This window comes from Amblyomma maculatum, chromosome 11 (genome assembly GCF_055883805.1).
Source record: "Amblyomma maculatum isolate TAMU_Amacu chromosome 11, ASM5588380v1, whole genome shotgun sequence".
In the NCBI taxonomy this organism is placed as follows: domain Eukaryota; kingdom Metazoa; phylum Arthropoda; class Arachnida; order Ixodida; family Ixodidae; genus Amblyomma; species Amblyomma maculatum.
The window spans coordinates 125,105,640-125,249,818 of NC_139354.1; the positions used below are offsets into that span (position 1 = coordinate 125,105,640).

The following is a 144,179-nucleotide window of genomic DNA, read 5'->3' on the forward strand; positions in this document are numbered from 1 at the left end:
CGCAATAGAAATTACACCTGGAACAGAAACCTATCTGAAAGGAAACAGGTTCTCTGATTACTACAAATCAAGTTTTACAGTATATAATAGCATTAGGCATCAGTTATCATAGCCGCAACGCAGAACTGGCCAGGTATGTGTTTTATTAGAACAAGGCATACTACTCTACTCCTGAATACTAATGCCAAAAACGTAGGGGTTCAACAAATGGCACGAAAAATTCACAAATAACACGTGCATTGCATGCGGTGTTGTCTCGGACATCCTTCACATGATATGGAACTGCAAAGAGCAATTACCGAAATATAAAGCTCGAGCACTCAGCCAAGCAGAGTGGGGGGCAGAGCAGCCCACATGGGTCTCTCTGAGCAGCGCAGCCTGCTCACCAGGGCCCGGCAGACAGCCCAGGCCAATGGTATCCTGGACTGAGGAGACCACCCACGCTATTCCGTTAAACAATTAAAGTTTACTCTCTCTCTCTCTCTACCGCTTGTTACAAATTGCTGACAGTTGTGAATCTACCTGAAATATTGAAAACGGATATAGTCATCCCAATGCTTCCGTGTGGAGACAATACCAACTCGCGAACTAACGTCGAATTCTCTTAAAATATGTGGGAGTCATGTTCCTAGATAATTTTATTCATAAACTATAGTAAGATACAGTGACGATGACGAAATGTTCAGGTAAATTCATTGTGGCGTCAGAGAACGTCTGCCCACATTATAACTACATAAAACTTAATTAGCACAAAGTATACACGAATGCGGCCAAACTTTTATGTTTTTACTTGACCTTTCACACTGTTGATCGCCTGTCTCATCCAAAGCTAATCTACAGCGTAAGGAATTTTCTTATAGCAACAGAGAACTGAATGGATGGCAGCTTGTCTTTGTGATTGCAAACCTTCTGCACTTTGAAGGTCACTCGTCAAAGTGCTCCGAAGAGGTCCCAGAAGGGCAACACTGCAAATTATTAGTACCAATATCCTATTGCTAAACTTTATGCGATGAATGGCACATATGCTATACTTTACCCATGCTTGCGGGTGACTGCGTAATATACAAACGACGGCCAAGTAACGCAGACAAAATTGAAGAATACAACAAATAATTTTGGTGGGCTAGTTCAAGCAGTGAAGACTGGGGACGAAAACAAGAAAAAAGGACGTCGCCACACACCTCAGACGCCAGAAGCGTTAGTGCTGTATCTTGTCGTCATTGTTTGTGCGGTGTTTTTGTGCCTAATCTTGAACAATGCACTGGAAATGACGCGAGATTTATGCAAAGAATGAAAGATTGAACTCTATTTATGTTGAACATTTGAGGTGAGTAATCATTAAAGTAACGCTGATTTGTCCTTACAATACTTGAGTTCCTAGTGCGAACGCGCTCAATGAATATTTGCACCTCGGCGTAATCCATTCAGACTTAAAAAGAGAAACATTTACCGTATTTGACACTCAAAGCAGTTCCCATTCTTTGCTTCCAAAGACGTTCTTTGAATTCGCCTGAATAGACACTAAATTGTTGCGTACATTTTGCTCTTCCATTATTCATACAAGGCTACATAATAGGTTGGTTACAAATCAAACCTATTTAACTGCTAAACTAAAAATTCTATAGCATCCGCCAAATGGCCGTCAGATTTGTTTCCAATAGGTCTCCTTCACTCACCCTGCAAGGTTTCGACGCAAACTAGTGCTATCCTGTGATATGATTATCGAGCAGAAAGTTCTTACACTGCATTAGGTTCTCTCTTCTAGGAGTCTGGTTTGTTTTGGGTTATTTTGGTTTATGGGGTTTGACGTCCCAAAGCGGCTGAGGCTTAAGAGAAGCCTTAGCGGAGGGCTCCGGAAATTTTGATCACCCGGGTTACTTTAGCGTGCAGCGAAACGCACAGCACACGGGTGTATTGACTTTCGCCTCCATGTCAAAGCAGCCACCACGTCCCGTATTCGAGCTCGAATCCTTGGGAACAGTAGTTTAGCACCTAATCACTGCACCACCGGGGTGAGGATAGGCGTCTCTGAATGGAATGCCTAACGGGAAAACGATTTAAAGGTTTATCCTATAACAATTTCCTTTGCGAGTTCTTCCTTGCTGCACAACATGCTGTATGCATTTAATTTTCACCATTTAGCAAATGCGGTGAACAAATGTGGTCTGGCTTGATGTATTGTTTAATATCGTTCATGTTCTTCTCTACCAAGAAGGATGTTGTGAGAATTATGGAAGTGCAGAATGTGTTCCTGACATTGCTTTTGTTTATGTTTATGCCTCTGCCCTGCTACAGACTTCAAGAAGTGGCTCTCAATATGTAACAAAAGCAATTATCTAATTAAATTTATTTATTTGCTGACGCTAGAGTTAGAAACGGTCCTGAGGAAACACCACACGCTCTTCAGCTGCGCCAGCTGACTGGAGGCCCTGAAATGTTCCAGGTTCTTCTGTGGTCAACGCCTTGCCAGTATTTGCCTTGCACATGCCAGCTGCCTGCAGTCTTCTCACGATGCCATGAGTTTAGTTCGACGAAGTCAGCCAAAAAGGGCTCTCCTCACACAGCGTCTGACTCATCATTCCCCCGTCGTTACACCCGTGTACCTCACACCTGTAAGAGCCATTCTCAAGTGTGGTTCGCTCAAAACAAAACACTTATCGTGTTTTTGTTCGGAACAGCGGCTTTCAAGCTATCGCATTGAAACCTGAATTAAACTGAAACGCTCAAAGCTTTTATTATATATATAGAGTTTATTTTTGAATGCACTGATAATTAGGGTTGGATAATGTTCTCTTTAAAGGACAGCGTTGTTATCCAGAGCCAGTTATCTCCTTCTCCGGGTCCTTAGCGCAATTCGTATGGACCTGGCAGACGCCATAACAGCATGTTCCAAGAGGTTCTTTTGGGTCGGTCGTCTGTGGCAAGAGAAACGTAATTTGAGATTATGCATTGCAAAAGGAACATGAGCAATAAGTACAAAACTGTAAGTTTAAGGTCCACATCAAGTTGTACATTTTATGTGTTAAATGTATATAGATGCCTGCAAAGATCAGATGTGCAAATGCTAGAAAATCGAATAAAACCGTCATTCTTGGACGTGATGTTGCTCTTAACGTATCCAAATCAAATGCTAAAGTGGTCGCGCAAAAGCACTCACATGCTGAACACCCCCAACCAAGAATATTTTCCCACCTACCTTGCGCCGCGGCTCCGATTTGCAAAGGTGTACGTTAGGTCGGCATTTATAACTACGTAGCCTAGCGCGGGTAATTCAATTTGAGCCCGGTATATTGGCTTCTACGTGCGACTCCCCGTGACGGATCTTTCAAGTTTACCAGCTATCAGAGAGAGTGATGGAGCCTGGATAGTTAGATATATAATTATTAGCATCCCTTTTTTAACAGAGTGGTAAGAAGTGTCACCTAGCTCGTGATACGTCCAGTGCTCAATATTTTTATTTTAAATGATTATTTCTTCAGCATAGTCCAACACTATAATTGCTTGACTTAAGTCGCCTGTTACTTGCTCCCACTATTTCACAGTTTAGCCTGCCATGGATGTTCCGAAACCCTGGTGCTCCTCGAATCCCTGCGTCGGCGTTGTACACTGGTAGTTGAAATGCCTTAGCCTATAATAATATGTTCAACCGCTTCCCCACTTTGCACGCAGCAGCAGCAAATGTCATTTATGAGTCAAATGCTTGGAGGAAGCATTTCGTCTTCAAGCGTCCAGCCTTTGCCTCGGAAAGTAAAGTACCACCGTTTGATATATCAAAAAAAATTTCCGTTTGTATTTTGGTCTAAGCCGCCCTCCAAAGCTGCATCGTTGATGAGTCCAACATTCTCTTTTGCCAATGAGGATTTGCTGAGGATGTTCCTGTTTGTTTCAAGGTGGTTTTTATATCGTTTCCTTTCCGATGAAATTTGTATTTATTTCCAAGCCATCTAGGTGCTCTCCATGTCGTATCAATGCTACACCGGTACAAGTACCTACAGAATTTGCCACCTATTCTCAGTCGTTTGCCTCAACCGTTCTTCCCAGTGCACCGTACTTCATACCCCCCCCCCCTCCCCGCACTTTGAACGGCGACCATCTCCAAATCACTTTGAACTGCCTCATCTGTAGCGGCTCCATGTGCCCCCAAAGAAAGCGTGCGGACTGCCGTCTGTTTTGCTTCAAGCGGTGAAGTCGTGGCAGATCCCAAGCACAGCACAGCATTTGAAAACGTCAAGTCCGGTACCATTGCGCCTTTCCAGATTCCTCGAATAACTTCATGTTTGCTATATCCTTAGAGCCTGACGTTTTTTATGACAATAGAGTTTCTTCTTGCTTTGTTTAGAATTTCCTCTTCGTGATCCCGCAAGTAGTGTTTGCCATGGTTTATCTAAATACCAAATTACTTCTACACTGAATTCTTGTTTACCTTACCTCTAACTTACGTTTTGCAGAGTGACTGGTCCGGGCTCATCCCTAAAAACCGACTCAGAATTTTTCTGCGCTCTCACTCTCAGTACATCTGCCTCTCTTTCGAAACTGTTTGCAAAGTCTTGGAGTCTTTCTGGCTATCTGCTAGAAGAACAATATCATCTGCCGGTGTACTGCTAAGTTCCAATCACCACTCTTCCGCCATGACATCATAAAACCCAATCATTTCAATTCTAACTTTCGTTCAATCCCTCTGATGTAGACTGTGAATAGAAGTGGTGATAAAGGACATCCCTGCCCAACTCCCCTCTTAATAGCAACTCCTTTTGCACCACCCAAGGCCTGCCACTTCACTGCTACGTTACTCTCCTTGTAAATGTCTTTCAATAGGCGTTTCGTATCCTTGGCTTTACCCTCTTTTTCCAGAAAATGACACATCAGAGTGCGGCTTACATTATCGTAAGCCCATTTGATATCTAAAAATGACATCCATTGAGACTGTGACTAAATTATTGTCTATTCTGTCATGTTACCTGAGGCTGTTCTGCGGTTCGCCTAATATCTACCCGTCCTCAATACACCCTTGTAACCGATCTTTGATTGCCTGCATTGTTGTTCTATACAATAACGATGTCACTGCTAACGCCTATAGCACTTGATGCGATATTTTTCACCCTTGTCTTTGTATAGGAGGCTCATTCTACTTTCTCCAGCTTGCTGGGATATTTTTAGTCAGCAGTGCCTATGGCTTTCTGACCCCGACCTCTTGTAGGGCCTTCGCCATAAAAATGATACATTCGACAATGATTCGAACCGTCCCTGCTGAGACTCAATTACTCGTGTCAAGTGCGTGAGTGTCATAGCTGATGTACCGGCGGGTGCTTTCGCTCGTTATACCCAGGTTTATATGAGTTTGAAGGTCCGAAATTTGAAGCGGTGGCTACGAGATGACGAAACAGGTAGGGTTATATCCCTAATCGCTCTGACAAAGCGGTCAATTTCCCCGATTTGATCGTGAATGTCATGGTTAAACTTCCGCCGCCATTTTACGCGGCGGCTTGCAGATTGCGCCACATACACGGACGAAATATCGCACCAGGCCTACGCCTTTAGTAAGGTAAATATCACGTAAAATCAATCAATGAAACAAGCTAAAAGCAATAAAAAACTATCAAGTGGTTTTGAAGCATAATACGTTAAACATAGATAACCGCTGGCAGGGTGTTTTGCGGAATGCATACAAAATGTTCAGTTTTCACAGTGACGTGCGTGGTCATTCGGTACTTGCTTCAAGTGCGGATGTTTTCGTTTCCTGTCCCGTTAGCAAGCGGTCGCAATAAACTGACCACATATTTATTATTTGGTGACACGTATAGTTCTTGAGTGCTCTAGCATTGCGACTGTATAGAAAATATAAAGACTGTAGACAACGATTTTTTAAACGCAGCATGATTGACCGGAAATGCTATGGGAAGAGAAGGCTGTGATAATGACTAAGTTGTGAAGAAGCTGATCTGGTAAAGCCATAGCAGGTCCTAAAAGCGTTGTAATTGTGATAGCGTGACGCTGATTTGTGACGTGGTGTAGTCTATATATTTGCCTCAGTGCTTTCAATAAAAGCTCATCGTTCGTCGTCCACGCCTGGCGTCAGTCATATCATCTGGCCACGGGGGTCGCACTCGAGAATATGCGGGCATCTACAACTTGCGCATCTAGCGCAACTTACGCAGATTTAATTGCTCAAGTCCCGCTTTATCGATTATATGCAGCAAAAACAAGTTGACATGAAAGAAAAGCGTGATCTGTCGCGTGGTGCTTTGCGCGTGCTTCGCGAATGTGATCGCGTGTACGTGAAGAGGGGGCCAGGTAACAGGCCTCTTGGGAGGCTATTATGGGGCACCAAGTTGTGAGTGTTGTGAAGCACGTGGTCAGAGTGCACTGGCATTTTCGTTTCATCCACGCTCATCATCTACAGCCACACTGTGCTGATCGTCTGGCAGCCCCAGAGCGACCATGTAAAACAACGCTGCCAAACAGACGGTCTTCACTCATCGGTCTCCAGCTTAGTGAGGAGGCCCAATCAGCTCGAGTGGCAGAAGAATGAAATCCGCCCAAGAAATTAAATAGCGCATACGCTTGTGATGTGATTTCTTCCTTGTCCTGTCTCGTGCCGCTACTTAATTTCCGAAATTCGTCCACCTTTCCACCTCCTCCATGGCATGACGCAGTGCCAACCTCCGAGAGTAGAGACCTCTCACTTCATCAAAACCATGGGCAGCTACAAACACCAGCGCCGACACCATCTACTGCGGGGGAAGAACCACCCCTTCGCAGAAGCACGCGTTTGCACAAGCAACCGGACTGGTTCAGACCACAAGAACTGTAGAAGAGCCAGTGTGTGTGTGTGGGGGGGGGGGAGGAGGAGAAATGTGTTAGCGTGACACTTCTTTGTGACGTGGTGCGTTATCACGCTGGTCGGGCCTATACATAGGCCGGCGCGCTTTGTCTATACCTCTTCTAGATTAGTTATACAATTACAAGGACTTTCTTCGGTGAGTGTTTAGATTCTTTTTTTTTGAAGTTTGGCTCACACGTTGCCAGGGAAGCAAAGAAGGAAAATCATTGGATTGTGCGTTTAATGACTTAATATTACTTCTTTCTAATCATGAAAGCATTTTGGAAAACTCTTGAGGACACTGCTGGCCATTTGCTGTTCGCGTTTCTTTTTTTTGTTTGCAGTGTGAAATTCCCTGCTCAAAATAATGCGCTGCACCATTGTTGTAAACACTTGAGAGCCTATAAATATCCGTGGGAACTTATTTTCCTTTTCTGTCTGGTTTCAATGACATTGCATTGTGACTGTAAAAACATTACCAGCTGTGGTTAATTATCTTCTCTCAAGAGAGAAGTTTTGTGCACCATTTTTTTGTGCACTACCCTAGGTACGAACACGCCGTACAGCATAGCTCTCCTACACAAGATAGAAGCCTTAAGACCACTTGGATGGGCCAAGATGCCCTTCAAGCTTGACAGATTTCGAATAGGATCATAACCTCCCTTCCTCCTTTCCGCCCCATCTCCCTTTGTTTTGAGTACTGCGGTGTACAGGCTCACGGCCACGTGACGAATTGAGAGCTTTACTAATTATGCCTCAAGAATTACTAAAAATCCACTAAACATCGATCCAATACCTAAAAAAAGCATAACGCTAAGGACTGAGTCAAATATCGTTTGATAACGTATCTCTAATGTACGTGCGATCAAGGATTTGTTTTATACTGAATTTTGTTCAATCATTTACAAGGGAATAATAGTTCAACTTTACACTAAAGCATTAAAAATATTTTGTTGGATCGGAACGGGCGTCAATAAATGCAATGGTTTGATTGCAGATCGCAATTAATTATTGAAAAAAAATTGAACTTTTGCTATATTGTTACGGACTTGTTCTCAAACAGAGCACGGAGGAAGAAAGAATGAAGAGGACGAAGAAGTGTGCGCGCCCGTTCGACCTTTGTCTGGTGGCACTTGTGTCGTTCCCGCTAGCCGTGTGTACCTGGCGTACTGAACCGACTAGAACGTCTCCGTCGCGACGCTAAGGGCGTAACATTGTGGTGGAGAAGCCGGGTAACGATCCCTGGCGCTACAGACAGCACCGACACAACTGGAGCCTCGCCGGAGTCGTCGCCTTGCGGGCCTCGAACCGCAAACCAGCGCCATGCAATCGGCCAATGACCCGCAAGCAGCCCGTGGTGACGCGGTGATCCAGGCTGAAGATCGGCCTGCGGGTGCAGCGAACAGTTCTTCGCATCACTATCGGGAGCCCCGGACTTTCGCGGGAGCGGCAGGCGAGGACGTTGACGAGTGGTTGACCCACTACCAACGGGTGAGCCACTACAATCGATGGGACGCCGCCGCTAAGCTCGCAAACGTGGTTTTTTTTCCTAACCCATACCGCTCTTGTTTGGTTCGAAAACCACGAAGACTCTCTTACCACCTGGGATCGTTTCGTTACTGAATTGCGGCAGTGCTTCGGTGACTGTCTTGCACGAAGGAAGCGAGCTGAACACACGCTTACGCACAGAGCTCAGCTACCTGGAGAAACATGCACAACTTACATAGAGGAGGTCCTGAAGCTATGTAAAACTGCAAGCGCTAAAATGACCGAGGAAGATAAAGTACGACATCTTCTGAAGGGCATCGCAGATGATGTTTATAATTTTCTAATTGACAAAGGTGACCTGAACGCCGTTTGTGATGTCATTCGGCATGTTCGCACATTCGAGACATTGAAGACTCGTCGCATAACTCCAAAATTTGGGCGGCTCGCCAACGTTCCATCTGTGGCGAGCATTGAAGACAACTTCATGGACTTGTCGTCGACGATCCGGCAAATAGTTCGTGAGGAACTGCAGCGGTTTGAGCCCCCTGTACGGTCTCCATCATCTTTGCCCTCTGACGTTGTCGGCTCTCGAGGGCCTCCCTCCTTGCTCCCGTCGATGCCCGTTGTGAATTCTATCAATACGGCACAGGCGGACGCTTACTCCAACAGCCCGACGCCAAGGTTCGATAGCCCTGGTCACCCGCCTCGCTACGACTCGCGCCCAACTAACTTCTTGTCGCCCTATGATCAGCACTATGAGTACCATCCTCAACCACCACCTGCTCGCTATTTCCGGCGTCCAACCCGAAGACCTGAAGATGAGTTTCGCTACCCAATGCACACTGTCTCCTCGGAGCCCTCCAGGGAACAAGGTTTTCGTCGCACAGCCCCCGTGTGCCGACGCTGCGGCATTGAGGGGCACATAGCTCGATACGGCCGCAGCCGCCCACTCACCCGTTACGATCGGCCCGTCCAAAATGCTCCGCCACGTAACCATTTCTACGACTCTAATTGGCAATGGCCCCCATCTTCGTATGAATATCCCCAGACCAATGGACCGCGCAACAACTCTCCTGCTTCCGAACGAAGTGTCTCACCACCACCTGCCTCTTCTGCGCGCCGCTTTCCGTCACCACGGCCACGAAGGCAGTCGGCATCGCCTTTGCCGGAAAACTAGTCAGCGCGGCTGCTGGAGGTCAGGCCGCTGGAGACTGTGCGCTGCCTGAAGAAATTCCTCCATCTGTTGTTATGTTAAAGAACACGGTCTATGTGCTTGTGGATGGTGTGGCGACAATGGCTTTAGTGGATACCGGGGCAACCATTTCAATAATGAGTTTATCGTTTAAGAAGCGGTTAGGACGCAAAGTTATGTTTGTTTGGGACAGAAATGTGAATTTTTATGGCGCGGGTGGTGAGGTGTTGTGTCCCCTGGGAATGTGTAGTGCTTCGGTGTCCATCGGTGGAACGGTATTCGCAGCGGAGTTTGCAGTGCTTTCGCGATGCACGCATGACCTAATTCTAGGTATTGACTTTTTGAGAATGTGTGGCGCTACGGTCGACTGCCGCTCTGGGGAACTCTGCGTTGATGGTTCCCTTCCTTCTGGACTCTTAGAGAAGCCGCATGTCCGTGAAGATGTGTTCTGTGCAACAGAGGATACCAATGTCCCAGCCTTGTCTATGGTGTGCGTCCCAGTCTTGTGCCCCAGCCGTGCTTCCGACACCTTCGACGCTACAGTGGCACCGCTTCATTCTAACTGTGCAAAGAAATACATTCTGGTTCCTCATTGCCTACTGTCGGTGGTCAAGGGCTGCTCACGGCTGTGGGCCATTAATTGTTCTTCGCAACCAGTAGTTTTGCCTGTGAATATGAAGATTGCGACCTGTAGCCAAGACGACGCCCCGTCGGTGGCTTTGGTTACTGATGCACCTGGCGAAAGTGCTGCCGCTCCAGCCCCTGACACGCAACTACATCGGATGATCAGCCGCTCTCTAACCAGGGACCAGCGTGACGCTTTGGAGGCCTTACTGGTCAAGTATTCTTCCATATTTGATTTTTCCCAGTCTAGCGGCTCACGGTGCATTCCCGTGACACGTACCCGGCATCGCATTGACACAGGCTACTCACACCCAATTCGACAGAAGCCGTACAGAGTGTCACCAACAGAACGCCAGGTCATCAGTGAGCAGGTTCGGGATATGCTGGAAAAGGGTGTTATTCAAGAGTCATGCAGTCCCTGGGCCGCCCCTGTAATTCTGGTGAAGAAGAAAGATGGTACATTTCGCTTTTACGTCGACTATCGCCGTCTGAATGCTGCAACAAAGAAGGATGTGTATCCCCTTCCGCGGATCGATGACGCCATAGATTGTCTGTTCTCGGCATCATATTTTTCATCCGTCGATAAAAGGGATATAGGCAGATCCCTATGCACCCTGACGACAAGGAAAAAACGGCATTTATCACACCCGACGGCCTGTTTGAATTTAATGTAATGCCTTTCGGGCTCTGCAATGCTCCTGCAACTTTCGAGAGATTTATGGACTCTATCCTACGGGGACTAAAATGGCAAATATGTATGTGCTACCTCGATGATGTCGTCATTTTTGGCCGGACATTCGAAGAGCACAACGAACGCCTCGCTCTCGTGCTTGACTGCTTCAACAACGCCGGTCTAGTACTTAATTCGAAGAAGTGTCGCTTCGGTGAGCGCCAGATTTTGGTACTAGGACACCTCGTCGATCGTGAAGGCGTCAGACCTGACCCTCAAAAGACTGCGGCCGTTGCATCGTTTCCAACACCTCAGAACGTGAAGGAACTCCGAAGTTTCCTAGGACTGTGCTCATATTTCCGCCGCTTCATTCCCCGTTTTGCTGACATTGCTAATCCGCTTACGTGCCTTCTCCACAAAGACGCTCCCTTCCAGTGGACATCAGAGTGTGACTCTTCTTTTTGCCAGCTCAAGTTTTTACTAACGTCACATCCGATTCTCCGGCATTTCAACCCTTCTGCTCCAACGGAACTGCACACGGATGCCAGTGGTGTTGACATTGGTGCTGTGCTGATTCAGCGTTACGGCGACAAGGAACATGTTATTGCTTACGCCAGTCGTTCCTTAAGCAAACCTGAACGAAATTACACAATCACTGAGCAAGAATGCCTCGCGGTAGTTTTCGCCGTTCAGCGATTTCGCTGTTATCTATACGGGCGGCCCTTCACAGTGGTCACTGATCATCATTCCCTGTGCTGGCTGATAAACCTCCGTGACCCATCTGGCCGTCTTGCACGGTGGGCAATTCGTTTACGAGAGTTTGATTATACAGTTTCGTACAAGAGTGCACGCCGGCACGCTGACGCAGACTGTCTCTCACGTTTACCGCTTCCCACAACGAAATGTGACGCCGACAATTTTGATCATTACATCGCTGCGGTTTTACGTCCATTCCCCGATACCCGTACATTCCGCACTGAGCAGAGGAAAGATGAGAATCTCCAACCATTCTTTACCGCTGCAAGGGACCCTACAGCTTCCACTCCCTATTGTATACGGAGTGGTCTTTTGTACAAAAAGGACTATTCTCCCACTGGTCTCCGCTACCTTCTGGTGGTGCCCGTCAGCCTACGCTCCTCTGTTTTGCGCGTTATGCACGACGACCCCACTTCGGGACACCTGGGATCTGCGCGGACGCTCTATCGCATCCAAGAACGTTTCTACTGGCCCCGGATGCGTGAAACCACTGAGAAGTATGTGGCTAGCTGTGCTCAATGTGCGAGTCACAAACGCCCCGCCGGCGCTCTTCCTGGTCTTCTTCATCCGGTGACGCCTCCAAGATCCCATTTGAGAAAGTCGGGGTAGACCTCTTTGGACCTTTTCCCAAGTCTCATTCTTGCAAACGCTGGATCGTCATCTGCACTGATTACCACACTCGTTACTGTGAGACGGCAGCGCTCCCATCGGCTACTGCACACCAAGTCTCCCTCTTCCTGCTGCACTTTGTTATACTGCGCCATGGGCCTCCCCGAGTGTTGATCAGCGACCGAGGGCGTCAGTTCACCGCTGATGTTGTCGAAGAACTCCTTCGTTTGTGCCAAACGCATTTCCGACATTCTACCCCGTATCATCCGCAAACAAATGGGTTGACCGAGCGAACCAACCGGACACTCACCAACATGCTTTCAATGTACGTCGCCGCCGACCACTAGGACTGGGACACTGTGCTACCATTTATAACATACGCATACAACACCGCCCAACAGGAAACAACAAGTTATAGTCCATTCTTTCTCCTCTATGCCCGGTCTCCTCGACACATCCTCGACACCATCCTCCCGTTCTCCACAGACGACGAACCTGAGATTGCTGAGATCCTGTGCCGGGCTGAAGAAGCCCTTGGATAGCCCGCCTGAGAACTCTCGCCTCACAAAAGCGCTCGAAATCCCGCTACGACGACCACCATCGCCACGTCACCTACCTCCCTGGAGATATGGTCTGGCTTTGGCGTCCACTAAGGAAGCGTGGCTTAAGTCAGAAACTGCTGGCGCATTATATCGGTCCCTATGTTATCCTCGAGGCAATTAGTGACCTCACCTATCGGATTGCGTGCCTTACAAAAAGTGGCCGACGTTCTTCACGAACTGAGCTTGCCCACGTCGCGCGTCTGAAACCCTGTCATGCTCGTGCTGATGATTGACTCGCCCGGAGGGCTTCGCCTGCGACGAGGGAAGTGTTACGGACTTGTTCTCAAACAGAGCACGCAGGAAAAAAGAAGGAAGAGGAAGAAGAAGTGTGCGCGCCTGTTCGACCTTTGTCTGGTGGCACTTGTGTCGTTCCCGCTAGCCGTGTGTACCTAGCGTACTGAACCGACTAGAACGTCTCCGTCGCGACGCTAAGGGCGTAACAATATCATCAAGCAGTATACTTGAGTAGGTCGCGCAAAGTAAAATGGCGCTGGACTAAGTTTGATCCTTATATATTTTGTGATAATTAGTTATTTGTGATTACAATAAATAAATATAGAGTTAGATTATATATTGTTTCACTGAACATTTGAAGTACGATTCTACTACACTAATTGCCGGTCCTAATCAATTACCGCTACTTAGTAACTGCGAATAAATCTTGAACTGTACGCTACAGTATCAAGTTACATATTTAAAACTCTTGATGATTAGGATTCACAATTTGATGTAATTGTACTACTGTCGCTCAATTTTTGGTATATCCGGTCAAATTTTGACTCCAGATTCTTTAGATGTTCACAAAGCTTGCTTGGAAAACTTACCTGTTTTCAGAGAGGCATGTATGTGTTAGCAGAATAGGATTTTGAGTGATCAGTGCTCTTTTTTGGGTTTACTTAACGGCAACGGAAAGTATTTGCAAAATTTTCTCTCGAGAAAAAAGAAAGATTGCATGAAAACATAACCTGGTATAGTAATAAACACCAATAGAGCATAATTGTTATATGGCCCCAATGTATTCAATAATTACAATACGTTTTCGCGTTGGCATAAAAAGGAAGCTGTGATTAAAGTGCTGTTTATTTCATACCTTACACCAAGAGGTCCTGGAATGGTATCCGAACAACCAAGGTCCGCCTATCTGGCAGTATTCGATGCAGTTGCTTGTCGGGCTTTCCTGCCAAAAATGAAATGTTTTTTTGCGAAAGATTTTGCGCTGAGAAATATGAATTGAAAAATGCAAAAAATTTGTTACGATTTAGTCGAAACATTTGTGTGACTAAATATTCTTTCTTTTTTGATTGAGATATTTATCCCTTTTCCGCAGTTAAGGATATGGTAACACGCTGAGAAGTACTCCGCTTTTCAAGAATGGTACACATTTTTTCAATTTATGAACTTAAGTGAGAAATATGATGAATGTTAAATCTAATAATTTTCTTTAAACATCTGAGTATTCCTAAACTGATAACGTGACACTTTCTAACTTGTCCAATTTTTTCAGAGAAGGGGGGGGGGGGGCGGGTTCTGGTACTATTGTAATTCTACAGCTCAAAATATGAGGTTCAGATATTTTTCTCATCGAAACATTTCATTGTCATTAGAGTAAAGCTGTAACTATACCCAATCTTGTCCGTGCTGTGAAAGCTGTTGGCTGGTTTCGGTACCTGCCTTCAATAGCCAATCAACTATTTACTTCACGTTTTCTGACTCATCTCCACCACATACACAAAGTAGTTCAACGAACACTTTCAAAAAACTAAAAACAGACGATTCGAAAAAGACAAAATTCTAAAATAAATTACCAGCCTCAGAGGACACAATTTACTTCTAAAGAATTTATATTATAAACGTTATTGCCTAGCACTCTTTACGTACTTGTTACCACAAAGCTGGTTTCAGTCCCAATAAGAATACTTAAAACGTAGGCACTACGATGCAGGAATAGTTATAAAAAGAACGAGAGTCGTCTTTAAAATACACTGAAAGGCGAACAATACGAGGTTTGTTTTGTACACAAATCCAAAACTGAGAACATTTTATTGAAAAGCGCTTGGTAGAGACGCGACGCAAGCTAATAACTCGTTCCAGTGACTTCGGCGGCCTTTTAGCATTGTAATAAGCATGGCGCCATTTCTACCTGCACATGTGGTTTCGTCTTTGCAAGGAAAGGCCGTTACGGGAAAACTACTGCAAGTACCACAGCCAAGTAGGTGCCCCTACTGATTATTAGTTTTCTCGCCATATCACTCTATTCTGCCGTCCCAGTTTACACCCGCATCTAGACCGTCCTCTTCACTATGGAGCCTGCATCAACAGCACGTGCTTCTTTCAATACCCGGCATCAGGAAGAAGGTCGAGCTATCGCCAACAGAACTAAATCCAATCACTCTTGAATACTTCCATGAGCACCATGCAAATGGTATGCACGTCTACACCGAAGGTTGAGTGAATGCCGTGAGCTCTTCAGGCTCCATGGTCATACCCGCAATTACTACAGACATAAAAGTTAGGGCAATTCACCGTACTTCTTCGACAGCCGCAGAAATAACCGCTCTACGTGTCGCTGTTAGGCATATCAGTCAGCAAAGTGCTCAACGATGGTCTATTTTCACAGATTCAAATGCAGCCCTGCAAGACCTAATAGCAGCTCTTAGCCGTGGAGCCCATGAGCAACTCGTCGCGGAAATACAACTTCATCACTATGCCATAAAAGGAGGACATGACATCATATACCAATGGCTTCCAGGACACAGCGGCATAGTGGACAATCCCCGGGCGGACGAGGTCGCACGAACAGCCCACCAAGACAGCGATTGCGTATTGATTCCCTTTTCCAGGGCAGACGCAGTGGGCAGGCTTCGCGCACTTGCGCGGGAACACGCGCTCTCCTTGTGGAGTTCTGACCAGTTTGCGAACTGCCGCTTAAAATACCAGGACCCTGACCTGAAGCTCCGGCTTCCACCTGGCCTACCCCGATGTGAAGAAACTTTGCTGTGCCACCTGTGGGTTGCTGTAGCATATACAAACTCTTATTCGTTTGTGAAAGGTATGGCAAATAGCCCTGCACGTACAAACTGCGGGTGCGACGAGACTATAGGCCGCATTCTTTGTGAGTGCCCCATATACAGCGAGGAAAGACCGTGTCTATGCCGTGCGATGGACCGTCTATATAGACGCCAACTGACTGAAATTAAGATCATAGGTCCCTAACCACGGCGATCGTCTGCGGTGAAGGCCTCCCAGGCACTGCTCCGCTTTATGAAAAGCACAGGACTCATCGAAAGGCTATGATTTTTTATGTTACGTTCTATGACTGTGACGTGATGTGATGTGACATGTCTGTGATGTGACTGTACGGTCTTCAACCATCCCTCTCTCACCCACAACTTTTATACCCACCTACCCCTCCCCCAGTGCAGGGTAGCAAACCAGTTCATTTACCGGTTAACCCTCCTGCCTTTCCTCCTCATCTTTCTCCTCCTTCTCGCCATATCATGCACAGACCTATGTTTCGCAGCTTGCTGGTATTGAGAGCCCAGTCATAGCCTTCTGCGTTGTTGGCGTTTCGAGAGTGATACAGCAACAAAGTACACAAGCCGATACAGCAGAGTGTGCATCTGGATATTTCCGCGCTAGCCAATGAAACTCGTCGTACCGTACAACCCGTCTGAACCAGGCTTCCCGCGCGTCAGTGACTCAGTTTTGGCTTTGTGTAGGTACAGCGCCAGAATATTTATATGGGGCTTGAGGAAACAATTTTTACTGTGTTCATAAACTGTGCAACATCACCTTTTCCTGCTTTAGAATCTCCATTGGAGATAAATACCGGACTGATTTAATTAAAACGCATTACGGTGACGTAATTAATAATCGAAGAGTCAGAGAGGGTTTGCCGGAAATTCTTTTAGCTGAGGCAAAAGGTATATTCCTGTATTTTAAACATTTTTAACTTTTTTGTCCAAAAAAATTTGAAAACGCACTACAATTATACCTTGACGGCCTGGCATGCGGACGGATTGTAAATGGCCAAAAAGCATTTTTTTATCTTCTTACATATCTACTAACCAACGTGTGGTGTCATTAACGATATACAGTGTCGCAGAAAATATAAGACAAAAGTTAAAAAACAAATTATTGTGAGCCCGATGGAAGAATATTTCGCATAGGCCAGGCAAATCTCAGCAGGCTGTTTTTGTTATGTTCTGGAAAGAAATGAGTTTTTTACGCTAATGTTTCTGCACTCCTAGATATTTCCTTTCAGCACAAAATGTGATTTGCAACGTTGGAGAGCCATTTCAGAAGCAAGCTGAAGCGGCTGTGCAGTACTCACGGCTCTCGACTGCCTTATTCAAGGGTGCGATATTGATTGCGGCAACGGCGGCCACTCTTCGATGAAGGAAAAAGATGAGGTAAAATTGTAACCCTGCTAAACGCAAGTAACCAAAGCAAAAGCGGTGGAACGTTCCGCTCGACACGGCTCTCTTCGTCTCTGTGCATGAGCCTCTCGGCGAGCTATGTAACTGGATGATCGTATTCAGCCTGTTGTCATCGCAACCTTTGATACGCAGGCAGCTAACGAGGCGTCTCACCTAGGTCATCCATGGTGAATGCTGCCGTTAAATTGTTCAGAGTTGTTGCAATCTGTTTACACTGGTTAGGTATAACCGGTAATTAAAGGTCCCAGGTTCGTTTACGGGTGTCAGCACCAACCGATATGATGGAATGAAAGACGAACGCCATCAGCCGTCCGGCCCATGCCACTTATGAAATCCTTGCATTAGCCCATGCGCGAGCGCGATAGCTTGGGCCAAGGCGATGATTTGTCTCCATTATCAACTTCAGCGGAGTGTACCAAGACTGGGCGAGCGCCACGGCTCCGACGTTGCTGCATTTGAGTAACGTCATGGTTGGCAAGTGAATATGCAGAGGCTCGGTTACCTCAGTTTCGGCGGCGGTATTGCCGCGGCACCGTCGGCGATGGCGGCTGAGTGACGTTATAGCTGCCACGTGGTTTCTACTCGGTTAGAGGTCAAACGCGCAAACACGGCGAAGAAGCTGCGGAGGGGAATCGTAAAAGCTTTCGCTTCTAAAAGCAAGGCACCCGTGCGCTGTACGATATCAATCCAATGAACACAATGCACTCAAAATTTTCCCAACTCTCCACTACGGCCTGAGTCGCTATGGAAAATTGCGCACCATATCAGAAACCAAACAAACTTTCAGAAGTCCTCACTCCATTACTTGCGATAAAAACCCTTGTGCATGTTTGTGTCCAACCACGAAAAACAGCACTATGGATACTAAAAAATCTGATGTTCAGCGCAATCACGCGCCTCCTTGGTTCTAGAAAAAGGAATCGGCTGTCATAGTCTTTCCAAAGCCTCAGTGCAGCGACAGGAAAATATACCTGCGAGTGGTTTCTTTGCCCGTTTTACCAGCCGGTGAGCGTGTGTCAACCGTTGATATTTACAAGTTATTGATGATGTGCCACTATTGGTGCGTACGCTCCCAGACACCATTCGATTTGGTGGTGGTAGCTTTTCCGATCTCAAAGGAGATGCCTTCGACCTGTGTGGCAAGCTCAGCCGGAAGTCAGCCACCTGTAGTGACAGAAAGGGGGTGGCCGTTTGATGCCCAGCTTGCGTCGGTTCAAGCCAGAGTAACGGTCGGAGTCAGAATTGCTAAGCAAGAAACTTTTAAGAGCAAGCGATGATACAGAAGTATTCCCAATAACCCCTGATATACACAGACAAGAGGTTCAGAGAAAGGTAACGAAAAGCATGCAGATAAAGAGGTTTTCAATAAACACAGAAGCTTTACAACACCGAAAAATACACGAGTGATGCGGCACAAATAAACACCAAATTGTTCACAGGGCACTGTCATAGATCGCCGTCTGGAGGGTAACGATGTGGCCACCCTGTAGACGTGCGCCGCTCCCTCGCAGACCGATGGCCTTGCCGATGATGAATTGACCCCAGGAGAACAGTAGCACTGCAACACTCGATGTTGTGCTGACTCTAGCACAGGCTGGATGCTAACCTGCAGCAGCGACGCGACCTCAATAAATATTACGTGCCTGAATTATCTGTTATAACGCGCCATAATCCGCGCGCTCATACTAGTAAAATTTGCTCTGCAAACGTCCTCTCATCTGCTGCCGATACGCGTGTCGTCATTGGCCATCTTCAGCTGAACCTTTTGGAAGAAATGTGGTTTCTTCTCGGGCCGGGTAAGTGCTCGTCGCTGCCGAGTGGTGAGGAAGGGATGACGCTGATGCCGGCAAGGCTAGGCGTTCTCCTCTTGAGGAAAAGCAGCGATTTCTCAAATAATCTGGAGCGCTCTTTGCGATGCCACGTGCGCGCCTATTTCACAGTGCGCTGACTCAATGTAAATGTGTGCCGATTTCGTGACACTGCCCATCCTTTAAAAAATATTGTACTACAATATTTGCAGCACACGAACATCGGGCACACGTGCATTCATTCACAAACTTCATTGGGCATATGCTACCAACGTCACGCACACCAATTGCACAAGTTTCATAAACTCCAAAAACACGCACATCACTACAATGATGTTCAGAATGTTCAGAAACATAACTGAGTATCGTCAATACAAACTTAAAAACATATCACAAATCGTGAGCACACAACCTCCATTTCACAAAACTAAGACCACATAAACGCAAGGCATACTTTCGACGGCACTTCCCACACGACTAGCGCTCCCCGCATTCAACACATTAGCCAGCTTTTTTTCTGATAAAACGTTTTTTTATTGTTCTCACATGGGTTCGGCTCTTTTTCCTGGTTCAACGTAGATTTCCATTTGCGAATTGATCACGCTTCTTTTCTACTTGTGCTTGCTGATTTCCGACGGAAAGTCTGACTTTTGTCTCCGATACTACCAGCAGGGAGCTTGCAGGTAGAACTATGAAAGATTACGTATACTTGCCCGAAGAAGACGGGACACAAAAAAGGCACAAATACGACATGTACGGAGCGCAACTTCCAAATTGTTTTAATTGTGAAAAGGCCGATACATTTACACCGGCACTGAGAACTAGTGCAGCCATATGCTTGGTACCGCTCTGTGTAGGCCGTATCATTTCTTCTTTCTCTTTGCGTTTTCACTTCCAATCCTTCAGTCGCATCTTCTTACAGCGAGGTTCTCACTGCAGACTCTTTGTCCTCCCATTTAGTTAGCTTTCCTTTCTGAAACTTCTTATACAATTCTTCCATCGCAGTGTAGACTTCATTTTCTTCCAATTCTGTACCCTTAACTTTAAGACCTGCATTTTTGCTTTCGTCTAAGACAAATCTTTTTTCATCTCCCTCAGCGGTAACAACCTTCTCGGTAGGAGAGCCTTCATTCAGAATAAGAGTCTTTTCCATTTCAAGGAGAGTGCTATCCTCAGCCTCAGTTAAATATGAGATTTTCACTGTCAAGCGGGAGACTCTTTGATGAAGCCTTCGAGTTTGACAGCCGCATTCTGAACTTCTGCGAAACCTGTCGCTTAGGGGGGTTCATTCTGGATTTCATCAAATATTTCCGCTCCAGTGTGATCTATACATTCTTCAATTTCATTCGCAGGAACAGTTTTTTCCATAAACATCATCTCACTGCTTGAACTAGATTCAACCTCCTCTGTAGTTGTGAACGAACGCATTGTCGCAATGTGCCTCCATAGAAAATGAAAGGCAGCCCTTAGATGTTCCGTGATACAATCCTACCACTGACCTTCAGCGGGCTTCCTCAGAAAGTTCCTATCTTTTCTAAACTTCTCTTTCTTCTGTAACATACGCCTGTTCCATTCTCGCTCTCGTTCTGCCTGCTTCCTGAGCTATTCTTTATCTCTTCTTGTCTGCCGCTGCTTGCTTCCTCAGCCATTCTTTCTCTCTTTCTACTTTAACCTTTATTTCTATTTATTCCTACTCATTATCGCTGTTCTCCTTTTAGAACATTCTATACGCCCAACTTATTAATCTCCTTGACATTAGTTCTCATTCTGAACTGTGCAAATGATAACACATAGCACTCATCGGTTGACCTAATACAGTCATTTCGCCGCGGCACATCTCGCTATCGCTCTGCTGCGGCACTGCCTACGACCTCTTCGTAAAACATTCCAACTCGTTTTCCGTTCTTCGAGCTTAATAGCACAAAATGTAATGCCATGGATGCCAAATATATTCTCACCCGTTCATATTTATAAGTTAATAGTGACGCGCCACTGTTGGTGCGCACACTCCCATACACCCTTAGAGTTTGTGGGTAGCTGTTCCGATCTCAAAGGAGGTGCCCCTGACATGCGTGGAAAGATCAGCCGGAATTCAACTACCTTGTAGTGACAGAAGGGGGGTGGCCGTTCGTGCCCAGCTTTTGGCGGGTCAAGCCGGAGTAAGGGTTTGGTCACAATTAACAAGCAAAGCAACCTTTATAAAGCAAGAGACGATATAAAGGAATTAACAGAAATAAGCATGCACAGACAAGAGGTTCACAGAAAGGCAATTCAAAGCATGCAACTAAAGAGGTTTCAAATAAACAGAAGCTTTACAGCACACTGAACAATACACGGGAGAGGCAGAACAAAAAAGCACTAAATTGTTCACCCGGCACTGTCGCAGACCGACTTATGGAGAGTCACGATTTGGCCGCTCTGTAGACGTGCGCCGCTCCCTCGCAGATCAGTGGGCTTGCCGAACAGCGAGTTGCCCTAGGAGCATAGCAGTAGCACTACAACACTGCCTATAACCCAGGCTGGCTGGCTAATCTGCCGAAGGGACGCGACCTCAAAAAATAGGGCGCGCAGCGTCCGTCTGCTAAAACGCGTCAAGGCCGTCGCGGAAATAAACATAGTTCTTGCTCTGCAAGTGTCCTCTCTTTCCCCCGCCGAGACGCACTTCAATCCTGGTCAGCTTCGGCCGAACCTTCTTGTGAAATCGGGTTGCTTCTCCGGCTCTGTAAGTGAGCGTGGCCGTCGAGCGATGAGGAGGGGGTTACGCCGATGCAGCACACCTCTTCATCGAGAGCGCTCTCTGGAACCATCGCACGTAATAGTACCGCTGCATCGCGGCCGTCGAATAACTGCCACAGCTGATTTCATTCCCTCAAACCAAGATTGAGAGCAGCGAAATCGTGGGGGGCGCGAATTAGTAGTCACTTGATTTTTTTTTTTTCATTTCATGGGCCGTTGTGGGCCTCGGAAAAAAAAAGATGCAAGTGAAACCCGCTTTATTGCAAATAATGTAATCCGGATTTAGAAGGTGAAGGCTCTGCAAATCAAAATTATTGTCTAAATCTATTGTTTAATAATTTAGCAAATTTGTTCTGATTCAGTATTTCATTGAAAAATTAAATTATCTTATGCTTGCAAGCCGGATGACAAATTTATATGTCTGGTTTCCTAGGCTTATTGCAATATTTGGATTTTAACTCCTGCCTCAAGGTAGCTGGCACACCTGGTGCATTATCGGCGTTAATCATATTGCGGGTGAAATAAAACACAATATTTCACGAATCTGCAACAAACTGACCGTATCATGGTTTCCCGTTACCCCGAATATATTAAGAAAAGGGTTCTGTTCTGATATACCATAGCACGTGTTCTAATTGTGGCACTGGACCGCTTAGTGCATATCTTACAAAATAAAAGATCTTACAATAAAAAGATCATAAAAGATAAAAGGGGCAGGATGTAACTAATGTAAAGACTTCTTCAAAAGTGTAGCGCCCAAGATGTCTGCTTGTAAGCCATGTAGTGGCGCTGATTCAGGATTAGTGGAGGTCCGTCCATTGGAGAGTAAGACAAAACGTCTAACCATCAAGAGATTCGGAACACTTAATATGGATTACGACCATCACGAAGTAGCTCAGAAGCATATCCCCTGGGCTCCACCCTTTTGACAAAGACTGTACTTCAAATAAATTCATGCGGAAGCATTACAACAAAGTTCTTATAGTTTCGCGGGGTGGCGCTGTTATGATATTCGAGCAACAGCTCCAAACAACACTGTCTGCCAGACTCGTAAATGCTCAGCAAAACATGAAAAATATAGAAATAAAAGTTGAACGAAGGAAAAGTTAGCCCACGAGTGCTACAAATTGCCTCTGCATATATATCCATGCGAAGCCATGCTTAAATACTGCCGCAAACTTTTCAAAACTTTATTTCTTCTTTTTTCTACAGCCGCCGGCATGCGGCCTTATCACGGCAGTTCCAGCGCACGAATCGATTATGCATTTTTTGTTTGTTCCTTTAGTTTGTCTCGAGACGCAGCCTTATCATTGTCTATTTTACGTAAAATGCGCCGAGGTGTATCTCGAAGATCCCAACCATGCGTGTATGTTTCTGCAATGTTTCAGGGTATGCTAGTAACCTGTTATGGTTTTATCTCGATCTTTCACCGCAGCCTTTAAATCGAGCGCTGACGGGTGCAACCTGTATTCGTAGATCGACTACCACTGAGCACGATTGTTGCTATCGCCGCAGCCGATTGCTTAGTTTTTCTGTGGGCGCAAATCCTCCCGATAAGGATTAGATTGTTATGAAGATCAAGCCTCATCGATTGTTGTCATCGGCTTTCTCACCACCACGTGTCAATATAAAGATTTCAGTATATATTTTCATCTACTCGACACTCATATTAGTAATAATAATTAGTTTCTAGCACATAACAATCATTTGCACAATTTCCATAAAACTGAGGAAGACAAATGTCTATTTCGTGCTGATGGATGCTTTCAAATTTCGCCATAAGACAGAAATATTTCTGCAGCGGAATATTCCTACAATAACTACTCCATATGGAGAAAATGGAGTGGAGGCACTTACCGACGAGCTGTCCTCTTGTATGCACTTGTGGTATTCTTTAGGATGTGTGCTTTCCAGGGCCAATATTCGGTTAGTATATCCTACAACAAAAGAGAAGATTATAGAGTAAGCATCAAAATACAATTATAATAATTTAGCGCTCACTCCGAATCGATAATGAAAGACCAGGGCATAAAAATAAACTCCTCGGCAGGCACCCTCTGCGAAGTACAGGTCACTGTAGATTCAGAACTAAGACCTCCTAGCACAAGTGTTATGATAAATAACAAACATTGTGCTTACAAATTTCAACAAAAGCTTAAATACGAGGGTCGTTCTAAAATTAAGGTCTCCATTTCTTTTATAAATCTAAAAAAATGCTTACTTTAAGAAATTTACAGATCATTTAAAAGGCAGACCTCTACCCTTCCACGTAATTGCCGTTGAAGTCTATGCATTTTGCAGACGCTGGGCAAGTTCTTGTATGCCCATGTCATACAAGCTCACCGCCATGCATCCCAAAACACAGTCGCCATGACTTTGCCGCAGACAGAGCTCGCTTGAATTCTCGCGGCTTGGGTGAAGAGGAATGCCGCCACTCACGTTATTCTTGGTCTCGGGTGTGAAGTGAAACGCCCAGGTTTCGTCACCCGTAACAATGCAATCTAAAAAGGGGTCCTTTCAAAACACGGAAGAAATTCGCAGTCAATGCGTTGCCGTTGTTGGTCGTCTGAGAGCATTCGTGGAACCGATCTTGCGCACACCTTGCCATATTTAAACTTTCCTGTCAAAATCGTATGAGTACAGCTCTGCTAGGAACATCAGGAACCAATACTAAGAGTTCGTCGAGTGGGATCGTCTCATCTTGCCGGACCATTTCATCGCCCTTCGCGACTGTCTCATCAGAAATTGACGGTATCCCGCTTCTTTCTTCGTCGTGAATAGGAGTGAGACCAGCGGCGAACTCGCTACACCACTCGCGGACATTTTTAACATCCATGCACGACTCTCCATAAGCTTCCGTGAATTGGGCAATAATCTCGATTGCCCGAACTCCTTTCGCGCTCAAAAATCGAATAACTGCGTGAACTTCGCACTTGGCGGTAGCGACAAACGGGAGCTCCATTTCAAATGGCTGCCATGCCAAGACTGTCAGTCCCTTTCTTGCTGAGTCATGTCTTGTTTGGAAGACTGGGAACAATGAACACAGCAGTATGGCGAGCAGCCGCGCAAATAGTTTCCCTGCTCCCGCAGATCTTTGGAGACCCTACATTTGCGATCACCCTCGTATTACTAAATATATGTATGGATATATCCGTAAAACAGATATTTGTGCCTAAGACTAGAGGGGGTGAACGGCAGGGATACGGAGGCAGGTGGAATGACAGGCGTAACAGTGTTTGATGACTGGTAAGCAAAGGATGGAAAGGCGAGGCCCGTGTATGACGAAAGAGATATACACCTGCTTAGGAGGGGTCCGCTGCGTGTTGGTTCAGCAAAATTAATGCGATCGGAAGGGTGCAAGGGTCACTGACGGTGCTGAATCTGGGAGCACCGGCAGGCCAAGGCAACGACTACTTATAATTGACAAATTATAATTGACAACTTTGACATTGAAGTGACCAGGTTCGGTGTCGACGCATAGGCGACACAACCAGAGTAAACATTGCGTTCTGGGGTTCGTTTGTTTGTTGTTCCCTCTCTCTGTATGAGAGAGGCCATTATATATGTTAAGGTTGTGGGGCAGAGACCTTGGTTTCGCAGGCCTGTATATTTTGGCTATTTGTTGACCTCTTTGCTCGAATATGTCTCCCGGGACAGAGGTATTAGCTCTAGTAAATCCAGAAGGGGGGTGGTTGGCAGCAAGTAACCAATCATGATGATGCTTGCTGCAATTGGCTACGATTAAACTGTGGGATGGGCCAGAGGCATTAAAACTGAGCCAGAGTATGCTGTCAGAGTTCTTTGAGGAAAAGCGGAGGTAAGAAATGGCGATGTCCAGGGACTAACTCGCATTTTCCCTTTGACTAATTCCAGACTGGTACCTTAGCTTGCAGAATTCTTTTGTAAATAACGATTTTCGCTTCTCTTATTTTACCCGAGTTATCCGGGAATGGAACTCATCGAACCTTGTTATTACTGCCCCGCTTACAATAGAAACAGTTGTAAATGGTTTTGAAGAAACCGCGCATAGAAAAGTTCTTACAATATATGTCAAGCACTTCTGAGAATTCAAATCTAATGTGCCATGCACTGTAACCACCCGTGTTTCTTGTATGGTTGGTTCTTGTATACTGTCTGGCTTCAATTGTACTTGTTTTATGAATAACTGGTTCCTACTCCTCTAATATTCCCATTAGGAACTGATTGTACTCAGCAGTAAATAAATAAATAATCTGCTGTTCTTAAAATTCAATATTTCAACAGTCAGCCACGGCAAAAACAGCATAATTATACGCTGACAGGAAATAAATGTTTTTTTACTTTTATGCAGCTGTACTTAAGCAGCCAGTATGGGGAAGGTACCATTCTGCGGTACTCCTAAAGATGGAATTTAGAGCCCATGTCTATAAGGGAACGTTCCTCCAGGCGCACAGAATAGTTTCAAGTGCGCGAGCATCATGTATGCATCTAAATAACGTGCGTGTGCGAAGAGCACAGTAAAAATATCTGCGAAAAAAGCGACAAAAAGGCCCCTGCTTAATGGTGCTTCATCGGGCGGTCGCTATTTTCTAATGTAAAACCACCTGCGCCTCGTGGCTCTGCCGGATCTCCCGAGTGGGTGGGTGGGAATCCCCAAGTTGGAAGCGCCGCGTCACGACGAGCTACAAAACTAGGTGCTTCCCTGTCTAAGATTTCTCAGAAAGGTGTGCTCGAATTCATTGCTTCCTGTCTTGCGCGGGCCTCGAAAAATCTTCCTCTATTGTTCTGCGGACTGCGCATCTTATGTTATACGGCTTGCGAGGGGAGCAGAACAGGCCGCCCATGACACGACCAGTCACAATGCATCTTCCTGGCAATCTTAGCCGTTTTTCTTTGGCTTCTGTAGGCCAGCGTGTATTCCTTTTCTGTGGCTCTACTAATACCTTTCGGCACATGCGTGCAGAAATATATGAAGACGACCCTCAGTCGCTTGCCTCGTACGCCATTTTAATGTTCTATATATGGCGCTTTAATGTGGAGCTTAGGTGATTTTATTTTCGTATGTCTGCGTTCTTTATTTAACATTCAAAGACTGCACAGTGGGTACGCATCAGACTTAACAGTGTTAAGTGTTCAAGGACGTCATAGGCTTCGATATGAAGTTACGTCTTGAACAGCACAGCTACTAGGCGATTGAAGTATAAAATCCTAAATTGTTTGTGGGCATCCACCGCGCGTAGCAAAACTTTGAACTTCATGATCTTCCTTCAGTAGCTTCAGGTTCCAAGGATTCCTTACCGAGCTTCAGAGAAGGCCGCTGCTTCTTGATTTTCATGTCTCCTTAATCCAACATTTAATTTTGTATATATGTGTATGGTCGACTTCTTTTCTATTGAATTATTCCAGTGTTACCCTTTGTAGTTTTCAAAGCAGATTACAAGAAGAACAGGGGGTCAGGTGGCCGCTCATCAAGTGTTCACTCGTCACTGAAAACTGGTCTGCGATCCAGTGCCGTTAAGCACACTCGGTGGACCAAAAAAGCAGACAATGAGCAGGACGAATAAATGTTTATAGGACAGTTTTAGGCTATTGGCAACACCGTGAAGTAGAAAAACGAAGAAGAGGAGCTTTTCACCGCCTGTACCTCACGTTTCCCGACCTCATGTGTCCAACTTCGCCTTCCGCACCCCTATCTCGATTAATCAGCTATACTCCGTCCTACAAGCGTTTTGCTGGAGAGCGCTCCATATTCCTTTTCGAACTCATCATTCTGCTGCTATGCATATCTAAGTAGTTGTTCATGCACTGGAAACATTCCTACAGAGTTTTTTAGCAAGCTACTGGCACCTAAACAACTTCATTAGTTTCAAATAAATACGGCGCTTTTTACTTGCCTAGTTTATCGTAGCTTATGCACTGTCCACTTCGGCAAAGACCGCCCGTTTTTCCTGCTGTGCCGTCGTGCAGAATCTGTAATAAGAAGGTCTAATTTAGATTTCCGACTTATACTACCATCGTACCGTACTTAAATCCAAGCGCGCGTTTAAGAAAACACACACACACACACATATATATATAAATTGTGACGGCCAGAAAAGGGAGAAGAGAAGATGAAGTCGACGAATAATCGGCTCGTGCTGGGACTCGCAAGAGGACACAGCTGGGTCTTCGGCGCTCGTCTTGCGTGAACTGAATCCTCATTTTTAACATCTTTGTGAAGGCGCTGGGTACACGGTCACCAGAAACCCCAAAGACGGATTCCTAGGGCCTGCAAGCCATCATTGTGTGGAAATTTAGTGTAGAGGGAAACTACATTTATTGTTACAAGCAGCGCCTTCGGGAACTTTTACTTTCCCTTGATGTGGTTTCCCTCTACACTAGTATTCTACACAATGCTGTCATGCAGGCCCTAGTCACAGCCTACGAAAAATACAGCAACAAATATTCCCCTAGCCCGAGGGCAATGATGACACTCACCAAGTTAGTATTGGAACTAAACTCATTCGAATTTAATAATAACTACTACCTCCAAACGAGCGGCACGGCCATGGGAACTAAAATTGCAGCAAATTACGGCAATATATTTATGCATCATATCGAGTCAAATTTTCTTTTTTCAAATACGTTTAAACCGGCCTTTTACAAGCGATTCCTTGACGACATATTCATGATATGGACAGAGACAGAAAACAACCTAAACCAGTTTATTGAAGCATTCAGCTGCGCCCATCCAACTATATCTTTCACACATACCTACTCCGCGCACCAAATGAACTTTTTGGACCTCACGATCCAAGTAGATGGGACACACTACTCACTAGCATCCTATGATAAGCTCTATAAAACCCCGGCCCTCAGTCACCAGCGGCTGCGGAACAACTGACCACGGCGGCGGTCAGACCCGTGACGCAGCAGGGGGTGCTAAGAAAGCCTGGCTCCGCTGGACAGGCCGCCATTGGAAACTGACCCTGGCAACGTTTAATGCTAGAACCCTAGCTAGTGAAGTTAGTTTGGCAGTGCTGTTAGAGGAACTAGAGGGCATGAAATGGGATGTTCCAGGGCTTAGTGAGGTTAGGAGGTCGAATGAGGCACATACTGTACTGAAGGATGGGCATGTACTGTGTTATCGAGGTTTACCAGAGAGGCGACAACAAGGAGTAGGTTTCCTTGTCAATAAGTATATAGCGGGTAATATAGATGAATTCTATAGTATTAATGAGAGGGTTGCAGGCATCGTAATTAGGCTTAATAAGCGGTACAAATTGAAGGTTGTACAGGCCTATGCACCTACATGTAGTTATAATGACCAGGCAGTTGAAAGCTTCTATGAAGATGTAGAATCGGAAATGCGAAAAGTAAAGACGCAGTATACTGTACTAATGGGCGACTTCAATGCCAAGGTAGGGAAAAACAGGCAGGAGACAAGGCAGTAGGTGAGTATGGCATTGGTTCTAGGAATAGCAGCGGGATCTAGTAGTTGAGCTTGCAGAGCGCAATAACTTACGAATCATGAATACCTTCTTCAGCAAACGGAAGAACCGGAAATGGACATGGAAAAGTCGTAACGGAGAGACTAAAAATGAAATCGACTTCACAATGTGTTCAACCCCCGCCATTGTGCAGGATGTAGAGGTAATCGGGAAAGTGCGATGCAGTGACCACAGGATGGTGAGGCCCCGAATTAGCCTAAATCTGAAGAAAGAACGCAGCAGATTAGTAAGAAAGAAAGCCATCAACGAATTAGCGGTGAGGGGGAGGTTAGAAGAGTTCAGGATCTCGCTACAGAATAGGTATTCAGCTCTAATTGAGGATGGCAACATTACCCTAGAGGCAAGGAACAATAATTTCAGAGATATCATTGCTGAGTGCGCGGCAGAAGTAGGCGGTAGGATAGTTATAGAGGATGCCGGTAAGCTGTCTAAGGAGACGGAAGATTTGATTAAGAAACCCCAGAGTATGAAAGCTTCCAACCCAACAGACCCGATCGAATTGGCCGAGATATCAAAGCTAATCAATAAGAGCAAGAGGCCGATATGAGGAAGTATAACATGGAGAAAATTGAGCATGCTGTAAAGAACGGGGGAGCCTCAAAGCGGTAAAGAAGAAATTGGGCATAGGCAAAAACCAGATGTATGCGATAAGGTACAAGGCGGGCAACGTCATTGCTAATGTGGACAAGATAGTCAAAGTAGCCGAGGAGTTCTATACAGATCTCTACAGTAGCCAAAGTAGTCAGGACCGTAATGAGATTGGCGGTAGGGAAAAACAGTCAGACGTTCCACCAGTGACGAAGGACGAGGTCAAGAAAGCACTAGAAACTAAGAAAAGGGGGAATTCAGCTGGAGAGGATCAGATAACTACAGATTTGCTGAAGGACGGGGGGGATATCGTGCTAGAAAAACTGTCACCCTGTATACGCAATGCCTGGTGTCATCGACGGTACCGGAACCATGGAAGAATGCAAACATTATCCTCATTCACAAGAAAGGGGACTCTAAGGACCTTAAAAGTTACAGACCAATCAGCTTACTGTCTGTTACGTATAAGGTATTTACTAAGGTAATTGCTAATAGAACCAGGACAACCTTAGACTGCAATCAAGCAAAGGATCAAGCAGGATTTCGGAAACGGTACTCTACTATCGATCATATCCATACCATCAATCAGGTGATAGAAAAATGCTCGGAATATATCCAGCCCTTATACATAGCATTCATTGATTACGAAAAAGAATTTGACTCGGTTGAAACCTCGGCGGTGATGCAGACATTGCGAAATCAGGGGGTAGACGAGCCGTACGTGAAGGTGCTGGAAGATATATATAGTGGCTGCACAGCAACCTTAGTTCTGCATAAGGAAAGTAACAAAATTCCCATAATGAAAGGGGTTAGGCAAGGAGACACAATCTCCCCAGTACTACTCACAGCTTGCTTAGAGGAAGTATTCAGAGACTTCGAATGGGAGCAGTTAGGGATAAGGGTAGATGGAGAATACCTAAGTAATCTGCTATTTGGTGATGACATTGCCTTGCTAAGCAACTCGGGGGATGAACTGCAAATAATGATTGATGACAGGGGGCGGCAGAAAGTTAGGTGGGCGGATGAGATTATGAAGTTCGCAGGGGTCAAGTGGATGCAGCTAGCACAGAACCGGGTTAAGCGGAGAAATATGGGAGAGGCCTTCGCCCTGCAGTAGTTATAATCAAGCTGCTGCTGATGATGATGATGACTCACTAGCATCTACAAAAAAACCACTGACAGACAACAATACCTTCATTTTAAGAGCTGCCATCCACGAGACTGCAAAACAACTATTCCCAAATCCTTAGATTTAAGAGCATTTTCTCATGCCCTGAGGACTGCGGAAAACGCCAACCGTCTGCGGATGGTCCTTAAGAACCAACACTATCCGGCTCCCATCATTACAAAGCTATTAATAAGGTTACCAAAGTAAGTCGTGAGAATATTGTTAGAAAACGTCTAACTGCACCTCCCGATCCTCACCCCTCAAACCTGATTCTAGCTTTCACAAATAACGCCGCTAACATCAATAAAATTTTGAAGAACCACTTTATTATTATTGAGCACAGTTACCGACTCTCACAATTTTCCAAAATCCTCCAAGAATAACGTACAGACGGCCACAAAATATACAAAATTACGTAGTTCACACTAAAGTAAACAAACCGCCTGCCGCAGGTTGCCTACCTCGTGGCGAAAGTCGATGCCAGTTGTGCAAACACATGCAGACAACAAAACAGGGTAACAGCACACATACAACTTTCAAATACGACATTAAAGAAAACCTGAACTGCGACTCGGGCAACGTTGTATACCCGCTGGAATATGGCCACTGTCAGATGCAATCTATAGGTCAAACCCATACTCCCTTCAGAATCAGATTCAATAACCACCACGCACACACCACGTCACTATCTAACCTTCCCCTACCCCAGCACACTAATCAAAGAGGCCATGAATTCGAAAAACTAAAAGTTAGTGTACTACAAAGCAACTTCAGAACTAATCGTTAGGGTGAGCAATGTGAGTCATATTTTAATCCTAAATTTATTACAGTGGATTGCGGCATACATGAACAAGCGGGAATCCTTTCGGCCCTTCGGCGTCACTTACCTATCGAAACATTCCAAGTAACAGATTCACTGTGAGGATAACCTAGCCCTGTGCGCCTGCATTTAGTTAACTGCCTTCACGAAGAGACACAGCCGGCACCGTCATCTCCGACCATACCGAAAGGGTTTTGCCATTTTCTCCCCATTCCACCCCCCCCCCCTCTCGCTTTTCTTCTCCCCCCGCCCTCTCTTTTTTTTTCTGCTAATCTGTCTGCCCCCTTTTTCCCGGCCTTCGGAATCTTCACGCTCCCCGTATTTTCTTTGTTTGGCCGCCCGCCCGTACTCGTGTTTTGTCTTCTCTTAGCATTCAACAGATCCCCCATGGCCATCTTTCTTCTCCTATGATTTTTTTTGCTTTCTTGTTTTTTAGTGGTCCTTCTTTTTTTGCATTTGTACAAACTTCAAACCTTTAAAACTGAAATTCAAGCAGTGTAACTAGAGTCTTGAGAAAAACCAGACCCCGGTCGAAACATCGACGAAGAATAAATGTAGTGTTAATAATCTTCGCGGGAATATATATATGTATATAAAATGTTTCTTTAAATGAAGCGTACCCTTCGCTCTATATATATATATATATATATATATATATATATATATATATATATATATATATATATATATATATATATATATATATCTTGTGGAAGAAGGCCAGGTCGAGACGGCAAAGCAAGGGATGCCGTGTCTGGCGTTTTACTCTGATGACAAAGCCCAGGCGCGCGCCAGAGCCGGCGCCGCGGGACGATTATGATGGTATGTACAAATGAAAGAGGAAGATCATGGAATGAATAAATTAAAGAACATCCACGGAAGGCTCACACAATCTGCCCGGGGGGTCGGAAGCGGCCAGCCTGGCCGCTCCTAACTAAGCGATGCATCGCGGCGCACAAACGGTTTCAAGCGAGACACATGAACAATTTCAGTTCCACAGTGGCGTCGATCAGCTGGGGTATCAACAGGCGTCACTTTGTAATTCACTGGGGAAGTTTGGCTTATGACCTCATAGGGACCTATGTAGCGGTGGTGGAATTTGTCACTAAGGCCAGGGGTGCGCAACGGTGTATAAAGCAGTACTTCTTCCTGGCACGCTTCCGTGTTGAGGCGGGCAAGATGACGGCATCTGGCCACACGAGATAAAAAATGGGTAGGTACTGATGTGGAGTAGTCGGGCGTAGAGAAGAAGGAAGCGTCGAGAATGGTAGTGGGAGGACGGCCATAAACGAGGAAAAATGGAGAATAACCGGTAGTCCGCTGTACTGCTGTGTTGTAGGCGAATGTGACGAATGGTAGAATAGTGTCCCAATTTCGATGATCTGGTGTGATGTACATGGATATCATGTCTGACAACGTGCGATGAAATCGCTCAGTCAGACCGTTAGTCTGGGGATGGTAGCTTGAGGTTGTCTTATGAAGGGTGGATGACGCTTGAAGAACTTTGGCAACGACTTTCGATAAGAAGGCTGTACCGCGGTCACTTAGGAGCACCCGAGGAGCGCCATGACGCAATACAATTGATCGCAAAAAGAAATTTGCTAATTCTTCAGCGGAACCAGTCGGTACAGGTGCTGTCTCAGCGTAGCGTGTGAGGTGGTCGACAGCTGTTATAATCCAATGGTTACCCCCATCGGAGAGAGGTAGGGGACCATATAAGTCGATGCCGACTACGTCGAATGGCGTGGCGGGACAAGGAAGAGGTTGTAGAAGGCCAGCGGGCGAAGAAGTCAGTCGTTTGCGACGTTGGCACAGAGGGCAGGATGCGAATTATTTGGCAACGGTGGAAGATAAGCCAGGCCAAAAGAATCGTTTTCTCACGCGGTCGTAGGTTTTGTCAAAACCAAGGTGGCCTGCAGTAGCGTCATCGTGGAGAGCCTCCAGAATACGTGGGCGAAGCACACGCGGCACGACTGGGATCCAGCGAGTTCCATCAGGGCAATACACGTAATGGAGTAGGATGCCATCTTCGAGCTTGAAATTGCGAAGCTGTCGGCGAAGCCTAGCATTGGGCGGGTCCGAAGCGCCGATAAGGCGGTCGATAATAGGACGGCAGTAGGCGTCAGCTAATTGCTGCGAGCGGATTGCGTGTTTGTGCTCAGAATCGTCGAAAGAAACTGTTGTGATATGCGTAGGGGGAAGAGATGGTCGGCTGTGGTCAGAGGTAGAAATGCGTTGCGAAGAAAAACAGCAGGCTGACTCCGTAAGTGGGCAGCGAGAGAGAGCGTCGGCGTCTTGGTGTTGGCGACCAGATTTATAAGCGACGTCGAAATGGTATTCTTGCAGGCGTAGAATCCAGCTGCCAAGTCGGCCTGTCAAATTTTTGAGTGATGACAACCAGCAAAGAACATGGTGGTCGGTCACAACTGTGAAGTGCCCACCGTATAGATAAGGGCGAAATTTTTGGACAGCCCAGACGACGCAAGGCACTCCTGCTCGGTAATGGTGTAGTTTTTCTCAGCTGGAGTCAGAGTCCGACTGGCAAAGGCAATCACTTTCTCACGCGATGTTGCATCACGCTGCAGAAGTACAGCGCCAAGACCGTGACCACTGGCATCGGTGTGCAGGATAGTTGGAGCGCTGTCACTGAAGTGGGCAAGAACAGGATCTGATGTGAGGGCGTGCTTTAGGTCATTAAAAGCAGTTTCGCACTGTTCCGTCCATACGAAAGGGCTGCGTGCTTTAAGTAGCTCATGAAGTGGTGCAGCAATAGTTGCAAAGTGCCTTATAAAACGCCGGAAATAAGAGGCGAGGCCGAGGAAACTGCGCAAATCTGTAGTCCGTTGTGGACGAGCAAAGTTCAAGACCGCGATTGTTTTTTCAGGATCTGGGCAAATGCCGTCATGACTGACCAGATGTCCCAATATTCTAATTTCCTTCTGTGCAAAGTGGCATTTCTTGGTGCTAAGCTGAATGCCTGCCGAAGCGAGACAGGTGAGGACTTCATTCAAGCGCGTGAGATGGTCATTAAAGGTTGTCGAAAAGACAACAATGTCGTCCAAGTAGCACAAACAGGTTCTCCATTTTAGGCCACGAAGCACAGTATCGATCATTCTTTCAAATATCGCTGGTGCGTTACAAAGTCCGAAAGGCATAACATTAAATTCGTAAAGGCTATCGGGTGTTGCGAAAGCGGTTTTTTCTTTGTCGTCCTCGTGCATAGGTATTTGCCAATAACCTGAGCGAAGGTCCAAGGTCGAGAAATATTCTGAGCCTTGGAGAGAGTCAAGGGCGTCATCAATTCGTGGCATCGGATATACATCTTTGCGGGTAATTTTGTTGAGGGCGCGGTAATCAACACAAAAGCGTACCGAGCCGTCCTTTTTTTTTAACTAGCACTACTGGGGAGGACCATGGGCTTGTTGAGGGACGAATTATATTGCGATGGAGCATGTCATTTACATTTTCTTCAATTACTTTTCGTTCAGAGAGGGAAACCCGATAAGGCCGTCGCGAATGATAGAGTTACCTTCAGTAATGATGCGATGGTGCGCAACACTAGTCTGTCCCAGTGGTGTGGAAGTGGCGTCAAAAATGGCTTGGTGGTGTCGAAGCAATGTCAGCAGTTCTTGGCGTTGGCTCGGCGTAAGTTTAGGATTAATAGTCTTTCCGAGAACAGAGAGAGAGAGACCTCTTATGAAACACTTTGCTGAGGCGGGGGGGGCGGTGAGCACCTTCAGGGAAAAAGGTTCAACATACACCATGCAATGCAGAGAAGTTCCTTTTGGGAGCACGAGGCATTCACGTGAAGTGTTCGTGGCCACTACTGTCGCTGAGCCGTTGTGGAATCGGACAAGACTTGAAGGGAAGGCGATGCCGCGTGCAAGATGACTATATGATGGTGCTATTAGTACGTCCCCGTCAGTTATGTGGTCAGAAACAACAGTAAGCAGTTTTTCGCACTGAGGAGGCAAAACAGTATCAGCGGCGGCAACGAGGGGATGATGTCGTTCAGGAAAGTCAGATGAAAAATCGCTGTCTGTCATATGGATAACACGCTCACCACAAGAAATTAACGCTGAAGCGGTTGACAAAAAATCCCATCCAAAAATCATCAGATGCGCACAAGGTGAGAGCACAGCAAACTGCACATGGTGGCGGATGCCGTCGATAACAACTCGTACGGTGCACTTCGCTGAAGAGCGCAAAGGGACGTCACTGGCTCCACGGAGTTCAGGCCCATCATATGGTGTTGTCACTTTTCTCAAACGGTAGCACAAATCAGCGTGAATAACGGAAATTGCAGCCCCTGTATCAATCAAAGCTTCAACCGGTAAACCTTCAGCGATAACAGCAATCACGTTATACGGGCGATCAGGAGGACTTTTAGTAAGTTCGCAGAGTGCAGTTTGACCTCCGGAAACTGCAACACTTAGTTTTCCGGATGGCGGACAGGGAGAATGGTTGCGGGGCGGAGAGAGGAAACTGAGCGGCGGTATGGGGATGTGGACCGGCGTCGGGATACATGGTTCCCACGAGGCTCAGAGGAAGATACTGGAGGTGGGGAGGATCGACGAGGTGGGCTGGGAATAGGTCGCCGCTGATAATATGAGGGTACTTCACTTTCGAAGGCGTCGTAACCACGCCGCTCGTTTTGAATGCGTCGACGACAGAAGCGGGATATATGCCCTCGGATTCCACAGTAGTAGCAAACTGGGCGAGAGGGGCGCCAAGGTGCGTAATAGGGTGGCGTAGGCTGAGCCGTCGTCACGGCGTTGATGTGGTTGTAGGGCGGTGCAGTTGGGGCGGCGGAACAAAAGGAGGGGGTGATGCTGCGACGTTTGCGTAAGTCGATGCTGGGCGGGTTGCAGGAGGGTCGGACACCATAGGCCGAGTGATTGTTGACAGCTCATCTTTAATGATGTTGCGGAGACCGGCGTCATTAGAAGGTACCGAAGAATGATCGCACCCGTGTTGACAGACAGGCTTGAGGGCTTGGAGCTCCTCCCGGATGATGGCTCGAATCAGTGCCCCCAGATCTATGTCAGCAAAGGTCGGTCCAGTAGCAATGCCGGGCTGCAATCGGGAGGACTGCAGCTGGTCGATACGTTGGCAGGTCGCAATAATGGCGTCAACGGTAGAAGGATTCTGGGCAATCAGGGTATTATAAGCCACAGAATTAATTCCTTTCAAGATGTGGTGTACGCGTCCAGGTTCCGGCATGGTGGGACTAACACGCCGGCAGAGTGCAAGTAGGGCCTCTATGTAAGACGCGTACGACTCATCGGGACCTTGGAGGCGAGAGGCGAGCTTGTTCTTCGCGACCTCAGTGCGAACTGCTGGGTCAGCGAAATATTGGCGGAACTGCTGCTTGAATGTTGTCCAGTAAGTGGTGTGGGGTTCGCGGTTAATAAACCAGGTTCTGGCGACCTCAATGAGGTAGAAAGAAACGTTCAGAAATTTTAGAGCGTCGTCCCACCGGTTGTAGTTACTGCAGCGTTCATAGGTGTCCAGCCAGTCATCGACGTCTTCGTCGCGACGACCAGCGAACAGCGGCGGGTCGCGTTGTCGTGCGGGCATAGTCGGAGGGGGTAATGCAGCCGAGGTAGAGGGTCCTGCCGATTCGTGGGTGCTCTCGGTGGACATAACGATGGTGGCAGGCGGTAAACAGCGACCGGAAAGTAGCTCCAGCGAGAGGCAGGGCACAAAACAGCAAGGGGATCAAGTCCTACCTCCACCACTTGTGGAAGAAGGCCAGGTCGAGACGGCAAGGTCGAGACGGCAAAGCAAGGGATGCCGTGTATGGCGTTTTACTCTGATGACAAAGCCCAGGCGCGCGCCAGAGCCGGCGCCGCGGGACAATCATGATGGTATGTACAAATGAAAGAGGAAGATCATGGAATGAATAAATTAAAGAACATCCACGGAAGGCTCACAATATATATATTAGTGTGGTAATCTTCATCGTTATTGCCACTGACATGCATCGAGTGCTGGCGCTCTCGAGGACGAAGAACTTCGTTGTTGTCTTCGTGATTCGACACGCCTGACGCTCCGCTGCGAGTTCATCCTGCAAATCCCTCTGCGTGGACTGAATAAACACACCCCCTACAATTGGTGCGGGTGCTTCTGGGTACGTTCCCGTCCACCCTGGAACTTAGAAGCCGCAAATTGCCATCTGCGTCCACCATGCCGGATGATACTGCCTCGACATCGCGACCCCTCCCAACCACGGTCTTCTGTTCTGGAGCTCTACGGCAGCGTGACCCATGCCTCTTCAGTGGCACGGCCGATCAAGACGTCGACGATTGGTTGTCGACGTACGAGCGTGTCAGTAGCTATAACAGATGGGACGATACTACCAAACTAAGCAATGTAATCTTTTATCTGACTGACGTGGCGAACCTCTGGTTTCGCAGCCATGAGGCAGACCTGCCATCTTGGTCTGCATTTAAGAATATTTCGGAAGTGTTCGGCCGCCCTGCAGTTCGCAAGCTCCGAGCAGAACAACGCTTGCGCGAGCGCACTAAGCATGCCGAAGAGTCGTTCACGAGTTATATAGAAGACAACGTTGACCTCTGCAAACGTGTCGACCCCCTAATGTCCGAAGCAGATAAGATCAAAAACATCCTATAGGGCATCTCTCAGGACGCGTGCCAGATGCTGTGGGTAAAAAGTCCTGCATCGGTCAGTGACGTGATCAAACTTTGCCAGAGCTATGACGAGCTTCGTAAAAAGCGCGCTTCTGCCCTGCGGTCCAGTGGTAGAGACGACTCCATCTCTGCACTAGCGCTGGGCGGTTCTACTCTATCAGAGGACAGCCCTTTGCTTCAACAAATCAAGGCGTTCGTTAGAGAAGAGGTCGCCCGCCAGCTATCACTGATCCCTCAGTTACAGGATACTGGCCGCCTTGTTCCTGACATGGCTTCGTCTTTGGCCCCTACCATACGGCGTGCCGTGCAAGATCACATCGCTGATGTTCTTCCGCCCAGCTCCATGCTCCCGCCCAGCCCCGTGCTGCCGCCCAGCCCCGTGCCGGCGCAAGTAACGGCAACACTGACTTACGCCCAAGTTGCGGCCAGGCCGCTAATGCCATCAACATCTCTTTCCTACCAGGCCGCTCCTTCCAACCTTCCTTCGCCTTTGCCTGGATCTGCATTCCATTTCCCTATTCCAAGGGTACGCCAACGCCCTACGAACCCTTGGCGAACCGCCGACAACCGGCCAATTTGCTACTCTTGCGGGCTGCCGGGCCATGTCGCACGCCTTTGCCGCCAACGCCTTCCACCTTCTCGATCTGACATCTGGAACTGCTCCTACGATACGGACCAGCTCTCGTCGAGAACTCCGCCCGGTTCCGACTTTGCATCTCGCGGCAATCAAATCTATACCACTCGCCGATCACCTTCCCCTCGTCGCCGTTCCCCGTCCCTACTTCGGCGTTCAACTGGCACTGGTGAGGGAAACTAACAGTCGCAGTTCCCGGGGCAAGAACTGCGCTTGGTTCGAACTCTTCATGTCCTCGGTGTACTCCCCCTAATGTAATACAAGTGTTTGTCGACGGCGTCGCAACACTCGCTCTTGTCGACACGTGGGCTGCCGTATCCGTCATGAGTGAAGCTCTTTGCCGTCGTCTTCGTAAAGTGACCACCGCGCTTTCCGACTATTCGCTTCGCACCGCCTCATCACAGCGCATTCATTCCTCAGCGGCGTGCACGGACCGTGTTCTCATCGAAGACGTCTTATACACCATCGAGTTTATTGTACTGTCTCGCTGCTCACATGACATCATCCTGGGCTACGATTTCCTTTCCACTCATCATGCCGTTATTGACTGCGCCCGCGCGGAAGTTTCCTTTTTACCTCTTTGTGATACCGTCTTGTGTGACGTCCCTACCCGGCATACAAAACTCCTTGTCGCCAATGACACAGACATTCCTCCATATTCTGCTACCCTCGTTCCACTCTCCTGTGAAATCGTTATTAGTTCGACTGTCTTCTTCACACCTTCCGACGCCACCTCACGCCATCCATGGCTCCTGCTTCCATTTGCTGTCCTCAAGTTCGAAGATGGCCTTAGTGCAATGTACGTCTCAAATCCATTTTCGTGCCCGTCCGTCCTGCTACGCGGCGGACGGAAATACTCTTCCTGCCACGCCTACTTCATTAGATGGTAATGTTCTCAGCTCTTGCGACATAGCGACCGCTTCGACACCACCCGATGTTCTTCAACAAGCTATTGACGCAGATCTTCCACCCGCACAACGCGATCAGCTCGCTTCTCTTCTACAAAACTTCACTTCTACCTTCGATCTTCCTCACACTGCTCTGGGTCGCACGTCTGTCGTTACGCACACAATCGACACTGGTACAAACGCACCTTTACGACAGCGTCCTTATCGCGTGTCAGCCTCTGAGCGCCAGGTCATTGCTGATAACGTGGACGACATGCTTCGCCGTGGCGTCATATCCGGTTGTTTTGGTCACCAAGAAAGATGGTTCCATCCGGTTTTGCGTCGATTACCGTAGACTAAACAAGATCACGAGCAAGGATGTCTATCCTCTGCCGCGAATCGACGACGCCTTGGACTGTTTACAGAGAGCCGAGTATTTCTCCTCATTGGATTTGCGCTCTGGCTACTGGCAGGTACCTATGGCTGATGATGACCGCTCGAAAACTGCCTTTATAACACCGGACGGCTTATACGAGTTCAACGTTATGCCCTTTGGCCTTTGCAATGCCCCAGCTACTTTCGAGCCCCTGATGGACACTGTTCTTCGTGGACTCAAGTGGCCGACCTGTCTGTTATCTGGATGACACCGTAGTTTTTTCCACCCACTTTTCTTCTCACCTTCTCCGCCTAACGCATGTCCTCACGTGTCTCACCGACGCTGGGCTTCAGTTGAATTTGAAGAAGTGCCACTTTGCCGCTCGAAAACTCACAATTCTAGGCCACGTAGTCTCTAAGGACGGCATTCTTCCTGATCCCACCAAACTTCGCGCAGTTGCAGAGTTTCCGAAGCCAACCTCCCTGAAGCAGCTCCGAAGCTTTATCGGCCTTTGCTTCTACTTTCGACGCTTCATCTTGAACTTCGCCTCTATCATCGCTCCTCTGACCCAGCTCCTTGCCGGTAGCTCCGACCTTTCCTCCTGGACTCCAGCCTGCGACAAAGCCTTTCACACTTTACGCCGCCTTTTGGTTTCGCCTCCCATTCTACGCAGCTTTTCAATAGAGGCGAAAAGCAAGGCGCCCGTGTGTTGTGCGATGTCAGTGCACGTTAAAGAACCCCCAGGTGGTCCAAATTTCCGGAGTCCTCCACTACGGCGTCTCTCATAGCCTGAGTTGCTTTGGGACGTTAAACCCCACAAACCAAACCAAACCATCTACGCCACTTTGATCCCACTGCGCCTACGTAGATCCACACTGACGCCAGCGGTATTGGGCTTGGTGCCGTCCTTTTCCAACGTAAGCCTGGTTTTATCGAGTACGTTGTAGCATACGCCAGCCGAATTTTGACGAAAGCAGAGTCTAATTATTCAGTCACAGAAAGGGAATGTTTGCCCATTATTTGGGCCATCGGGAAATTTCGTCCCTATGTGTATGGCCGACCGTTTTATGTTGTGACCGATCACCACGCTTTGTGCTGGCTCGCCTCTCTGAAAGACCCATGTGGTCGCCTTGCTCGCTGGGCTCTCCGTCTCCAGGAGTATGACATTCATGTCATTTATCGGTCAGGTCTGAAGCATACGGACGCGGATGCTCTTTCCCGCTCGCCATTGCCAAGTGATACCTCGTCTGACCACGTCTGTGCTTACGATTTGTCTACTCTTGCCACTATCGACATGGCTACCGAACAGCGGAATGACCCCTGGATCAGGGCACTTTTGGATTTTCTCTCAATTCCTACTCCCGGTCATTCATCCAAAGCGCTCGTCCGGCAAGCCCACCACTTCTCCATTCGTGACGGTCTTCTCTATCGCCGCAATTATTTGCTTGATGGCCGGAAGTGGCTTCTAGTCATCCCACGTCATCTCCGCGCCGAAATTTGTGTTGCGTACCATGAAGACCCACAATGTGCTCACGGTGGCGTATTGAAAACCTACACGCGCCTACGTCTGCGATTTTACTGGCGTGGAATGCACCGCTTTGTACGACATTTCGTGCGCGCTTGCGAATCATGTCAACGCCGAAAAACTCCTCAGAGTGTCCTGTTTCATTGCAGCCGTTACCCTGTCCTGCTCGTCCGTTTGACCGCGTTGGCATAGATCTCTATGGCCCTCTTCCTACTACTGCCGCTGGAAACCGGTGGATTATCGTGGTAGTAGACCATCTTACTCGCTACACTGAAACATCACCGTAACCCTCTGCCTCAGCAACAGACGTTGTTTTGTTCCTTCTCCCCAACTTGATTCCTCGCCACGGGACTCCGAAGGAGCTACTCAGTGACCGCGGACGCGTTTTCTTGTCCGACGCTCTTGAAGCCCTACTGAAAGAATGCCGCATCATTCATCGCACCGCTACTTCTTACCACCCTCAAACGAATGGCCTGACAGAACGTTTCAACCGTACTCTGAGTGACATGTTGGCCATGTACGTCAACGACGCTCATTACAACTGGGACCAAGTTCTTCCCTTCGTAACTTACGCGTATAACACTGCGATACAGACCACCACTGGATTCTCTCCCTTCTTTCTTCTTTACGGGCGCGAGCAAACCTGCACAATGGACGCGCTTTTGCCCTACCGCCCTGATGTTTCTGAATCAACGCCATTCTCGGACGCCGCCCAGTACGCAGAAGAATGCCGCCAGTTAGCTCGCTCGCTTACAAAGGAAAACCAGTGGCAAAAAAAACACCATCGTGACACTGGCGAGGCTCCTTCTTATGCACCCAACTCCTTGGTGTGGCTCTGGGTTCCTGCCACAGCCGTCGGCCTTTCAAAGAAGCTTCTTGCTCGGTATCACGGTCCATACCGAGTCCTTCAAAAAACATCTCCCGTCAACTACGTAGTTGAGCCCGTTACGACCTCTGGGGACTTGCGTCGCCGTGGACGCGAAATAGTTCATATGGACCGAATCAAGCCATACTGCGATCAGTCTGTCCTTTCGGCTCCATGAGTCGCAGGATGGCTCCTTCTCTGCCCGGGGGGAAACTGTAGTGTGGTAATCTTCATCGTTATTGCCACTGACATGCATCGCGTGCTGGCGCTCTCGAGGACGAAGAAGTTCGTTGTTGTCTTCGTGATTCTCATACGCCTGACGCTCCGCTGCGAATTCATCCTGCGAATTCTTCTGCGTGGACTGAATAAACACACCCCCTACACCCCGCCGGAGTGGCGCAGTGGTTACGGCGCTCGACTACTGTTCCCAAGGACGCGGGATCGAATCCCGGCCTCGGCGGCAGCTTTTCGATGGAGGCGAAAAGCAAGGCTCCCGTGTGCTGTGCGATGTCAGTGCACGTTAAAGAACCCCAGGTAGTCGAAATTTTCGGAGTCCTCCACTACGGCGTCTCTCATAGCCTGAGTTGCTTTGGGAGGTTAAACCCCACAAACCAACCAACCAACACCTCCTACAATATATATGTATATATAAAGGAAAGAAGCCAACAGTCGGCGACGCGAAGGAAAGCGTAGGGGATGTTACTTTGTCTTTTTTTTAATGTTTACTTGGATAATCAAAGAAATTAGTAATTTAATCTTGTTTAGGCGAAGATAATTAAACACAAAGTAGCAGAAAAAACAACGTGCCGATGGTGGGAACCGAACCCACGACCTCCGAATATCGCGTCCGGTGCTCTTCCAACTGAGCTACATCGGCCGCTGTCCCCCCTGCTACTTGCTTGGGTATTTATGTTGTCTGTATACGAACCTTGAGAGTGTTCACCAGCGCCACCCTCAACCATAGCGGCGGACGTAGAACGTCCTTTGTTACCGCCAGCGTCACGTAGAATGTGATCAAGAGCGGGGGCGAAAGCTGTGCTAGAACCCTCTTACGCTACCTATGGCTTCAAGACTGCCAGAACCGAGACCCCCGTAAGCTACAAGCAGATCAATTAAGGGGAAATGAGGGTGCTCATTATAATACATGAAGGCTTCTTTCCTTCATGTATTATAATGAGCACCCTCTTTTCCCCTTAATTGATCTGCATATATGTATATATATATATATATATATATATATATATATATATATATATATATATATATATATATATATATATATATATATATATATATATATATATATATAAATATATATATATATATATATATATATATATATATATATGTATATATATATTAATACGTGGTGACAAGCAAAGAAGACGGCACAGCATAGCGACAGGGTGAACGTTGATTTCAGGAATGGCTGCCCTAGCGCGAGGGCTCCTCTCAGCGCCACTGGCGATCTTCCTCGCAACACTTCCCGTGACCACCGAGCGATAGTCTCGATCGGTTTGTTTAAGTCGATGGGGACGTGATGGTGTAAATTTCAAAGAAAAGATAGAAGAGAATGATGCGCTTGCCACCACGATGACAATGAACACGATTATGCTTGATTGATCCGCCTCCCCTGGAGCCGTTCAACACTCCCACACCAGAGTCCATGGGAACGAAGGCTTGAGGATGCGTCGGGCAGCTGGGCGGGGGTGGCGGGTACATGTTCGGTTCTTTTGGGTCTTTCGGGTCCTTCGCCTAGGTTCTGGTTGGTCTGTCTGTTCTCCTTGTCTTCAGATCCGGGCTGGGGGCTGGCGGCGGTAGTTGGTCAGGTCTGGGCAGGAAGGGCAGGTGCGAAGCTGCTCGGCGGTGTCCCAGGGCTCTCGGTCGATGTTCCCGGCTTGCAGATGGCGTTGATGCTACAACGCGAGAGATGGGGATGACGCACCCAGCACCTCCACCAAAATGTTACGTGGTGATAAGCAAAAAGACGGCCCAACATCGCAACAGGATGAACGATGATTTAATGGCTGGCCTCGCGCCAGGGCTCCTCTTGCGCCACTGTCGATCTTCTTCGCAACAATATATTCTTTTTTCTTTTCAATGGAGCGAACGCAATTTTGAAATTTTTACCAGTTTCCCAATTTTACGTCACAAATGTGCACGCAGTTTACACAGAACGCTCAGGACACAGATTTCAATCTGTGTACTTAGTGTTCGGTCGCAACGTAACCATATGGGTGGTTGACTACTTTTATTTTTCTTTCTTTATCTTTTTCTTTGACGAGCATAAATTTTGCCTAAGCAGTTAAGACCGGTGGATTTTAATTATGTTAAAATTGAAATAGTATTAGTTGATGATAAATAAACCCAAGATAACTGGAGGAGCGCCAGCTAATTGCTGCAGTTACTATTTTTGGGATCATGCAGACTGCCAGCGAAGTCTCGACATAGAGTTGCCCAACTAAAACGGACCACGTTTTAAATATATTACCTGATGTTCATTCAAAATGAAATTATATCCGTATTTTTGCCATTTTTTCAAGTTGCGACCACAGTTCCTTTTCGCTGCTTCAATATTCACTGAACATTCGGTGATAATTTATGATAAGACGCCTTCACAAGATCATATGTGATTATGAACGTCACCAAGCGACTCTCAAATGTTAATTTTGGCAGTGACCATTTCATGGTCGTTTCGGTCCTCAAAGAGAGCGTCAAGACGCACAGGGCGTGCCAACCGGCCGTTATAGAATGGATCAATGTAGAGAGTTCAGGGCAACCGCGCAATTAGAACAGATTGAGAACATTGTGGAATGGACGGAGGCACTCAAACGCCACGTTGGTGAGGCGACAAAGACGCTGGTAGGAGGCGACGCTCCTGGTATAGCAGATAGCCGAATGCCCCACATGTGGGACGCTAAACAAAGCATGGAACGCAGGCTGAAGAAACAAAAGTGGAACAAGAATCTTAGAAGACGAATCGCGAGGCATAACAAGGAAATTGAAAGCTACGCGATCAAATTTTGCGAACAAAACTGTCTCAACAGATGCGACGAAATGGAGGGAGGCATGAATCTCTCCAAAACGTGGGGCATGCTCCGGCATCTTCTGGACCCAACAAATTCAAAAACTCACTCGGGAATAAGATTGGCAAAAGTCAGGCACGCCTTTGAAGGAGACAATGCGGCGTTTATGAATAAGTTAATAAAAACGTATGTTGCAGACAACCCGCGTTCCCCAGTCCCGAGCTACGGTGGCACGCCAAATGAGGCTATTGACGCTCCCATCACGGAAGCAGAAGTAAGGGCGGAGATTGTAAGACTAAAAACTAAATCAGCCCCGGGCCCCGATGGGATCACCAATAAATGCTAAGGAATCTGGACAATGACTCGATTAGTCTTCTAACGGAATTCATTGGAAAAGTCTGGTAAACGAGCCAGTTGCCAGATCAGTGGAAAACGGCAAACATAATACTAATACCCGAACCGGGAAAACCCCCGCAATTGGAAAATTTGAGACCGATTTCCCTAACCTCATGCGTAGGGAAGTTGCTGGAGCACGTAATACAGACAAGATTAACGTGCTTCATGGAGCAAAACAACCTGTGGCCGCACGAAATTGTCGGTTTCCGACCACACTTGTGCACGCAGGACGTAATGCTCCGACTAAAGCATGATATCATAGACTCGCGATCGAGAGACGCCAAAGTGATCCTGTGCCTAGACCTCACCAAGTCCTTCGACAATGTCAGGCACGAGGCTATCCTCGAAGGGCTCGTAGTGCTCGGAGTAGGGGAGAGAACGTACAACTACATAAAAGACTTCTTATAGAGGCAGAAAAGCCTGCATGATATTCAAAAAATTTAGAATCTCCTACGATAGAGTTAGCAAGCAATAGGCACACCACAGGACTCAGTGCTATTGCCTTTCCTATTCAACGTGCCAATGAGAGGCCTCCCGGGTAAACTTAACCAAATCAAGGGGCTAAATTTTAGCATGTATGCGGACGAAATTAACCTCTGGATTAACCATGGGAGCGATGCGAGTACAGAGGAACGCCTGCAAGCAGCGACCAACATCGTTGTCGATTACGCGGCTAAAAGGGGACTTTCGTGCTCCCCGCATAAATCTGAGTTGTTCGTTTATAACCCAAAGTACCTCCGCTGCAAGAATAGCGGAGAGGTTCATATTCAGGTGGAGGGCAAACCGGTGCCAAAAGTAGATCAGATCAGGATTTTGGGGATGATCATCCAATCGCACAGCCATAACGGAGAGGTCCTGAAAAAATTAGAAAGTTACGCGATGCAAACCCTCGGGCTCTTGAGGAGGTTCGCCACTAAAGGAAAAGGCCTCAGGGAGCGAGCTTTACTAAAACTAATCTAGGCATACGTAATAAGCAGAATCAGTTACGCCACCACCTACCTGGACCTCAAGGCCGGCGAAAAAGAGAAGTTAGACTGCCTGATTCGAAGATGTGTTAAGAAGGTGCTAGGACTGCCCATGGGTACCTCGAGCGAACGACTGCTGGAACTCGGGGTGCATAACACATGGGCAGAATTGGCGGAGGCAGTGCGAGTCTCCCAATAAGAGAGACTAAGCAAGACCGAGACGGGCAGGGTAATTCTTGCAAAAGTAGGCCTCAACCCAGACAGGGAAGTTAAAAAAACTCACAATTTTAATGAAATCAGGAATGCCTTGGTAGTCCCCCCTTCCTTAGGAATACGCATCCAGAACTTAATGTCGAAAGAAGGGCCAAACGAGCCGAAGCTCTAGAGCGACGGTTCAAGAACATGGGAACAAAGGAAGTAGTCTATGTTGATGCGGCAAGTGGCAGAACAGGTGCGGCGGTAGCTTCGGTAGTCGATGGCCGAGGGGCACCGGTATCCGCGGAAGCCATCAGAGGCCGCAACAAAAAGACTGCGGAGGAGGTTGCGATAGCGGTAGCTTGCGTAGGAACAGAAGCAAAGTTCATAATTAGCGACAGCAAAACTGCCATTCAAAATTTTGGGAAGGAGAGGATAGTGCCGGAGGCAGCCAAAATCCTCACCCAAAGAACGATAAATAGAAAAATTCAGTTAATTTGGACACCCGCTCACGCTGCTGTCCCTAGTAACGAGGCGGCTCACGAGCTAGCCCGAGCTCTCCAGGTAGCCGTCGAGCCCCCCGAACACTGGGCATACGAAGAGCGTCTGCAAAATTACGGGGAAATCATCGACCATTATAAATTGGGACGTAGACTGGTACCCCCGCCAGATGTTAGACTAAATAATAGAGAAGCTGTCGCGTGGAGGCGGCTAAAAACTAATACGTTCCTGAACCCGGTCTGGTCGTTTCACGCGCTACGAGATCTTAGGGACAATGATCTCTGCAAACACTGTGTGGTGAGAGGGACCCTCGACCACATAATTTGTGAGTGCCCACAATCTCCAGGGTGTGGGGCTCTGCACCCCCTTTAGGTGTTTTAAACCGCGCGTGCGTCTTTCTATTTGTATTGTTTGCACGGGCAGCGCGAGTGCCCATGAGCAAGCAGATAATCTTGGGGGGCGTGATGTTAGCGGCGACAGACGAGGGTAGATAAGCGCGTCAGAAGCGAGGCGTGGGGCTTTTTTGCGTCGCCGGAAAGGCCGGCGCGGGGCAACCGGCGAGCGTCGTGGGCCAGCAGGGTGTGCACGGACGACCGAAAGAAGATCGCCTACGCGAAGATGGAAGCAGTGCCTGCAGGAACAGCCTAGGCGTATTTCTGTGAGTTGCTGTTCCGCGAGGGGCAATCTTTCTTGTGTCGCCGTTAGCGCTTTGGCCCCATTGCTCGTTTTATTCGCTCCGCAGTGTGTGTTGTTTCGCCGCGGTAAGGCCCTGACATTCTTGCCGCTTTCCGTTGTTCTATTGTCGCGCGCATGAACAGCCTGTTCTCAGCGCAGTAGCGCCTTATGTTTCTCTGTTTTGCTTTTTTCTTGTTTATCCGGAATAAACCGGTGTTTTTAAGAGACTGGATTTGTCACTCGTCGGGCGAGACCATGGCTCGCGGACCCGTTTTTTGAAGGCGAGGCCTCCATCTGGCGCCCAACGTGGGGCCCGAACCCACGACCCTGAGATTAAGAGTCTCATGCTCTACCGACTGAGCTAGCCGGGCACAGATGGTGGTGAGTCCCCATTTCGTGTTGTCGTACCAAAGAGCCTGCGCAAGCTCTTTTTAGAGGCCACAGCGATGGCAAGAAAACGTACGAAAAGTTGGGTCGTATCGTGACTTGGCCGCGCATGAGAAAGGATGTCGTGGCATACGTTCCTACTTGTCTTACATGCCAGACAGCGAAGGCAAGGGGTGGTAAACCACCGGGCTTCTTGCAACCTGTGGAGAGCCGTAACCCGTGGGAAATTGTTGCCTGCGACGTAATGGGCCCTTATCCTAGATCTGTGAAAGGAAATCGCTACTTGCTAGTGGTCACTGATCATTTTTCTAAATGGGTTGAATTATACCCGCTACGTAAACTGGACTCAAAAGTAGTCTGGGATAAACTCCTAGACGCATTCACTCGGTTCGGCTTCCCGGCGCAGCTAATCACTGATAATGCGACGTATTTCACGGGCAGGATATTTGCTGACACCTGCAAAGCTCTTGGCGTGCAGCACAAAAGGACTACGCCCTACCATCCTCAGGCCAACATCACAGAGCGGGTCAACAGAAACCTGAAAAACATGCTCGTGGCTTTCACGGAACGTCACAAAGACTGGGATTTGCGAGTGCAAGAGATGGCTTTCGCCACAAGAACCACAGTAAACCGGTCGACTGGTTTTACACCGGCAGCTATTCTTCTTGGCCGTGAGCTTCGATTTCCCATTTAACATGCCCTTACCCATGACTGATTTACAGGCTCCCAGTTATTCCAGGTTCACCCAGGATCTCTCCAGTGGCTCGCTGGAACTCTAAAGGAGGCCAGGGAGAACTTGGACCTCGCCCGCCTTGAGAACTGCGGCCAGTACAACAAGGGCAGGCCTCATTTGCAGTTCGACGTTGGGGATAAAGTACTCCGCCGCTCGCCCCCGCTAAGTGATGCCACAAAAGGATTTGCCGCCTCTCTCGCTCCTCGATGGACTGGTCCTTTTGTAGTAATAAAGCGTCTTTCGCGGCTGGCTTACATGCTTCGTCATGTGCAGGGTGGCCGGGAGATCGGACCAGTCAATGTCGCCGACCTGAGAAAGTACTACGAGCGGCCAGAAAGTACGTAACGGCACTCGGGTCTACCAGATGTGAACCACCTGGCCCATCGTCTGATGAATGCCACCAATCCAGCGGATTCCTGCCTCGAGCCGTCCTGCGTATGGCTCGGATCATTGGCAGCCCGCAGCGTGATGAGCCCCAGCTGCCGTATGGGGGCAGGCGACTTCCACGAGGTCGCAATCCCTGGTGCGCCTCCTCCGGTGACTGGCCGTCTGCAGGGGATGGCAGGCCGGACTGGGCCTCCTCCAATGACTGGCCGAGAGCGAGGGGTGGCAGGCCGGACCGGGCCTCCTCCGGTGACTGGCCGAGAGGAAGGGATGGCAGGCTGGACCTGGCCTCCTCCGATGACTGGCCCAGAGCGAGGGGTGGCAGGCCGGACAGGGCCTCCTCCGATGACTGGCCGAGAGCGAGGGGTGGCAGGCGGAGCAGTGAACGAATGAAGGACGCAGGCATCGCCATTAATCCACGCAAAGTGCAGCTGGTTTCGCGCAGAATCAACCTGCTTGGTTTCATTGTTGAACAGGGCACAGTCGGGCCTGACGAGGAGAAAGTGCAGGCCATATTGCAGCTGCCATCACCAACAAATGTCAAGAGCCTGCAGCGATTCTTGGGCATGGTCGGTTTCTACCGCCACATTATTCCAAACTGTGCGGACCTGGCAGGACCCCTTCATCAGCTTCTCCGGAAAGGCGCCCGTTGGTCCTGGACAGACACGGAGCAGGAATCGTTTCGGACGCTGTCAACAGCTATCGCTGATACTGCTCGTCTGCGGCTCCCGGACCTAAACCGGCCCTTTACAGTGCAGACTGATGCGAGTGAGTATGGAATAGGTGCTGTTTTACTACAGGATCACGAAGGGAAGCTTTGCCCCTTGGCATTTGCAAGTCGCACTCTCTCATCGCCGGAACGAAACTACACGGTAACAGAGAAAGAGTGCTTGGCAATTGTATTTGCGCCAAAAAAAGTTTGAAATGTATTTGGATGGGGCTGAGTTTACAATTTAGACCGATCATCAGGCACTGTCTTGGTCGTCAAAGCTGCAGAATCCAGCCGGCCGTCTAGCCCGCTGGGCGCTCGCTCTTCAGAAATATAATTACAGGGTGGAGTACAAGAAAGGCACCTTCAACAAGGCAGCCAACGCCCTGTCCCGCGCTCCGTTACCTGCAGATGGCGAGCAAGCACCGCAAGTCCTGGTGATCGCAGAAGCCGCTGATGCCTGGGGAACGCTGGTTTCCCGTCAAAAGCTGCTCCAAGCTCAGCTAAGCGATCCTCAGTGCATCCAAATACGAAAGGGCCTAACAGTGCCAACCCTGCAGGAAGCACAGCGCCTACCGGCAGCTATGACTGCTACCTGGAAGCAGAAGATGGACTTCTCCTGAGATATACACCCCCTGCCGACACAGATGGTGGTGAGTCCCCCTTTCGTGTTGTCGTACCAAAGAGCCTGCGCAAGCTCTTTTTAGAGTATTTTCACGACACACTCCTTGCAGGCCACAGCGATGGCAAGAAAACGTATGAAAAGTTGGGTCGCATCGTGACTTGGCCCCGCATGAGAAAGGATGTCGTGGCATACGTCCGTACTTGTCTTACATGCCAGACAGCGAATGCAAGGGGTGGTAAACCACCGGGCTTCTTGCAACCTGTGGAGAGCCGTAACCCGTGGGAAATTGTTGCCTGCGACGTAATGGGCCCTTATCCTAGATCTGTGAAAGGAAGGGAGATCGGACCAGTCAACGTCGCCGAGCTGAGAAAGTACTACGAGCGGCCAGAAAGTACGTAACGGCACTCGGGTCTACCAGATGTGAACCACCTGGCCCATCGTCTGATGAATGCCACCAATCCAGCGGATTCCTTCAAGCGGGTAGCTCGTCAGAACCAGCATTGTTTTTGTACTCCTCCCAGTGCTCTTCTTTGTTTCGTTCTTAGAAATCTCGGGAGGTGTCCCGTCTACAGAGGGGGGGAGTGTGGTGCTCCGCAGCCCCTTTAGGTGTTTTAAACCGCGCGCGCGTCTTTGCGTATTTGTATTGTGTTTTCACGGGCAGCGCGAGGGCGCATGAGCAAGCAGATTATCTTGGGGGGCGTGATGTTAGCGGCGGCAGACGAGGGTAGATAAGCGCGTCAGAAGCGAGGCGCGGGGCTTTGTTGCGCCGGCGGAAAGGCCGGCGCGGGGCAACCGGCGAGCGTCATGGGCCAGCAGGGTGTGCACGGACGATCGAAAGAAGATCGCCGACGCGAAGATGGAAGCAGTGCCTGCAGGAACAGCCTAGGCGTATTTCTGTCAGTTGCTGTGCCGCGAGGGGCAATGTTTGTTGTGTCGCCGTTAGCGCTTTGGCCCCATTGCTCGTTTTATTCGCTCCGCAGTGTGTGTTGTTTCGCCGCGGTAAGGCCCTGACATTCTTGCCGCTTTCCGTTGTTCTATTGTCGCGCGCATGAACAGCCTGTTCTCAGCGCAGTAGCGCCTTATGTTTCTCTGTTTTGCTTTTTTCTTGTTAATCCGTAATAAACCGGTGTTTTTAAGAGACTGGATTTGTCACTCGTCGGGCGAGACCATGGCTCGCGAACCCGTTTTTTGAAGGCGAGGCCTTCAAGGGATAGGGCAAAATATTACAAGTAGAGAAGCCTGGGACACACTGCTTCGAAGCGCGGACCCTGCGATCCAGCACCGCATCGTCCATCTGGCGGAAGAGGCTGCAACAAGCCAAGGGCTACCTGCCAGCCTCTAATCCGCGGGCGCACGACTCCTCGTTTCCGATGGAATTAAAAGTTGTCCAACCAGGCAACCAATCGCCGGTGCTCACGCTGCGGTATTGTGATAACTCGACCGATGAGCTTTTCGCTGAAACAATTACAGCCTCGAATGCTTGTAAAAAGTAACACGTGACAATATAGACCCTGCACTGATACAGGGTTGAAAGAACGCATTCAAACGCATTGACGAACGCATTCATGAAACCATTTGACTCAGTAGGAACGTCGGCGGTGATGAAGGCATTGCGAAACCAGGTGGTAGACGAGCCGTATGTGAAAGTGCTGGAAGATATATATAGTGGCTGGACAGCAACCATAGATCTGCATAAAGAAAGTAATAAAATTCCAATAAAGAAAGGTGTTATGCAAGGAGACACGATCTCCCCAGTACTATTCGCAGCTTGTTTAGAGGAAATATTCAGAGACTTGGAATGGAAGCAGTTAGGGATAAGGGTATATGGAGAATACCTCAGTAATCTACGATTTGCTGATGACATTGCCTTGTTAAGTAACTCGGGGGATGAACTGCAAATAATGTTGATAACCTAGACAAACAAAGTAGAAAGGTAGGCTTGAAAATCAATATGCAGAAGACTAAGGTAATGTTCAACAGCCTCGGGAAGGAACAGCAGTTTAGATTTGGTAGCGAAATACAGGAAGTATTAGGCGAATATGTCTACTTAGGACAGGTAGTAACCATAGATCCGGACCATGAAATGAAAATAACAAGAAGAATAAGATTGGGATGGAGCGCATTTGGCAAGCACTCACAAATTATGACTAGCAGCTTACCGGTATCGCTCAAGAGGAAAGCATACAACAGTTGCATCTTGCCTGTACTCACCTATGGGGCTGAAGCGTGGAGGCTAACCAAGAAAGTTCTACTTAAGTTGAGGACAACCCAGAGGGCTATGGAACGAAAAATGGTAGGGGTAACATTAAGAGAAAGGAAGCGTGCAGATTGGGTCAGAGAAATAACTCAAGTTACTGATATTCTAGTGGAAATCAAGAAGAAGAAACTGGCATGGGCAGGACATGTAGTGCGAGGAGAGGATAACCGATGGTCGCTGAGGGTAACAAACTGAATTCCAATGGAAGGAAAGCGTAGCGGGAGGCGGCAGAAAGTTAGCTGGGCGGATGAGGTTAAGAAGTTCGCAGGGGTCAAGTGGATGCAGTTAGCACAGAACCGGGTTAATTGGAGAAATATGGGAGAGTCCTTCGCTATGCAGTGTGTATATTCAGGCTGATGATGATGATGATGATTCAAAATTTCTGCTGTTGTCATTTATGAGTAACTTATTTTCTATTGGGGTGCGAGATGAATAAATAAAAAGCAGAATGAAATTCACTCCCGCAAGATTGAATCATCACCTACGACCACCGAATGTTCCCTCCAGTGACAGGACGCGTGAATGTTTCAAAAATCAGTAAGTAGCAGAGTTTCGAAGCTGGTTGGATCTGAACACACCACCGACGTAACATAAATCGCTACATCGTATTTATTTGATTATCGTCACCCATGTAATCTTTACAGTTCCAAGTAATGTATGGAGCACAAACAAAATATTGTGAAAAGTTTGGGTATCTAAACAGCGTGTACTATTGGCCAGCAACTTAGGTAACAGGCAATTCGACATATTGGCGCTAGCAAATGGTAGGAAAATTTGTTAAATATCGCTACTTTATTTGGTTTTTATGCAAAGTGAAAGCGCAGTATCTGTGTTATTGTACGCGGACACCTGTGCTAGCATATAGTCCTTATTACAAGAGCATCGAATTCATATCACAAAAGATCTTCCAACTTGACTAGCAGGTGAATGATAATTGTCAAGACAAGCAGTATGATGCCACACGTAAATCTTACATAAAAATAGTTGTGTCACAAGTTTGATGCGATTTTGCGTTCGGATTGTTTTTCGACACGTCGGAACCGTGGCATTATTTATTTAATTCCAATGGGAGACATTTTTGTTGTAAACTAGCTCTGCACGAAAATCTAGTAAAAAATTCTCCTTTGTTTTCCTTGCCTCCGCTGACGTGGTCTTCGGTTTGCATACCCTGACAAACTCCTTATTTTCCTACATTTGTGCCATTAACAGATTGAAAGGGCCTCAATTCTGGCAGTCTTGTGCACACAGGCAGAACACGCCGGTTCTCACAATAGGTACCACGCTAAGGATCAGGGTGGCGCTGCTGAATATTTTTCAGGTTTGGCTGAGAACAAGTTCATTACCGAGGTAAGTAGCAGACCGAACTGCGCCCGTTGTTGATTGGTTAGTAAGAGTGCCGAACACAAAATGACATGATTCCGATGTCATGATTTCCGATTTCACCAGCGGCTTGATATTTTACTTCTGTTTTCTATCGGTTAACTTAATAGGGCGAAACTTCTGCCGAACATTGAAAATAAATACGTCTGAAGGAATATGCAGTAGCTTCAACGCCTTACTACGGAAGTGAGCCAACACTTCGTGAAATATCCTCCTGACAATGACTCCTGCTAGCCTTTCATCGAGGCATATATCCTATATATTTCGCAATCTATTTATGCCACTCTGGCTCAAATATGAAGCCACCCTTAGAATTTTCGATTGGGCGGAGCAGTGTATCCCCGGTGGAGATTGCATCGCTACAAGGGATGCATTCGCCACAGCATCATCATTATCAGCCGAATTATACTCACTGCAGGGCGAAGGACCCTCTTACGTTTTTCCAAAATGCTCGGCCCTATGCTAGATCTATACAATTGACCCCTGCGAATTTCTGAACCTCACCCACTCACCTTATTTTCTGTCGCCCTCTGCTACGTTTACTTTCCCTTATAATCAAATTGGTAACCATCGGTTATCCTCTCACCGAACTACATGCGAGGCTCATGCCCATTTTATCTTCTAAATTTCGAGTAGAATATCAGTAACTTCGGTTATTTCTCTGACCGACTCAGCACACTCCCTATCTCTTAACGTTACATGTTGCTGCAACTTCACGACTGACTATGCACACTTCCTATCTCTTAACGTCTGGGTGCAAAGTGCGATACCTTTTATCGCCTTATTTGGGGATCCTTCAGCGTTTCGGACAAAAACTCTAACATGTGCTGCTTCATATCTTCTTGCCACTTGACTACTTAAATACGATCTATATCTGTAAATAAACGTTCATTTTGGTTCCATGAACTACGCTGCTGGCGTTACTGTGAGCCCACATGGCTACGTTACAGTGGCGACGAGGATGGATATCGTCCATACAGTGAATGCAGACCCTGAACAGGAGCCCACGCAGAACCGAGAAGCCGAGGTAATCATGGTTCCCCACCTTCCGGACTTCGAAGAGGGCAAAGATAAGTGGCAGCCGTACCTTATTAACGTAGGAGCATACTTCGAAGCAAATGTAATTGAAGACTCGAACAAGAAAAGAGCATTGCTGGTTACCGCGTTAAATACGCGTGCGATTCAAGAGCTGACAGGGAAGGTCGCTCCGTGTAGAACAAATGAGTTGACGTATGAAGAAGTCGTCAAAGTTTTGAGTGAGCAATACAGTCCGAAGAGGCGTGAAATCACCGACAATTACAAATTCTTTAGTCGTCGTCAAGCGCAGAGCGAGCCGATTAATGAATTCCTGGTAGACATTCGCGGAATATCTGAAAACTGCAATTTTGGCAGTGCTTTGGATTGCATTCTACGAGATAGCATTGTATGTGGTAGACGATCAGGTGTCCTGCAGTGGCAGCTAATGACAAAGCAAGAATTAACGCTACAAGAAGCTGAGACGATGGTCCTTGCAACTGAGGCTGCGGATAGTGACGTAAAACACATGGTCGAACCGGCAGCGGCACCAGTGGTAAACGTACAGACGCATCGGAAGGGAACGCGGCTGCATGAAAGGAAGGCTACCGCACATTAGGAATGCGCAAGGTGTCATATTACGAAACATATTGACGCATGTTGCACCTGGTCTAACGCCCGTTGTTACCGCTGCGGACGACGTGGTCACCTCGCAAGGAAATGCCGAAGCCGTGGTGTTCCAGAACAAGGCACGGCAAGGACGGAATAAACTAATGCCCTCTTGGGGACGGAAACCTCAGCAGACGAGGAACACGAAGCCGCCCACATTTGGACTTTGGTATCACAACGGTCCCCTTCATGGAATACTGCCTTGTCGTGGCGGAGGTGCTTGCGAAACTAGATGAAGAGGTGAGTTCTGCTGTGTAGGGCCACCGAAGATAGACAGGTCAAGGCAGAGAGTTCTGACAAATTGCGATTCACTGTAGAAGGTAATGGCAACCCACTCCAGTATTTCCTGCCACGAAAAGCCTATGGCCAGTCACAATACCATTAATGGTATGGCGCCGGAACATGAGCCCCCCAGGTCTGAAGGCGTCCCACATGTTACTGGGGATGAACGAAGGGCGATTCCTAGTAGCTCCAGGACGAATGAAGCGGCTGGGCTAAAATCAAAAGGACGGTCAGTTGTGGACGTGTCGGGAAGCGACCGGAAAGTCCGATGTTGCAAAGAGATATATCACATAGCAACATGGAATGTAAGATCTATGACGCAAGGTAAACTGGATGTCGTCAAGCGAGAAATGGACAGATTGAACATTGATATCTTGGGTATCAGCGAGCTCAAGGGGACCGGAAGGGGAGAATTTAACTCCGGCGACCACTATGTCTTTTATTGTGGGCACGAATCCAAGAGAAGGAATGGGGTCGCTCTCATAGTAAACAGAAAATGGGCAAAGCAGTGCTAGGTACGAACTCAAAAACGACCGAATGATTTCACTTCAGATCCAAGGTCACCCTTTCAACATAACAGTTATCCAAGTCTATGCACCGACCACTACTGCTGAAGAAGGTGATGTTGAGAGATTTTATGCGGACCTACAATGCCTTTTAGACCGCACCCCATCATCAGACGTCGTTTTTCTCATAGGAGACTGGAATGCTAAGGTCGGGAGCGAAGAAATATCCGGAATTACAGGCAATTTCGGTCTTGGTGAGCGAAATGAAGCTGGGCAGAGGCTAGTAGAGTTCTGTCAAGAAAACAACCTGACCATAGCGAATACTCATTTTCAACAGCACAAGAGGCGCCTGTACACATGGACTTCACCGGACGGTGTGTACAGGAATCAGATCAATTATATTCTTTGACGGAAGAGATGGAGAAGCGTTATACAAGCAATAAAAACAAGGCTGGGGGCCGATTGTGGCACCGATCATCAGCTTCTTGTTGCCAAAATTAAGGTTCGATTGAGGAAAATGCAGAAAACTAGAAGGCCTTTCAGGTATGATCTGAATCAAATTCCATTAGAATATGCGGTGGAAGTGAGGAATCGATTTCAAGAATTAGATCTAGAAGACAGAGAGCCCGAAGAGATGTGGACAATACATCGTGATACAATACAAGAAGTTGCTACTAAGGTAGTTCCAAAGCAAAAGAAATTCAAGAAAGCAAACTGGTTATCTGAAGAGGCTTTGCAAATAGCTGAGGAAAGGAGAATGGCCAAAGTTATGGGGGAAAGAGAAAGATTCAAGATTCTCAATGCGGATTTTCAGAAAATAGCAAGGAGAGATAAGAATGCCTTCCTGAACATACAGCGCCAAACAGTTGAGGACAACCGCCAATTAAGGAACACAAGAGCTCTGTATAAGACAATCAAAGATATCAAAGGAAGGTTCTGTGCTAAGCTGGGCGTGATAAAGGACAAACGAGGCAAGGACCTCCCTGAAGCCTCAGAGATAAAGAAGAGGTGGCAGGAATACACAGAAGAACGGTACAAGAAGGACCCGAATGTGCAAACCCAACATAAGACGGTTGTGATTACTGATCTCGAGCCGGGCATCCTGAAGAGTGAAGTTGAATGGGCCGTAGCCATGCTTGCTAAGAATAAATCTAGCGGAATTGATGGCATTCCAGCAGAGTTGCTTCAAAACCTCAACCATGACGTTGTTTACATTTTGCATACATTCTGTCAAAATATTTGGACAACCCTGCAGTGGCCACAGGATTGGAGGAGATCAGTTTACATCCCCATTACAAAGAAAGGCAGTGCCAAAGATTGTTCCAACTACCGCACGATCGCGCTTATTTCGCATTGCTAGCAAGGTGATGTTGAAACTCCTCCAATGTAGGCTGCAGCAGTATGTGGATCGGGAGCTTCCGAACGTGAAGCTGGGTTTCGCAAGGGCAAAGGAACTAGAGACCAAATTGCCAACCTTCGCTGCATCATGGAAAAAGCAAGAGAGTTCCAGAAACCCATCTACCTCTGCTTTATTGATTATGCGAAAACGCTTGACTGCGTAGACCACAGCAGATTGTGGCAAGCTCTCCAAGTGATGGGAGTTCCAATTCACCTCATCTGTCTCCTCAGGAACTTGCATGAAGGACAAGAGGCTAAAGTCAGAACTGGGCATGGTCTTACTGATTGGTTTCCGATTGAGAAAGGAGTGAGGCAAGGCTGCATGCTGTCGCCTTGCCTATTTAGCCTATATGCACAGTGCATCATGAGAAAGGCCGGTCTGGGCGAGTCTTCAGCTGGAGTGAAGATTGCTGGAAAACGTATCAACAACCTTAGATATGCGAATGATACCACTTTAATGGCAGAAAGTGAAGTGGAACTCAAGAGACTGCTGATGCGCGTACAAGAAGAGATTGAGAAGTTTGACCTTAAACTGAACAAGGCAAGGCTGCATGCTGTCGCCTTGCCTATTTAACCTATATGCAGAGTGCATCATGAGGAAGGCCGGTCTGGGCGTGTCTTCAGCTGGAGTGAAGATTGCTGCAAAACGTATCAACAACCTTAGATATGCGAATGATACCACTTTAATGGCAGAAAGTGAAGTGGAACTCAAGAGACTTCTGATGCGCGTACACGAAGAGATTGAGAAGTTTGACCTTAAACTGAACATTATATAGACAAAGATCATGACGTCTTGTCCTATCAAGTCCTGGAGCATCAATGGACAAGAAGTGGAAGCTGTGACAGATATTCTCTTTTTGGGCTCCAAGATTGCCTCGGAAGGAAACTGCAGCCATGAAATTAGGAGACGCCTGCTTCTGGGAAAGAGAGCAATGGTTAGCCTTGACCGCCTAGTAAAGAGCAGAGACATTAGACTGCCAACGAAGATCCGTATAACTCGTGCTATGGTCTTTCCAGTTGTGATTTATGGATGCGAGAGTTGCTCTGTGAAAAAGGCCGACCGCCGAAGAATTGACGGGTTTGAATTTTGGTGCTGGCGAAGACTCTTGAGAATTCCTTGGACTGCCAGAAGATCAAATCAGTCGATATTGTCGACCATAAACCCTGACTGCTCATTGGAGGGTCAAATTCTAAAGTTAAAGCTCAGCTACTTTGGTCATCTGATGAGAAGAGAGGAGTCACTGGAGAAAGATTTGATTTTGGGAAAGGTTGAGGGTCGACGGCGAAGGGGTAGGCAGCGAACGCGATGATTAGATGGCATCCTCGAGGCACTGCAGATGAAGTTATGTGATGTTAGGGAGGTAGTGAGAGACCGGAAGGCGTGGCGTGACATGGTTCATAGGCTCACGAAGAGTCGGACACGACTGAACGACTGAACTGAACTGATCACAACGGTAAAGCTTTATGTAACCTCTGATTTGCTGAACATTTGTTTGGGGTGGCGTGCGGCTGAGCATGGAAGTCGATACCGGGTCGCCAGTTGTGTCATTCCGCGTCAACTGTACCATAAGCATGACAAGTAATGGCCGGCACTGAAACCACCTAATCTGAATCAATCCTCCTACACAGGAAGCCTTCCGGTAGTTTGGGAGCTTGCGCTCCCGACTTGTTATAAAGGGACGACAGTAAAGTGTGCGCTGACCGTGTTGGACTGTGCGGGAGCAGTCTTTTCGGCGGCGATTTAATCCAGCAGCTGAGCAACGCAGGTGTTCCGGTGTTTCGCATTGTCGAAGACTCAGCGTCAACACAAGAAGCAAGCGAATCCAGCGTGAACAGCATATTCCATGACTACCATGACGTGTTCCACGAGGAAGTGGGGCCGATAAAGGGTTCTTCAGCTAGCGTGCAAATGAAGGAAGGTGTAGTACCCAAGTTCTGCAAGGCCAGACCCATTCCATATGCGCTACGCGAGCGGGTGTCACCTGAACTAGACCGTTTACTTTCTCAGGGCGTACTATCGCCGGTGATACACTCTGAATGGTCAACGCCCATAGTCGTAGTTCTTGAGAAAGACGGCGCAGTAGAAATCTGCGGCGATTTCAAGGTCACGTTATATTCAGCTTGTGCAACTGAGCAACGCCCATTACCTTTCATTGAGGATATGTTTGCCCAACTACACGATGGGGATTATTTCAACAGTCTGAATTTACTGATGCATGCAATCAAGTGGCCGTGGACGATAACGCGAAGAACGTTTGCGTGATTAATACACTATAGGGGCTATTTTGCTACAACAGGCTTCCTGTCGGGAAAGCTTCGGCACCAGCAAGCACCAGCAAGCACCAGCAAGAAAAATGGTCTTCACTGGTCTTGCAGGAACACAGGCTTATCTTCACAGTGTGCTCATTTCCCAGAGAGCGGGTGACTGCGGTGAGAGGCTGAAAAACGTCTTAGAGCGGTTCGGAGAGCGTGATGTAAAGCTAAGATTCGATAAGTGCAAGTTGTGCAGTCTAGCAATTACTTATCTAAGTCATCGCATTGATCGTGACGGGCTCCATTCGACGCATATAACCTTGACGCGATCATACCGGCATCCAGCCCCCGTAACGTCGGCGGGCTACGTGCTTTTTTGGGCATGTTTACTTTTTACGCGAGGTTTCTGCCGAATATGTCAACCACACTTCGTCCTTTGTAACAGCTGCTTGAAAAGAATGCACATTGACAATGGAAACAGCCTCAAGAGCTAGCGCTTGATCGTGCTAAGCAAGGTTTTAAAACAGCAAAGGTTCTCGTTGATTTCGACCATCCTAAGCAACTTAAACTTGAATGAGACGCGTTTCCGTATGGTGTGGGAGCTGTCTCATTTCACACGACTGGTAACGTTAACAGGCTAATCGGGTTCCGCTCACGAACATTAATGTAGGCTGAGCGCAAATATTCACAGCTTGAACGACAGGCACCAGCACCAGCAAGAAAAGTGGATGAAGTCTCGGCCGGTCTTGCAGGAGCACAGGCTTATCTGGACGACGTGCTCATTTCCTAGAGAGCGAGTGACTGTGGTGAGAGGCTGAAAAACGTCTTAGAGCAATTTCGTGAGCGCCGTGTAAAGCTAAGGTTCGATAAGTGCAAGTTGCGCAGTGCAGCAGTTACTTATCTAGGGCATCGCATCGATCGTGATGGGCTCCATCCGACAGAGATAACATTGAAGCTATCATGCAGGCACCCAGCCCGCGTAACGTCGGCGAGCTACGTTCTTTTTTTGGGTATGGTTACTTTTTACGCGAGGTTCCTGCCGAATATGCCTATCACACTTGGTCCGGACTTGGTCCTTTGTATCAGCTGCTTGAAAAAATGCGCATTGAGACTGGAAACAGCCTCAAGAGCTCGCGTTTCATCGTTCAAAGCAAGCCCTTGAAACGAATCAATGCGCATTGAGACTGGAAACAGCCTCAAGAGCTCGCGTTTGATCGTTCCAAGCAAGTCCTTGAAACAGCAAAGGTTTTGGCTCATTTCGACCTGTTTAAGCAACTTAAACTTGAATGTGCCGCGTCTCCGTATGGTGTGGGAGTTTTCTTGTTTCACACAACCGTTAACAGGCCCATCGGGTTCCGGTCACGAACATTAACGCAGGCGGAGCGAAAATATAAAAGCTTGAACGAGAGGCACTGGCACTGGTATTCGGCGTGACGAAATTTCGGGACTACCTTCTAGGTCAGGAAGTTACCTTGGCGACTTACCATCAGCCATTGTTGGGTCTGCTGAAAGCAGACAAGCAGACGGCCAAAATGGCCGCCGCACGGATACAAAGTTGGGAGCTCCACCTGGGGGCTTACCCATACCGGCTACAGTATGCACCAGGACGACAGATGCTGAACGCGGATGCCCTGAGGCGAATTTCGCAGCCATCTCCGGAAGCTGAGTATGATGGTGAGCCGCCAGAATATGTGTTGTGGCTGAACCAGCTGAAGAATGGCGCCATAACAACGCGTGAGCTGAAGGCACTAACGTCTTCCGACCCTGTCCTGGTCGAGGTCAAACGGTACATACTACATGAGTGGCCCAGAAACGCAAACGGAATGAGCCGGGCGGTACTGTCCTTTTTTGACCGTAAGCTCAAAATATCCATAGCAGATGAACTGATGTACTGGGGTAACAGGGTCATAATACCGACCTAAGCTAGGGAGCAAGCGCTGCATCTTCTACATGAGAATCACCAGGGTTCACCGGTAATGAAATGCGTCGCACGTTCTCTGTTCTGGTCACCAGGCCTCGACAGAATTATTGAAGAGGCGTCTGCGCAGTGCCACAACTGTGTGCAAAATCTGCCGATGCCGAGGTCGCATGTCGCAGGTAACAGAATGCGACATGCGACCTTGGTTAACTGTACTGCTAATAAAATATGTAACTATCCAAGAGTTAAATTTATATAGCTTTGCATATATGCAGTGTATAGCTTGCGCATATCAGGAAACCTGTGTTGGGGAGTATATACTGAAGTGCTTAAGTGTTCTGATCTTAAAATTAACTCATCTGTTCTTTGCAGTGTGCAATGTGTGCATGTTCTGTGTGTAATTTCTCAAGAACCGCCGGGGTTTCGCTTTGTGGTTATTATGCATAGTATGCGACGCCCAGTATATATATATATATAGGCACATGCAGTACAGGTTGCAGGTACAGTACAGGTGCATATAGCGTAGTACAGGTTGCAGGATGCAGTGTTCAACGCCCGCGAATATTGCTTTGTACATGGGTGATTATCGAGTAAGTAAAAAGGTTTTTTAGGTAATTAATATATGTTTTCAATCGTTAGTTCAACACAAAATAATTATAACAAGAAATTTTGAGAGTGGTCACCTCCAGCATAGTGGTTTTCCTGTTGAAATTCAACTCTGCCTCCAATTCTTCCCAAATCATCCCTGCCTAATTGCCCCAATACAAATAAAGATGGTAACTTGACTTTGCTCATGAGACTAACATGAGCTGATATTCATATAACTGCATGCTTTGCGAGGCCTCGACAAGACAGTGCCTAGAATAACAACCAGAGGAAAATCGCCTAAACAATGTCCCAATAAGCTCCTAAAGTACACCAAACATGTCCCACTCGGTATTGTTTGGGACGTCCTGAGGAAGTCACTTCTTGTTTTATCTGGGATGTTTTGGGGGATTTTTGTTGGACATTTCCGGACTTCTCTAGGACATCCGAAACTCCCATAATCGGAATTCTGTGATGTCCCTGGGACGTATGTGTGTTGGCTGGGCTCCAGGACGACCGTATTATACGCGGAGATCACGAAGGGCAGGATGGCCGGGTCGGATGGGTCTTTTGTTCGGTGCCGACGTACGTGGCGAACATGTCCGCGATAGATTTATTCAGCCGCTCTGTAAGTCCGTTTTTCAGTGGGTGGTAGGCGGTCGTTCTCCGGTGGCTTGTCTGGTTGTACCTCAAGACAGCTTGAGTGAGCTCCGCCGTAAATGCTGAACCTTTGTTCGTAATGATCACTTCTGGGGCGCCGTGTGGCAAGAGAATGTGCTCGACAGAAATCTTGCGACTTCTCCTGAGGCAGTGCTTTTGCTTTGGCGTAGGGGATAAGGTAGTCGGTGGCTATGATCCACTTGTTTCCCGTATATGAAGTCGGGAGGTCGAGCACATCCCTTCCAATTTACTGGAAACGGCTTGGTCGGGTCTGCTATGGGATTCAGCAGCCCAGCAGGTCTGATCTGACGCGTCGTGCGTCACTGACACTCACGGCACGTCTTCACGTATTGTGCAATGTCGGCAGGCAACCGCCGTCAATAATTCGTCTCTCGCACTCGATTCAACGTGCGTGCAATCCTGAGGTGTCCTACTGTCGGCTCATCGTGAAACCACTGCACAATTTCCTTTCGCAATTTTTTATGCGCGACAAGGAGGTATGTGGTACTATTAGGAGAGAAGTGCTTCACAAGAACGTCATTGTGCAATGCGAAAAACGACAGCTGACGCCTGAACAGAGTAGGAGGAGGAGCGAACTTGCTTCTAGGTAATCCACTAGTTCTCTGAACTACTTCTCTCAACGAACTTGAAATAATCTGCTGCTAACTAGCCCAACACAAAGTTCTGTTAAACTGATGGAAGTCGTAAATATTGCCAAGATAAGCATTGTGACTTATCGTAGCAAAGTGTACTGAGTGGGTTAAGCTGTTCAGTTATCGGGCGTTGGCACATTCCCAATATTGTACTTCAACGCGCGAGCGTTGATCTAAAAATCGATATCCGCCGTATAATGTAGCACAATGATAAACTGTGGGAGAATACTGAGAATGCTGGTGCAGCCGCCCTCTGTAAGTTCCGCGAATTGAACCCCCCTCCCCCCTTTTTAACAATTATTTCACCTTCATCCTTCTTCTTTTCCGAAAGCTGTCATCAAGTCATACTACTGGCGTATCGCAGTATCAGGATAATTTTTTCCTTGGGGTTCACACAGCGCTTTCCACCCGTAAAATAAGTGTTGTTACTGCACGTCTAGTTGATCTTCTAAAGGTGACCGCCTACGTCTTCCCGGCGACATATCAGAAAATAATTCGATTTTCTAGAGTGAAAAAAAAACGGCAATCAAGTCTCAGTAACAACGTCTCTGCTGCTACTTGTAAGGAAGCAGATGAAAGGTAGGTTATAACCTGAAATGCGATAGCAAGACTAATCCGTTTATTTAGGTTGTCATTTGGACCTTGCTCTCCAACAAGCAAGAGCTCGTACCACATTTTCTGTTCCTAATCTCTTCCTAAAGGTGTGCATAAAGCTGAGGAAAAACCGAGAACGGATAAAACTGCAGACGGGGTGGGCTGGGCTGGTTAGGTCCTGTTCCCATAACAGCCTCGCAGGGGTAAGCAGCACCGGATTGTTCATTGCGCGCTCGCATATATTCTTGGTGATTTCGCCCCTGTACTCTGTCATACGGCGCTTATCCAATCAACGCTCCCGTGTTGAGGTTAAAGAAGTGGGAGGGTGCACGTGGCGACGTGGACTGAATCAATGGAGCTGCGCTGTATTTTTCTAATGCTTTTGCTGGAGCGCTTTTGTACAGACACAGCAAAAATCGAAGGTAGTTCAACGGTTGAAATGTTCAGCTCACCTTGTCAAGAGTTCAGGCAGCCGCAATTACAACGTTCTGCAGTCCTCAACTGTGCGGGTACAGAGATAATAAACCTATTCTTGATCCTTCTCGATTTAAGCTCAAGGAAGTGTCTGCAGTCAAGCTAACGACAACATCTGTTCACGAAAGCAATTTTAAATAATTACTTTGATGAAAATTCATTGGTTTAAACAAACATAATGAAATGCGATAAGACTTTGACGACGCAGAATCACACAACGATATTACCAATGGGACTTTCAGGGGGCTTCTGTGTTTCTTTAGTAGTTGTTTTTTTCCCGTGCTTCTTTCAGTAATTAGCGTAACCAAGGCGTGATATTGAAAAACCAAATACTGGATGCTTAAGCTCCCAAGCGTATGAGATTTCTACGTGACAAAGGCATCCAAATGCTACGGTCTTAATTACCTCTACTTCAATTTTGCCTATTTGCTATCACATCTGCTCATCTTTTACAGCCGTACGTCATCAGATGCATATTATCGCCCGTAATACATTGAACCTTAACTTAGTCGTAAATTTATAAACTCCAGCAATATCATGTCTGACTCGGGATGCAAAGCTTCTGGGTGGTTTGCTTACTATCTCATACCATTTGCAAAACGAAGACCAATAGCACAGCGACAACTCCGCTAAGCCGCACAGTGTTATGACGCCTCGCAATCTGCCGGCCAGATGGTGATCAAATATGCCTCCTGACAGGAGCGCACTCATTAATTTTCGCTTACATTTACGATGGGGACAAGCCAACAGCGCACCCACATTTTCTGACTTTCACACTATTCCGCTAATATTATGAGGTAGAACCATAATCAGGGGACAGTTGGCATATCGGCATAGCAAACTAGGGCATGCAGGCATTTCTGCACGTGGTTCTCCGTCTCGATATCTAAAAGCTTAGTATTATCAGAAAATCAGTGAAGTGAGGAGCTTAACTGGCGCCTCGGTAGCTGCTTTCCAAATGAGAAATTTAAGCCCCTTGCATTTCGCAGAAACTGTTCTCTTTAAATAACACCCAAGAACGGAATTACCCAGTGCCAAACGCTAAGGCACAATTGAAAAAAATATGATTTGCTTTAGTAGATAAGCCAGATGCGGAACAAAATTTCTCTCACACAAATTGATGGTAATTCATATTACCTGACGTCAATTTCGAAGTTATCTCGAGGCACTATTTTCATCATTTCAGCAGCTACTAGTTGAACGTGCCAGTGAAGTTTAGGCAATAAATAATCTCCGCCATTTGAGAATGAGTGCATTCAAATGCGTCCGTCAGCAACCAACAACTGCAGGTTCAATTTGGAAGGTGGACAGAGTTTTACGCCATATGTAAACAATAAATGCATCCTATGAACTGCAAGATGCTGATAAGGTTGCATAGGTTACGCAATACACCCTTCCTTTTGACAGGCATTTAATTCAGCTGCCCCGCGTAATGCTCCTTCAGTCGATATGCTTCATTTACTTGCGATCTAAGCAGCCGGCATTGTCACATTGGCTGGTTTTCAAAATGTATGACCTGCATTTTACCGTATTATCCGATGTCACATGGTTAGCTTACTCAACTGCGCCGGATACTTTAAGTTCCAAATATTTAGTTTTACTGCTTCGCAACAGGAACGAAATTCGAAGAATAAAAGTATTTGAAATAAATAGGGCCACAAAAATTACTTTCATTAGGCTGTTGAAGCGGTTTTGAGGGTTGGCAGTTGTTGAAATGCACTGCGGATACGATGCTTCATTGCGCGGTCGATTGTGCAAATATTATTCAGGACTTTTCAACGATAAATGTTTTTTCTTTCTCGAACGAATGCCATTTTACGCCAGTGTTTAGGACAGATTCAACACTTTTTTCGACAACATCCAACGAATTATCTGGATATTATTTAGGCGGGAACCTTTCTTGGTCCTCGGGCTCTAGAAATGTTCGTAGGAAGTGACAACTTAACTGACAACTTAATGAAAACAATGTTCCTTAAGGGGGGTCTAACCGCCACCCCTCCTATCCCCAGTTGACCGCAAAAACAATTACTCAACCTAGGGCTGGTGAGAAACCGGTCGTAGTTCTTGTCTAGCATGAGGGTGATAATAACGATGAACGTGACGATGCAGTTAGTCATAACGATGATTATGATAGTTGCAATGACAATGACGATTCAAATAGGGATATGATAGAGATGGTGGTAGCGATGACAATGAGGTTGCGTGTAGTTGATAATGATTATGGTGGCGATATTGATGATGATGATGATTGTAGGAGCCACAACGACGATGCAGTCAGTGGAAACATTCCTTTATACGGATTTCGCCAATTTCGTTCTTCAGGAGACCTAAGCGCATTCATTTAATTTTCAATCACCTGGCGAAGTGTTGATCTGGAATGATAGTGTGACATGTGGTGTCCCTGTAATCATTACATAGCGTGCCACTCTACTCTGCTTCATTTGAGTTAACTAAGGTCGCCAAGGTCGTTAGCTAGAAACATTTCTTTTTTAAACGCTAGCGATGTACGTAGCGATTAGAAAAATGGTTTCAGAAACAAAATGATATCTTACATTGAATTTGGCACATTAGAGAGAGTAGAGTAACAGGAACCTTTTATAACGAATAATATAATTCGGACAGAATGCTTCAGAACAGTTCGGATGTGTGCTTCGTGATTTCCTGCTTCAGATTCGCAGTGGCTTTTGGCTTATGCTGTCGTTTTTGGCGGAGACTGGAAGTTCAGGATATTTAATTCTTCCATACAAGTTTTTTGCTTGAAACATCAACTGTCATGTACTTCTTCCCTTATCACGGCGCAGAAGAGATATTTTAAAGCTGGATGAAGCTATATCGCTACGATAAAGTTCATACTCAATTTTTAAGTTCGTAGGGAGTGAGTACATGAAAGGAATCTTTTAAAATTATTTTCAGTATGACTACCTGAGCACAGTCTCATCGCTGGCATTAATCTAGTACTAAAACAAGCATTCATGTTCCTTCTGAGTTAGATAAGTTATGCACGTAAAGAGGGGTATAGAACTATTGCTTTAGCGATCTTCTCGTTCGAATTATTTCCTTTAAATTCAGAGGAATAACTACAACATCTTAGAAACAAGAATGGCAAGTGTATTGGCAATAGCTTATGCAATCATATTGCACATACCGGTCGGATCGGTCACATTCCGGCTCCTTCGGGCTGTGTCAAGCTGAAACTAAGGCCTGGCTCGTGAGTCTCGGCTTCATTTTGATGTTATGATTTGAGTAGTCAGCCGGTCCGGACACATATTAATAGAATATTGTGCTGCCTTTTCCCTACACTGGTGTAAGTGGTCAACATAGAATTAGTTATCAGTTCTATTAAATCCAAGTGAATTGTGAGTTAAATGAGTCCGTTTAAAACTGGAAAGCACAAGCATTTGTAAGCCTCAGTTTGGTAGAGATTTAAGGTTGACCGAAATTCTGTGTCTGAGCCGCATGAAGCATTCGGGTATTTCCCGAGGTATGCAAAAATTGCATGACTATATACACATCGAAAATTGAGATGGTGAATAAATGCTAGAAGTATTTTAATCCCCATCAAACACAGAGACGAATCAATATTTTGAAGGTTGTCTTGTATACAGGCGATGCAGAATAGGTGGCGTCAAGATAAGTGCTTATTGCTTTTTTACTGTGAAAATTATTGGTCACGAGGACACACTGATCTTAGTTATATGTAATAAACAAAACTTGCAAAAGCTATAAAACTTTTGTCTTTGCTTTTGAATCTCAAAAGCGGTAGCCACGGATCGCCTATTGGCGCCCTTGTGTTTTCGCCCATAGCTTGTAAATATACCCGGGCGCATCTGTCCGAGGCTGAACCACTCTGGTAAAGCGCCTTTACTGGTGTCACAAAGAGAGAAACAAAGTGTGTCCCTGTTTACAATCGATGACATCCAGGTGCGAATTGTGCGAAAAATATAACGGCGTCGCATAGAGACGACCTTTAGTATAGACCTTGCGTGAACTGGCAAAAATGTTACTGAACCTGAGGTGTGCAACGAAAAACGTCCTGTCAATTCTCAGCTCATAAATAAAGGTATTCTCGGAGAGCGGAAAACTGTTCGAAAACATTTTTGGTTCCTTAACCCTACTGGCTACTAAACATCACCAATAGTGTCATTGGTGATGTTTCCTCTACCTAAAGTGTCATTGAGTCATTCCGGTGACATCGCTTGGCACCTAAGATCCTTGCTTTATAAAGTTTCGCCTTTCATACAAGGCGGGCGTAAAGAACAAATATTGATATTTTCGCGCATTTGTTTATGGCTTTGCTTGAATCTTGTGTCGCCAAAGCAAACGGTGAATTCTTATTGAATATATAAACATTCTTGACCAGAGAGGGATAAAAAAACAGAAGAAGAGGGAAAGAAATGGATTGCAGAAATAATGCAAATAGTTCTGCAACTTAAGCTCCAGTCGCGATCTTTACCAAGGTGGAGTGTTCAGACCTACCTAGGTTTCTCTTTGCACAATTACAAGCAAGTATTTGACTTTAGTAATCGACATGACCCAAGCGTACCAAGTGTCCATGCATAGATTACTGCTCATTCATGCTTGCAATAAATCATCATAGAAAGCCATCTTGTATTCTACATTTGTTATGAAGTTTCAGCTTTCAAGCAATGGAGAACTTTTGCATTCAAACGAATTTCTTTTTCTTCTACCCAAGGACGTAAATATGCGAGCTGCACATTTAAGATACCTTTTCCTTCATGAACTACTGAGGATATTCTATCTAAGATTACTTATCACTTTGCTCATAGTGAAAAATAGAGTGAGCGAATGTAACGGACAAAAATAAAAGCAAGGCGAAAGACACGCGCTCTTCTCACAACTCGTCCAGCTTTCCGTCTTATTCATCCCTATTGTTTCCTTTATTGCGGTTTTCTTTCTTCCTCACAAAGTGAAGGAGCATGTTCAGTTTATGGTTCTTTTTAGAAATCTTCGAACGTCCGCTAAAGATAACAGCACAGGGATCAAAGCACAAAAATTCATAAATGCAGAGATAAAATGGGAATCTATATTTCTTCACTCGACAAAAAGGTGACAGGCAAAGAAACCTTCATATTTTTATACCCGATTTAGAAAGGTATCCAGGAATTACGCTGCGGTGATGATATACTTACAATGCATGGGGTGTCGTTCTTATAAAAAACGTCTTTGCCATCATGGCCAGGACACTTTTGCGCACATTCTGTCGCGTATCCAGCCTGAAATTGAATGCGTGATTTACCACGATGTCACTTAAATCAAGGAGAAAATGTCCACCTTGTCACCTGTACTGCTTTAAATAGCTGAAGGTGTCCCCAGTCGAAAAACACTACAGAACTATGTCAAAAAAACGACAAAATATCCTGTAGTTCTGTCGTAACCATCAGATTTTTCTGTAGTTCTGTAGTACTTTTCTGTAGTTCTGTAGTTTTTCTGTAGTATATTTCTATTATCTGTAGTTCTGTAGCACTTTTCTGTTGTAACTACAGAAATTTCAGATGTTACTACAGAATGTTCTGTAGTCCCAACAGGTTTCCCGTCAAAAACCGCACAGAAATTCTGTCGTAACATGAGAAACTTTTCTGTAGTTTTTTCCGACTGGGTCATGTTTCTAGATTCAAATAGCGAATTACTGCGCTCAAATTTTTTCGCATGATTTCGATGTTCAGCTCAAACAATTATGACAAGATGCTTCTGTCACGAAATCGGCGCACATTTTCATCAAGCCGGTACGGCGCGAGGCCCGCACGGCGTCGCGTGGAAGGCATGGAGAGAAAAGCCCCCTTCCCCGCGCGGGAGAGCGCGTAGCTTTGTACGCGTTGCCGTAACCCTCTTTCCCATTGCCCGGGGAGGACGGTGGTTCATCGGACTGGAATGTGCCAGGCCTTTCGAGAACTTTCTATGGGACCTGGCCAATGACGACGCGCGGCTCAACGGGAGGAGAAGAGAGCAATGTAACCAGCGAAGCTAAGTGTGTGTGCGCGCTAGCTTTGGCGCGTGTTAACAAACAGACACGGCGCGCCCTATTTAAAGCGACCGCGCCGCTTGTTGAGTCAGTCAGTCAGTTCGTCACTGTTTTAGGACGTGCTCGCCTGTGCTTCGGCTGGACTCCCGGGGATCACCCGCTGCTGGCAAGCCCACGGACTTTCAAGGGAGCGGCGCTCGTCTCGTATGGCGGCTACATCGTGACTCGAGGCGTCGGACTGCAACAGTGCCCGGTGAACAATTTGGTGTTTGTTTATGTAACTCTCTCGTGTTTGATTTGTTGTAAAGCCTGTGTTATTGAATCATTCTGTAGTTGTATGCTTAGCGTTTGTATTCTGTGAACCTCTCGTCTGTTCTATTTCACGTGATCTTTTGTATTCATTGTATCGTCTTTTGCTCTACATAAATTGTGTGTTGTTTGTTACTTCTGACTCCGATCCTTACTCTGGTTTCAACCGGAGACCGCTGGGCACCAAACGACCACCCCCTTCTGTCACTACAAGGTAGTTGAATTCCGGCTGAGCTTGCCACGCAGGTCGAGGGCATCTCCTTTGCGACCGGAACAGCTACCCCCACTCACTCAAAGGGTGTCTGGGAGTGTGCGCAATACCCCCATAAATATTAACGGGTGACAGCTTCATCTCTGTACAAATTGGAATCCCTGTTTATATCTAATAATTTTCAGGTAACTAAGCATGCGCCCGATCGCGCGTTCAACCGGAGCAGCGTAAGCGTGCAGAGAGCCAACTTGGCCTGCCCGAAGAAAGGGTTTTTATTGGAAGCATCCCTTTATTTGTTCACTTCTTCCGTGAATACATTTGTGGTTACCAGGTTATCAAAGTTCTCGACCTTGGGCTTCTTTCATTAGAGTTTAATGGCTGTGATGTTTTTTCATGAAAGGCGTCATGAATTTTTAATGAATTTTAATAAATTTAAATAGGAGGCCCTGATGGCTTCTAAAGTACAAAAAAAAAGTTCATTTCAATTTAAAAGTTTTATTAACTGGTCTCGTAGCTTAGTGTCCTGTCGAACTCTTTCCTAACCTTCGACACATATATGACAGGTCACAGACCGCCGCACCACATGCCCAGCAGCAGCTGACTCGACCATTGTCAACAAAATTCCGTACGTAAATTTCAAGGCAAATTCTAAGCATTCTGACCGTCGCCATATTGAATTTCTGTGACGTCATGAGATCATAAGAACGCTTTCTTGCCGAACTAGGCATACCTTAAAGGAACATAGACCACGCTAGAGAATTGTAAAACCGCCAAGCCCCTCTAAGGGAACCCCAACTGGACCGCCAAACCACTAAAATCCCGCCTCCCGCAATACGTCATTTTTGCCCGCTAAAGAGTATCAGAATCCGTAAATATAATGAGAGAACTGCTACTTAGTAACACAGCTTGCACTGTCCCGTTTTCAACGGTTGGCTGGTGCAGATACCTGCTTCAAGTTTGGTGGCTTAGTGCGCAAACAAAAATCTCTATGTGCATACAGCAGAAATATATTGCAATGAAAATCAAGTACTCCCAGGGCGTTCTGAAGGATTTAAAAGCAAAGTTTTAGGAGCACGATTGAGATGGATGCACCTGTGGCTTATCCAAAAATTGGATTTAGGGCTGATTTACTAATACGCGATCTGTGTATCAAAGCAAAATAACGCGTAGAGAAAATTGGTATCTCTACGTCCAGTGATGGGGGAAACAAACCACGAGTCGTTTACAAGGACATCTTGCAGAACGAAGCTTTAAAGACTATCGACGTTAAGCTAAGCTAGCTATTTGTTAAGAAGCTGCTCACTTAAGTGCGCTGCTGTAGGCGGACACGTTCTTTCGTAATTCATGGTCTGGTAAAGAGATTTCTGCTAGAAATTCAAACCGTGTCGGCTTCACTAGCATTCATTTCGAATCTCCCCGTAATAACAGACGTTTAAAAAAACAATGCATAATGCTTAAAAAGTGTTACTTTTGTATGCTCGTATCTAGACATTTTTTTCACGAATGTCGGACGCATCAAACTTTCTTCTTATTTTCTTTTTTACAGCAGTGAAAGTATGAATTTCAAAATAAGGAACTCAAATCACTCTTTTTGAACACTAAATAAGGTCTTCTTTGAGCATGCATGCTGTTGCCGGGAATAACTGCCTCTGTCTCCTGCTAGTACCTGGCGGCGTTGACTTCCTAAAAGTAGATGCCAAAAAAAATGAGTTTCGTGTAACGCCTCTATCTGAAATATACTAATGATAAGCAAGATAGGCATGCAGAAAAATAGTCATCATTTAAACCTTGAGATGAAAAGTGGCAATTTAGGCTCGACCTCACTCCACCCTAAGTTCGAAGCACTCCATTCACTCCGGTATTCTGTACTTCAATCAGAGCACCAACGCATGTCCTACCTTGTATCCACAAACGAAGTTCTTAGCCTCATCGATACGCAATATGCTTCTTGTCTTGACACGACCGCGAGGAAAACTTGATGTTTATTTGAAGCCTGCATTTGTGCTTTTTGATGGAAATAGGTTACACGATATTTTACTCGGCGACGATATTTTTGGCAGTGATTTGAATTTCAGTGTTAATATTCGTGTCAATTCGACAAGCTGATCACGTATTAGGGCGTGTGAGCGAAAATTATTGAATAACCCGTTTTCACTGGAAAAACACCATTACCAACAAGGCTTCAACATTTATTTTCCCCGGGGATATTATATAGGCCAAATATGAGACTGTGGTAATAATAAATTTTGACTTAAGCCCTCTATGTTCATTACATATAACCTAAACAAGCACCCGTGTTCGAGTCTCGCCGCTGAAACGGAGTCGCTTACAACGAACGACAATCCACCCACAGCTGGGGTTGAACCCCTCAGTGTTTCACGTTCGCCTGTTGACTGGTTCAGCTCACCTATCAAGGTTAATCAAGCGTTGTCACACATTATTATAAATCAATAAAATTGTTGCAACCATTGCTTTGTCACTTAGACAAACTTCCCCGACGTTACTTGCTCCACCTTTGAGACTTTTTCGACGCTTCTTTTGGGTTCACTGTCTCATTGGCATATATAAACGTGCAATCGAAACGTCATTTACTTTCTATGTTATGGCTTTTAAACGAAAGCTTTGATTATGCATTTTTTGTGAAAACAAAAGGTTATAACTAAAACCACAGAACTTTTGTTTTAAATGAGAGGTTATGGATTAAAGAAGCCTACACGATGAGGTGCGAATGGAACAGCCACATAGCTTTTTTCGTTGCACGTCTGCTCCTTGCTTACTACAGGTCCTCTGCCACAGCAAGTCTTTCGCGCGATTCGTTTTCCATATTTTTTGTCCCGTCAAACCTTTGCTTTCTCACATCTGGCGTCTCTCATAGTCTGAGTCCCTTCGGGACGTTTACCCCCGCGAACCAAGCCTTTCCTACGCTCAAAAACACAGGCCCTGTTCTTTGTCCCGGCTGTAAGCCGCAATTTTTTTTTTAATTTCAAGAAGTTATTATAGGAGATAAAATCAGAAATTTATTCGTGCATTCGATTTCGCACTAGCGCTCGAACATCATGGTGTTTAAAAAGGAAATGAAACTTTCAAGGCGTTACTAGGTTTCAGAGACATGCTATGGTAGGCCGTGTATCACACGCAGGCAAGCTGCTATGAAACCTTCAATGTACCGTGTATGGAGCAGCTAGGTTAGAATGTAGCTTTATTTTTATTCCACTATGGGCCACTCGGGCCTAGCGAGCGTGCTACCGTACCTAACAAGTATAGCTGATTTTAATATATTGGTATCTCAAGTGCGTATTTCCCTGCGATATGTATAAAACTAGACCTACTTATGACTCTAGTTTTCGCCATGTTAACAAGAAAACGGCCTTGTGGAAAGTGGTTCCAGCGCCCTCACTAAGAAGTAATTTTTTCAGCTTAAATCCTTTTAAAATTTACACTCACCCCTCTGTAATTTTCATCGCATGGAGGCTGAGGCCTGGCAGTGGTAGAAACTGCACGTGTCAAGAAAATGAAAAAGTTTTAACACAGCACCTTTTGAAGCAATTTGAATTGAAGTAGTTCTCAGTCATGGCAACATATTTTAAAGAGGCGATGACAGAGTCGTTCGACGTATTGCCGTTATGTACTTCTGTGAATAATGTGCAGGTCTGTGATTCTACACGCAAAGTTTTAGTGCATAATGACCGGCGCATATCATGAAAAAACGCGATAGAAATCGGAATGGAAAAGCTCCTCTCACCCAGAGCGACCGTCATTTTGAGATTGCTGTGTGACGTCACAGAGTATATGCGGCGGAGCGTCGTCTGCAATGCAAGCTGCAACATCAAAGGACACGTCTATTTTTCTTTTGTGGACGATTGACATAGTGTCCGTCCCTCATGCAGAAGTGCTTGATGAAGATGTTACACCACAAAAGCGATATAGAGCAAAGCATGTTTTCTTCAGCATAAGGAACGGTCACAGTCAGTGAGCTGCACAGAGGTAGGTTCCTTCCTCCATGCACTGATCTGTCGCGATACACCGACAACGACGCCAGCACGGACAACTGTCGCCTATCATCGTAGTGTGGGTTTTTCGGCCCCGCGACGCCGATGGAACTGATCTGAGGACGGTAGCCCGATCTGTTTTGGACTAATTGCGATCGGAGGCCGAGCAAGAACTTGACAAGCGAAGAGCTGACGGCTTCAACGGCTGCACCTTTGTGTAGCTTATCTGTGTTAGAAAAAGGAAAACAAGCGGCTACACTTTATACGTTCCCCCTTCGGATCAACATTGACCTTGGCCAGAAGTGTTAGTGGGTGAGCTACCGACCCGTTCCACGACGAGTAGAACTAGCGCGAGTACGCGGAGCTCGAGTCTAGAGTTTCGTCAAAGCGCATGCACATTGAGCTGCAAGCGTCGATGTCACCCTGTCTGGCGAGCGCAGCCGGCAGCTGTCGTCGCCGCTTGTGAGTAAAGAAACACTCTGGGATTGCAGTCGTAATCTGCACATCGGCGCATTCCTGCGAGAGGTTAGGGCTCATACACTAAATACTAATTGGTGTATGTTTACTGTGTTTACGTTGAAGCACTCACGAGACATCAATTGGCTCGGGAGTCGGTCGCAGTCGCACGCGCAGCTGAGGGAAAGGCTGGAGGGAGATAGCGGCTAATGGGGGGCTCAATTGTTCGGTGCGGGCAGTGAAGCGCATTCGAATCGAGTTGGGTTTTGCGATGACGAGGTTGAAGCGGCGGTGGCGGCTCTTGCTTTCACGCGCTGGCCATTGCCCAGCCTGAACATAATTTTGCAAGAAAAAAAAATGGCGGTTTTACAAGCCGAAAATAAGTTTGACAAACATGCGCATATAACAGCAAATCAAGGGGTACTGCTTCGTTCAAAAGTTTTATCGGCTTCTCTAATGTCGCAAGGTATGCTCTCGCGTTACCGTATGCTTGTTTCCGATTTAATATTAGTTTTGGACCAAAAGAGCCATGGGCAACAGCTCAGCAATCAGCAACCCAATGCAAACCCCACCCCCCTTTCGCCGCGCATATACACGTGGAAGGAGACGTTGGACGCGCCTTTTTATGTGCGGGAGCGTTTTGTTGCTAAAAAGCTAACTCTCATAACGTAAGAATATTATATGCTTCTGATTGTATGCTTAAATAATACAGCATGAGGCCATCGATTTCGGCCTTCTCGGCAATCTCTAGAAGCCCGAAACAAGTCCGAGGATTACTAAGGTCAGGTATTATAGTGAAGGCTTGTCGAAGAAAAACGAATGCGTGAATAAAACATTTTTGCTCAAGAAAAAATATCTCAGTGACCACCGTCCACGGCATGGATGCAAGAGCGCCGCCGACACCGCGAATAGCAGACGGCATAGGAATGAGATATTATTGTGACGTTCTTGGATTGGATTGGTACTGAGGCTTCTCTTTTTTACTAGGTGGACCAGAAAAGTCCTAGCCAAGCCAATTCCCTACTGTGACGGAGTCTGTCCCACCCTGGCGCAACGCCACCTTCACCATTTATCGAGTCAGCTTAATCCAGCTCTCAAGGCGTCGTTTGGTTGTCTCCACAGCCACAGCCCTCTCATCCCGCTGTGTCTCATGGATGGATGGATGGATGGATGGATGGATGGATGGATGGATGGATGGATGGATGGATGGATGGATGGATGGATGGATGGACGGATGGATGGATGGATGGATGGATGGATGGATGGATGGATGGATGGATGGACGGACGGACGGACGGACGGACGGACGGACGGACGGATGGATGGATGGATGGATGGATGGATGGATGGATGGATGGATGGATGGATGGATGGATGGATGGATGGATGGATGGATGGATGCAATATAGCAGCGTCCCCTTTGAAACAGGGTGGTAGCAGTTCCTATCATGATCATTTTCTACCTTTATCTTAATTATTGTTTTAGATGGGTTAACTATAACATAATTCTATTTATTGAACATTATGTCACTTCTGTGCTTTCAAGCCACCAACCTTCCAGTGCTTTTTGCTAGCTATCACCACCGGTTTACCCACCCGGCCAGTGGGATCTCTAAACCCTAGAGCTTCAGGAACAGTGACTGCGCCTGCATCGACTTCAGGTTGGATGCCATTCCATTCGAGCATAATATGGCCAATTGTTTCACTGAAGTTACCACATACAGCACATGCGTCATCTTCATTGTTAAATTTCTTTTTGTAGCTGCGTGTTCTAAGGCACCCTGATCTAGTTTCAAAAAGTAGGGCACTGCCTCTTGAATTATCAAAGAAAGCTTCCTTCCTGACCTGCCTTTTCCACTTTCCATATAATTACACACTTTGTTTCTTTCGCATCGAATTTATTCAATTTTTACCTTCTGTGTTTTTCACCGGTTGCTTAACGCTCTTTATTTCTTCGTCGTTTGTGATCAGCATATTTACTGGTTAGATTCCTAGTCTTTTTCTCCATTGTGAATCGACGCTTTTTAGTTATACGTATCTGTATACTAAAGCTGCCCATCTGTTACTGTCAGTTTTTTCAGGCGTTCCTCATTAAATATTTTACTCTCAGTTTTCCGTACTTCGAAAGATGCCCAGCCCATATGTCCCTGTACCCCTCATTTATGGTTTTACCGTGGACACCTAGTGCTAATCGTCCAACGGCTCTCTGATTTATTTCTAACGTCGTCTGTGCCTCTGATTTTAATCACAAAACCGCATTTCTAAAAGTAGGCCCGAGCATCATAATTCCTTTTCAAATACCCCTCAAAACCGCATAGCTGTTGTATCCCCACAATGCCCTCTGCTTCATTATCCCGACATTTCTTCTCCGTTTGGCCTTAAGTGATGTCTCATGCTTTCCAATGTATGCCAATCCTTCGTTTACCCATACCCCGATATATTTATATTCTGCTAAGACCCTGATTTTAAGACCCTGATCAGTTGTGCAGTTGAAAATCATCAGACTCGACTTCACAGCGCTAAAATTGAAGCTTAGAGCGTCCCCTTCGTCTCCGCAATATTTAAATAATGTTCGCAATTCTTCCTGACTCTCAGCTAGCATCACAACATCATCTTCATACATCAAACCGCAGAGGCGTTGCTCTACCGCCTTGTAATCTAATCTATATGACAGGTTAAAGCCTAGTTATGCGACCAGCGACACAAGCCACCGAAGAACACCCGCTTATCACCCACAAACAAATGTACTCACCGAACGGCCTAATAAGACAATCCCCGATATGATTTCAATGTATGTGGACGAGGATCATCGAAACTGCGATGCAATACTTCCCTATGTCACCTTCGCGTATAATACTGCACCGCAAGAAACGACGCACTTCACTCCGTTTCGTTAAGTCCACGGCCGCGAAGCCACGACTATGCTGGACGCAATGCTGCTTCCTGATAGTGCTAATCTCGCAGTCATGGGTGCTTGACGAATTCGTTCTGCATGCCGAGATCGCTCGCCAACTTGCTCGACAGCGTATCCCGCACCAGCAAGAAAAGGACGCTCACCGGTGTAACCTACGTCACAGAAATGCAAGTTACGAGCCCGGAGAACAAGTTTGGGTGTAGAGTTCAATCCGTGTAGGAGGGCGATCTGAAAAGCTGCTTCAGCGATACTTTGGCCCGTATGAGGTAGTCCACCAACTCAGCAAGGTGAACTATGAAATTCTTTCCCAGGGAACTGTCCGTTCTTCTCGACGGCCAACGTTCGAAGTGGTTCGCATTGCACGAATGATGCATTACCATGCTCGTTAGCCGCTCGTTCGCCCAGCCACCCGATACTACCGATGTTCCTTGTTGCTCGGATCGCTAACGGTCAGCGCCGAGGACGGCGCCGTTCAAAGAGGGGGAGTAATGCCGCATTACTAATCACTCTTGTGGCGCCGCCATGCGGTCAGACTGGATTACCGACGTTTTAGCTGACCTAACCACGCTATTCACCCCGGCCGTCTTCGTCTTCTTCTCTCTCGAGCTCCCTCCAGCCTTGCCGCGTTCCTAGTGCCACGTCACTGTGAATAAACCCACATTCAACCTTCTGGCTGTTTGACGGGGACAATATAAAGCATGAACAGCAGCGGTGATAGAAGACAACATTGTCTTAATCCTTTGCATACCTTGACAGCTTCCGTACTTCTTATCCCTTTCCATGTAATTTCTGCTTTGTTATCCCGGTATATTTCCTGTAGGAACTCTGTAATCGCATAACCGATACCTTCTTCTTTTAATATGTTCCATATGAGTTCTCTGTCCACCGTAGTATCTCCTCGCAGATGTCCAGACGTGAGCCCCAGCACCTGCGGCAAAGTCGACCCACTAGGCTGGCATGGCAGGAGCACTTGGCAAGTTAACACTATGCTTTCGATCATATGTGTCTCCCGCCCGCAAAGCGCACACAAGACATCAGCGTTGATCTTGCCCTCGATCAGCGCGTGCCATTTCTTCGTGCGCAGCACCCCCACACATGCCTAAAAACGCAGGGCGCTCCCCAGAGAGTTGTCATAGAACCACTCCTGAGTGATTTCGCTCTTGTGTTTGGAGCACATACAGAAAGCCGGCTTGGTCGCTGTACCAGTTCGCCAGCGCCAGGTCTCCGCCCTTGCCACATGTTCACGCCCCTTCGCAGTAGTGCAGCAGGTGTCTTTAGTGTTTGTCATGATTGGCAATGGTACGTCATACTTTGCACACAGTTGATGTACCCTCCTTATCCAGCGCGTGCATACTCCGCAGTACAAAAGGCAGCGTTGTACTCGATGAACTCAGCGGTCCTTTCCAAGCGTCCACGAGCGCATTTCAAATCTAATCTTGGCCACCGCCTCCCGGGCCTCGAAGGAGGACCACCCGACGTCCCCCTGCACCACTTCGTTGGGGGATTAACGACGGGCTCCCAGTGACTGTTTTCTCACCTCTCTCTGTCTTCGGTTCATAAATTCCTGCGTCGAGGACGTGGTACGCAACACGGCATTTGCATATATCAGACCTGGCAAAATCCCCGCCTTCCATATGGTGCGTAGGACCACCATTCTATTGAACGACCACAACACCTTGGCTGTGAGGACATTCTGGCCGCGTACCGCCTTCCCACGGAGACTGCTCTTGTAGTCTACCAGTAGACACGCTGCGTCATGAGGTCTATTCCGAAGTGCCTGTAGGTTGAAGCCCACAAAATTTCGCGCCCTTGTAGCAGAAGTCTTGGTTCCATAGCTGTCCTGACATGAGAATAGCACAATACGGCACTCATCCTCGTGCTGAACTATAGACCCAACTGCTCCGCATGCGCGGTGCAGATATCTAGCAACGTTTGCAGGCCTGCTTCTGATCCCGCTACAAGCACAATGTCGTCTGCATACAGCAAGCCCGCAAGGTTTTGTTGCACTACCCGGCCTCTGTCCATGTACAACAAGTCAAAGCTCTCACCATACCTTTCCAGTTCACCCTCAAATCGATCAGCAGCAGCATGAACAACCGCGGCGAGACAGGGCATCCCTGTCGTAGACCCTGCTGCACCTCGACCGGACGAGATTGGAGGCCGTGCCACTCCACAACTACCTTGGTGCCTGTATAGAGAGCGCATATCCGGGCAATGACCTCTTCAGGAAGACCCCTGAGTCGCAACATCCTCCACAGGACTTCAGGTTCCACGCAGTCGTATGCCTTCTTCACATTCAGGAAAGCAGCCCATAGTTCCCTACCCTGTCCCATCACGAGTTCCATACATTGCTTCGGAATGAATAAATTATCCTCAAATCTCCGGCCCTGACGAAAACCCTGCTGCAGCTCGCCCAGCAATTTCTCTCGCTTCGTCCAGGCCTGGATTCGTCTGCGTAGGTCCTGAGCAAACAACCTGTATATACTCGGCTTCATCATGATCGGTCGGTACGCCGCTGGGCTGCTATGATTGCCAGAGCCTTTGAGCAGGAACAGCATTCTGCCCAATATCAGTTCATCAGGAATTTCTCCCGACTGCAAGAAGTAACTTAAAATTGCTCACAATTCCTGTCTCTGTCTATGACCCATCTTCTTCAGGAGCGATGCCAGGACATCATCTATGCCCTGTGCTGCACCGCCCGAAAGTTGCCCGATAATAACCTTCAGCTCCATGTCAGCTCGATTTGTCCCAGCCACATTTGCACATCCGGTTGTAGCCCTGTCATTGGTAGCCCTGGCTCTAGTTTATGAGGCTGTGCGCTGCTCTCTCTGAACGACATTTGACTCTCTCGGTCATCAGCTCTGGGCTCTCCTCTGGCGAGAGCAGCTGTAACGACTGGGGGCCCTGTATCTGCTGTTCAAGTGCTGTATGACTGTAAAACCTCTTCATGTTTTTTCAGAACGTAAGTGGTGTTTTCCGCCCACTTTTCCTAAGCTCATCCAAAAACTTTCTATCCGAGGTCCTAATCTTATGCTGTACAAGGCTGGCTGCCTTCTCTTCTCCTTCTTCTCCTTGCACACCTGCCACACGCACAGAAGGACTTCCTCGGGCTGTTTAGTTCGCAGCGCTAGTCGGTGCTGCCGGCATGCCTTCTTCCTTTTCATGATCGTCCTTCGGACCTCAGCATCCCACCAATGCTTGGTAGTATGCCTCCCACGCCTACTTCCGTGCCTTCGTGTATTGTAAAGCATCGTCTCAACCAGTTCAACCAAGGCCTGATATCCTTCCGTCGATGACAATTCTAAGCCCTCTGCTAGGTGTTCTATATCATGGCCAGACAGGAAAATATGCCTTTTATCTGGTGCCCACTGAGTACAGGTATTGCCACCAAAGTCCAGTCGTATTATGTTGTGGTCGCTTATAAACCTATTCTTCCCTTTTTCGTCCACAACAATGATATACAGGAGTCCATACAGCGTCGGTGACATAAGTACAAAGTCGATGGTGGACATTTTATCTCTTGAAGCCCTGGTAATCTGACCGTCATAATTCAGCTGCAGATTTCCTATAATTAAATCAAATTTGTCTGCAGCACGTAGTACCTCTCGGCCGTTCGAGTATGTACTTCCATCTAGCTCCTCCAGATGCCCATTGAAGTCTCCTTAGACCAGTATCTCACGGTCCTGTCTGAAGGCCCCAATGCCTTGTCTTAGACAGTCCCACAAAATTTTATTTTTCTCATTGGCCGTATTTTCACACCACAAATATACAACCGCCACCGCTGACCCCTTTCCCGATAGCGTTGTAGTGATCGACTAGTGTTCCTAGCATTCTGGCTTCGCCCTCGCCCAACCCCGGTCTGCGCGCCGGACAACACCAACACCTCCCCCTTACCTTTCTTTGATCACCTTGCTGCATCCCTCACAACCCATTTGAGAATGCCTAAGTGGTTCTTCTTTATCTAGGAGATGCGTCTCTACTAAACAATATAGCTCTAAACTCTCTACTCCCATAGCCCGGTAGAGTTCGTCCCACATTTGTAAGGCCCTGCCTCCTTGCAGGTTCAGAAGGAATGCTAAACTGCCTTCCGTATTGCGTTCTCCTCCTCCTCCTCCTCCTCCTCCTCCTCCTCCTCCTCCTCCTCCTCCTCCTCCTCCTCCTCCTCCTCCTCCCCCTCCCTATTGGCGATGTCGACCGAAGCGGTGACCCTGTGGTAGAGCATACGCCTCGCATTCGGGAGGTACCGGGTTCGATCCCTGGTGCCGCCGGGTACCCACCGGTATTTCAATGGGTACAAGCTTTTCCAGACCTGATGCTTGGCTCTTCTGGGGTGAAATGCTTGGGAAAGGGACCAGGGCCCAAATAGTTGCGCCGATGGGACAGTCATTCGTTCCCCCTCGTGCGGCAGAAGCCGGTATGTAGCCGTTTTCTTTGTATCTGCTGCAGCTGAGTCTGCGGCACAAGGGGAGCACTGCAGCTGAGGCCTTTGCAAAATTAACATGAACCCCCTTTGCAGGCTGCGAGGTTCGTTACTGAGTTTGGACCCACCGTGGAGGGGGGGCGCAGTGCGGTTTCCAGAGCTTTTCCCTGGCACACATGTTTAGAAAAGCCGAGTGCAAGGCCGGGGTACACTTGTACCAATTTTTACCGGTGGGTGTCCGGCGTTGGGCTTTGAACTAACCACCTCTCGCAACCGAGACGTCAGTGGCTAATGGTTGCCAGACAAGAAAGCTGCTTTCGATATTAGGAAAACCAAATCATTTTAAAAGAATCTACTGCACCGAATGCGGTCAAATTTGTAGGATTTATAATATCACGGGTGTGGAGTCCAACGCAATAATCAGTTTTTGCTCAGTTGTTTGCTGGCATGGACCATTTAAGCTTGAATGACTTTATTTATACTGGGAAAATAAATATAGGTACTCATTCCTGAGCACCGTAACGTTTTCACAACTACAGTATTAACATACCAAACGAAGGAAAACTGATTTTATGAATTGCAACTACAGGACGTTTTAGATCTGCAGCTTCAGTCGTAAACAACAAAACAGATATATGAGCATTGAAAATTCTCCAGGTGATTGCTCTCTATCTCGCTCCAGTTTTTACGAACAATTCCGACAGGATGTTTGTAAAGTGTTTTTAAGTGATCGTCAGCATAGAAAATAGCGCATTGCATCTAAGCACTACCGCGTAATGTTGTTCTATCAAACTTGACACATCTGAATTTATGCTGCAATAAAGGAGCCAATCTTTTGCGCATTGTCTGAACTACTGCGTGGTTCTTTGTTCTAGACTTATTTTTTGCAAAGTATTTAAACGGGGCAAATAATGACATCTAAGGTGAGAGCGTCTTTCTCCCTCAGATAAAGGGCAGTGCATTCGACACCAAATATCGAGTCAATTCCTTTATAACTACTTTGATATCAATTTATTGCCGTACATTAAATGGTGAAAAAATTGCCGCAGGCTAAGATCCACACGGAAAAATATAACGTAGCAGCTTGTCTGCGTCCCTTCCTCGGGTTTCCTGATTAACTGATCTATACTCGAAACCATCATCGTAATTCGCATTTTATTGGTATTTTACGCATACTCCTTAGCAAACTTTCGTAAGTTTCCACTTTATTAGAAACACCAACCGATGAAGGTTTAGGTGCCCTGTTAAATCAAGCCGTTCGAATTGAACGCGCGAATTAGTAATAAGCTTTTTTATCCGAGATCAAGGAGCCCGTTTCATTTGATCCCCATTTAAAAGCTGAAACCCCAGTTACAATTTCCCCAGGCAGCTAGCTCCTAGAGGTGGCTCAATATTTCAGTGCGTTGGCAATATAATAGACCTTAGAAGGGCTGACCAATGCCAACAGATTCCACATATTGGGCCGATAGTTTACACTGCCTGGGTCCTGCCTTCCTGTTTTTTATGATGAAGTCGAGCAACCCCTCACTTCATCTCATAACTACCGTCTTTCGCAAGAACATCTCTAACTTGTCGCTCATAACGCCGAATTCGACATCGAATTTTCTAGACAGCTGCTCAATAAACTATTTAATAGCTCAAAGAAGGAGTACTGGTTTCTGTGGATAGTATACAAGGACAAAATTTAACCTGAAAACATTAAAGACCTAGTTTGTATAAAACAAGACATCAATGCTCTCGGCGTTTGCGTTGCGTACAGAAAGTCATTGCCTTACCCTTTTAGCTGACAAGTCGTATGACCATTGATTTAATGGCCGTCAGGCTGTGAGACGTTACGGCACAACTAAGACTATGTTAAATAGGCTGGGAAAAGAGCAGCAGTTTACACGAGGTTGCGAATCACTTTAATGATAGGCGCAATTCTACTCAGGACAGACTGTAACCACAGGCCCGGACCATGCAAGGGAAATAATTGGAAGAATAAGATTCCAATATAGCGCATTTGGAAAGGACTCGCAGATTATGACTAGCAGCCTACTGGTATCGCTGGAATGCAAGTCATATAACAGCCGCATATTACCGGTTTTCATCTATGGGTCTGGATTGTGGAGGCTAACGAGTAGGGTTCTATTTAAGCTGAGGAAAACGGAGAGACACATGGAAAGGAAAATGATTTGGTTATTATTAAGCGACAGAGAAGGTGCAAAGCGGGTCAGAGAAATAACTCGAGTTTATAACACCCTCTCATTTTGTTCATTGGTTTAAATGTTCTACCCATCTCGGTTCTTTTTACAATATCAGTATTCTATTTGTTTGTTTAAGATTCTTTTTCATCCGCTCTCACTAAGCGTATTTCCTCCCGGCTTCATTATAAGTAACAGCGTCAACGCTTCGCGCTGCGTAATAACTTTCTGCTACAGAACTACAGCTAGCAATGCCTTCTTTTCTTATCTATGTCAATTTGGAATTGTTTGAACTTATACATGAAACAAATAATACAGTTTTTGTTGTTCGAGTTCAAGTTTAACGTTTTTTTTTTCTTAATATGGTAATGTTTATGTTATTTTTCTAAATATAGCGGCATCCGTCAGCGATTTATTGTAACTTCTCATGTACTGATAGACAGTTTATGTATATAACTTTCGGTAACGATCATTATTTGTGTCTGCATTTATTTTTGGGCGCTTAGTAACTTAAGGTGGGTACATTTCTAATATTGTTTACTTGCTTATCGAAATTTATTTTAATGGGAGGTCCACCAGAGGAGGTGTAAAATGTGGCCTCTCGCAGTGTATATGCCTCTAACTATGCTTTGCATTCACTAATATACTTTAAACGTCTACTTGAACAGCATGCTGGTGAAAATCAAGAAGTAATGAATGTGGCCTGGACATCTGGTCCAAACAGAGGATAACCAATGGTCGCTAGGAGTAACAAACTGGATTCTAGGTGAAAGAAAGCGCGACTGGTGGCGGCAGAAAATGAACTGTGTGGATCAAAATAAAGAATTTGCAGGGGTATGGCGGGTGCAGTTAACACCGGAGCAGGTTAATTGGCAGGTTAATTGCCATAGTCTGCCCGATGATAACGAGTTGACAGGACTTGATAGATTTGTCAAACTCTACCAACGAGGGTTTTCTAATTTTAGATAGGCGGATTAGACAGAAAGTCAACATTCTAGGAATCAGATCCCAATTAGGCAAGCTGCTTCCAGCCGACACTGATCCGTTCGCGAAGCTTGATTAGAGCTCTGCTTTATAGCTACATAAGGTGTTACTAAAACAATATATCCGTGGGGGATATTAGTGTCAAATTTTCAAAATATTTATTTTCAAGCAGCCAAAAGAAAATAGCCGACCAAAAATCCCCGAGGGGAGGCGGCAAGCGGCAGCCATTACTGGGGTCGCGTCATACCCTTAATCTCCCCAAATGTTTGTAATATGATTCGGCCGTATCGCTTGAAAACTTACATATCTATATGTAAATAAATATTTACAGGTTCTATCAAGACCTGAAAAAGATTATTACCACATGTTGAGAACCGAAATCTTGGAAACTGTTTTCATGACACAGTAGTTAATTTCGACCTCGGCTAGACATTGTAAAATAATCCTGGAGAATGATGTGCCGAAATGGTCCTCTATTATACACTTATAAAAGCTTGTCGACATTTTAGGATGGAATATGAAGCTAGGCTTGAAATGAAGAGAAGCAGGACGATGGCTCGCTTCTACGCCCTTCTCTTACGTATAGCGCTCTGCGGTATTTTCATGCATGAAAAGAGCCTGTGAGACCGCAGGTGAAATTGCATATAGTGCTGTATATTGGTCTTGTATTATACACCTACCATAACGTTTTTTGATGAGCATTATGAAAACGTGTCCCCATTTTGCTTCATGGGAAGCTCTTCTTTCTCAGTTCAGCTTAGTAAACTTGATAAAATATTATATTCAGGGCCCGAGGTACGTTTATATCGATTCCAATTATAATTACAATGTTTTTTTTTTCAATGAACGCCGTATTAAAACAGATAGGTCGTGCGTTTTCGAGTTCAATATGCTTAGTTTTAGCGCACAATAGGTAAATTTTACGTCGATTAAGAATGCAAAAGAAAAGAAGAGCTCATCATTTCTGGATGACATTGTAAGCTCAACGTTTCTTGTCCGGCACCATGGTCTGCCTTGTGTCTGTTTTTCGTATTCAAAATATAGTTAGTTTTTTGCTAGAGTTATGAACATCAGCTTGGGTCGTCAGTAATATTGTTGGCAAATTTTTGGCCAAGCCTAAATTTTCTAGAGCGGTAATTACAATTCTCCCAAGACCAACCTGAAGGTCATCAGGCGATGAACATTCGACCTTCAAGCGATGCAATGCAAAGGTGTTCGGTACGTTGCGTGACTCTCCGCTGCAGGTGCGTTCCACGGAACTGGCGGCGCATCCTCGCTTCGTAAAATCATGGATGCCCAAAGAACGATAAACCAAGAAAAAAACGTGTCTAATCATTCTTAACCACGCTTCAGCTTTGAATAACTAGGTTCTGCCGAGCTGACGTACAGGTCTGTTTTTGTTACGCTGCTAAAAATTAAAACCGAAATATACATTTCGAAATGTGATGCGAATAAGGTATTGCAAAAACACTTATACCACGTCTAAGATAAGCAAAGATCTTAATTATTTCTGACCTCTTGATAGCCCCCCAGGCCATTAAATCACAGCCAACGTGTCCAGGTCTGTGTAATTCAAACAGTCCTCTTTCACGGTATCTGCGCTAGGTAAAACTTTAGATGCAACCTAGAAACGTCGCCTTACGCTTGGATGTTCTTTCAGAGCGAAGCGTATTTTATTACAGAGATTTCCCGTGTGAAGCGAGTAGGAGCATCCCATTACCACTTCTTTCCTTTATTCCCTGTTTACCAGAAATACAGTAAACGCAGAAGCGAAAGAACAGTCGTGCCAAACATAGGTTCCCCCATCATGCTAAACATCTTGAAGACATGACATTTTTCAAATGAGGTAATGCCAAGCTCCCTCTGAAAACGCTCCGCACTCGGTCAGTGAAATGTTTACGCGTGGAGCGGTCTTGGGATTATTACCGCTGCTGGTCTTTCCGCGTGTCGACTAAACGACTACCTGGCTCTGTTCATTGCAAGTCGTAATCTCAATCACAGACGCCTTCGCATGTCCTGCTCTGTTGAAATACGCAAGAGTCCTTCCATGTTCAAAAGACTGATCATCAAGTGAAATGGTTTAAAGAGGGCTGCAAGATTCTCCTAGCTGATATTTTGATGACTATAGGTACACGAGAGCAAGCAAGTTTCAAATAGAAAAGCATACGAATTATAAGTATGCTGGTCACTTATAGAAATCTCAAATAAGGTTACCTTTCATTTATCCTTCAGAGCTGTGAACGCAAGGTTCAAAATAGCATTACATATTTTTCTAAATGCTTAGTAGCTTTTCGTTCCTCTCACTTATCTCACCTAATAGCGCGAGCTAAAACTTTCCTGGAATTGTTTCTTATTCAATGGCGTGTACGCACCTACCTATGGATCACCACATGGCATTTGCCTAGGACCGATTTAGACGTCCAAATCGTCACAAAATGAGAGTGCAGCACAGTTACAGCCATATCCGCCTGGCATTCCTCTCCATCTCCGCGAATGCTGCACACCTGGTGATACTACACTTTAATAGATATGCATCTGTCTTGTGTCTCTTCGCCTTTGCATATTTTAAAGCGAAATGATTGCTGGCCAAATCAATCGAATGACCCATTAATTAGCCGAGTCCCACTTTCATGGTACCAAAATCCAGCTGTTCGTCGGCACCAGTGGAAACAGAGCGGGGGCATGTGGAAAGTAAGAGATTTCTATCTTCGACGCATACGTAAGAGGCATGCTAAGAATCGGGTGTCCGATCAACGAGCGGCGCGTAGCTGTGAGGAGCCCAATGATCGGAATCTGCTAGCGGCGGAAAGGCCGGCGCCAGTGCCCCGCCTTTCTGCCTACGTACTCTGCAGATCGCGGCGTTTCTCCCACGTACGGTAGTGCGTGCTCTACAGAAGCAACGCCGGTTTCACGTGTTCGATGTTTTGAAAAAGCGTGTGGGTTCATAGAGTTTCCGACGTGTTAGTGGTTGCATAAGCATTGGAGCTTCGGCCGTGCCGCGTGGTGTGGAGTGCAATATCATGATGTTCCTGCGGCCTTGGCGGTCTTCTACATGTTTTCGCTATATCAAACTATGATATGTTGCGTGTGTTTATAGATTTTTAGTATGAGTGGTACACGCTGGGGGGTACTGACTCAGGTTTCATACCAAGCAGACACGGCGAGGTGGCTGTGCACTTCTGTGCTGAACCAAGCTCCGGGGCCTGCGGTCTCATGACGTCATAACACTGGCAACAAAGGTGGATGCCACGTTTTATTATCTTCTTAGGTTTTTGTTAATGTGATTATATCATTTAAAGCCTTTCTTACACGCGTTTGCTTTTTTCGCTACATGGTGCCTGTGGCGAAGAAAGGCAGCGCATACTCGTATGAGGTATGAAAAGTAAATATTATAGTGACTGTTGCTTCATTTCTTATAGGCCTTGCTCCCCAGGCAAGCTGCTTAATGTCGTGAAGTGGACAACACTGAAAACGCAACAATCGTCCAACAACAGCAGTCAGGTGACCTATTTTCACCAGCTTCGTTCATATCGTAGCTGTCATCTCGTATTTGTTTTCCCGAAGAGGCACAAATAAATATATCAACAAACATCGGATAAGTCTGAACTTGGACCCCATTGTTACGGCTTTTTTTTTCCCATATTCGACCTATAAGAACAATAAATTCTTTTTGAAATTATTTGAAGCTTGCAGGGTAAACTACGAACAGGGGATCGAAGATAGCCGCGACTTATGAGGCATTAAATAGAAATCATTAAAAGCAACGGTTTTAGAATGCACATATTAGAACATATATCAGAAAACGAGCCCTCTGATTAAAGTTCATAAGTATTGTTATGGTCATAACGTAGGCCACATTTAATAAAAAATGCAACCTTTCCTTGCTCTACAATAGCCCATTTCTCTTGATTCCTGAAATCTTGTCCCGAATAAATTTCTACTCAAAATTATGAATGCATGTCGCCTTTTAATTACTGATTTGTTTTAAATTACCACATGATGTGAACACAATATAGGGAATTCAAACATTCTTCTGGATTCAGTAGAATCGAAAAAGTTTGCACATGTGAACTTTCTAAGATATAAACCGTATAAAACCCTTTTCCAAGATTCTCTTTTTACTGGCTGCAGAATTTCAGCAGGCTACTATGAAAATGCTAGACTACTATTTCCCTTGAACGTAAGGTTTGGAATGTTACATTGGAAAATAGCGGATTATTTCCTGTCGCTGTAAGCTGTAGCAATATCACACAAACCTTTGTCGGCAATGCAGGCTCCCCTAATACAGTGCCCTAGAGACTCTACAGTGCCGTCTACCTGAAAGTAAAAAGAAATCAAGTTTCAGTGTGTCGCAATCTGATGTTCTGCTTCATTGTAAGTTTACCGTACTGCTGTCACGACGCTTATCCCGAACGCTTGACAGTTGGCCCATACTGACAGAAGTGGCGCTCAGCGGGGGCACTGCGGCTAAAGTCACCTGGATGGTAATCTCAAATCACCACTTCCTCCTTTGAAGTGAGAGCGACTTTAACGGGCTTGTGAAATCGCGTTTCACTCGAGGGTGTGGTCACACATGGCTACAGAGAAAACGCGGTGCACTGTACTGACCTCGAAAACCCGACATGTGTGCGACTACTAGCGCGCCTTTCGCTTATGGCCTTAAAGGTTCCGCTTGAAAGCAAGAGTGAGAAATGCATAGCAAATGCAGTTTTGGACGTGTATAAGGCAGGGAGGCTATAAAAAACTGCTGGGGTGGAAAGGGCGCCCGAAACGTGCAGCCTGCTTCGGCCATCTTTGGTGGGGCAGAAACGGCGCAATGTGAAAGGTTCGCTCTATATCAAACATCGTATACGTGACGCGCTCAACATTTCCGCATTTGTCTGAAAATTTCTGGCGCATAGGAAAAAGAACATTTTGCCGTATATTCTCTTCAAAGGGACATTTCATTCATTTTAACAATATTTACATTTTGCTTTTGGGTGCTGAGTTATTAAGGCTTTGGGAAACAACATGTTTAAATATCTGTGTTTTGTGAAGTGTTTTGCCAGGTTACATTTTCGATGCAAACAAGCCTAGAAACAATGCGTAAAAAACAACGAAGTTAAATTTATTTGGCCGCCCTCTATTTTAAATGCTTTGAAACCATTCAAATTATTGCTTTTTCAGAATTTCATAGAGAAAATATTTTGCTGACTTCTGACGCTAATGCGAAAAATCTGAAGAACTTCTTCCAGCCCCTTATATTAATAAAATAAACCACATATATTCCGATTGCTCGATCGTAGAAGCTGCATACTGGTGAGGCTAAAATGAAGAAAGAATGGCCTAATAAAATGATTGTACGGAGTTACACGAGCATTAGCGTTTTACATAACTTTTGTGTTGTTTAGAGTTTGAATTTGGATTCAATTCGTCCAGACCATTGCAACGAGGTATGACGAAGTGGTAGCATAAAGTGAAATTTTAGTTATAATTACTTTTATGAGTAGTTAGTGCAATGACATTAATTTAGTGCAGCCGTACTCTATGTATGCTAACCAAAGATATATGACTTTAAATTGTAGCATAAACTTCAATTTTAGTTACATTTCACCAATTACCAGTATTTAGTTACATGTAATAATCAACTGATATTTTACTCAGCATAAGCTATCTAAGAATATAGGACTTGAAATGTTCATTTTATTGACTATGACCTAATTATCCGTAATTATTTAGGACATAGAAATATCGCGCACCAATGATAATTGACAACCTATCGAACGATATATGACTTAATGCCGCATAAAACCCAAAGTTAAATGTCAGTTGATTAATTGTGGCTACTGAGATATGAAGGTTTTGCTATTATATTGATATAAGCTACACAACGTTATAACACGTGCGTTTCTATGGGTTGACTGAAATATTTAATATTGAAGATGAGCTGCGTCTTTTGCACTGAGCAGAGCCTAAAACGCCCAAGTAGTCGCATGCAACCAAGAATTTAAAAATGCAACTGGTTCAAATCAATTCGGAAACGTTCAGCACGACTCACCTAACAGCCCACAGAATTGCACCATAAATTAAAATCTTTAAAACACTCGAAACATACTGGCAACGCCGGCGACCAGTACTCCCGAGCGTTGCCAGGCAGCTTCCCCCCCCTGTCGACTTCCGCGTTAGGAGTTCTTTATAACCTCCTTATTTTAAGGTTGGATGTAAAAAACTGAAGGCAGTTTTTTCAGCTTTTTTAAGACCAAACGTCTTCTTTCTTATGCATCCAAGGATCCTGAGCTCCAAGGCAAACTTTAAGATTCGGGTGAGCATTCGGACCACAGGCTGGGTTCCCGCGATGAGCCAGCTGCATAATATATTTCTGTTTGCGTGTATTTAACGGCAGCCATGTGCTAAACGTGTAGAGGAGCCATCAAGAGCGCGCCGTTTCCTTTGGCGAAAGACAAGTGATATCAAGCTGAGGTGCCGCTGACTTCAGTTGCGCGATTATTGAAAGTTATTTTCTGTGCTCTAGCGGGCAACTCTTCTCGGCGCTGGCTAACAATCCAGATTACGCCGCCCAGCGTTGAGTCCAAGGGTAATTTTGGCGCTATTTAAGCTCTGGCGGGATATAAAGTAATGTGGTTGAAAACAATTTCTAGGGTACATATGGAAGGCGGACCCTGGCACCGCACTACCGCAAGCGGAGGGCACAAGGTCGTGTTGAATGAAAGAGCTAGCATTGCCGGTTTACGGACTCTATCTATCTTCCTTTATCTCTTCTTTGATCTGAAACAACATAAGAACTAGTTCTTTTACAATTCATGAACTTGAAACTCCCTCCTATTTTCTTGTGAAAGCATTATAGAGCGTAAAGTTCCTGAATCATAAAAAAATGTAGTAAACGGAATGAAGCCTGATTCAAAGATATTGGCATTCGGTATTCATGAGCAGAAGAGTGCTGTATATATACATAAATTCTGTATGCATTTCATAGATTACAGAAAAGCTTTTGACTCGGTAGCACCTCGACATTCATGCATTTCATAGATTACAGAAAAGCTTTTGTCTCGGTAGCACCTCGGCATTCTTGCAAAAATTGAAAACCCTGTGCGCAGTATAGCCCTGTGTAAACACAGAGAAGATATCTCAAGTGGCTGCATGCCCAGCAGTTATAGTCCTCAATAAATAGTGTTAGGATTCCCTTACGGAATAATGCTAAGCATGGAGGCACGGTCTATTCATTATTATTCGCCATTTGCTGACAGCAGCTGTTCGGAGACCTGGAATGAGATCAGTTAGCAGTAATACCGTCGGAGTATACCTCAGTAGTCCACGCTTCACTAATTATTTTGCCTTGCTAAAGTAACAAGATGGATTATGGCAAAAGAGTACTAATAACCTATTCAGGTGGCCTGAAAATAAATATAGATGAGACAAAGTTAGCGCTCAGCTACCTTGGGAAAGATCACCAGTTTAAGCGAAGCACTGCAAGTGGTAAGTGAAAATTAGGAAAAGTAGTGCCTGCACATGCGGACCTCCAAATAGAAGGCACTTAAGAATCTCATTGGGTTGGAGCACGTTTTCCAGTGTTTCTCTTATATCTATGTCGACTTACCGCACTTCGCTCAGGTGGAAAATACGGAACTATGCCTCTCCGGTACTGACCTCTGGTGCACAAATGTTATGGCTAGCAAAAAAAGATTTAACCATATTTTAGATCAATTCAGAGAGCTAGGGAATGTAAAACGGCACTAACAAAATTAAGAAAGACGAAGCGGGCATACTGAGTCCGTTAACAAATGCGAGTGAATAAAATTAGCGGGGGCTTAGCTTTAGTTAAGCCCGGTAGGTTGCGAAAGCAATAATAGCATGGCTACGCTATAGTTCAGCTCGTAGTGTAGCCAACTGAGGTTGGCCATGTTGACATTACGATTAACACAGGACACACGTGTAATCTAATAACAATAATGGAATTATTATAATTTAAGTATTGTAATAAATGTAATGAACAGCGTCCATTACATTCCATTGGGCGTCGTCACCTGTTCAGGACAATTCAAGAGAAGCGCGATGCGCTCGTCTAGCTGCATCTTGAGGTCTTGAGCGCGCCGTCGGACGACGCGCTCTTCCCGTTAATTCTTCATCTGTTTCTGTAGCCCGCTGTCGTTTCCTGGCTTCATCGAGACGGCGTGACTTTTCTTTCTGTTTATGAGGATGCATAGTGAGTACCACAGCTAAGCAAGCGCAAGCATTTATACACCCCCCATTTTCCTCCTCCTCCTCTCAACTGCGAGAGGCGACAGCAGCGCCTCCACTCGGTAGCAGCGCGGCTCCAGCTGCAACGCGCCGGGCCTACCGACCGCCGCCACCCAATGACTGGACTAAGCAGCCCATCTCTGGCAGCTGCTATGACGTCTCAGTGACGTCATCATCCCATCTGCGGCGCGTCGTGATACCGACCGCAGCCGCCCGACGACTCGACTTGGTAGCGCATCTCTCGGAGCTGGTATGACGCCACAGCAATCTGGGGTCATTAAAGGTCAAACGGGCCTACCCACCATGGCTACGCGAAGGGCTGAAAATGGGAATAGTATTGCTTTAGCAATAAAATTTGGTATAGATCAAGAATAATCACGCAGGGCAGGATAAGTAATGTGAAGAAAAATTAACCAATGGTTGTTAATGATGAGAGATCAATGATGAAAGTTAATGATGAGAGAGGTTGTTAATGATGAGAGAACGCAGAAAGTCAGAGGGCCAGATGTTATTATGAATTTTCTGGGAATTACTCAGATGCAACTGTTATGCCACCTGCCATTGAGAGGGCTATGGGAGAGCTATCTTCCTGCAGTGGGTTTATTGTACTGATGATTGTATGACGATGAGTAGTGATGAATAGAGGCACAAATAAGCTGTTTTCATACCTGCAAAGCCCGGTCGCTGCTTTTGATGTTACGTCTGGAATTTCAACACTCTTTAAGCTAGCGCCGCTGACATTGAAAGAACACAGCGCAATTATAGCAATGATCCTCGTCGATATGGCAGAAGGTGAGAATTCCTTTCGATATGGAACGAGCCGCTCCCTGCAAATGAGTTCAATTGTGGTTCGCCACCGACTTAATCCTTTGCCGTGTAAGCAGATGGCATCAACCGTGATATAAAAAAGTAGTCAATACAAAACACAGCACATCTTTATGCAAGGTAAATAATTTGAGGGCTAATGAGATCGGCATTTTAGACTTCATTCGTACCATTTTTTTATATTTACCAAACTAATAAACAATAGATTGCTTCAGACGCCTTTTTTCAGCAATATATTGTGAAAACAGAAGTTTTGTATTGTACTGAAGAACAATTGCCTGGGACGTTTTCTACAAGCTACGTATCCATGCGAATTAAAGACGGCCACGCTTGTAAGACGACCCCATGAAATACCAACAATGCAAGCGAAAAAAATATTTCCTCCTTTATTGCAATAAACGAGTGCAAGGACCATACCTCACTGTCACAGCTGCTGCTGGCCCATCCCTATCATCCCACAACATGTGATGATCCTTGCCATTGAGTTTGTTGGAAATTCAGCATTTCTTGAATGCGCGGACGACCATTTCATACGAAATAGCGCGCCAAGCATTCAGGATTCACAGCGCGAGCTCCGACAACGATGCTCGATTTAAATATCCTGTATGCGTCAGTGCGAGTCCCCCTTGCTCCACCCACACATAGTGATATTTATGAACATTGTTATTCAGAGGCTTGTTCAGAGACGCATATAAAGGCTGCAGCGTAGTGGTCATCTCGCCTGGGATGAGGAAGAGGTCGCATTGGTTGTCTGTCATTAAAGCCTTGCTAGCATCAGTTGTGAGGCCCTTGAACGCGTCCACAACCAGCATCGAACGTGGTCTCTCCAGCGCTCCTGACGACGGAACCAAATGGTGTGGAGCCAGTCGTTGAACATGTCCGTGCTCATCCACTCCTTTTCATTACAGCGGATGATCGCAATAGCAGAAAAGTCTTCTTTTTTTGGCAATGTCTTCTGGTTCAAGACAATGTAAAGGGACGCCTTCCACCTTCCGCAGTGTACAAGCTAAAATTATAGTAATTAGTTTTATGAGGCTTTATTGCACAACCGCAACCCTAGTTGTCTAGTCTGGTTAATCCTAGTTGAATTGGCCAGTTTGTGGCAGAACTAGCCTGTAAAATTACGGCAAGTCATTGCCTTTTATTTCCCGTCCATTCATGTCTTCAAAGCCAATTGTTTTGACAGTGTAGTTGATCGGGAATGTCAAAATGCATCGGTGTTTAATCCGCGTTGCCTATTTACCCCAGGCTGTAGCCGTGCTAGCGTCGCAGCCCGATGAGGGAACGCTGAAATAAAACTAACTTCTTTTCGAAGACTTCGGGAAGCCTTTGACACGCTGAAGTCCGGTGGCGGAGCGAGAATTACGCGCCGTTCATAAAACGCTTCACCTAGCCTTTCCTTGCTTTGAAAATTGTGTGACTAATCCCACGGTCACGGGCCAATTCCCTGGCTTTCATCTGTATTATCTGGGCAGTGAAGGCGATATATCTGTTCCGGAACTCATTGACATACTGAGCCAAGGCTTCCACGAGCTCTGTTTGGCCCTCGTGTTGTGTGGTCCCGTAAAGGCTTTCCGCGAACTTCAAAAAGCCGCCAAACTGCTGGTGTTTCGCAGCCACCTGCACACGTGCACCTCTGAAACAGTGCCTAGCTGTTTTCAGGACCCGTATTCTGAGTGTGCGCCGTAATCAAAGTATCGCTTTCTCACGTGATCGCGAGTCATCTGATTGGTGGAAACACTGGAACATAATGTTGCCACCTTTTCCGCTTCCGTAGCGTCGCCCCCACCTGCGGGCCATGCCAATTCCATCCATCCATCCATCCATCCATCCATCCATCCATCCATCCATCCATCCATCCATCCATCCATCCATCCATCCATCCATCCATCCATCCATCCATCCATCCATCCATCCATCCATCCATCCATCCATCCATCCATCCATCCATCCATCCATCCATCCATCCATCCATCCATCCATCCATCCATGCCAGGCCGACATGCCTTAATATTAGATCACATTCTTTTGGCAATAAAAGTTGTTTTTCTCTCTCTCTCTCTCTCTCTCTCATGCGCTTGTCGCATAAGCTTCTTTCTTTCATCCGGTTTTCAGATGGTCTTGAATCTAGGACGAAATCTCCAAACCGTACGCCATATTTAAAAAAAAAAAGTCGCCAAAGTTTCCAATGAATAAAGTACTTAAAAGGGAAGCATTGCTTTTATCAGATATATGACTGCGCTGACAAAAAGCGGCTCTACCCAGAGAGTGGTGCTGGTTCAGCTTTCAAAGATGCATCTCGAAAAAAAAAAAAAAAAACATGCGCTTATGTTTGGTGCGCCTCCGCTAACTGGGATTTCCGTGTTCACAAGGAAAGGTGCGCCGGGAGGTAGCTTTCTAGTATCTTTCATCTGAGGCCACGAAAGGACGACGCCTGCCTCCTCGGAGCATAAGTGATGTGTTATCACCAAGACATTAAATTATCAATTGTGAATTTCCTTCTGAATGCAGTACGAACAATGTTAAGCCATCAGCTTGTCGGTATTATTTACCGGTAGATAGTACCTGCCACATGCTATGAGAAGGTGTTTGCAAAAGCTCGCAGTTACATCAACCATTGCAGATAGCTCTTTCGTGTAAACATTCTGACATATTTAGGTTGGACACTTGGTTACTCTGTTTCTCATTTCGGTGGCGAAAAATTGCATTTTTTTCTGAATTAGATCTTTGTGCTTTGGAATCAGCATTATATTTCTTTTTATCTCTGGTCACACTTCAATACTTTTTCGTTCCCGATAAGCCTAGGACTGATAAATCTTAAAGCAATAAGCAGTTACAAAGTGCACAACATAAACTGGAAGCAAATCTCACCGAGCATTGCGTGTGATCTGGGTATGAGAGGTAGAAGTATTTTCCGTATTGGTAACAAAGGTACTTGCAAGGATACACAATGGACTGCAAGGAAAATTCAATGGTTAAAATATCTGTTTAAAGTATTGTGTTAATTTATCTTGAGCATTTTATATACCGCTATGACGTGCGCCGTTCAGACCAATATGTTTAAGCATGTTTCTCACGATCGGTTTCTTGTTCACAAATCTCACATAGTTATCAATGACACAAATTGATCTTTTATGACGACAATATTTTCTTTAAGGTCCCGAAACAATTCGTTGCTTTCCTGAAGAGGCGACAAATTTGCGTGTTTTGGTAGGCACCACGTTACGTGGACGAAATAACATACCAATAAATTTTCAGCCACTGATACGGTAAGGAGCAAGAATTTCAGTTTATCTTGCGCACATTGTTAAGAAGAAAGAGGAAGATTAGAAGGAGGAAAGGCTGGGAGGTTAAATGGTTAGCATTTTTCCTTTACCGGTATCCGCCTTCCTTCGCAAGTGACTCTTGTAAAGTGGTGTCCATACGTCTTGGCTGTGATACCTGGAAATAATAAGGACGAATACTTTTGAGCGGGAAGTTACTTTTGGTCAGCGACATTAACGCAATCTGAAAGAGATATCATTTCAAAGCCATGGGCCACTTTTATTTCTACTTACTGTTACGGTAACACCCCGAAATGAAATCGACTACGAAGGACATCGCAGTGGGAGGATCTGGAGGCTTTTAACACCAAGGGTACATTTAAGAAATGACGTAAAACGATACACGGGCGCCATGCGTTTTGCAGGGTCTTTAGGCTGAAGGCTCATACAATATAAATATAATAAACGGTGCAAAGCAAGTGCGACTTTATTGCACAAAATTTCCCTCACCACGTGCGCGCATCGCAACGCAATCAGTAATACTTGATGCCACACAGAAGAATAGTCGCCGGACTTCTATACTTGCCCTTATTAGAATGACGTTGCTTGTATTAACGACTTTACAGACGAGTTTTGTGAAACCCCTGAAAAAAGCAGCCGCACTCAATTGGCTGTAGACACTCGTTTTAAGCACCCGTCTGAAAATCGGGTGCTAACACTGCTATCGAAACCATTACAAAATAAAAAGGCTATAAATTAAAATTGTTTTAATCACTATATTCAACAAATAATGCGACAAAATAGATCAATTTCTCAATAAATAAATTCGAAGTCATGATTGAGCCAATAAAAAGAGATCATAAAAGCAGAACAGCTCATCCTAGACAGCAGTGAAGGCATCTACTGAAGACGGCTCCGTGATGGAGTTCTAATCTTGTGTAAAGGTTTCTAGATGCTAGTAATAAAGAAATTGAATTTTCCACGTTTTCAAGCATAAGGTGAGCATTCTGTTTTGTGTGTGTGTGTGTGTGTGTGTGTGTGTGTGTGTGTGTGTGTGTGTGTGTGTGTGTGTGTGTGTGTGTGTGTGTGTGTGTGTGTGTGTGTGTGTGTGTGTGTGTGTGTGTGTGTGTGTGTGTGTGTGTGTGTGTGTGTGTGTGTGTGTGTGTGTGTGTGTGTGTGTGTGTGTGTGTGTGTGTGTGTGTGTGTGTGTGTGGACCAACATTCAACTGGTAATTATAAATAGCGTAGCGTAAATGCTATTTGGTACAAAATTGTTGAGTGGTAAGAAAAAAAGATTTATTTAGCCCTCACACATGGCGCTATTTTCAGCACATAGAAATATGTTTATATTTTGGAAGCGTTCAAAACCGCACTACAAATAAAAGTTAATTATGCAACGAGAAACTGTCGCATGCTTAGATTGTTCACGATGACGTACAAAGCTGCAAGCGGTTCGGCGCAAATACTATAGCGAAAGAGAGTAGACATTGCTGAATACGCGGGGATTTTCACCGATCTCTAGAATTGTACAGCGCGTGGCATCTTTTCCACCTGCTTTCAACAAAAACCAGAATCCACCACCTGAATTGCATATCGAGCCCTCAGAACTTAACGGTCGAAATCAGGCCCGTGAGCATGCCCCACCATTTCAGTGCTGAGTTGTTACATCGCTGGCTTTAGTAGTGCTTTTTAAGGCATATACAATATATGCTACATGTGCTGAATAGGTATTTATGAAGATTATATATAAGGAAGCAAAGTACGTCATAAAGCTGCGACACCAGTGAAGTATTTGAGCTCTGCGTGATGGAAGAGTGAATAATCCGAGCAAATTCAAAATATGGCACGTAAACTACAAATAATCTTGAGCGAAAATGAAATGCCGACTCTTACCGGTAAAAAGAGCTACGAAGCATACATATAAAAACAGTGATTTCATTTTATGCGCTTTTGCTCGCCGTCTGTCTTAAGTTTTTCCTGAATTTAATGACAGGCGAGTACAGTAGCATAGCTTTTATATGTGATTTGTCACTACGCTTGGGATGAATCCAGAGAACTCACATTCTGACCTGCGGTGTCTTCATCTCGTTCACGTCTTCTTTTTTTTTTTTTTTGCGTCAAAGGAGTATGACATTTTCTCGAACTTTAAAATCGTCAATCTGAAAACATGCGCAACCGAGAAAAAATATCAGGCGACTTGCGAAACTTCGCAGGCCTATATACATTGTGAATGCTTCTGGTATTAGATGTTTACGACGTTGCTGAGAATTTTAAAATTTGTCACAAAATAAAACAATATTTTTCATTGCTGATGTTATTCTATGCCGCAAGGTTTTACGTGTAAATGGCAAACGGTGAATAGTTTATATGTAAATTTTACTTGTAGGCGTAAAAAAGAAAACCGAAAGAATTTAGCTTCGGTAAACTCAACAGCTCGCTAAATTAGGTTCGATTCAAGACGTAGGCAAAGGCTGGGAACAACGCTCATGACATGAATACGCTACTTCGAAACAAATAAAATACAAAGCTTCAAATTTTTGATTGGCACAATATTTGCAGAGCATTTGGTTGTCTGTGGCTTAATATTTTCGAAAATCATTTTAAAATTCTTACATATTACGAAGCCCCAGTTTTAAACCTCCCTTACATGATATGCTACCACTGGTATATGCCCTTATGTGAATCTACAGCCTTTGGCAAAAGTGTAAAGCCCAGGGATTTGCTTCTGAGCCATGTCTGGATCTAATTTAGCATTAGTGGTAGACAACGGCCTTCTCTTTGATGCTGGAAAACGATGTCTTAGAATGTAAAGATACAGAAGGAAGTTTAATGAAGAATATGAAACTTGTTCTAGCTGTGGTACATGCCCAGAAATAATTGAACATCTGATATTGGAGGGTGCTGTACCCATGGAGATGTCGATACGGACATAGTCACTCTAGCCTAGGCACTGGGGTTCAAAGGTAACAAAGGAAGCGTGAACTAATCGGAAGGTGAGCAAGGGACTTTTGGAAGATTGGTGGATAAATAGGAGAGAGGGGACGCATGGAAAATAAATTGAATTCAAAACACGGGTATTTGAAGGTAACCCGTATTTAAGAGTAAAGTCGTTAACGTTGACCGATTATCTAGTTAAAAAGCGTAAAAGAAAAGGTTGAGTGTGGTGATGACTATCACTACCGGATTTTAAATGGGACGCTCCTAGCATTCATCCAGACATCCATCCATCTATGGAGGTCTTTCCGATTGGAGAGGGTTGCAGAAAAATTCTTACCATCAAGAAATTCGGAACACTGCAAATACCTACAAGGCTCGAAGTGGCTCTGAAACAGACCCCGTGCGCTCTGCACTTATGACAAAGCCTGTGGAAACTTTTAAGAATAATAAACAAAAACCCCACCTCGAATACAACATATATGCATTGCAAATAGTGTTCGGGATAATAAATGTTTAGCGATAGATCAAATGAATTTTTACATCCTGCAGGCTTTCAGATTCGTTCGTTTATTTATTTTCATTACTGCCAGGCTCATTTCGGACCAAGGCAGGTCGGCATACAACGTTGGAACGACATGGTACATACAGTGCATTCACGGATGGCGTAAAATACTCGAACAAAGCTAAATGCAAAGTCGCAATCAGTATAGGAACAGCAAAAACAAACGCTACAACAATGAATACATAAATAGCAGCCAGGTGTATAATCACGTTGTCAGTAAATGGGAAAAAACAACAACAAAAAAACTGTATCCTTTCATGATAGCAATTAATTATAGCGTTGCATTTGAATAGTTAACCAATGGTATTATTAATAGCATGACATCAATTCTAGCCGGGATGGAAACTGTGATAAAAATTATGCAGAAATGATCGAGGGATATAGGCGATTCCACATTCTGATTACGAGAGGGAGTAGGAGTACATGAACGTACCGTTGTTGCATGAGTATTCGGTTATAGCATGTGCATGTTTATGCCTTGATAGTCATGACTTCGAAACCGATAGGATTTATCTAGGTGTGCTCTGTAGAGGCCATGAATAAGCTGAAATAAATATTTAGCCGTGCTAGTAGCGTTCGAGATGACAACGTCTTCAGGCCCCAAAGAGCGGCAAGATTAGTCGCTGAATCAGTGCGCGCATATTGGTTATGAATAAACCACAATGCTTAACCCTATACGTTGTCTTTTTTTTTCTTTATATTTGTCACGGAATGTGGAAATCAAGCTGCGTTAGCGTACTCTAAAACTGGTCTGATGAAAATAGTATATGCGAGAAGCTTTGTTGACGGGATTGAAGGCACGGACATCTTCTGGGAAAAATAGTTTGAATAAAAGTACAGAGGCTATATTCGCAATGCTCGAATCCCACCTTAGCTCAAAAGTTATTGTGATACCCAAGCACTTGTGCTGACGAAACATTGGCAGTATTTTGCCTGTAATGTAGTATGTATACTTGTAGGGTCGCTGTTTCCTTGTTACTGTCATGCAAGATGATTTAGTTTTTTTTGTTGTCATTTGACATTTTTGCACCATTCGGTTGGCTTGTCCAGAGAGTGATTGAGGGAAATATAATGTTCATACCTGTTAACAGATTTGTAGACAATGCAATCATCGGAGAAGAGTTTGATGCTATATTCATTATGGTGGAGGTAGGAACATATATTATGGTGAACTCTGATGCTACAGTCGATATAACTGGTAACATCCTTAATGAAAATTAAAATTTATAGTAGCCTCAGCACAGATGTTTGAGGGACCCCTGATGTGATGGCCACTGTCATTGACTTCGTCTGCCGAAAGAGTACCAAAAGTCTCGGGTATGTTAAGAAGTCTTTAATCTAGTGTAAAATTTGTCCATCGCCAATGATGCCTTGTAATTTTTTTCATTAGTTTTTTATGGCTCACACGATCAAATGCGTTTGAAAGGTCTAGTGGTATTATGGCGTAAGATAGATAGACATGGTGTCCTTGTAATAGAATTTCCATCTACTACCGCCCGTCCAAGAACTGGAGGCTCACATAAATTGGCAAACGTCAAAAAAGCAGCGAATTTTAAGTCGCCATACATAACAGGAAAGTTACTTTTGAACTTGTAACGTATTGATGCAATCTGTGTCATGTGAAAGTAAGCTCTCGAGAAAGCTCTCTTGTCTAGGCCTGGATGTGAAACAGTACCGCTGAAGCAAATATAAGGAGATCACTTGGTACAAGACGCGCATAATCACAAATGCTACGAATGGCATAAACAAATTTGACACGTGTCAATCCTGTCACTTTATAACTGCCGGTTTATACCGAATGAACTCGCCTGATGTGTTTGTAACTACACAAATTAGACTACACAAATTAGAAAGAAATACCGTGTGGTGTTGATTTTTTTAAGTTTCGAGCGCTGATCACAAGTTCTGCTCCTAATAAAAGTGTTCGTGGGATTCATATATGCTGTTTTGGCACCTTTTATTTACTATTGCTGCCAACCATTGCATAATTTATTTGTGACTGCTAAGAACTACTTGCATGGGGCTCTACTTTGCTTTCAGAGCGCAGAATGATCTTCAGGCCTTTGATCACTCTTTGTGTTACCAAGACGCGCTCTATAGGGGTATTTGTGGTGCAAGATGGGCCAGGCTCTCTCTCGGACTATTGCAGCCGAGTAGGACGTATTGTTCCATCCTCTTCTAGGTTCATATCTAAGAGAGCTCAAATTCTCAATAGAAAATTTAGCCCACTGCCGCCGGAGGAAGTAGCCTTTTAGATGCTGCCGGAGGAACAAGCCCCTTTTATGGTTGCAGCGGTAACGAGCGGGTCGGTTTGGCCGATCACCGTAGTCATCATGAAAACTAGATCTCCGGAGACTCTGCGCCCAGACGAAGGCGCGTTTCGTGGCCTGCGACAGCCAACTTCCCTACAAAAAACAGTCTTGGGTTGATTGCCCCCCCCCCCCCCAGGCGAATCGAATATTACACCAATATCCAATTTCGAGAACTGTACTACTGATTTGGTCTCCGACGCACACTAGCGTTCCCGGCAACGAATCCGCGCTTTTCATAGCTCGAGGGCTCGACCACCGTGCCGGCGGCAGAGAGGGGTCTTGGAGCGGGGAGCGTAGAGTGTGCGAAATCTTACACCGAAATTCTACAGCACTATAGACTGAGTAGGCAGGTGGCTGCTCCACCGACCCCTACCCTGAATTGCAGGCAGACCGTCGCCTGGCGTCGCCTTCAGACTGGGACATTTCCAAACCCGCTTGTGATGAGCCATATGCTCCCAGGAGAACGACCAGAATACTGTATGAACTGTGACTCGAGAGGGACCCTTGAACATACCATCTGGGTCTGCCCCTTTTCTCCCCGAAGGGGTCTAAATATGACGCCGCAACTCTGGGAGGCCATGCTGCGCCGCTCGGACCTTGGGCTCCAGCTAGCCGTTTATCCAGCTGGCCTGGGACGCCGCCTGCCAACAACGTCTGCCGGCCTGCGTCTGAGGCGGGGCCCCGTCATCCATCCCCAGTGACGAAGGACGGTGATCCTACATCCGCTGGTATAATAAATTGTTCTACTCACTAAGTGTCTCTAGATGTTTCTTCATCAAGTTTATATTTAACGCTGCAGATATCAACAAGCAATCTCATTTGGACGACCGTGCTTTTGCCCCGGCAGACACTGAGCTATTTGGTTCGTTTGCGGCCGCCCTGTGAATAGTTCAGTTTTGTACTGTGACTGTATTGTCATGCGTTGCCTCGAAAATTGTCACCACCCCTTCGAAATATTATTGCACTGCAATCATCAGCAATTTGTTATTCTAAAGGTGTAGTTTTTTCCGTGACGCCTGGTTTTTCATTATTCTTCGAAGCCGACAAATTGCATTTCTTTTCCAAGGCAAATGACTTGATATTTCATTTCCTCTTGCAGAATTTGACTGTGGTTCAGACTGGCGTATCCCCGTGGTAACCATGTGGTTGTAAATCTGTGTCCTAAATGTTTTTTACATTGTGCCTGCTTGTGATTACGACAGATCTGTAAAGAAATGAGAAACATCAATGACCGCCGAATAAAATTGTTTCTAATATTGGGCATTTTTGAAAGTGGCAGTTGTGTTTTAAATGATCAATAGAACGTTTTACACATGAGGCAGCTCTGAATAGTTGACACTAGTTTTGATAATGAGATATATTTAAATAATAATATTTAGGCTATTTTTTCAAATATAGGGAATGTCGAGCTTAGATTGGTATCTTCATAGTGATGGACCGTTGGCCAATGATAGTAGGTTTTCAGCGCCAGCCGGTCAGCCTATTCTGTAGTAATATGGTTAAGGCAAAATTAAACTTGGACTTATTAAATCATGGTTTACTCACAACGGGGCACGCTGCCCTAAAAAGCGCTGACGAGAGAGCACTTTTTATAGCTTGGAAGCACAAATCACTATAGAGATCAGAGGCAAGGTGCATTAAATTAGAAGCAATGGAAAACTGAGCAGCAGGGAACGAAGATGAGATGACAACAATGATGATGATGAACAGCATAAACTTGGTTCAGTTCCTCCTTATCAAAAACGAAGCAACTGCACTGTGCTTTCCACTTTTAACACTAAAGTACTTCTATGATGTGCCTTCCTGTCGTGCAGCTGTGTGCGGCTGTGTGTCCTAAATAGTTGCGCAGATGGACAGTGATCCGTTCCGCTATCGCACAGCAATTAGTGCGCCACGCTCAGCAATCGCCCGTTATTTGTCCCTTTCGTCTAGCCCCAATATTTTTCATCCATGGCCCCTTTTTCCAAGCATTTCACCCTAGAAGAACCGAACACCGGACAGGGAGAAATCTTGCACTCAATGAACACCGGTGAGTACCCGGTGGCACCGAGGATCGAACCCCGTACCGGCCGAATGCGAAGCAGATATTCTACCACAAAGGCACCGCTTCAGTGCCCCCGAAGGTTCGGTGACACCGAAGCGGCGGCCTTGTGACACACGATCAAATTCTTTGTTGGAACATATTGGTGTTGGTGCCGTTGTATTGAAAGGAGTTAAAATGGCTTATGCATGTTGTTCTACACGCCTTATGATTAACAAAATGTTATCTAAAAGAATTGATGTAAGAGCATATGTGCGGCAGGGATGTCGACTGTCTCTTCTCCTCTGGTAACTGCTAACGAATACATCCGTGGTTTTAAGCTCGGAGTATGTGAAGTGAAAATATTGGCATACGCCGATGATGTGGCGCTTTTTTGTGAAGACCGCGAAAGCGTTTCGGAAGCTTTGAAAGTAACACAAAGGTATTGCAGGCAGACTGGTATTGCTGTTAATTTAAAGAAAAGTCTCGGAGTCTGGCACGGGGAATGGGAAGAGGAACCGGAAATTTTCTGTTGAGTAAGATGGGCTACAAAGCCCGGAGTTTATTTAGGAGTCCCATTGGACAAATACGGGGAAATACGAATTACTGGAATGAAAAAGCGGAAGAAATACGGGAAAGGACGAAGGGGTGGAGGAGACGTAACCATTCTATTTTTGCCCGTGCGACTGTAGGCAATACCTTTTTGGTGGCAAGAATAATGTATTTACTTCAAGCATTGTATTGTGCTCAATATACAAAGATTCCATCGTGTATTTGCGGTCTTCCTTTGGTCGTCCAACTGGGAACGAATTAGCAGAGACAATCTCATTCGGCGAGTTAAAGACAGAGGGTTGTCTCTAATGCATCTATATGTGTGGCAGATGGTTTTAAGGTTTTGTTTCCTACGTGAGCAAAAAGATGCATTCCTGAGAACCTTTATGCAAATGATGCTATCCAGTGCAATTCCAGAGTTTATAGTCTCTTCATGCTCTGCTCGGGGATACACTGTGTCACGCTTCCTGCGAGAAGTGGTGTGGTCGTTCAGGTGTTTGCGCGTGCGGTATTCTGTAGAGTATTTAGCGACCGTACCACCTAAGCGGCTGTACAAGGATCTTATTTCACAATTGTTCCCAGCTCCATTGTACAGAACCTTATACTGTGAAGGCCCATGGAAAGACGCGCTCAAGCGAGTTAAAAACATGACTCCTGCACCGGGCGTAAAAACATTCTTTTTTAAATTGCATACAGGAACCCTCCCAGTCAAAACATGGATGGAAGAAAAGGGCCTTTTTGTACCTTGGGGCTCAAAATGTCTACTATATAGGAAACCTGAAACAGTTGAGTACGTGTTCCTGGATTGTTGGGGTGGGGTGTTTTACTGGGATGTGTTACAAAGGACACTTAAAAAAGACCTGCCATTGACGCCACGTGGAATTCGGTACTTGACAACTGTTAATGATGATTTTCCGTATGACCTCATCATGCTATTGGGCCTTCACAGTATTTGGAGGAGTAGGATGGCTTATAGACACTGTGATGTCGATGCACGATCTGTATGTGATTATTTTGTTGAACAAGTGTATAAACTAAAAGAAATTTTGAAGCAGCAAGACGCTGCGGAGGAGGTCTTGAGTCTGATGGGCGAACTTGTGGTAATGAAAGTCCATTAGACACGGTTTTCAGACAAGGAGCATGGCAACCACGATCTTTTACTGATGTATTTCTACCAATTCATGGAATAAAAAAAAAAAATAAGCGGCGGCCTTGTGGTAGAGCATCCGCTTCGCCTTCGGGAGGTACCAGGTTCGATCCTTGGTGCCGCCTGGTACCCTCCGGTGTCCAATGCGAACCAGCTTTCCTCCGGCCTGGTGCTCGGCCCTTTAGGGTGAAATGCTTGGGAAAGGGGTTATAAGTCCCAAATAGTTGCGTCAATGGGACAGTAATCCGTAACGCCATCGGACAACAGTAAGTCAGCGTCTTGCAGCAAAAGTCTGTTATGAGGCCCTTTTTTCTCGTCAGCCCGACGTTTGCATGCCGAAGGGTTTGTTCGAAACTTTCCGCCCCTCGAGGGGGCGCAGTAGGGTTAGCAGAGCCTCTTCCAAGCGCATGCCCCTGAGAGAGCCGGGCGCCGGGCCGGGTGATGCTTGTACCCATTTTACCGTTGAGTGTCCGGCGGTGGGTTTCGAGCTGACCACCTCCCGCCGCCGAGACGTGCGCCCAAGCTTCCGTTAATATCTTGTTTAGAACAGAGTCCTAAAAAAACGGCAGCTGATGAACAACAAACAACAAAATTACCATTCGTCACATTTTAAACGCCGGCGGGTGTAACAGCATAATCTATCACACCGCCGAACTTGGGCCACGAGTTATCATTCCACGCTTGTCATGCAAAATAACTATAGTGAGCAAATCTGTATGCAATTAGTAGTACATTGCCGTATAAATGAGGCATTCTACTTCTCACGTTCGCCCATAACAGAATTTTAGGAATCCGGACATTTTTTACTTGATTTTCTTAGCCCTTCTATGGAAGAGACCTGATTGAATTCGGATCTCAGACAGTTCACAATTTGTGCCCGCAAACGCCTAATGAAAGAGGCCGGGAAAAGTCAGTTTGTATGGTCTTACTTGTCCGGGCTAGCGCTAAAACTAGAGAAACCGGAGGTGTTCAGTCTGTGTGGATCAACCCTGACGGCGCGGCGTCAACACAGGCAATACATAATTTGGACTTTCTGCAATGGCTCAACACATTTTATTAACGTTCCCAGTTAAAATGTCAGTCAATCACGTTTCTTTCTAGAATAATGAATTTATGTAGTGGTAATTTATATATCAGAGAAAGAAAACGATGCCGCAGAAGACGCTGTGCGAATTAGCAGATTTTTTTCAGGTACAAGAAAAAGATTAATGAAGTAAAATAAAAGAAACCGGTGACAGCCAAAATCCGCAGTTGCATCTTTGCAGCAGGCGGCGAGATATATCGGAGGCGATAAAGTACTGGCGAAGAATGTATCTTTTTGTTATATATATATATATATATATACCCTTTATGGATCACTGCCTTGTCGTGGCGGAGGGGCTTGCGAAACTCGATGAAGTCGTGAGCTCTGCTGTGTAGGGCCACCCAAGATAAACAGGTCACGGCAGAGAGTTCTGACAATATGTGATTCACTGGAGAAGGTAATGGCAACCCACTCCAGTATTTTCTGCCAAGAAAACCCTATGGCCAGTCATAATACCATTAATGATATGGAGCCGGAAGATGAGCCCCCCAGGTTGGAAGGCGTCCCACATGTTACTGGAGATGAACAAAGGGCGATTCCTAGTAGCTCCAGGACGAGTGAAGCGGCTGGGCTAAAACCAAAAGGACGCTCAGTTGTGGATGTGTCGGGAAGCGACAAGAAAGTCCGATGTTGCAAGGCGATATATCACATAGCAACATGGAATGTAAGATAAACAAGGTAAACTGGATGTGATCAAGCGAGAAATGGACAGACTGAACATTGATATCTTGGGTATCAGTGAGCTCAATGGACCGGAATGGGAGAATTTAACTCCGGCGGCCATTATGTCTTTTATTGTGAGCATGAATCTAAGAGAAGGAATGGGGTCGCTCTCATAGTAAACAGAAGAATGGGCAAAGCAGTGCTAGGGTACAACCTTAAAAACGACCGAATGATTTCACTTCGAATCCAAGGTCACCCTCTCAACATAACAGCTATCCAAATCTATGCACCGACCACTACTGCTGAAGAAGCTGACGTTGAGAGATTTTATGCGGACCTACAATGCCTTTTAGATCGCACCCCATCATCAGACGTCGTTTTTCTCACAGGAGACTGGAATGCTAAGGTCGGGAGTGAAGAAATATCCGGAATTATAGGCAAGTTCAGTCTTGGCGAGACAAATGAAGCTGGGCAGAAGCTAGTAGAGGTTTGTCAAGAAAACAACCTGACCATAGCGAATACTCATTTTCAACAGCGCAAGAGGCGCCTGTACACATGGACTTCACCGGACGGTCTGTACGGCAATCAGATCGGTTATATTCTTTGCCGGCAGAGATGGAGAAGCGCTATACTGGCAGTAAACACAAGGCCTGGGGCCGATCGTGGCACCGATCATCAGCTTCTTGTTGCCAAAATTAAGCTTCGATTGAGGAAAACGCAGAAAACTAGAAGGCCTTTCAGGTATGATCTGGATCAAATTAGATTAGAATATGCTTTGGTAGTGGGGAATCAATTTCAATAATTAGATCTAGAATACAGAGAGCCGGAAGAGATTTGGACTGATGTTCGGGATATAATACAGGAAGTTGCTACTAAGGTAGTTCCAAAGCAAAAGAAATGCAAGAAAGCAAACTGGTTATCTGAAGAGGCTTTGCAAATAGCTGAGGAAAGCAGGATGGCAAAAGTTATGGGGGAAAGAGAAAGATACAAGGTTGTCAATGCGGATTTTCAGAAAATAGCAAGGAGAGATAAGAATGCCTTCCTGAACATACAGTGCCAAGCAGTTGAGGACAAATGCCAATTAAGGAGTACTAGAGCTCTGTATAAGACAATCAAAGATATCAAAGGAAGCTTCAGTGCTAAGTTGGGCGTGATAAAGGACAAACGAGGCAAGGACCTCACTGAAGCCTCAGAGATAAAGAAGAGGTGGCAGGAATACACAGAAGAACTGTACAAGAAAGACCCCAATTTGCAAACCCAACATACGACGGTTGTGATTACTGATCTCGAGCCGGGCATCCTGAAGAGTGAAGTTGAATGGGCCTTAGCCAGCCTTGCTAAGAACAAAGCTAGCGGAATTGATGGCATTCCAGCTGAGTTGCTTCAAAACCTCAACCATGACGCTGTTAACATTCTGCATACATTATGTCAGAAGATTTGGACAACCCTGTAGTGGCCACAGGATTGGAGGAGGTCAGTTTACATCCCCATTCCAAAGAAAGGCAGTGCCAAAGATTGTTCCAACTACCGCACGATCGCGCTTATTTCGCATGCTAGCAAGGTGATGTTGAAAATCCTCCAAGGTAGGCTGCAGCAGTATGTGGATCGGGAGCTTCCGGACGTGCAAGCTGGGTTTGGCAAGGCCAGAGGAACTAGAGACCAAATTGCCAACCTTGGATGGATTATAGAAAATGCAAGAGATTTTTAGAAACCCATCTACTTTTGCTTTACTGATTATGCGAAAGCGTTTGACTGCGTAGATTACAGCAGATTGTGGCAAGCTCTCCAAAAGATGGGAGTTCCAGTTTACCTCATCTATCTCCTCAGGAGTCTCTTTGAAGGGCAAGAGGCCACTGTCAGAACTGGGCATGGTCTTACTGATTGGTTTCCGATCGAGAAAGGAGTGAGGCAAGGCTTCATACTGTCACCCTGCATATTTAACCTATATGCAGAGTGCATCATGAGGAAGGCCGGTCTGGACGAATTTTCAGCAGGAGTGAAGATTGCTGGAAAACGTATCAACAACCTTAGATATGCGGATGATACCACTTTAATGGCAGAAAGTGAAGTGGAACTCAAGAGACTTCTGATGCGCGTACAAGAAGAGAGTGAAAAGTTTGGGCTTAAACTGAACCTTAAAAAGACAAAGATCATGGCGTCTTGCCCTATCAAGTCCTGGAGCATCAATGGACAAGAAGTGGAAGCTGTGACAGATTTTCTCTTCTTGGGCTCCAAGATTACCTCGGAAGGAGACTGCAGCCATGAAATTAGGAGACGCCTGCTTCTGGGAAAGAGAGCAATGGTTAGCCTTGACCGCCTAGTAAAGAGCAGATACATTAGTCTGCCAACCGAGATCCGTATAATTCGTGCTATGGTCTTTCCAGTTGTGATGTATGGATGCGAGAGTTGGACTGTGAAAAAGGCTGACCGCTGAAGAATTGACGGGTTTGAATTGTGGCGCTGGGGAAGACTGTTGAGAGTTCCTTAGACTGCCAGATCAAATCAGTCGATATTGTCGACCATAAACCCTGCCTGCTCATTGGAGGGTCAAATTCTAAAATTAAAGCTCAGCTACTTTGGTCATCTGATGAGAAGAGAGAAAGATTTGATGTTGGGAAAGGTTGAGGATCGGAGTAGGCAGCGAACGCGATTGTTAGATGGCATCCTCGATGCACTGCAGATGAAATTATGTGATGTTAGGAAGATAGTGAGAGACCGGAAAGCGTGGCAGGACATGGTCCATAATGTCACGAAGAGTCGGACACGACTGAACGACTGAACTGAACTGAACTGATATATATATATATATATATATATATATATATATATATATATATATATATATATATATATATATATATATATATATATATATATATATATATATATATATATATATATATATATACATATATATATATATATAGTCTTGCGTGAAAAACAGTAAACCAGTTCATCCTACTTGCGCCACAGCTGTCATTGACCAAAGTACTCCCACGGATCGAGTAAGCGACTATTCCCCACCCTAGCAGAAGCAACAGATAAGGACGCGGGACTGAGGACTGGAACACGAATCTTGCACCGAACGACTACAGCGGACAAGACAGATGCTCGGCCAAATTCAAACCCGTACCATGGCAGCGCAGTGAACACCAAAATTCTGATATGCTCTACACCACTCGAGGCACATCCAATTCATCCCAAAAACAACCTTCTCACATTGTGAACATCCATCTGGATTATACCGCAGCGCAAAAATCACAAGCAAAGGACAAATACCGAGAAACAAGGGAGGCAACATCGGATTTTCCACCGATAATCTGTAATCCACACGCCAGTCCATCGACGTCGAAGACAGTTTCAACCCTTGTAGCAGAACTAAGTGAACCTGACGTCAAATGCCTCAGGCGAATTTGCGAATGAAGTAGTGTGTCAGCAAGCTGTATATGTATATGCCTTCTGATTGGGAATAAACTCCGCTTCATTACCTGACGCGTGCCCATGCACATTGTGGCACCGGTGCCCATTCACTATGTCCACCCCTTCGACTTGGCTCCTGGTACCTACACCAATGGATGCTTCGTACGGCGCATCAAGTGCTTGGAAAACACGGAAATGTAACTTCATGCTATTTTCCACGGCCACCCAGGTAACAAGCAGCCTAAAGAATTTCAAGGAACTACGTTAATTGTAATGACTGGAAAATACAGGCTAGAAACTTTCAAATTCGACAACGATGACGACAAGAACGATGTTGACATTTTGCTAAAACGTCTAAGGAATTCTACAAACATTCGATGAATCTGAGATTTCGTCACTTTAGTTTTGGATTGCTAGACCAAACGAAGGGGAACCTTTTAACTACTGGCAGCAGAGCTTAAACTCCTAGCAAAAACCTGCGAGTTCGGAGACTTAGAAAATCGCTTGCTCCGCAGCTGTATTACCCTGGGAGTGTAGACAAAGACTCTTAATATTGAAAACGCTTCGTATGAGAAGGCAGTTGGATTATGCCGAGCCCACGAACAATAAAAGGAACACCTAAAGGAAATCATTGAAAACACGATGCGATAGGCGACGCATTAGTTCATGCATTCAGTCCGCGACAACGACCTTGTAGTGGTTACGATTATTTCACTCACCGTGGCGTAACGCGCCAGGCTCAAGAGAAGGTATATATACGTAGTGCAGTGGGCGTATTCCCTTCGTCCAAGCATGCAAAGCATCGACGCCACGTCATAACAGATGGTCGATTAAGGAACTTCCCGAACTGCAAGGTGAGGTTGATGGCGATTTCATTTTACAAACTTTGACCGTCGGTGCTCTAGCCTCAGACCATTTGAACGCGACAGTCTACATTGAAGGATATGCACTCATATGTAATCTAGATATAGGAGGTCTTTAATTGTGTCAATTCGAGCAAGGATGTCGGTAAGCTGCTGCAGAAGCCTAAACCATCTGCAGCGACCGTCCCTCTTCGGTTTTTACTGCACAAAGAAATCGCATGGGTACGGACAGAAAACCAACAGGAAAGTTTCAAAAACTCGCGCCGCTCGAGGCTCCGATAAAAGACGCGATCCTCCGTTATTTCGACTCCAACAAAGAAGTTACCTGATTATTTGACGCAAAACAATTCGAGGTGATAGCAAAGGAACCTCTAGCGATAGTGCACGGCTGCACCAAGTTTCATGATTACCTATTGGGACAGCATGCAGTAACAGTTGAGACAGATTATTGGCCATGGGAGGCCACATTAGGGCGAAGGCATGTAATCGTTGAGCTCTCGTCTCTTCGCGAAAAGTGTCACACTTCTTCGCGAGATTCCGTTGGATATCGTGAGATCAGGACGTCATGACCTTGTGACGTCATCGTCCATGACAGGACGCGAAGTTCTTTTTATATAAACATATTTTGTCTCTACTGTGAATAGAACCTCCATCCCTTCGATCCCCAGTCCAGCACTTTAACCAACTGCGCCATCCCCCAGATTGTGAAACGCTCATCGTAATTCCCCTGATAGTGGGATTCCGCAAGTGACAGATACTGCGGCTTTCCTTTAGTGTAAACGAATTCTAAAACGCGTGTAAACTGATGCGTTCAATGGAATGGTGGTTGAGTTCTACAAGGGCTCCTATGCGACGATATGGAAAAAGGCATGAGCCTCTCTAGGACGTGGAGTCTATAGAGGCACCTACTAGACCCAGCTTAATCAAAAACCCAGTCAGGAATCAGACTAGCGCAAACAAGACATGCTTTCGTGAGGACGGACGAGGAGTTCCTGAATAAACCCAGGTAGCACAAAATGACCTATGAAATTGGGGCCCGCGTTGGGCCCGTGGGGGCAGCCCATACAAGCCCCATGCGGGATTTGCGATACGTACCCGGAGGGGCCCGCGTGGGCTGCCCAAATTTGCCGAATTGCTCCCAATCTGTATCCGTGTGGGCAGCCCAAACAGGGCTGGCCGCATTCAGCCCAGATACCTGAATATGGGCGGCATACCAGAATCAACAATGGGTCCTCCGTTTAATAAGGCAGTGCCGCACCATTGATGAAGGTTTTATTTTTATGTCGATTAATCCCTCCAGTACCTGAATTGTCCCGGCGCGGGCTTTGCGGAGGCCATTCGGTTTCGGGCTCACCCACGTGCTGACTTCATGGATTGAATCTGGTTTTTCGGGGCTGCCCAAGTTCCATTCTTCATCAAGTGTGAAACATTGAGCACTAAATATTTATATTGTATTCGACATTCAGTACCTTAAGAGAAATTTATTCCCAATTCAATACAATTATGTGGGCTAGCCCACATCACCGCCAAATGTTGGTCTGAATATTATTTCGGTGGTGTATGTAAATAATAATGGCGCAGGAAAAAGTTTGAGGTAGTGCAGTAGATGCTCGTAAAGCGGAAGTGTTACTGCAGCATATTTTCTGCAAATAATGCATAATTAACGTAGTTTTCAGAGTAAAATTAGATAGCCTTTATTTATTGCATGAATATGCATAGAATGGTTATATGAAAAATCCAGAAAATGCAATTAGCGGCCGGTATAAGATGAATTACATAACAAAATGTTGCCTGAAATATAGGGTGAACACGTTTCAGAGCGGTAAGCCCGCCTATGGCCAATTTGGGGCCCACTGCGGCATTTCATAGGCAGCCTCAACTGGGCTCATCTTATTTTTACTGCATAGAGTACGAATATATGTTGCATTTTCCCGCAATTAAACCAAGAAATACCCATGTGGCCGGCGTGGAGGCAAGCCCGCTTTGCAGCCCAGAGGCAAACCATGCAGGACCTATTCAGGTTTTGAGTGGGCAGCCCGACTTGGGCTAGCCCAACTATTCCATTCTTTCCATTCTTCCATTCTTCATCAAGTGTGAAACATTGAGCACTAAATATTTATATTGTTTATATAATATAATATATAATATAATATATTTATATAATATAAATATAAATATTTATATTATTCGCTTTATGCCCACATTTGCATCGGACGTTCCCTAAAGTTCCCCGCAAGAGACCGATGCGGGCAGAAACGGGAATGTGCACTTTCCTGCCCCGCTACAGACCATGAGGAAATTATCTAGGTTCGTGGTGGGCAGGCCCATTTGGGGCAGCCCAGGAATTTTCTGCATGAAGCCTATAATTCCGTTTTACCTACCTTCGAGAACTCCTCAAGAGTCTCATGTAGACAATGCGCGGGCATGCTCGTATTTCGCCCTGCCGCGGCCAATGCGGGACCTATTGCGATTTTGAGTGGGCAGCCCCAATTAGATTAGCCCAGGCTTTTTCTACACAAAACTCAAATTTTCTTTGCATCGGCTCTAAAATTCCCCGAGCGGGACCCTTGAGGGCCAGATGCGGCAATATGTACTCAGTTAGCCCTTTCCACACCTATATGATGCCCAGATGGAAAAAGCAGGGGCAAGCAGAAATTGAGCTTGCCCGCTTGATCCCTAAAGGAAACCCTCATGGGTGTTATTGTGGTTGCCCAAGCCCAACTTGCCCATACGGGCCCCACGTGGGCCACGTAATTTGTGCTACTTGAGAAGTTTCTAACACGTAGATGGCGACACCAATTGAATCGCACTCCCAGAGTACAGTGGAGCCGCTAACAAGGAACGTGACGCGCCTATCACAGAAGAGGAAGAAGGACCTAAAGTCAAATCAGCCCCGAGACCCGATGGGGTGACCAAAAACAGCCTGACAACCAGACGATGACTGCATAACAGCCCTGACGGAGTACATGAAGGAAATCTGGATCAAACGAGGCCTACGCCATCAATGTAAAGCGGCAAGCGTAATCCTAATACCACAACAAACTTCGAAATTCAAACTTCAAAAACGAAAACCTAAGATCAATTTACTTCACCTCGTGCTTAGGGAAATTATTGGAACACATGGTCCAAACTAGACTAACGCGCTTCACGGAGCAAAAGAACCTGGGGCCACACGAGATTGTTAATCTCCGGTCAGGCTTCAGCATACAGGGAGTGATGTTCCCAATAAAACACCACATGATGAACTCGCGATTCAGGAACGCTAAAGTAATCTTAACACTAGACTGAACAAAAGCCTCCGACAACGTTAGGCATGAGGCGATTCACCGTGGTTTCCAGGAGATCAGAGTGGTGTCCAAAACATTTGTCACCTGCCTCGGAGAGCCAGGAGAAGGAAGAATAGGAGGCTAGGGAGAGGAAGAAGAAACAGAAGCTGGTGTGGCGGTGTGCCTTGTGGACTCGCACCGCTTAGACTACATATAAACACCCCCGTTACGTGCTGAGTACTTAACAGTTGTGGTGAATGTGCGGGGTAGAACTTCTATTACAGCGCGAACCACAAGAAGAGACGACGACAGACAGAGTGAAAAGAGCGCTCTTTTCACTCTGTCTGTCGTCGTCCCTTCTTGTGGTTCGCGCTGTAATACGAGTTAGATATGAACCAACTAGCCCGCCAAGCAACCGTTCCGGGGTAGAACGCCACCGCTCTGCTGGCCCACCAGCCTGGTGCTGTGGATACGGGGTTGGCACGTTCTTGCTCATCGCCATGCTTGGGCCTCCAGGTGTTGGCAGCCGAGGAGGCGAAGACGGGCATGCGCTGTTCAGGACGAGCGCGATATTCACGTGTAGGCTCACAGTGTAGTAGACCTGAGCCTCAGTCTTCAGCGACACCTTCCCACCAATGCTGCAGAGCCGAGGGGCACCGCGGCGTCATGGTGCCGGGCCGAAGGACAGCAACAGCTGACGGTGTCGATCGTCACCACCCGTGGCCAAGCATGGAATGTTGCGTCAGCATCCCGGACATAACTACCTAAAGGGCTTCTTAACATACAGAAGAGTCCGCATAAAATTCAAAGACATAGAGTCTCCACATTGAATCTATGAAGCACGGGTGCACCACAAAGCTCGGGTCTCTCCCACTCCTATTTAACGGGGCGATAAATGGTCTCCTAAAAGCACTAAGCAAGATCTACGGGCTCAGGGTCATCATGTACGAGGACGACATCAATCTCTGGATGAACCAGGGGAGTGATGCGAGCATAGGGATACGACTGCAGGCAGGGGAGGACACAGTAAGGAACTTGTCGGCCAGTAAGGGGCTCTCGTGCTCACCGTACAAAATCTGAATAGCCTACAACCCAAAGTCGTTGAGGTTCAAGCCAATCGGAAAATTCGACATCAAAGTGGAAGGAATGTCTGTACCAAAGGTTGACCAAATACGAATCCTAGAATTTGACATTCAAGAGAATGGATACACCGACGGGTTAGTAAGGAAACTGGAAGGCTACGCCACACAGGTCCTGGGCATATTAAGGAGAATAACATTGAAGGGCCGAGGTTTGGAAGGAAGAAGCCTGATGAAACCTATGCAGGCATATGCGATAAGCCGCATAAGCTATGCTGAGCCATATTTAAACGTCTGAGCAGAGGAAAAATAAAATTAGAAAATCTCATTACACGATGCATAAAGAGAGCCCTGGGTCTACCAATGAGTGCATCCACAGAGACGCTCCTCGCTACGGGGTTGCACAATACGTGAGAAGAAACAGCACAGGCAGTCAGCGTGTCGCACCTCGAAAGTCTAAGCCAGACCGCTACAGGAAGAGCCATTCTATATATGGTTGCCTTGCAGATAGACAGAGGGATGCAACAAAATTCAAGGATTCCCATTACCGAAATAACCTAGTTATCTACACCTTCCTCGAACCATGCACCCCATATACGACGCAGAAAGGAGACAAACGAGAGATGCATTCAGAAAGCGCATCGAGCCACAGGACAGTAAGACAGTTGCATGCGTAGATGCGGTGAGTAAAAAGTGGGGTACGGCGGTAGCCTAGGTAGTCGATGGCTCAGGCGCCTCCTTATCGGCAGCCACTATCAGAAGCCGCAACTCCGAAATAGCTGAAGAAGTTGCAATAGTGTTTGGTTACGTAGGAACAAAAGTCAAATTACTATTTGGTGATAGCAAAACAGCCACATAAAATTACGGAAAGGGCAGGGTTCCACTGGAAGTGATGAGAATCCTGACCGCAAAACAGCTGAAAAGAAAAGTTAGCTTAATACGGAATCCAACGCCTGCGTACTGTTCATGGTCATGATGCGGCAGACGAGTTAACCCGAGGTCTCTACTTCCGGTTTCCGTGGAGCCACCTGACTGCCAGAACATGGACAAACGTCTATTAAATTATACATAAATTGTCAAAAATTATGAACAAAGCAGAAAACTGGTGCCGCCACAGGATAAGATTGAGGAACAGAGAAGCGATCGGATGGCGGTGTGAACACGCAAGGAATTATATACTTACGGTCTGGGCATATCACGTCTTGTAAGATGAGAGATGTGCCTTAGATATTAGGATGATACCACTTTAATGGCAGAAAGTGAAGTGGAACTCAAGCGACTACTAATGCGCGTACAAGAAGAAAGTGAGAAGTTTTTGCTTAAACTGAACATTAAAAAGACTAAGATCATGGCGTCTTGCCCTATCAAATCCTGGAGCATCAATGGACAACAAAGTGGAAGCTGTGACAGATTTTCTCTTCTTGGGCTCCAAGATTACCTCGGAAAGAGACTGCGGCCATGAAATTAGGAGACGCCTGCTTCTGGGAAAGAGAGCAATGGTTAGCCTTGACCGCCTAGTAAAGAGCAGAGACATTAGTCTGCCAACCGAGATCCGTATAATTCGTGCTATGGTCTTTCCAGTTGTGATGTATGGATGCGAGAGTTGGACTGTGAAAAAGGCTGACCGCCGAAGAATTGACGCGTTTGAATTGTGGTGCTGGCGAAGACTCTTGAGAGTTAAAGCTCAGCTACTTTGGTCATCTGATGAGAAGAGAGGAGTCGCTGGAGAAAGATTTGATGTTGGGAAAGGTTGAGGGTCGCCGGAGAAGTGGTAGGCAGCGAACGCGATGGTTAGATGGCATCTTCGAGGCACTGCAGATGAAGGTATGTGATGTTAGGAAGATTGTTAGAGACCGGAAAGCGTGGCGTGACAAGGTCTATATGGTCACGAAGAGCTGGACGCGACTGAGCGACTGAACTGAACTGAAGATGAGAGACAGGACGATAAATGCAAACAATGTGGGAAGAGAGGACCCTCAACCACGTAGTTTGGGAGTGGGCTAACTCCCTATGGGCTAAGGAAGAAATAGATAGTAGAGATGTGTGAGAACCCCTTCTGCGGAGCAACGTCCCAATTCTGAGGAAGCAAGCCATCCGCCCGGCGGAAGAGGCCGCACCTCTTTGCCTGCCTCTAATCGCAGAGGTCCCGGCACGCATCCCCTAGGCCTGCGTGTCGGGGATGGGTATTAGAGGGCCTCCAATCTGGCGGAAATGAAAGTTGTTGACACACACACAAATGCATATACGAAGCTGACACAGCCGGGCCATAAAGAAATGACATGGCGCCTATTTAACATAGAACAAGCCTGAGGGACCACCCCCTGGAATAGACTAGGCAGGTTCAGGTTTGCTCAGTGGCTTACATGCTGTTCACCGTTTGTGCAGTTCTCGCCGGCCGAATTTTGAAAGCCGAGCATCTGCGCCGACGACCAGACATATCGCCTGCCTTCTGCTGTGATCCTGCGTTACTCATGTACAACAGCGAGCACCATGGATTTGCCGCAAACAACTTCTATGCGTTTCGGGTAGAGACGCTGACGTCAGACAGCATGGCGCCTATATATTGTCGCTCTGTTGTTCGGGATCACCTTTGCGCAGGTACGTCGGTTTTAGCTACTGAATATCTAGCACCTGGTCTGCTCCAAGTTTGTTTGGTTTTTGTTTTCTTTGTGTTTGGTGTGTACTTTGCTAACAAAATGGGCGAAAATCCACCTTCCATTATAAAAGAGTTGGCAAAAGCATTTCAGATTTTGAGGCTAGAATTAATGAGAAGGAAGAGTGGTTGAAGGAGGCCCTGACAGGCGTAACAGAATGGGAGCTGGACAGTGTGAAACGGTCTATTGAACTCATGAATGTAAAGTTTGAAGGCATCAAGAGCGATATGATAACTCCTAAAGAGAATTTGCATCCCTATAAGACTCCCAAGCAGCACACCAGCATTGGTCCAACAATGGTTCATCACTGGAAAAGAATGGCATCAATATTGGACTGATATTGGCATTTAGGCATTTTACTACATTCTCCATTCTTGGCCCATCTTTCGTTCCAAGATTGGTCCAGTGTTCAACCAAGCTGGAGCCACCAATGTAGGCACAATATTAGACTTTCCATTCATGCACAATGATTCTTGCCAATACTGTCCAGCATTATACCATCATTGTATTACCAATATTTGTTTAATACCAGCTATTCCATTGATGGCCCATTGTCAATGCCAATATCATACCAATGGTTAGCCATTGCAGGTGCACTGGCTACTCCATTCATGCCGCATATTGTCGATACCAATATTAATCCAATGGTTTATGGGTACACCGGCTACTCCATTCATGTACCATTGATGATGTCAAGATTACACATTTTGTGGCACTGCCTTTGGAGGCCATAAAATGCAGCCCTTTTCATTTTAGCCATATTCGTGACAGCACATCGAACTTGCTGGGACAATAATGGCCTTTCAAATAAGAGTGGCCATAATAATTCAAATTGTCGCTCATGAGCAACCAGTAGATATTCACAAAACAAGGGCATGGTTCACAAAAAGATAATATTTATTGCAATTGTTACTATAGACGCCAGTTGTTACTAGCCAGCGCTGAGGGCACACACAGCCGCAGTTAGCGGGGCAGCGGCAGGGTTGGTCAGGGCAGGGCGGGCTCTCGGGAAGTGGAAGGGGCCAGGGAGCTGGAGGGCACACTCATAGGCGTAGTGAGGGGGCTGACCCTGCAATTGCATTCACAGGTGGCATGCCTGGTTCGCCAGGAGAGGTTTCAGCATAACGCCTTTTTCTTCCACCCCCTCTGTCACAGGAACCAGGCAGCCACCTGCGAATAAATGCGCGTGCCTCCAAATCGTCCACCCCAACTTTTTCGCAAATGGCACCTGCACAAAACAATGAGGAAACAAAATTTACAACACTATTACGAGGCATATAAAATCGCGCGCATTATTTTAGGAAGATGTAGAAAATTCCAGGATTCATGTACCGAAATTCATGGTCAATGAGAAACAGTATACTGATGAGTTCCAGATTAGTTTCAGCTGCCTTGGGTTTATTAGGATGAAAGACGTACATACATTGCATAGCATGTGCCCTGTTGCATTCTGATCGCCTCCACAGCAATACGGCTGAGACAGCCAGTGTTTCATCCCACACTAGGAATTAGTGCTTGATTGTCGGCTGTCTCCGCATATGACTGGCGCGCTAGTTTTTTGCCGCTCCTACGCTTTTGCGATGTGCAAACAGTTTATACTAAATATCGTTACCAAGAGAATGTTTGGCGACCATTTGCATTTTTTAAATGGCTAGATATAATATACACAAGCGATCTAAGCCCACGACTGCTGCACTGGCCGCTGGTTAGCTGATATACGCTTTTGACTGGTTTTGTGGGTAGTTCACTTAAACGGGAGCTCACTTAAACGGGTAGCTCACAGGTGCATCATTTTTACACATATACTGCTTGTCCAAGCAAATTTGATCCAAGGGTTAAAAAAAAACATTTCGGAGGCAGGAAAAGAAAACCAGATACATATTGCTGGAAGCTACCTTGAGCGCCACAAAAAAGGTTAATTTTGTTTGGAATCCTTAATTGACATTATTTACCTAAATTACTGATTATTGACTTACACAATAAATGGTGTTGCTACTTTGAAGAGTACCGGCACAAACCACGTTTGATTATTTGCGATAAAGAACCCTCACGTCTGCATATTGAACGCCAGATACGGGAGGAAACCACGAAAATACAAAAATCAGATTCCTGGACAATACAATTGAGGACTTGGCTTGGCTCGACAGCCCTGTGTAGCGTTAGACCTACAAGTTGCCTATGGTTTCTTCGTCCGCGCCAGCACATCGTCCAACAAGACTGTATTTGTATTTTACAGCTGAAAAATACTGTTAAACTCATTTGTATCCTTACCGCTTTGTAGTCATTATCCGCATTGCAAAGTTCGGCGCGCTCATTGTAACTCGAGCCTTCATGTGCGCCAAAGGGCCGACGCGAAGCAACCATCGCCAGCATATCACCCTTACTCATGCATGGGGCTAGCCATCATAGCGGCAGGTTGGTTTGTCCGCTCAAAATCATGTTGTGAGCAGCACAATCGAGGTGCGCGAATGGGCTGGTAACGGTTTCGGTATCTACATAACCCGGTATTTATCCGCAGCTGGAAAAAAAGGTACACATGAGGTTTCTAACCGCAAATATTGAAACAGGGGTTTCCGAACGTGCTCACCGACTCTAAGTCTACTTATTTTCTAAAGTGAATATTTAGTACTTGAAGCGAATAACCTCACTTCCCTACGTACAAAATAAAAATTTTCTGCGCTGTCCTAAGTGGCTGCCAGCAAAAATACGCCACCGGTTTCCATCGTCTGTTTCTAATGGTTTATTTATAACCCTTGGCTCAAGCTATGGGGCGCAGCAGGTGTAATGTAGCTTGAATAAAACCTGCAAGAGATCATATATATGGGTAGATTTGTAAGGTTTACAGATTTCACTTACAAATTCTACAGGAATCGCGTCACTGCGGCCTTTCTTTAAAATTGACACGTAATAGCGCTATATTCGTGGCTAAAATAAAGTACTGAACGCATTAATTCAGCTTAGCAAATGCAACTGTAACAAAAAGTGAGGGCTGGCGACACCTAAGGTGTGCCTAGCTTTCGAATTTTCTTAGATGGCACAACCGTTCAAAATATGGAATATTAAAAAAAAAGCCCTTGATATTGGCTTTCTCACAGCGTATTATGGGTGCCTTAGATAAGAAACATAATCGAGGTCCCATGGCCATCTTTCGTTTCCAATGAAATTCTTATATGTGGTGGGCAAATATCTAGGCACAAAAGAATTAACCGTAGGTTTTCAAGATACGCGTAGTTTCCTCGAAAAAAATAATTGTATGGTATATCTCTAGAGGTAGAAAACGCTTTTTTTGCCATTTCAAAATGTTGCAAGTTTGGATACCATGATTTTGTCATCTACTCTTTTTTACTCACTAAATATATGCAGGTTTTATATTTACAAACACTATTAGAAACCCATTTTGTTTTTGCAGTTGAGTTAATAAAAAATCGCAAACTTTTCTTCAGGAGCGATACGCTGCAAAAATATTCATTTTTAACCTTATGTACTGGCATATGATGCATTAGGTTGGTTGCACTAAATATGTTTTCACTTCCTGACGCATGTTCTTAATTCCAGGCAGTATCTGGAGCTCCAGACCACTAGGTGTGTTCTCCACAACGCATCAAAATTGCTCAGAATTCGGAAACAGCAGTAAAGGGCAAATTTGCTGCCATTAAAAAAAGATCATCTTCGATTTTTATTCAAATCCCTCTCCAAAATCTTCAGTACCTCAAAAATATCACGGACTAAAAAGTGTTGCGTTATACTGTTTAAAAATAACACATAATATTAAACCGAGTGCTTGTGCTGATAATGGCCAAACTCAGCCTGCATTCTTGCAAGATCCAATAATATCTTGGCACAGAAACTATTTCTCTACATTATCTAGGTTCCATTCTTTATTTCTGAAAAAACTTGAAGCTCTAGATTTGTGTGTGTATCTGCATATTATTTTGAAATTGGACAAAAGTAAGAAAATGGTAAAATAAGGAAAACTGATTAGAATTGAAGAAACGGCCGCAACACCAATTTTTATCAAAATCTGTGGAAACAATGCAAAGTACTTTGTTAATTTGAGTCAGTAAATATATTGAATTCTGCAAAATGTAATATTAGAAAAATAAAAATGCTTGTTTTTGTTCTATGGATGTGCTTATATGGCTCCCCTTATGGAGTAGGCATCAAAACTTCAATTTAGTATTTGCTGAATTTAGTTACATTTTACCTTAAGTAAAATTTAAAACCTTGTCAGCGCTTATACACCCTTTCTCTGCTTCTGGGAAAAATACTTAATATAGCTTAAAATGGTATTAATTCACTATTTCTGTCAATTTCATGCCAGAACGCAAGTGAAGGCTGAACTTTCTCTCTGTCCTGCATTCTTTTTTATTGCTAGGTGCAATAGTATTCAATCTAGGTTATTAATATATTATTCCAATTCTCAGCTTTGACCACCACTAACAATACTATATTTTTGAAGATGATTTTTCAATGTGTAATTTTTATAATTACAATCATAAGCAAATCGCTTTCCAGCATAATACTTTTGGTGGCGTTACAAAGAACACACATAGCAGTTTAGAGCTCCAAATTCTGCCTTAAATTAACAATATGACCTGCGTAATAAACACTGAATGTTTTAGTGCAAACAACGCAACGCGTCACGCCAGTAAGTAAGGATGAACATTAACATTTTTGTAGCGCGTTGTTCTTGAAGCAAAGTTTGCGATTTTTTACTAAAGCAACTGCATCAATGAAACACACTTTTAATACTTCTTATACAAGCAAACGTTACCCAAATGCGGTGAGCAAAAAACAGTGGATGACAAAATTTTACGCAACCAGCCGGCCTCCAAACGTGCAACTTTTTGAAACAACAAAAACGGCGTTTTCCAGCTTTAGTGGTAGGCGTTCTTTTTTTTTTTTCGAGAATATTACGCCGCATCTGGCAAACCTAAGGGTCATTCCTTTGTGTCGAGACATTAGCCCACGACATATGAAAATTTGATTTAAAAAAATGGTCATGGCACCACGATTACTGTTCCTGTCCGAAGACATCCATATTTGTTTTCATTTCGTCTCTTCAAACAGGCTGGTTTAGCCAATGCGGTGAATAAAAATATCATCGCATATATTAAAGATTTTCGCGCTATATGTTATACCTAAAGCTACCTATATTGTCACAACTGTCATACATTATTTGTAGCTGAAACAACGTCACAAAAGGGATTCGATTGCAAATTGTTCGCTAGTTAAATAGACGTACGAGATGACACACGTATACTTTGTAGAATACAATTAGGAAAGAGCAGATACAAACTACAGGCGAATAATGCTATGATATGGAGCATATGTATTACTCCGATTAGCAGTAAAAAAATCAACTTTTAACATATTAATATATTCGACAAACTATTGCATGCTCACATAGGAACACAATTAATGAGCTCATCCACGCATCTAATGTCTATGGGCATTAGATGTGTGGATGACTTCATTTTATTCCAATTCGTGCGTCACTCAAAATAATTGAACGAGAAAAAAGTTAATGTCTACACAATGTTCAATGAGTATACCACAAATTATACGAAGGTGCTTCATATATGTCACATCACCTAGCAAGTGAACTGGGATAACAGAAGTAATCAGACTCTAACCCTGATTAGCATTTCGCTTTTGCGCCATCTTTGTAAGCTTTTCGGCAGGCTTTTCCACTGATTATCCTCTTCTTTATACCCCTGCCACCCACAGGACACAAATCTTCTGGGGGTACCGAACTGTTGGTTTTCGCACCAGTGATACAACTTAATCGATCCATTTATACGTAGAAAACACTCTCGATGCGCACCAAAAAAAAAATGAAAGCATGTATGTGTAGGCGAAATCATTCACCGGCGATTTAATAATATGATTTGAACAATAAAATCAAAGGTTCACACTCGAAGTAACAAAAAAGTGGTGGAGAGATAGGAATTGAAGCAATGAAAGGCGGTTGCTTTCTGCAAAAAAGCCAATAGCAAGAGGTCCCCCGTCTATAAGAATAGGCATTAAAAATAAGGCATATTTAAAGATGCATGCAGCAGTTACAGGGATGCAGTGCTACCTTTTTTTAGGCAGGCTTTTCCGCTGATTTTCTTCTTCTTTATTGCCCTTCCAACCACAGGACAAAATCTTCTGGGGGTTGTCGGTTTTCGCACCAGTGATACAACTCAATCGATCCATTTCTACGTAGAAAACGCTCCCGATGCGCATCTAAAAAAATGAAAGTATGTATGTGCAGGCTAAATCATTCACACATGATAAAACAATATGATTTGAACAATGAAATCAAATGATCACACCCAGAGCAACAAGAAAGTGGTGGAGAGATAGAAATTGAAGCAATGAAAGACGGTTGCTTACTGAACAAAGCCTATAGCAAGAGGTCCTGCGTCTATAAGAATAGGCAATAAATTAAGGCACGTTTATAGGTGCATGCTGCAGTTAAAGCGATGCAGTGTTACCTGTCTTTTTCACTGCAGTGATTGGTATAAATATTACAGTAATTGCTAGGCATCTCAGGTAACCCCATTGAAAACTTCATCCAAGGTACCGAGGAGCAGTGGCGTGTTATTTGCAGCTGTTAACGGAAAGACAGGCTATCCTATGAGTGCATGCGCATTTCCTCCTTTTTGTACCTTGAATAAAAGCGACTGAACAGTGAGTATTTTAAGAGGTGCAGCGTCCCTAGGAATGGGGAACAAAATTAAGTTTTAGTAAACAGAGGTACAAAAAGAAGCAAATATGCCTGCAAGAATAGCATGATGGCCTACCTTTTGATCAACAGCTGTAAACAACCTGTCACTGCCAGTCGGTTCTTTAGATAGGCTTATCAATGCCAGAGCTTAAAGCTAAGAGCAATATGAGTAATATTTATTGCGGTCACGGCCGTAAACAATTCTAGCGGAACACTCCATTACTGTAACTATTCAACCGTCCATTTATACATATCGTTCATTAAAACCATGCACATCATATTAAGTTGCTCTTTTCTATTCCCAAATGATTTCCTATAGAATTAGAATACGTGGATCGCTGCTTCGGTTTCAACATTCTTGCACGATGGCTATGGCGTGCACTTCATGCATACGGTACGGTACGTGAGGTACAAAGAGCTGTAATTGCCGAACAGGCGGACCTGACGGCCTGTCCCATTTCGCCTGAAAGTGCGCGCCGTGATCGAGCGCTTCGCGAGCAATATATTTCGGACGAAATGGTTGCCTCATACCGGCCGTCAATGTTGTGTACAGTGTGTCCCGCGTGCACGTTGTTTACTTTGCAGTGACAGGGACGCAGTGCACACACGGCTTATGTGCCTTTTTGCTTGTATTGTTATTTTCCCCCGCCTTCGAAGCGCGCCTGCGAAATCGCTCTCCTATTGTCGCCGCTTTCTGATAACGCCCTCACCTGAAGGCGCGGGCTCAGAAGGGGGGCGTCGATTAAGAAAATTTTGAAAAGGGGCTCACTTGCGCTGTTCACGGCTTTCAATTCCTCAATATGATATTAACCATTATAAAAGTGGAGGTTCATTATGACTTAATTATAGCCTAATCATCAAGCGGCATCACGCAAATAATGTCCGCCCCACTGTAAAATTCGCTTGCACAGACGGCACGAACAGTTTTCAAAACTTCGTCTGTACATCTGAAAACAAAACACTGCCCTTAACTATTAACAAAATCCAAAAACCGTGTGAACATGGCTTCCTGCGCGCAGAAGAGAGGCTGTCCAAAATATATGTACAAAGCCGGGCGCATAGTATCTGGTTACTAATTGATTGCGGCGCGCTGCACAGTCAAAAAACTGCGCAAATGGCTGCCTGCAGTGTTTTGTCACGTGTTGGTGGCATACACACCTGTTACGCACGGCTCCTCTATTTTCGGCGCAAATGCTATTCATATCGCAGCCAGCAAATAAGTCCACGCACTTGCTTGCATGTAACCCGGACGAAAATTCGCTTAGTTCTTGAAGTCATGCTTCACGCAGTTGTTTTGAGGAGAATACGGAAAGAGAACATTTGGGACTGGTAAGAGATTATATAGAACCAATTATGAAGCAATGGCATGCTGCAAAGATATATACTCACGGTCTAAGATGACGGCGTTCACTGAGTCCGATAATGCCGACGGTATCCCGCCGTTGCTGTAATCCGTACTCCGGCGACATTTCACAGCTCAGCTATTCACTGATATGTAGCAAGCACCAACCGGAGCACATGGACATGTATAGGCGCAAGAGAAAATTATGCACAGCACAATGAAAAAGAAAATTAATGAGGGGAGAAATTAAAGAAAGGTTTAAGAAGCTGTCACAAGTCTTGTAGCGTCTCCAACAAGCTCTGAAATGAACGTTTCGGGAGGAGGCCGCACTGCAGCGCAGCTGGGGATGCTGTCTGTTGTGTCTTGCACGTAGACGCGTAGACGCGTAGGCGAGGGGGAACAACAAACCGCTCAACTAGTGGGCGATTCCCGCCGCGGTGTTGTGTTCGCAAGGGCTGCGCGTGGGAACGAAGGACCAACGACCCTCTCAACATTCCATTCCTCCTTTACCCAGCGCTCTTCTGCTTGCACCGGCCAGCCGTGACTTCGGACCGTGCCGATGAGCGGCCGCCAGCGCGCACCGCTCGAGTCGATTTCTAATAAATAGTTTTGTTTTGTGTGTTCGCAAACGCATTGTTTCTTCAAGCCAACCACGGACATAACATTTTCTAAAAAAATAGAAAGCCTCCCCATCTACCATCCACATTCTTGCGTAAATCCATACAGTTGGTGCATCGACAAATGCGCGCGTCCCCTCTCTTTCGCCACCTATGATCGAACAAAGGATGGTCGTTCGACCTTTTATATTTACTTCAAATATTATATATTGTTGCGTGATGACTGATTAATAATATCAAAGAGGCGGAGTTCCGAGCTTCTCTTCTATTCTGGCCACCTTTGGTTATAGATTATACAAATTATGCTCAAGTTAGCTAGCTGAAAATTATCCGACTAAATATATACATGTTTTTATTTGTATTCAGTTAATGTTCGCTTTTCGGGTATGAGGAGATGTTTTTATAAAAATTCTCAACATCGGCCCAGGAAACGAAAATTTTCCTAATTTTCAGGCCTTTATTTCAGAAAAGGTTCATGGTAGAGCAGCAATAATTCCACAATATGTTCTCAGCATAATTATCCGCAAACAGCTAAAGCTCATATTTTATGACATTTGGATACAGAGATACGACCGCGCTAATTTACAGAAAACAGCGAACATTGAAAATTTTTAGGAAAACAAAAACAGTTTTCACATTGTTTAAACTTTTTCCACCTATTCTACACTACCTCAGCTTTCAAAACCATTAAAACACCTTGCATAATTTTGTTGCGCAAGTAATTATGGCCACTTCGATAAAGCCTTTGTCCAATTATAGCGCACCGCACTGTTCTGAACATTCTACGGAATTTGTGAATTGTTCAAGGTTTTTATATTTTGGCATATAATTTTGTAACAGGGAGAAATATATTTATAAAAGAGGATTAAAGATATACACATTGAGGAACAGCCAAGGAGCCAGGCTACGAGGGCCGCCCATTCGACGCACTTCTTTTTCTTAAACTTCCACAAACGAGCGCCCCAATTCGTCCTCATCATTCTCCAGCTGTAACAATATTTCTTCGTTCATGTTTTGTCTCGACTTCGCAAATCGACGGTGACAGACATAGCAATGAATGATTCAGAATCAATTTTGTGCGCGTCGAGGTCCTGATGCGCTGTGGCATCAGGCAACACACAGACGTTTTTCGCAATCACCTTTACCTTAACGCGGATTGCACAAAAAGACGATAACGTTCAATGAGCAAGCAACGTGTTCCAAATCATTTTAGTAGAATGAAAGAATTGGAAAGGCCGTGGAAAACTGCCTCATTAAAACAGTGTTTCTAGGCTGCATTCGTTTTTTCGAATGACTCGACAGCGCACATTATTTTCATTCCTGTACAGTTTTTTTTATTCCTTTGCCACCGCCTAGCGCGGTTGGAATGGTCAAACTCTAAACTAATAGGCGGAAAAAACTTTTTTTGTTTACTGGCGATATATATGTTGTGCGCCATATAACTGTACCGGGGCCTTCATGCTCGCAGTCTGCACGAAAAACTGTCATTTTTTTTAGCACCGTGTGAATGCCCAAAATTAAAATGGTAACCTCGCGAGTCTTCCGGCTTTTCATTTTCCAGTGATTGCGTCTAGAAAGTACACACATCGTATTCGGTCCTTTCTCCAGGTAAACAGGCGATGCTGCGCGTAGTTCCTTATGGATAATACAAAAGCACTAGAACAAAAACATCACTGAGAAAATGGTCATTTGTTCCTTCAACTTGAGGCAACGTTTTCCTTCTCGCCAATGAAAAAGCTACCTTCTAATCACTAATTTAATGTCACATGAACATGCTCGACACGGTTTCGTTTATATGCGCGTTCTCACTGACAACTGGAATTGTACTATAGGTTAAGTATAGATGCAGGGATGTAATCGGCGTCCAATACAGGCATATTGTGTCGTGAGTGCTAGCCGGTCTGGGGTATACATATGTGGTCGCACGGTCGTGCTATCATTAGATATAATTGTGCGACAAACGTATGCGCCTGCGACGAAATCAGCATGCATGCCAATAGGCTAAAACCGTAAACACATATAGCTGACCCCCAAAGGTGCGCCGCATATGAGCGCGCCGAAAAGACGAATCCAGACAGTTGCAGCGTACGTGCTTGAATGCGTTATAGTAATTGTCGTCCCGTACGTGGTACTCTGTGAGGTCCGAACGATCGGCTGAAATGTTGTCGGAATTAAATGCCGCGGTTTGGCGTCCAGCGCACGTGTATTCAACCCTAAAAATGGAGAATTTGTTTTGATTGAATGGTCAACGGAAAATATTCACTTCGGCAGCCCATTAAAGCTGCGTTTTTAGGATGGCAATGACAATTGCGAGATCAGGGGACAAAGTGGTCCATCGTGGGCAGTTTTCATACAGGGATAGCTAATACTGGAAAAACACAAGACAAATTGCAATGGTATATTACAGCCAGTTTTAAAAAAACGGAACGGTCAACGTCGGAAGAACACAGGACACCTTGGTCCATTGTAGCCAGTTTTAAAAACTGAACGGGCAACGCCGGAAGAACACTGGACAACATGGTCCACCGTAGCCAGTTTTAAAAAAGGAACGGCCAATGACGGCGGAACACAGGACAACTTGGTCCATTGTAGCCATCTTTAAAAAACTGAACATCCAATACTGGAAGAACAGAGGATAACATTGTCCATTGTAGCCGTGTTTAAAAACCGGAACATCCAATGCCGGAAGAACACAGGACAACTTGGTCCATTGTAGCCAGTTTTAAAAAACGGAAAACCCAATGACGGAGGTACGCAGGACAGCTTGGCCCATTATAGCCAGTTTTAAAACCCGGTGCGACCATTACTGGGGGAACAACGGCAATATCGGTCCAATATAGACATTATATATGTACGGCAGTGCCAATATCGGGAACTCACTGTACATCTTGGCCCAAGCTAGCCAGTGTCGGCTACTGGGAGCACCACCACTGGGAGAGCATTGGCTAGTCTGGGCCATTGTTGGGCATTGTGCTGACTGGCATATCCTATGTAGGGAGCATGCTGGTTAGGCTGGCCCAATGTAGGGCCACTGTTTGCCGTCGTACTTACAACATTGGCCCAATGCTTTGTGCTGCCTGGGCTAAAACCACTTTGACCGGGAAAAGAATTGCCTTAAAAGCAAATTGAAGGAAGTAAAGAGACAGGTTGTTGATCTCCTGAAGTAAAGTCGGTAGTAAAGTCGGTAGACAAATCTGCAAATAAAGGGCACTTCCTTGACGCAAAATGAGAACCTGCTTCACACAACAGAGGTAATTTGATCTTGCTTGAAATTAGATACGAAAAAAAAGCAGACATAGAAAATATACACAAAATAAATATGACGTCAGCGCTAACACTCGGACAAACACAGAATAAATAAAACCGAAACAACGATTTACAAGCGTTCGTCATCATCATCAGCCTGACTATACCCACTGCAGGGCGAAGGCCTCTCCCATATTTCTCCACTGAACCCGGTCCTGTGCTAGCTGCATCCACTTGACCTCTGCGAACTTCTTAACCTCATCCGCCCACCTAACTTTCTGCCGTCCCCTGCTACGCTTTCCTTCCCTTGGAATCCAGTTTGTTACCCTAAGCGACCATCGGTTATCCTCTCTTCGCAATACATGTCCTGCCCATGCCCATTTCTTCTTCTTAATTTCCACTAGAATGTCGGTTACTTGAGTTATTTCTCTGACCCACTCTTCACGTTTTCTATCTCTTAATGTTACCCCTACCATTTTTCGTTCCATAGCCCTCTGGGTTGTCCTCAACTTACAAGCGTTACTACCAACTGTTAGTTGGGTGCAAGTGACACTCCTTTGCAGATTGATGATGTTGTATGTGCCTTTCCTAATTCTTTTGCTCATATTTCTTTTCTAATGCTATTTCTAATGCTCATATTTTCTTTTATATTCCTTTTGCTACATCCCAATAATTATTATGCAGAATCAACTATCCCGACAACACGCACTCCTGAACCTATATACTCTGTCCCAAAAAGAGACAAGAACAAATCAAACATTGATGTTTGCCTCCCTGAATGTTCGGGATCGGGTACTGAAAATTCCTAAGCCTGCTAAAAACATCTGTACTGGGCTGTGTGAAGGATGATCCTATCGTCAATAATGAGCACTTTTGTCCGGCGAATAAATTACTTCGGAGTGAGGCCTTGGCTTGGGTGCCACCGAGTTTTGCGTCAATGTCTCCAGATGGCGTGAAAAATGTCGCCAAATATAGCCGTGTTTCATTTATATTTCTCCAAAAATGTCGCCAAATATCATGCTCGAAATATGCTACACCCTGCTCATCGACGCGAAGACAGTGCGCCTCAGCTACAGTGTACATGTCAGTCGAAGATAGTTAACATCAAACGCAGGTTAGAGCAGTTGTTAACTGTGACCAATTGTACGCTTCGTGTGCATTGCAGCGTTGAGCAGTAAACAAATCCAGTTTCTGATATTTTACTATACGAAACAAACCAGAGGTATCGGGAATTCCGAGCTTATTATTTAGTCTGATTATTAGCTTTGTATTCAGGTAGCCAGAAAAGGGTATACAGCCAAATATATTTTTTTTTTTTTGCCACAGGGGACTTGTGTATAGCGTTTTCTGCAGACTTGGTTTGTACGCGACTCTAGTAAGAACCGTAAATCCAAATGGTGTACAAAGCCGTTCATGAAACAAACGTGTCGACTGCACCCGCTAAGGCAGCGCGAGTTTAACGCTGGCAGCGAAAGTTTTTTTGCCAATTGATTTTTGTGAAAGTCACGCCCTGAATTTGTTTACCTCTGTACCCTTATTCTTTTCATAGAAAGCGATATTTTTTAATTTTTTCTTGCAGATGACGCGCAAGCATGCAGTTTCATGACAACAAGAGGTGAAATATAATACAGAGAGCGTTCAATGTTACGTTTCTTCGACCGACATGTACACTGTAGCTGAGGCGCACTGTCTCCGCGTCGGCGAGCAGGATGCAGCATACTTCAAACACGGTATTTGTAGAACGTCCCTATATGAGTTAGACGAAAGTGAGAAACACTCGTGCCGTTGATCTTTCTGCTTTTTTTCTCCCGGGGCTTTGGAGTATTGGCAGGTCTCGGCAGGTCTCGGTATCCAACATTTGTACCTTCGTACAAATGTAGCGAGGAACCGCAGCGCATGCCCGCAAAGTACTATGATTGTGGCGGTTCAGCTTTTTAAGGCACCACACCAGCACAAATAAATTTGTGCTGCGATCGCTACCACATTCAACATTTTTTTCAGATGAGCAAATTGACATGCTTCGTCTCTTCTTTTTTCTCTCGATCTTCGCCGAAGTTTGCTTTCAGTCCCTAAAAGGGAAACCCCGCTGCACAGAGAAGAGCATCTGTCAGTATTCGCTGCACGAATGGATTTTACCACGCTCCAGCACGAGGCACTCGTGTCGAATACGTCACAGCCGAAGTACTGCACTGCAAGAGTGGCGGCAGCGCATGAGTATGCGGAAACGGGTCAAGTGCCGCTGAGTCGATAAATTCATGGAACCGAAGCATTCATGGTATACATATTGTTACCCTGAAATAAGAACGGGGGTGTTTTTTTTTACAGTGCTGTGGCAGCCGTACCAGGTGAAGCCTGCTAGCCCCCAGAAACCAACGCTTCTTCCTCTTCTTCCCTCCTCCGTACTCTGCTTGAGACCAGGTCCATAACACTTCCCCCGTCGCAGGCGAAGCCCTCCGGGTGAGTCAATCGTCAGCAAGAGGATTACAGGGTTTCAGACGCGCGGCGTGAACAAGCTCATTTCGTGAAGAACGCGGGCCACCTTTGGTGAGGCGCGCAATCCGATAGGTGGGGTCACTAATTTTCTCGAGGATAACATAGGGAACGATATAGCGAGCGAGCAGTTTCTGACTTAAGCCCCGCTTCCTTAGTGGACGCCAAAGCCAAACCATCTCGCCAGGGAGGTAGGTGACGTGGCAGTGGTGGCCGTCGTAGCGGGATTTCGAGCGCTTTTGTCAGGCGAGAGTTCTCAGGCGGGCTATCCAGCGGACTTCAGCCCGGCAGATCTCAGCAATTCCAAGATCGTCGTCTGTGGAGAAGAGGAGGATGATGTCGAGGGTGTGTCGAGGAGAACGGACATAGAGGAGAAAGAATTGACGATATCTTGTTGTTTTCTGTTGGGCGGTATTGTATGCGTATGTTATAAATGATAGCACAGAGGCCCAGTCCTTGTGGTCGGCGGGACGTACTTGAAAGCATGTTGGTGAGAGTCCGGTTGGTTCACTCGGTCAAACCATTTGTTTGCAGATGTTAAGGGGTAAAATGTCGGAAATGCGTTTGGCACAAACAAAGGAGCTCTTCGACAACATCATCGGTGAATTGACGACCTCGGTCGCTGAACAACACTCTGGGCGGCCCATGGCGCAGTATAACAGAGTGTAGCCGGAAGAGGGAGACTTGGTCTGCAGAAGCGGATGGAAGAGCTGTCGTCTCACAGTAACGCGTGTGGTAATCAGTGCATATGACGATCCAGCAGTTGCAAGAATGCGACTTGGGAAAGGATCCCAGGAGGTCTACCCCGACCTTCTCAAAATGGGATCTTGGAGGCATCATAGGATGAAGGAGACCAGGAAGAGTGCCAGTGGGGTGTTTGTAACTCGCACACTGAGCACAGCTAGCCACATACTTCTCAGTGGTTTGATGCATCCGCGACCAGTAGAAACGTTCTTGGTTGCGATAGAGTGTCAGCGCAGAACCCAGGTGTGCCAAAGTGGAGTCATCGCGCATAACGCGCAGAACAGAGGAGCGTAGGCTGACAGGTACCACTAGAAGGTAGCGGAGACCAGTGGCAGAATAATCCTTTTTGTACAAAAGACCCCCCCGTATACAATAGGGACTGTAATCTGTGGGGTCCCCTGCAGCGGTAAAAAATGGTTGGAGATTCTCGTTCTTCCTCTGCTCAGTGAGGAACGTAGGAGTATCGGGGGAATGGAGGTAAAACCGCAGCGATGTAATGATCAAAATTGTCGGCGTCACATTCCGTCGTGGGAAGCGGTAAACATGAGAGACAGTAAGCGTCAGCGTGCCGGCGTCCACACTTGTACAAAAATGAGTAATCGAACTCTTGTAAACGGATTGCCCTACATAAAAGACGGCCAGATGGGTCGCGGAGGTTTATCAGCCAGCACAGGGAATCATGATCAGTAACCACTGTGAAGGGGCGCCCGTATAGATAACAGTGAAACCGCTAAACGGCGAAAACTACAGCCAGGCATTCCAGCTCAGTAATTGTGTAATTCCGTTAAAGTTTGCTTAACACGTTCACTGCGTAGCCCCTTATCATAATTTTGATCTCTGTGCGTTGTGGCCCACCGGTGGGTCACCCGACGCTTTCCGCGGGTGCGGCGTGACACACCAGTGGGGCACACTTATGAGGCTGTTTTTTCCGCCTGCAGAAAGATGGCTGTACTGGCATTTTCAGTCGCAGTTTGCGCGGGCTACTTCAATCATGTATGCTAGCGCAGAAAATCATCAAGTGGTTCACTTGGCCCGTGCATTTCCAGGAAGTTGCTTCCTCTGGGGCCGCATTTTATAAGAATCTATTGCCCCTTTTCCACTCTGTTTCGCTTGACGCAATTAAGCCTGACAGACGATCGACCGATCACAGAAATGAAAAGCAGCAGCTAACTGCGTTGACGATAGCCTTCGCCATTCGTTGCGCGCTGTGGTTCAATATTGGCTGCAAGGTGCGTCCAATAGCGAGGTCCGGTCGCCAATGAGCCAATAGTCAGGTCGCTTCCCACGAACGTTTGAATAGCACGGCTACGTCATCGAACAAAAATGACCCGATGTAAAGAACCAAATGGATCATGGATCCTTGTAGCATACGGCACCTGGAAAATTTATCGAGTCATTTATTACCGCGACTCTGCTCGCTTCATTCCCAATGAACGTGACTGAAGCAAGTTTTCAAGGATGTCTTTGAAAAACGGCGCCCTTTCTGTAGACAAATTTTCTGCTTTATGTAATTAGATCGAGGCCAAGAGTTTCAGTCGTTCTGGTCCGAACAAGTGCCAGAGGCGCTTGTTGCCCTCGCGTCCTCGATTCTTCTTTGATTTACTGGGCATGCACGAGTTTCCACAATAAAGGGTTTGCGTTTTGAAGCCGTTGCCTGCTACGTTTACTACGCACCGACCAGCTCCTCTTTGTGGGCAACGCCACGTGACACTGCGTTTCAGCATTCACTAAGCACCAAGACACAAGAATTAGACCTCAAACTCGACATTTTATTGAAATATTTCCAAAATAATTTTCCGAAAAAAAAAAACAGTTCGTCACAGCCTTTGCAACTAAACGTCTTACGTGCCACCAGCTCACGATGTCTAAAACGCAGTCTATGTTCAGGAGCTCTACTCGTGCAGAAGATTGAAACATGGCAAACACATAAATGGCCTTCCCTCGCAATTTGCGCAGAATGTAACAACTTTCTTCGTCATTACCCTTGCCTACTCTGGGCTTCTGCGAGCTCTCAGCGATGCGTAGCATCCAGTACATCTCCTTCGGACAGACCGTGCAGGCCCAACGGCCTCTTCCAGCGTATGGGCGCGCTTTGTTCCGCGTGTCCCTTCGATCTCAATCTCAGCTGTGCCGAAAAGTGCGCGTGCCAGGTCCTCGCGGAATTCGATGATTGGCGATGTTTTACCGTCCACCATTGAACGGACAACTCATGCGTTCACAACTGCAGTTCCAACGATCAGTTGCACCGCAGCTTTCCTATACCACTTGAGCCCTTTCCGTATACAGTAGTAGTAGGATGTCATTTGGTTACTGTAGTCAACGCCCTTTTTCGCCCCGTTGTAGTCGAGGACTGTGCGCGGTTTCATGATCGGCTCACCCTTTCTCGTTTTTTTTTCGGGTATCAACAAGGCTAGCGTCATGCTCAGCAACCGTTGTCATCATGAGAACGGGCCGTTTATCCAACCACTTCAGCACCTTTACGCCGTTGTGGGATTCAAGACCAACGACTTCCCCTTTTTTTACTCTAGCTTCTGTAACTTCTTTCGGAAGCCCTTTTCGGTTCGACCGGAGAGTGCCACATAAAAATGTGTCATCCTTCAACAGGCGTGACGCGAGCGGCATGCTCGCGTAGAAGTTGTCTACGAAAAGTGTGCGACCACAGCCGGTGAAGCCAGCCATCAAATTTACTACTACTTCTTCGGCATGCCCCATGCCCGCTATGGTGTCAGATTTTCCGGCATATATTTGCACTTTCAATGTATAGCCTTCCTTCGTGCAAGCCTTGTATAGCTTGACTCCATACTTGTGGGCTTTACCTGGGATGTATTGCCTGAAGGCGAGGCGCCCACGCCGCTGAATTATCGTTTCGTCAATGACAATCTCTTTGCCTGACTCCAACCCTGAGCAGAAATTGCGATTAATTTTATCCATCAATGGTCGAATACCATAGAGACGATCCTGCTGTGCGCTCGGTTCCTCGTTATCTGCGAAATGTTATATCTGTTATATCTCTACCGTCATCTGTGATATGATAGTGGGAACTCATTTTCATGCATTTTTGGAAACATATTGTCGCCGCACTAACATCACATCAGGGGCTGGAGCGGCAGCAACTTCGCGAGGTGCATCAGTAACCAGAGCAACCAATGGAGCGTCATATTGGTGGCACGTCGCAATCTTCAAATTTACCGGCAAAACTACAGGTCGCGAAGACTAGTTGATGGCCCACAGCCGTGAGCAGCCCTTGACCACCGACAGTAGGCAGTGAGGAACCAGAATGTGTTTCTTTGCACAGTTAGAATGCAGCGGTGACATCGCACCGTCAAAGGTGTCGGAGGCACGGCTGGGACACAAAACTGGGACGCATACCATAGACAGGGCTGGTACATTGGTATCCTCTGTTACACAGAACACTTCATCGCGCACGTGTGGCTCCTCTAAACGTCCGGAAGGAAGGGAAACATCAACGCAGAGTTCCCCGGAGCGGTAGTCGACCGTAGCGCCACAAAACGTCAAAACGACCATCCCTAAAATGATGTTATGCGCAGAGGGGGGGTCGACGATGAATTCGGCTTGAAAATTGCACCACCCACATGCACTTGAGCAATGCACACATCCAGAGGCCGCAACGCCTCTCCATTCACGCCACAACATGTTGGAGTACGATCATATTCAAACATAACTGCGTTCCAACAAGCGCCTAAACTGATTACTCATCCCAGACACAGTCACACCCGTGTCCACCAAAGCTAATGTACACACACCATCAATTAACACATGGTCTTTGTTCTTGAGCATTATAGTTGGAGGGATGTTGGCCCACAGTGCATTTCGTTCAGACGCAGGGGAATGGTCGCCGATATTCTCGGTCTGGATGTCACGGTAATACCCACGGGGAGTACTTGATTGCTCAAAAATGGGGCTGTATTCCAGATTGGTGGATACTGTTGGAGGCGCCGGGCGGTTATAGCGTGGCGGGAACCTACTGAGGCATCACCTGGTGATGTGACCTTCAACGCCGCAGAGGTAGCATATCGGTGGGGAAGGTAGAAAATGCTATTGTGGATAAGAGCCAGTAACAGCAGGGCGTGGCGTAGGTCTGGCTGAATGCATATACTGCTCAGGAATCCTGGTAGATCGAATTGAAGATCTAGGTGCACTTTAGGCGACGTAATACCTTGCGGCGTCAAGAATCAAAGCATTCGGATTGGCAAAATGCATAGACGGGTGGTCAAATGAAGCTGCATTTTCAGGAGCTTGGCAGAAAGGCTGAACTGCAATCGCTTGTGGTAGTGAAGTCGGCCGTCTAGAGACCCTCTGGACAGATACCTCGGGAAATTCATGCAGGGGAAGTGGGTTGAGCCGTAGAAGTTCTTCCTGCACAATTTGCCGGACAGTGGACAGAAGATCTAGTTGGGCTTGGTCATCAAGACTGGCTACAGTAGGCACGTTGGCTAGCCGCCCAAATTTCAGTGCAATACGACGAGTTTTGAGAGCTTGAAACATGCGGATACATCTAATGACATCGGAGACAGAGTTAAGGTTGTCTTTGGCGATTAAGAAGTCGCAGACATCAGCCACGATGCCCTACAAAATGTGGCCGACTCTGTCTTCCTCGGGCATGCAAGAATTGACACATCTGCATAATCTTACAATCTCTTCTGTATAAGTGTTAAAGGTTTTATCGGGCAATTGAGCTCTTTGATCAAGGGTCTGCTCAGCCTGCTTTTCGCTCGGAACAGAGTAGCCAAAACGCTGTTCTAACTCGGTGGCGAACCGTTCCCAAGTCGTGTAATTGTCCTCGTTATTCTCAAACCATGTCATCGCCGTGTGAGTTAGAAAGAAAACTACATTTGTTAGCATGGTGACAGGGTCCCACCGGTTGTACCGACTAACGTGTCGGTAATGAAGTAGCCACTTCTCAACATCCTAACCTTCTCCTGCAAACGGTCGTGATTCTCGGTAAGGCTGGGACAGAATAGGGCTGGAGTTGGAGTGGGCAGGCCTGTCGCCAGCCTGGCTTGCAGCGTCACGGCTTGCACGGCTACAGTCGGTATGGTCCATGATGGTCGGGAGCGGTGGCAGTCCAGCAAGGCGGCGACTGAAACTCCAGTTGGTCTTGCAGCGCCGTAGGTAAGGGTCGAACGGAGCACATTTCACCAAGCTGTTAGGTTAAATAAGAAAGGGGGTGTTTATTAACAGTGCTGTGACAGCCGGACCAGGTGAAGCCTGCTAGCCCCCAGAAATCAACGCTTCTTCCTCTTTCTTCCTCCCTCCTCCGTGCTCAGCGTGAGACCAAGTCCGTAACAATATGTAACCCACAATTGCATTCTGCTATCCTAACAACGCGAAGAAAACGTTGTTGTTGATAAGTTGGGAAGTTGGGCTTAAAACCCACATCGCTAGACATTATTCGAAAATCGCCAAAAAATCACAATGTGGCCAACCACAGTATTCAGTAGCCAGCGGTCTCTGAAATTCGCAAATTTGGCGAAACGTAGCCACCAGTGGCAACACTTGGCAGGAAATTAAGAAGAATACTGGAAAGGTACTTGGGTGTCCGATGGAGAAATTTTAATGCAGAAAGCAGAAAAAGCAACTTTACTCCACTTGACATGCTAAAAGCGTGAACAGATTTCTCTAATCTGATGAAATACACCATACCTGCGATAAAGCAAGCCAGGCATTTTGATGACTTAACTATTCTACATTGTAACTTATAAAGTACACGCCAAAAATCTGATATTCTTGAAGCTTACCTGTCAGAGTTTCCGTTCCTATATGTCGTCATCGCTCTCATAAAACATGGTAAAAGAGGGGGAATCGGTTTTTGCACTGGTCTAAGAAATGCTATCGCTGCCTATTAGCAGCTTCACACAGGGCGATGGCGTTCTCGTTTGGTTTGTAAAAGTTGTACTTCACTACTACAGTGCCAATGTAACGACGCACAGTAGTGATGAAACTGCAGCTCGGTTCGTTCTCATTGTGGGCACATCTCTTGTGATTTACCGTCCCCCAAGCTGTAAGGTGCAGAAATTCATTTCTGAACGGGAGACAATTGCGATGTATGCTACTACTTAGAATGCATTGTAATCTGCGGTGATTTCAATATTCAGCTGTTATCGGGCGAGTGCAGTGACTGTTTGTCGTTCTGCTTCAATCATTCAATGTAAACATGTCATTAACTCTCCGCCTTGGATAACGAGTCAATCTGCAACTCTCATAGACTTTGTACAACCTTGTCATGAACTTGCGAGCCGGTGTATGCGATGCCATTGCCGATCATTGTCCCATGTTTATGTCCCTGCCAAGCGCATGCATGTTACCGCTTAGTCGAAGTCGCCCAAAGCAATCTTCCCGTATTGGTTATGTGAGCCTTAGGAAAATGTTAACTGTATTACCTCAGAAAATGTGATTATTGACAACACAGCTTTTGCATTTGAAATTTTCGCTGGTTATTTTAGCAATTTAATAACCCGATCTACTCGTGTATATGTTAAACCTAATTATGACAGCCCCGTGTGGCCATGGATAAATAGGACATACCGGTTGTTCTGAGGAGTAAAGATTTATAGCACCACAGATGGAAGAAAAATAAAGCAAATATATAACATTGCGAGAAGTTTAAATATTATCGGCACCTGTCAGTAGCAATAATTACAAATTCAAGAAAACGTTATTATTAAAAACTGGTTATGCAAAACAAGTAGGGCAGAAAACAACTATGTA

The 144,179-nt window shown here is 45.8% G+C and overlaps 1 protein-coding gene and 1 non-coding gene across 2 annotated transcripts; both read right to left on the reverse strand.

Moving 5' to 3' along the window:
* Positions 1 to 2,605: 2,605 nt before the first annotated feature.
* On the reverse strand, positions 2,606 to 101,714 carry LOC146174906 (uncharacterized). Its single transcript, XM_084583265.1, has 10 exons — positions 101,631 to 101,714; positions 99,851 to 99,915; positions 99,346 to 99,429; positions 91,671 to 91,731; positions 75,913 to 75,962; positions 71,119 to 71,202; positions 27,618 to 27,693; positions 23,602 to 23,681; positions 13,852 to 13,938; positions 2,606 to 2,915 (listed from the first exon to the last, which is right to left on the reverse strand). Exons 1-10 carry the CDS (start codon positions 101,674 to 101,676, stop codon positions 2,811 to 2,813), a joined length of 738 nt encoding a protein of 245 aa, XP_084439391.1. The 5' UTR covers positions 101,677 to 101,714; the 3' UTR covers positions 2,606 to 2,810.
* Positions 48,786 to 48,858, reverse strand: TRNAK-CUU (transfer RNA lysine (anticodon CUU)). Its single transcript has one exon. It is a non-coding gene; the product is annotated as a tRNA-Lys (tRNA).
* Positions 101,715 to 144,179: the final 42,465 nt, after the last annotated feature.

What these genes read in the sequence shown, in the direction of transcription:
- LOC146174906 (XM_084583265.1), bottom strand. Translation starts at nt 101,676, where the DNA reads ATGAAATCACTGTTTTTATATGTATGCTTCGTAGCTCTTTTTACCG. An exon ending in AGCCTGCATTGCCGACAAAG is followed by an intron (nt 75,963 to 91,670) that starts GTTTGTGTGATA and finishes TGACACGTGCAG; the next exon opens with TTTCTACCACTGCCAGGCCT. An exon ending in TACAAGAGGACAGCTCGTCG is followed by an intron (nt 13,939 to 23,601) that starts GTAAGTGCCTCC and finishes CATTTTTGGCAG; the next exon opens with GAAAGCCCGACAAGCAACTG.